The 125,774-nt window shown below is 54.0% G+C and overlaps 2 protein-coding genes across 2 annotated transcripts; one reads left to right on the top strand and one right to left on the bottom strand.

Annotated features, from left to right (window-relative positions):
- The first annotated feature begins 5,160 nt into the window (after positions 1-5,160).
- Positions 5,161-21,219, top strand: SEMA4F (ssemaphorin 4F). The gene is made up of 15 exons (XM_066632187.1): positions 5,161-5,188; positions 7,183-7,287; positions 8,736-8,887; positions 9,256-9,319; positions 13,280-13,374; positions 13,494-13,587; positions 14,049-14,168; positions 14,366-14,508; positions 17,053-17,228; positions 17,822-17,969; positions 18,074-18,296; positions 18,428-18,537; positions 19,620-19,777; positions 20,167-20,225; positions 20,480-21,219. Exons 1-15 carry the CDS (start codon positions 5,161-5,163, stop codon positions 21,103-21,105), a joined length of 2,301 nt encoding a protein of 766 aa, XP_066488284.1. The 3' UTR covers positions 21,106-21,219.
- A 1,671-nt stretch (positions 21,220-22,890) lies between these two features.
- On the bottom strand, positions 22,891-90,677 carry LOC136655608 (maestro heat-like repeat family member 5). Its single transcript, XM_066632186.1, has 35 exons — positions 90,592-90,677; positions 89,497-89,568; positions 78,360-78,505; positions 69,338-69,492; positions 66,259-66,387; positions 65,479-65,638; positions 64,949-65,004; positions 63,611-63,712; positions 61,410-61,526; positions 59,200-59,319; positions 55,889-56,014; positions 54,512-54,634; positions 51,875-51,954; positions 50,131-50,266; positions 48,605-48,700; positions 47,944-48,048; positions 46,463-46,598; positions 45,555-45,670; positions 44,861-45,010; positions 42,315-42,472; positions 42,049-42,184; positions 41,056-41,246; positions 39,836-39,973; positions 38,235-38,352; positions 37,874-38,017; positions 36,517-36,693; positions 32,221-32,376; positions 31,647-31,769; positions 29,759-29,861; positions 29,182-29,256; positions 27,607-27,700; positions 25,716-25,768; positions 23,478-23,636; positions 23,291-23,398; positions 22,891-23,051 (listed from the first exon to the last, which is right to left on the bottom strand). Exons 1-35 carry the CDS (start codon positions 90,675-90,677, stop codon positions 23,044-23,046), a joined length of 4,152 nt encoding a protein of 1,383 aa, XP_066488283.1. The 3' UTR covers positions 22,891-23,043.
- Positions 90,678-125,774: the final 35,097 nt, after the last annotated feature.

Below are 125,774 nucleotides of genomic sequence, written 5' to 3'. Positions count from 1 at the left end.
TAGCTTTGGGTGTGAGCGGAAGAACTGCTTTCAGCTGGCGCAAGCAGCTATTCATTAGCACCTTCCTTCCCCCCCCACCATCAGTGGTGCAGATGTTGCTTGTGGCACCCCCATGCCAAGATTTCTATGTCCTAAGGCTGCATAGGTTGAGACTCCCTGGTAGGCCCCGCTGATGTGGTTTGCAGAGCTGGAAATATCAGCCTCACTTTGTGGTGTGGTGAGATTTGCTTCACTTGATGGCTGATAGGGCCAGAGTGTGCCCCGGGGTGAAAAGAAGGACCCGGCATTCCTCAGAGGATGCGCCTGCTGCCTGTGGCCTTGGTGACGCTGTCCCGCAGCCAGGTGCCCTTCCCGTGACCATCACTCGGGAGGGATGAGAACCTTGGGAAAAGGCTGCACTTGCTATGCCCCTGTTGGAGGGAAGTGGGGACTTCAGTAGCTCCCCACGGTGAAAGTGTTGCGTCTGGGAGGAGGTCTTGGTTCAGCCTACATGGGGGGCTGTCTGAAAGGAAGTGGGAGATGCTGCCCTGCAGTCAGAAGACCTGTGTGTGGTTTGTGAGACTGCCTTGCTCCTTGCCAGTGCCAAGTGCTTCTCACTGGAGATACAGGAAGCTGGATGGGCCTATGGCCTGATCCAGCGGGTCTGTTCTTATGTTGACTGAAGGTCATCTGCTCTGATTCCTGTGTTTGCTGCCACCCTGCAGAGGATCTTTTGGGTGGGTCTCTCCTTGTAGGCTGAGGTAGGCAGAGTCTGTGGGTGCAGGAGCAGGTCAGGGGGCAGTGCCTGTGATCACCTCTCCCAGGCTTCTTGGGAGTGCCTGTGGCCAGTGGAGTGGTGGGGTCTGCAGGGGCCCTTGGACTCGAATGTCTCCTGCAGAGTGTAGGCCATGTGTGGCTGGGAGTGGTGGTGGTCCAGAAACAGAGATTGTTGTCCAGAGTGGGCCAGGGCTTTCCAAGTCTCCCCACTTCTCCTTGGGAAGGCTGCTCCTCACACACACAGGACCCTTGTCCCCTGCAGTGCCCGAGGCGCTCTGGCCAGGCCATGTGTCTCAGGAACACACTGCAGCATTTGTCTGGGAGTGCAAGGAGGAGGCAGCCCTGGAATGCATCCCCCCAGCCTGGAACATGCTGGGAATGTCTTGCAGAGTGTCGGTGTGGCTGCCTCCCATGTGGCTGCCTTCTGCTCACAAGGAGGGGGCCAAGTGTGTGCTCTGCAGGGTAGGCCCAGCCTGGCTACCCCTGCAGGAGGGAGGGGGGCTGCCTTCGCCCAGAGTGCCCACCCTGCATTCGGACAGGTCCCTTGACTCCCGGCTCCCCTCTTGAGCTGGCCTCGATGTGCCCTGGTCTGCCTGCAACCAGAGTGCACCCCTGGAGGTTGGAGGGGAAGGTGCACAACTTATCTCACTCCTTTGACTTTTGTGTCCAGCAATGGATTTGCCCTTGGTGGAGCTGGAGGGGGCAGGCAGACAGGCCTGCTCAGGAGAGAGAGGTGCTTCTGAGGGGCTAGAAGACAAAAGGTCTTTGTGTGCAGGTTGAACCCTGCCCCACCTCGCTTTGTGAATGCGCGGGGTAGCTTGTGGGTTGTGGTGGTGGGGTAGGAGCCGGCAAAAGACTGGGGTGACCTGCGGAACTCTCACACAAAGTTGCTCCCCTTCTTCCCAAATTTTCCCCAGGTACAGGGCAGGCTGATCTCTGGCTTGGGGGTGGTGACTGTTGCTGCCTGTCTGTTCTAGGGGTGTGGGCAGACCGGGGCACTCCATGCCAAGAGTGTCTCTGCTGGCCAAGGTGTTGTTGAGTGGGAAGTCCTGGTGGTGCGCATGGCAGCAGGAAGTTCTGACTGGACTGGGTGTGCCTGTTTGCACAGGTATATGGAGGCACCTTTTGGGGGTGTGGTGCATGCAGGCCAAGCTGCCCATCCCACGGAGTGTGTGTGGAGGGTGTGTGGCTTCTGAATCTGGCCCCTTGTTCCATGCAGCCAAGGTAGGATACTTCCCTTTGGTCTTTCCCTTTGGTCCATATTTCTCTGGGTATGGTCCAGGTGCTTGGCCCAGAGCGGCAGGATGTTTTTTAGAGAAAAGTGGGCTGTGAGCAGCTTCTGCGGCTCCCTCAGGAAGGCTGGGGCTGGGCCATAGGACTGGAGGTTCTGCCCACCTCCCGTGCCTGGGAGGGAGGGTGTGGCCAGCTTGTCCCCAGAGTGCTCCTTCTGGCACTGCTTTGGAGAGGAAGTCCTTGTGGACCCCAACTGCTGGTGGAAGGCCCTCAGCTGTCTCTGCTGGAATCTCTTCACGGGGCAGTTGCGGTAGAAGTTTCCTTTCAGGTTGTGGCTTCCAAGCCTTTAACATAAGAACATAAGAACAGCCTCACTGGATCAGGCCATAGGCCCATCCAGCCCAGCTTCCTGTATCTCACAGTGGCCCACCAAATGCCCCAGGGAGCACACCAGACCACAAGAGACGGGCATCCTGGTGCCCTCCCTTTCATTGGCATTCTGACATAGCCCTTTTCTAAAATCAGGAGGTGGCACATACACATCATGGCTTGTAACCCTTAATGGATTTTTCCTCCAGAAACTTGTCCAATCCCCTTTTAAAGGCATCTAGGCCAGATGCCATCATCACATCCTGTGGCATGGAGTTCCATAGACCAACCACACGCTGACTAAAGAAATATTTTCTTTTGTCCTAACTCTCCCAACACTCAATTTCAGTTGCTGTCCCCTGGTTCTGGTGTCATGTAAGAGTGTAAAGAGCATCTCTCTATCCTTCCCATGCATAATTTTGGATGTCTCAATCATGTCCCCCTTCAGGCGTCTCTTTTCTAGGCTGAAGAGGCCCAAACACTGTAGCCTTTCCTCATAAGGAAGGTGCCCCAGTCCAGTAACCATCTTAGTTGCTCTCTTTTGCACCTTTTCCATTTTCACTATGTCCTTTTTGAGATGTGGCGACGAGAACTGGACACAATACTCCATGTGTGGCCTTACCATAGATTTGTACAACGGCATTATAATATTAGCTGTTTTGTTCTCAATACCTTTTCTAATGATCCCATAGAATTGGCCTTCTTCACTGCCACCGCACATTGGGTCGACACTTGCATCGACCTGTCCACCACCACCCCAAGATCTGTCTCCTGATTTGTCAGACAGCTCAGAACCCATCAGTCTATATGTGAAGTTTTGATTTTTTGCCCCAATGTGCATGACTTTACACTTGCTGACATTGAAATACATCTGCCACTTTGCTGCCTATTCTGCCAGTCTGGAGAGATCCTTCTGAAGCTCTTCACCATCACTTCTGGTCTTCACCACTCGGAGAAGTTTGGTGTCATCTGCAAGCTTAGCCACCTCACTGCTCACCCCTGTCTCCAGGTCATGTATGAAGATGTTGAAAAGCACCGGTCCCAGGACAGATCCTTGCGGCACACCGCTTTTTACCTCACTCCATTGTGAAAATTGCCCACTGACACCCACTCTTTGTGTCCTGGTCTTCAACCAGGACTCAGTCCATGAGAGGACCTGTCCTCTAATTCCCTGACTGTGGAATTTTCTCAGCAGCCTTTGGTGAGGGACAGTGTCGAATGCCTTCTGAAAGTCCAGATATATAATATCCACGGGTTCTCCAGCATCCACATACCTGTTGACCTTTTCAAAGAATTCTAAAAGGTTTGTGAGGCAAGACTTACCCTTACAGAAGCCAGGCTGATTCTCCCTCAGCAAGGCCTGTTCGTCTATGTGTTTTGAGATTCTATCTTTGATGAGGCATTCCACCATCTTACCTGGAATAGATGTTGGGCTGACTGGCCTATAGTGTCCCGGTACCCCTCTCCTTATTTTTTAAGTTTGGTGTGACATTTGCTATCCTCCAGTCATCTGACACTGTGGCCATTTTGAGAGACAAGTTGCATATTTTAGTCAAGAGATCAGCAACTTCATTCTTCAATTCCTTAATAACTCTTGGGTGGATGCCATCAGGGCCCGGTGACTTATTGATCTTTAATTTATCAATGAGGTCTGAAACATCTTCTCTTTTAACCTCTATCTGACTTAACTCCTCGGTCAGGAGGGGCCGTTCGGGCAGCGGTATCTGCCCGAGGTCTTCTGCCGTGAAGACAGATGCAAAGAACTCATTTAATTTCTCTGCCATCTCTAAGCCTCCTTTTATCTCCCCTTTCCCTCCCTCACCATCCAGAGGGCCAACCGCTTCTCTGGCGGGTTTCCTGCTTCTAACAGATTTGAAGCTTTTATTATTCCCCTTAATGTTGCTGGCCGTGCATTCCTCATAGTCTCTCTTGGCCTCCCGTATCACTTTCTTACATTTCTTTTGCCACAGTTTTTGTTCCTTTTTATTCTCCTCATTAGGGCCAGACTTCCATTTACGGAAGGAATCTTCCTTGCCTTTTACGGCCTCTCTTACTTGGCTGGTTAGCCATGCGGGCACCCTCCTGGACTTAGTCGAGCCCTTCTTCCTTTCTGGTATACACCTCTGCTGGGTCTTTATTACTGTTGTTTTAAGCAGCCTCCATGCACTCTGAGAAGAGATTGGACTCTTTTTACCTTCCCTTTCAACCTCCTTCTAGCCAGCCTCGTCATTTGGGGGAAGTCTGTCCGTCAGAAGTCAAGGGTTTTTGTGAGAGATTTGCCCAGTATTCTTCCCCTGACGTGCGCGTCGAAACGGATTGCAGCATGGTCACTGTTCCCCAATGGCTCAGTAACATTGACATCTCTAACCAGGTCCTGAGTACCGCACAATATTAAATCCAGAGTCACCTGCCCTCTGGTGGGCTCCGTGACTAGCTGGTCTAAGCCACAGTCATTTAGCACGTCAAGGAATCCGGTCTCCTTTTCGTGACCAGAACACAAATTGACCCATTCGATGTGAGGATAATTGAAGTCCCCCATGATTACAACCCTGTCCTTCCTTGTCACCTCCCTGGTCTGTTTCCTCATTTCAAGGTCCCCTTCCGCTTTCTGGTCTGGAGGTCGATAGTATGCCCCCAGTATTGCATCGCTCCTCAGGCCTGGTAATTTAACCCACAGAGATTCTTTTTTTGGGGGGGGGGCAGGCATGTTTGGCAAGCCCCCACACCTGTGGAGCTGACAGTAGGCTGCCACCTACCGGGCAGCCAGCTTGGGACAGGAAGGTGGGAGGAGCCTTCTTGGCCATGGGCCCCTACCCCACAAGTGGAGCTAGTAAGGAGGACCCCCTCCGCCCCGTCTGGTCATTGAATGATTCTGAGCATGGCCTGGAGAGGACCGAGGCAGAAGGGAGGGAGGGCCCCAGGTTGTGGTTGCTGGCGGCTTCTCCAGTAAGGCGCCTTGAGACCAGGAAGGCAATGGGAGGACTCTGTGTGTGGCGTTGCCGGGGGAGCTGTAGTCTTGGGCAGGGGAACGAATGAGGAGACAGTCGTCTTTTTGCTTTCCCAGGGAGTAGGTCCTCTTGAACACCATGGGGCTGGCTTCTGAGTAGACCTGCCAGGCCTTGGTTATGGGAAGCTGCTTCCTGCTGGGTGGGAGTCCCAGCTCAGCTCATCCTTACCGAAGTGTCTCTGCTGACTGCCAGGGGCAGCGCCAGGGCTTCAGGCAGGAGGTGCTGACTGGGACATTCTCCCCACCCAGTAAATTGTGCCTGTGTGTGTGTGCCTGGCTTTGGACACAGAGCAGCCTAGTGCCCCCCTCCAAGGTGCCTTGGCCTCCTCGCAGCAGTGCTGGCAAGCAAGGGCTGTGGCTTTCTTCCGAGTAAACACATTTGGGGTTAGAGAGAAAAGGCAGCAGTGGTGTGAAGGAGGAGCTTGTGGCTTCCTTCCGCTATGGGGCCGGAGTCTGTTTGAAATGGGGAGACCTGGTGGGTGGTGGAGTAGCCCCCCCCAGTGAAATGGGAGAAGAGGGGTGGGGGTGGGGGTGGAGAGCGCTCTGGCATGTCACTCTTGCCAGGCATTTGGGGAGGGAAGCCTGAATCCTGCTTCTCTTCCCCCCAACCATGGAAGAAACCCAAGAAAGAGGGGTGGGGGGCAGTGCCAGTGTAGCAAGCCAGGCTCCCCCCCCCCCATGGGTGGGCAGTGAAGAAGGGGCCTGGTCTGCTGAGCACTGCATCTCTCTGCTTTGGGACCAGTGGCAGCCTTCTGGGAGCAATGAGACTGTGTGTGTGTGCGCAGGTGGGTGGGTGGCACTAGCAGTCTGCCTCACACCCACATAATATATCTGCTCCCTCCCCCCTGTCCTCACCCGCAGGCCTGCAGGACACGCCCCACTGGGCGTAGGGAAGGCTTATGAAGAGTGCAGGGCCAGGAAGTCTTCCTGAGGTGGGAGAAGGGACTCTTGGGCACAGGCCAGCTGCCGACTGCAGTGGGCTTCATTCTGGGTTCGTGAGGACCCCCTTGTTGGAGGAAATTAAAAGTAGTTTCCTGTTTGGGGGGGAAGCAGAGTAGCTTAAGCAGCGGACCCCCCTTTGGGTATCACCCCAGAGAACCTCCCTCACCCGGCTGACTGCTATTCAATAAAAAAGACAAAGAGGCAATGGCTTGTTAAAGTTGCAAAAAAGAAGTTATTTCCATTGAGTGTATATTTACAGCGTCTGATTAGGATCAGAGGTTCAGCTAACACTTAGATAGCAAAGCCCTGGAGCTGCCTCGCCCTGCATGCCTTGTGCTCAAGATGGCCTGGGCATCAGAGCCCTGGTGTGCGCCATCTTAACAGGTCGGTGGTCAGAGGACAAGAGGAAGTGCTAAGAGGAGGATAAAGGGTTAGGGCCACACCCCACAAGGATCACTGAGAGAACTGGGTCATAGCTTGACCCCTTCTGGACAGCAGACGGAGTTGCACCAACTCCAGCACCCCTCAAGTGCCCCTGCCTGCAGGAGGAAGGATCAGCCTCCACCCTTTTGTTCCCACAGAGCCCTTTCCCTACGGCAGGCAGCGCACGCCCTGCTTTGACCTCCTCATCCTCCCTGGTGCAGCCTGTGGCTCATGAGGAGCCCTGGCCCCCTCCTAGACAACCAGAGCAGCCTCTTCCCATGGCTGGGGGCAGGGGCTTTGTTGCAGAGGCCTGAGCTCAGTCTTCCAGAGCCATTTCCGGGGAAGTGTATGGAAGGAAGCAGAGGGCAGGCAGTCCAGCTTGGAAGAACACTGGCGCGAGGAAGGGCCAGTCCCGGAGTTGCTCTGGGTTTGAATCCTGCTTTGTCTGCCAGTAAGCTGTGAGGGGCCCCTTGCGCAAGACAATGGCAAGGAGGTGCCTGAGAGGGCCAGAAAGAAGGTCTCCAAGTGCTTGAGGAGCCACAGCTCCGTCCCTGGAGGTGCGGCTCGGCTGTTCTGGAAGACCAGAGGATGGGGGAGCACTGTTGGTGCCAGGCTGTAAGGATCCAGATAGTTATGCCATGCATGTCAGAACATGGTTGCCGGCAGAGGGGTGGCACAAGCAGCCCCGGGGCTGAGGGTCTCCTCCTTGTTGATGACTGATGGGTGGGCCTGAAGCTTCCTGTGTGGAGTGTGCTCTGAGATGGACCTACCCTGGCAGTACTCTCTGGAGAAGCTAGTGGGGTTGAGAGCCGTGGCTTTGGGGGTAGGACTGGGTCTGTTGTGGGGTACATAACACCCACCCCCTCAGGCAGCAAGTGAAGCCAAGGGTGCTTTGTGGCTGTTGCCCTGTCCTGGACAGCTGACCTTGCTTGCTGGCAAGGGTGGGGTAAGAACATAAGAACAGCCCTGCTGGATCAGGCCATAGGCCCATCTAGTCCAGCTTCCTGTATCTCACAGCGGCCCACGAAATGCCCCAAGGAGCACACCAGATAACAAGAGACCTCATCCTGGTGCCCTCCCTTGCATCTGACAGAACCCATTTCTAAAATGAGGAAGTTGCGCATACACATCATGGCTTGTACCCCATAATGGATTTTCCCTCCAGAAACTTGTCCAATCCACTTTTAAAAGCATCCAGGCCAGATGCCGTCACCACATCCTGTGGCAAGGAGTTCCATAGACCAACCACACGCTGAGTAAAGAAATATTTTCTTTTGTCTGTCCTAACCCTCCCAACACTCAATTTTAGTGGACATCCCCTGGTACTGGTGTTATGTGAGAGTGTAAAGAGCATCTCCCTATCCACTCTGTCCATCCCCTGCATAATTTTGTATGTCTCAATTATGTCCCCCCTCAGGCGCCTGTTTTCTGGGCTGAAGAGGCCCAAACGCCGTAGCCTTTCCTCATAAGGAAGGTGCCCCAGCCCAGTAACCATCTTGGTCGCTCTCTTCTGCACCTTTTCCATTTCCACTATGTCCTTTTCGAGATGTGGGGCAGGAGGCGTGCTCTGCAGCCACGGATGCGATTGTGGCTGGCCCTGGTCAGGGCCTCCCAGCCACAGCCCTGTGTTGGAGGAGTGCCTCTGCTGTGAGCAAGGCAGGGGAAGGAAGCCGGGGGAGCACCTGAGAGGCTTGTGGAGCATGGCGGTTGCCTTCAGTGCTAGCATTTGTCAGCAGCTATAGCTCTCCTGGTCTCAGGCAGTTGGGGAGGGGGGGAGCCTGAAGGCGTTCTGCACAGGAGGCAAGGGTAGGTCTGCTGCAGCCCCTCCCTCCTTGGCCTGGGCAGGTGCTGTCAGGCTGGAGTGCAGCCCCGGAAAAAGAGCATGGGTCCCCCTGGCCTCCGGCCTTTGCTGCCTGTCGGCCAGCAAGATCAGGTGCCCCCACTTATTACTCAGCTCTGCGGTGTGTCCCATGGAGCCCTCACCCATCTGGTCTTCTCGTTGCAGAGGTGAAGCACCTGGTGCAGCAGTTCTCCCATGAGACAGTTGGCAACTACAGCGTCTTCCGGGTGGACCCCTCCTCGGGGACCCTCTATGTGGGTGCCAGGGATGCCATTCTGGCTCTGCCTTTGGAGGCCATCGGGCAGCGGGCCAGGAAGGTAAGCTCTGGCTGGCTGCCTCTGCTGCCTGTGTTGGGAGGTTGCTGCCTCGCTCTCTGTTGATGGTTGGGAGACACAGTGTCTGGGTGAGACTTTGATGGGCACCGTGGGGAGAGGGGGTGGTTGCTTTCCCCCCTTGATTGACTCAGTCAGTTCCTTGTCCCCATTCCCTCAGTCTCCTTGACTGGCCCAGGGGTGGAGTTGGGGGGTGGCATTGATCTCTCTGACCTTCCCCAAGACAACTCCTTTTCACCTCCAGTGGCAGCAAGAGGTCAGGGGTGGGGCTGGTGGTCCATCTGCTCAGAATGGAAGTGGGACAGGAGTGTGTAGGTGTGGCAGGGGCACCCACGGCGCTTTTTGTCTTTCAGATCTCCTGGAGTGTGCCCGAGAATTCCCGGATTTCCTGCACCCTGAAGGGGAAGAAAGAGGCAAGTCTGGTGCGGGAGGGAGCCTGCCTCACCTTGCCACCTGGGGGCTCTGCTTGGATGCCCGTTTTGGGTATGGGCAGGTCCTAGCAGCCTGAGGAAAGGAACAGCCCCTTGTCCTCCACTCCTCTGTGATCTGCTCCACCTGAGAGCCTGTCTGTTCCATTCCCTTCCTCCCAGTGTTCAGGCTGATCCCTGAGCTGGAGAAGCCTTGGTGCCTCTGTTGCTTGACTGTGGGACGGTTTTCCAGCCCTTCCTTCTGATAAGGGTCCTGTCCGCAGCCCCAAGCTTTGTCCAGAGACCGTTCCTGGAACCGATAGTAAGAACGTAAGAACAGCTCCACTGGATCAGGCCATAGGCCCATCTAGTCCAGCTTCCTGTGTCTCACAGCAGCCCACCAAATGCCCCAGGGAGCACACCAGATAACAAGACACCTGAATCCTGGTGCTCGTCCTTGCATCTAACATAGCCCGTTTCTAAAATCATGAGGTTGCACATACACATCATGGTTTGTAACCCGTAATGGGTTTTGCCTCCAGAAATTTGTCCAATCCCCTTTTTAAGACATCTAAGAACATAAGAACAGCCCGCTAGATCAGGCCATAGGCCCATCTAGTCCAGCTTCCTGTATCTCACAGCGGCCCACCAGATGCCCCAGGGAGCACACCAGATAACAAGAGACCTGCAAGGCCTCCTGGGAATTGTAGTTAAAAACATAAGAACAGCCCTGCTGGATCAGGCCATAGGCCCATCTAGTCCAGCTTCCTGTATCTCACAGCGGCCCACCAAATGTCCCAAGAAGCACACCAGATAACAAGAGACCTCATCCTGGTGCCCTCCCTTGCATTGGCATTCTGACATAGCCCATTTCTAAAATCAGGAGGCTGCACATACACATCTTGGCTTGTACCCGTAATGGATTTTTCCTCCAGAAACTTGTCCAATCCCCTTGTAAAGGCATCCAGGACAGATGCCATGAGTTCCACAGACCAACCACATACTGAGTAAAGAAATATTTTCTTTTGTCTGTCCTAACTCTCCCAACACTCAATTTTAGTGGGTGTCCCCTGGTTCTGGTGTTATGTGAGAGTGTAAAGAGCATCTCTCTATCCACTTTAGCCTTCCCGTGCACAATTTTGTATGTCTTGATCATGTCTCCCCTCAGGCGTCTCTTTTCTAGGCTGAAGAGGCCCAAACGCCTTTCCTCATAAGGAAGGTGCCCCAGCCCCGTAATCATCTTGGTCGCTCTCTTTTGCACCTTCTCCATTTCCACGATGTCCTTTTTGAGATGTGGCGACCAGAACTGGACACAATACTCCATGTGTGGCCTTACTATCGATTTGTACAATGTCATTTTAATATTAGCTGTTTTGTTTTCAATACCTTTTCTAATGATCCCAGGCATACAATTGGCCTTCTTCACTGCCGCCACACATTGGGTCGACACTTTCATCAACCTGTTCACCACCACCCCAAGATCTCTCTCCTGATCTGTCACAGACAGCTCAGAACCCATCAGTCTATATGCGAAGTTTTGATTTTTTGCCCCAACGTGCACGAGTTTACACTTACTTATACTGAAACGCATCTGCCATTTTGCTGCCCATTCTGCCAGTTTGGAGAGATCCTTCTGGAGCTCCTCACAATCACTTCTGGTCTTCACCACTTGGAAAGGTTTGGTGTCGTCTGCAAAATTAGCCACCTCACTGCTCAACCCTGTGTCCAGGTCATGTATGAAGGGGTTGAAAAGCACCGGTCCCAGGACAGATCCTTGGGGCACACTGCTTTTCACCTCACTCCACTGTGAAAATTGCCCACTGACACCCACTCTCTGTTTCCTGGTCTTCAACCAGTTCTCAATCCAGGAGAGGACCTGTCCTCTAATTCCCTGACTGTGGAGTTTTCTCAGCAGCCTTTGGTAAGGGACCGTGTCGAACACCTTCTGAAAGTCCAGGTATATAATGTTCACAGGTTCTCCAACATCCACATACCCGTTGACCTTTTCAAAGAATTCTAAAAGGTTTGTGAGGCAAGACTTACCCTTACAGAAGCTAGGCTGGTTCTCCCTCAGCAAGGCCTGTTTGTCTATGTGTGTTGAGATTCTATCTTTGATGAGGCATTCCACCATCTTACCTGGAACAGATGTTAGGCCTATACTGGCCTATAGTTTCCTGGGACCCCTCTCCTTATTTTTTAGGTTTGGTGTGACATTTGCTATCCTCCAATCATCTGACACTGTGGTCGTTTTGAGGGACAAGTTGCATATTTTAGTCAAGAGATCAGCAACCTCATTCTTCAATTTCTTAATAACTCTTGGGTGGATGCCATCAGGGCCTGGTGACTTATTGATCTTTAATTTATCAATGAGGTCTGAAACATTTTCTCTTTTAACCTCTATCTGACATAATTCCTTGGTCAGGAGGGGCCGTTCGTGCAGTGGTATCTGCCTGAGGTCTTCTGCTGTGAAGACTGATGCAAAGAACTCATTTAATTTCTCTGTCATCTCTGAGTCTCCTTTTATTTCCCCCTTCCCTCCCTCACCATCCAGAGGGCCAACCAGTTTTCTGGTGGGTTTCCTACTTCTAACAGATTTGAAGAAGCTTTTATTATTCCCCTTAATGTTGCTGGCCATGCGTTCCTCATAGTCTCGCTTGGCCTCCCTTATCACCTTCTTACATTTCTTTTGCCACGGTTTATGTTCCTTTTTATTCTCCTCATTAGGGCCAGACTTCCATTTACGGAAGGAAGCTTCCTTGTCCTTTATGGCCTCTCTAACTTGGCTGGTTAGCCATGCGGGCACTTTCTGGATTTAGTGGAGCCCTTCTTCCTTTGCGGTATACATTTCCGCTGGGTCTCTATTACTGTTGTTTTAAGCAACCTCCATGCACTGGAGAGATTGGACTCTTTTTACCTTCCCTTTCAACCTCCTTCTAACCCGCCTTCTCATTTGAGGGAAGTCTGCCCAGCGGAAGTCAAGAGTTTTTGTGAAAGATTTGCCTGGTATTCTTCCCCCAATGTGCACGTCAAAACGGATTGCAGCATGATCACTGTTCCCCAATGGCTCAGTAACATTGACATCTCTAACCAGGTCCTGAGTACCACACAATATTTAATCCAGAGTCACCTGTCCTCTGGTGGGCTCCGTGACTAGCTGCTCTAAGCCACAATCATTTGACATTTCAAGGAATCCGGTCTCCTTTGCATGACCAGAACACAAATTGACCCAGTCTATATGAGGATAATTGAAGTCCCCATGATTACAACCCTGTCCCTCCTTGCCACCTCCCTGATCTGTTTCCTCATTTCAAGGTCCCCTTCTGGTTTGAAGGATGTTAGTACGCCCCCAGTATTACATCGCTCCTCAGACCTGGTAATTTAACCCACAGAGATTCTGCAGTGAAGCCGGACCCGCCTTCAGTTTCTACTTTGCTGGTTTCTACTCCTTCTTTAACATGAATGACCATACCCCACCTCAAAGTCTTCTCTGCCGACAGGGCTCTGGAAGCCCCAGACACGGCCCAAGAGGCTGCTAACACTGCAGGCTGGTTTCGGCCGGGGGGGGGGGGCGATCCCAGGGTTTGTGACGCCTGCCAGTGCTGCTTCCTGGTCTTCCCAGCCACCCACAGCTGCTCTGCTCCCACCCTTTGCACTGTTCCCCCATTGCAGTGCTCCATCTGCTCTCTTTTGGGTGGCTGCATCACTTTGTCCCTGGAGGGTGCAGCTGCCACACAGTGGGCTGGTTGGCTGCCTTGGAGTGGTGCAACCATACATGGGCGAGCTGGGAAGTCCCTCGTCCGAACCATGGCTTAGCTGTGGCCCCAGCTGTGCACCCTCCCTTGCTCAGTCCCCTGCCGCCCCCTGTGTTTGCATTGTGTCAGAACAGCAGGGATACCCCAAGTGGAGCACAGCTGGAGTGCCTCCGGTAGGTGGCTGAGTGTTCTCTCTCCCCATTTCCGTCCCCAGTCAGAGTGTCACAACTTCCTGCGCATCCTGGAATTTGCCAACCGGACCCACCTCTTGGCCTGTGGCACGTTTGCCTTCAACCCCCTGTGTGGCTACGTGGTGAGTAGGCAGCCTGGTCCTCTGGGGCCAGGGGAGGAGGGCACTGGGGGAGCTCACCCCTCTGGGGCCTGCCTTGCCTACCTGTGCATGACAGAAGGTGGCCTCTCCCTCCCTTGCAGAGAGTCAGCGACTTCCACAGTGTGGAGCAGCTGGAGAGTGGCCGGGGAAAGTGCCCCTTTGAGCCCCTGCAGCCGTCATCGGCTGTCATGGCAGGTATGGTGGTGAGGGCATGCCCCCCCGACATGGGAAGGGGTCCTGCGCCCCAGCCCTGTCTGGCAAGCACCAGGCTGTCACTGGGCTACTTTCAGGAGTGGCCTTCGCAGATGGTTTCCGGGGTCACTGCTCATCCCTTCTCGGGAGGGGGTGTCTCTGCCAGGGTGGTGGGGAAGATGGTAGAAGTGCAGCAGACCTACGAGTTGCTCCCCATGCTGGAGGGCTGACTGGGTGCGCTGGAATGCCTGTGTTTCCCCAGCAGATCTTTGCGAGAGAGAGGCTGGGGCATCTCCTGTGCACCCCCTGCTTGTCCCCAGGGAGACTCTGACTGGCCTAGTTGTGTGTCAGGATGGAGTGTGCGGCTCCCTTGCTGCCCTCAGTCTGGCGTGCCATCAGGTAGTGGCAGGTCCGCAGCTGCAGCCTCTTGGCCCAGGTCCTGCCATACCTCTCTTGCCTCTTAGATGGTGCCCTGTACGCAGCTACCGTCAACAACTTTTTGGGGACTGAGCCCATCATCTCCAGAGCCGTGGGGAACCCTGCAGAATGGATCAGGACAGAGACCTCGGTGACCTGGCTGAATGGTGAGGGGGTGGGTGCGCGGGCAGGGTGGCACCTTGGCTCAGAGCTTGGGCTCAGCAGCTGAGAGTCAGTGGATTGGTGTCATGGCTGGCCCTCACTGGATTGTTGTGAGGATAAAGGGAAGAGAGGAGCTTCAGGTGTTGCCAGGAGGGAGGAAGGGCCAGCCCATAAAGGCACCAAATAAAATCTTCTCTCTCAGATCCTGAATTTGTGGCCTCGGCCTTCCTTCGGGAGGGTGAGAGTGGCGAGGATGACAAGATTTACTTCTTCTTCACGGAGACGGCGCGCGAGTACAACTTCTATGAGAAAGTGAAGGTGCCTCGTGTGGCCAGAGTCTGCAAGGTATGCTGGGGCGTGCAGACAGATGTCCTCTTTCCTGCCTTGTGATGTTAAACTTGCTTTCTGCCATTCTCTGGGGGGGGGGCACAGAGGGAGAATCCCCTCCTCCCTTGACAGGCCTATTAAGGCCCACTTTCAGTTAGAACATGCCCTGTGGTCTTTCTGAGAAAACAGGCCCAGGCTGCGGTCATCTTTGCAGAATGTGGGTGTGCGCCCCAAGGGCTGCTGAAATGCTCTTCAGATGGCTTTGCACCACTTTGGAACAACTGATAGCCACGGCATGTGGTGCATGTTGTAGGCAAGAAAATCACCCGTGTTTGTTTTGCAAGATGGCTGAAAGTTTGAGAAGGCTGTTGGCGAAGCTGCGTGGGCTTGATGTCTTCAGCGACAGGGTTTTGTGTGTGTGAGATGATAATTCCTGAAAGAGAAATCCTTCAGACAGTGTCTATTCTGAACATACCTTTATTTTTTTTTAAATGTCAACGCCAAATCCCCTAGTGGATATTCCAGTCCCCCTCCACAGGACAAAGGCCCCTTGTGATGCGCACGTGAGGTGCAGGGAGTAGAGGGAAAAATAAGCCGTGCCCTGCTTGTCCAATGTGTCCAATGTCCTGCTTGTCCAGTGCTGTTGTAGTCCTCAGTGGATTCCAGCTCCCTGGCAGGACAGGAGGTGTTGTCCGACTCGAAAGTGGGGCTCGCTGGGCATGGCTGTGGTGCTCCAGCCCGCAGTGACGCTGCACCACCCCTCTGTGGAAGAGGCCCGGTGACTGACGAGGCTCCTGTGGTCTGCTGGTGAAGGTCACTGCGGAGTGCCACAGATGCCCACTGCTTCGGCTAGTTCTGCTGCAAGTTGCCATGTGGAGTTTCCTGTGGTGTGAACTGCAGGATCTTTGCCAAGCCCCCACATCCAAAAATGGCATCTGCTGCAGTGTGAATGTGAAGTGGAGCAGCACACCGGAGCCACTCCCTTTGGCCAAGTGCCCTGCTGGCAAAAATGCCACATGGGGCTGTCTTTGTCTTCCCCTCTTCTGTTTGGTGTGATGTGCAATCCATGCTGTGTGAGGACAAGGAGGTCCATCTTCTGCAGCACTGATGAAAGCATCCCTTGGTCCGCTCCCTCGTCTGGGAGTGGATGGACAGAAGTCTGTGTGGAGTGGACTGCCTGGTGCCTGTGGGTGGAGGATCCTACTGCTCTGTCCCCCAGAGCTTTGCTCGCTGCCTGACGTGCTGTAAGAAGTTTCGGCATCCATGTTGTCCTGATGTTGATCTTTGAACGGGTCTTGAAAGGGACTGGCACGGTCTCCGCTTCGGTGTGGATTGGGTCTTCTTCTTCCACCCACCTGCACCCTTTGCTGTGGAAGTGCCTCACTGCTTGTGTCAGTGGCGTGCAAATCGCTGGTGTACCGTGTTGCAGGTGATTGTGGGTGTTAAAAGAGCCCACACACACACACACACACACACACACACACACACACACACACACACACACACACACACACACCTCCCACCGCTGGGGCAAGTGTCCACTGCTGTTTCCCCAGCCCTTTCCCCCTGGTGCGTCTTTCTCCTAGAGAAACCACAGTCAACCCTTTATCCCTGTGAGTTGATCTGGGGTTTAAATTGTTGCCTTTCCACCAAATCCTGTCCTATTCTGTGCGCCCTTTTTTGATGCCGGATTCCACAAAATTGCTCCCCCTCCCCTCCCCACAACTGGGGTGTAAACCAGACTATCTCGGGTCAGATGGCCGAGACTGGGGAGGGGGCCTGGGCAAGGCAATTCTGAAAGTGCCCCACATCCTGGGCTCTTTCAGCCCAAATGGGAAGGATGCTGACAATGTGCAGGTCACAATGTGCGTGGCTTCCCAGAGCCAGCAGGGATTCCCAGCCTGAGCATGAAGCTCTCCCTGCAGCTCAGAGGTGAGTGAGGGTCCTGCCGGCGAGCTCTGGAGCGAGGGGGTTCTTCACGCAGTGGGGCTGTGTTTGTGTTCTGGCTGGGAAGAGCTCTCTGTGGCCTTCAGACTCCTTGTTCTGTAAAGAGTGGTTGGTCCTGACAGTCCCCAAGATTCTGGTTCTTGGAAGAACTTGTGCCTCCTTCTTCACTTCTGTGGCTCTTTCTGGACAGGGAAAGAAAGGGACCCTCTTACTTGCTGAAAGGCATTCTTTGCACACCTCCTGGGTTTGCACCCGAAAATTTACAGAGTATATATTTGAACAGCATGATGTAAATATATTTGGACGGGGGAAACAGCGGAAGGGCCATGAAGTTGCAGTTGGACATTTAAGCAGCACAATGTGTGGGCGTCTTGGAGATGGCTCCAGTTGACATGTGGCTTCCTTCCACATGACCTGCCCTCTTCAAAATATGCAACTGATGGGGCTGCAGCAGCCGGGGCGGGGAAGCACAGCTGTGGCCCCTGGAGGGGTATGCATGTTGGGGGCTGCAAAGCTGTCAGGCTGTGGGATAGGCCTTGGCGGTGGTTACCAGGAGAAGCTGGGGGCAGGGCGCTTTCTTGCTCTGCCTGCTGATTGCTGCCCTCCCCTTTCCAGGGGGACCTGGGAGGACAGAAGACGCTGCAGAAGCGGTGGACCACCTTTCTGAAGACACAGCTGGTATGCTCGGACCCCGAGAGTGGCGTTGTCTTCAATGTTCTGAAGGATGTGGCCATGCTGCCTGCAGAGAACTGGAGGGCGACCGTCTTTTTGGGTGTCTTTGCAGCCGAGAGGTGAGGCGGGTGAGCCTGGCCAGCATCACGATTCTCAGTGATGTGACGGATAGGTGGGGTGGGTCCCCCTTGATGATTCTGCAAGGCCAGCACTGCAGTTCAGCCTGGGAGGATGAAGGAACTGCCTGGGAGAGCTGAGGGAAGGGGCAGTTGGCAGTGGCTGCTGCTGCACCTTGTGCTCCTGGGGGGAGGTGCTGGGCCTGGATTGGTCTTGTCATCCTTGGCAGCAGTCTGGTAAGGCAGGCCAGCACCCTCCTCTTGCTTGCCGTGCAGCTGGGGCTTGCTGGACACCTCTAGTGAGAGCTCACGGCGGGATGGGGATTGAGATTTGAGCTGATAAGGCCTGATGGCTGCACTGCTCCTATGGGGGGGGGGCTGTCTGGTAGCAGCAGCTCCCCCTCTTCCTGCTGCTCCAGCTTCCAGGGCTGGGGAGGGCGATCCAGTCCGTTGCTGAAAAGGGGGTAGTCAGATGGAGGGGCAGGTGCAGCCTCCAGGCAGCAGCACAGGCAGATGTCTGGATGTGGGGTGGGGGCTGTGCTTGGCCACTGTGGAGTTGGGGCAGTTGCTGAGTGGGGCTCCCCTGCCCATGGCAGGAAGGCAGGGACGGGCTCAGCCGTTTGCGCCTACAGCGTGGAGGATGTCCAGAGAGCCATGAACGGCCGTTTCAAGGAGTTCAAGCGTGACTGTGACAGGTGGAGTGGCGTGACGCAGGCGGATGTCCCCGAGCCCCGACCCGGAGCAGTAAGTGTCTGGGGTGGGGCCCCAGGAGGCACCGTCCTCGGCTGGAGCTGGGTGGGCTTCCCCGTTCCAGCCCACGGCAGCTCCAGGGCCCTCTTCCTTTGCAGTGCGTCACCCACAGCATGAAGCTGGAGGGCGTTGCTTCCTCCCTGGCCCTTCCAGACCGGGTCCTGACCTTCGTCCGCGATCACCCGCTCATGGATGAGCCTGTCCACCCCACAGAGAACAGGCCCCTCCTGGTCCAGCCGGATGCCCAGTACCACCAGCTGGCTGCTCAGCGAGTTGCAGCGCTCTCTGGAGAGCAGCACGAGGTCTTGTACCTGGGGACAGGTGAGAGGCTGGGGGAGGAGTGCTGCTGTGACCTTGGCAGGGGGAGGGGAGAGCCATGCTGGAGCTGAAGACTGCAGGAGCTCTGCCCTCGCCTTTGACCAGGGGTCCACCAACCCCCCCCCCCCCCACAGAAGACGGGCACCTGCACAAGGCTGTGAAGATCGGCCCTCAAGCTCACCTTCTGGAGGATCTGGCGCTCTTTGCCACACAGCAGCCAGTCCGGAGCCTGCAGCTCTATCAGGTGAGGAGGAGGAAGAAGAGGGAGCTGGCCTTGGGATCTGAGCCTGGCTTGGGGCAGTCCTGGGGGTGAGGTCTGATTGTCGTCGTCCCCCATGGTGGTCCATAGTGGCCTGGCTGTGTGTGAAGGGAGGGGTTCACACCCCGTGAGCCTGGCCTCCCCTGCACCTCTGGGGCACTTGACAGCAAACGGGAGAGTCTCCTCCACCCCAGCCAGGGAGAAATGGAGCCCTTCGTGCCTTCTGCCTGGGTGTGCCTGCAAGACCCCAGGCCCCTTGGCACAGGCGCTGCTGCAGGAATGGAGGAGCCTCTGGGGAGCCCAGCAGTCCAGGCGGGTCCTGACTCCCTGGCAGCCAGACTCGCCCTAACAGGTCATTGGGCGTGAAAGGGTTTGCGAGCCCAGCGGCTGCTGGACGTGGTCCAGGGAGTCTACCAAGACCAGCGTTTCTGCTGCTCTCTTGTTCTGCTGGAAACTGCCTGTCTCGTTTAAAGTGTAACCCTCGGGTGAAGAGGAGCAAGGTGGCTTGCGGGCCACGTGGAGATGTGCCAGTACAGCAACAGGCTGCCTTGCTAGGGGCCAGGTGGCGGTGGCGGCGGCAGCAGCAGCAGCAGGGCAGTCTCCAACTCAGGACTCACAAGCCCCCCCCCTCCAGCCATGCAGAATCTGTTGAGGGGTGGGCAGGCAGGCAGGCAGGATTTCTTGGAGGGGGTTACAGGTTGCAGGTGGGTTATAAGGAAATGCAGGATGACTGTCAGGAGTGGCATAGGGGCTTGTGTGGACCCGGTGAGGAGGAAGCTCACAGCCTCCAATGGGGTCCCCCCCCCCCCGTGAACGTGTACAGGTGAGTGAAATGCATGAAGCTTTTCTCGGGTGCTTGTGGAAGTCAACCCTTGATCCTGATCAGTGCTGCAGGCAGATTGCATCCTGCTCAGTCTGACTCCTCCTCAAAAACCATTTCAGAGGCTGCTCCTGAGCCCTCCAGTGGCTGAGGGGGAATCTCCTGGCTGCAGGGGAAGTTCTGGTGCTGCCCTGCTAACCGCAGGCCCCCCCCCCATGAGGCTTTTTTCTCTGGTCCTCTTCTTCAGAACTGGCTGTATGTGGCGTCTGACAGCGAAGTCACCCAGATCAGCACGTCCAACTGTGCCGTGTACAGCACCTGCCAAGACTGCATTTTGGCCAGAGACCCGGCTTGTGCCTGGAGCAGAGAGCTGGGGGTGTGCAGAGACCACCAGGGTCAGGCTGGGTGAGTAGTACAGCTCTTCCCCCAGGCAGGCAGGTTCTGAGTGGGGATCTCCTGTGCCTCCCCACAAAGCTGCTGGGACACTCCAGCAGCGCCCTGAGCAGCTCTGCTGCTGCCTGGGGCCAGGCAGTCAAGGAATGTACTCTTCTGTTCGCCGTGGGGAGTAGAGGCAGATGCCGGCGGTGGGGTCCAGGCAGCTGTTCTGAGCCACAGGCTGGTCGGCTGTGGTAGGTGGAGCCTGCATGAGGAAGGGCCTCCTAGTGGGGGAGAGGACCAGTAAAGGCACCTGGAGGGCTTCTGCTGCCACCACCCTCCAGTCATGGAGTGCCTGCTGAGTGAGACACTCCCACCCTGCTGGAATACCACCCAACCACTGTCATTTCCCTTGGCAGGTTGCTCCAGGACCTCACGCTGGCAAAGGTGCTGACTCTGTGCCCTGCGGAGAACAAAGGTGTGTGCAGTGACCAAGACCTGGAGGCGGCCTGGAGCAAGCAGTGCTGAGGGCTGGTGGGGGCTCGCCACTGGGCAAGGAAGTGTGGTCTGGAGGGAGAGCTGCCGTGGGCTCCAAGCACTGGCCTGCCGTTCTTCCTCTGCAGCACCCAGTGTGACCATCACTGCTCCTGGAGAGCAGCTGTTTGGCCCACAGCTCTGAGCTGTGGGGAGAAGGGCGGCTCTGCCCTGACGCTCCTGTCTCCTTCTTGGCAGAGGCGCTCACCAGGCTGGAGGTCCCTGTGCTGCTGTCTGCCCGGGTGGTGCTGCCCTGCCTGCCCCGGTCCCGCTGGTCCCGCTGCGAGTGGCAGCGCCCCTCCCAGGATACAGCGGCCTACCTGGTGCGCAGCGATGGGCTGGAGTTCACGGCCACCGAAGCCACCCTGGGCAAGTACACGTGCCGCTGCCTGGAGGCCGGCGTGGGAGGGGTCGTGGCCACCTACAGCCTGGTGAGCACTGACCAGGGTGGCACCAGGGCCGCACAGGCAGCAGAGCGCAGCCACAGCGTCCTGGTCGGGGTCCTCTGCTTCGTGCTGGGTGTCATCGTCAGCAGCGGCTGCCTGCTCCTGCATGAGTGGCGGCGGCGAGGGCGCCTCCAGCGGGAGCTGATCTGCCGTGAGCGGAATGGCCTAGACCTGCTGCAGTCCACCACCACCAGCTGCAGCCACGAGCCCCAGACGCCCAGCTCCCCCGAGGATGAGCGCCACCCACTGGCCACCGCCAAGAAGAGCGGTGGCCTCAACGGTTACCCCCATCTCTACATCAGTGAGCTGGAGACTGAGCAGGCCTGCATCTACCTGGCAGGGGTTCCTCTGGCCAAGTGCGATGAGACCTCCATCTAGAGGGCCCCTTTCCTCACCCTTGCTGGTGCCCGATGGAGGAAGGCAGGGCGCCTTCAAACAGCCTGGCTGGGGTGCAGAAGCCTCATGGCGCAAGCTGGCTCCCTACAGCCTTGTCAGTGCACTGCCATTTGTGGCTGGGGCTGTCGCCCCCGTTGCAGTGTCAGAAGGCAGGCAGTGGGCTCCTTCTCCGGCCTTCCTGGTGGCCCAGGCGCATGAGCAGGGCTCCCCAGAGGACTGAAAAAGCCGAGGGCCCGTGTGGGTTTCGGGCCTGCAGCCCTTCTTGGACAGTGGCAACTGCTGGCATTGGTGTGGCGCTAGGGAGGAAGCCTTTCTCCACTGCCCTGCCTTGAAAGAGCCCAGTGACGATTTTTCGAATAGCAGGTTAATTGAAGGGGCTCCTTTACTGTGACTTTGGATGGGGAGGCACGGGTGTGCATGGTTGTCTTTGCAGTGGCCCCTGGAACGTGTCCTGAGCAGGGCTGGTTGGGATTTCCTCTCCTTGACCACTGCTGCAGCTGGGAGAGGTGCCCCTTTGTGCCAGACCAGTGAATGTGAAGGAAGGGGAGGGAACTCCCTCCTCCACGGGTGGGAACAAAAGGAGATGCTCCTTGTGTGGGGTTAGGGTAGGCTGAACCTTGGCTGTTCCTTAGCTGCCCCAGTGCTCCAACGTGGGGTCAAGTTCGCAGCTTCTATTGTTGCCCCCCCCCGACACCAAGAAGTGAGGTGGGGGCCACTTTGTTGTGAAACGGGTGTTGTGTATTCCTGTTGTATTTTGTTGAACTTCTGGCTTTGTGAGTTATTAAAGGAATGAAACGGGGAGCGTCCACTGGCTGAATACCTCACTGCCATGACAGGCTGTGGCTGCAAGCAACAAGCCTTTGGGCTTGCCCCCTTGCTAGTTGTGCGGTCACATCTGGCTGCCTGTGGGGGCACCTGGCAGGCCATAAGAACAGCCCCACTGGATCAGGCCATAGGCCCATCTAGTCCAGCTTCCTGTATCTCACAGGGGCCCACCAAATGCCCCAGGGAGCACGCCAGATAACAAGAGACCTGCAAGGCCTCTTGGGCATTGTAGTTAAGAACATAAGAACAGCCCCACTGGATCAGGCCATAGGCCCATCTAGTCCAGCTTCCTGTATCTCACAGCGGCCCACCAGATGCCCCAGGGAGCCCACCAGATAACAGGAGACCTACATCCTGGTGCCCTCCCTTGCATCTGACATAGCCCATTTCTAAAATCAGGAGGCTGCACAGACACATCATGGCTTGTAACCAGTAATGGATTTTTCCTCCAGAAACTTGTCCAATCCCCTTTTAAAGGCATCCAAGCCACAGAGCCACTGGCTTAGGCCAGAGCCCATCTAGTCCAGGTTCCTGTATCTGAGTGGCCCACCGGGAACACATAAGACAAGAAACCTGCGCCCAATTGCTACTTCCTGCACCTCCAGAGGGGCTTTCCTTCTAGAAATCTGTCCCACCCCCTACTGAGAGCGCTGGGCCAGGGGCCATCGCCACCTGCTGTGGCAAGGAGTTCTGCAGACAAGCTGGGTAAAGAAATAGTTCTGTTGGCTCTGCTGCCTCCGAGGATAGGACTGGCTTGGCTCCCTGCGCCCACCCGCCCCGCCCCGCGCCTGGCCAGGGGCCGCACGGGGCGCTTCCGCGTGAGGACCCGCTCCTTCCTGCCTCTAGGGTCCCACCTGCTCCGGACCTCGTCGCGGGAGTGGGCGGGGCTTGGGCGTCGCGAGGACGGACGCGGTGGAGGCGGGTGGCGGCCACGGCTCTTTAATGGGGGAGCCTCGGGCGGGCCGAGGCGAGCTGCAAGGGGGCGCCAGGCGCTCCGGCTGCTGGAGGGAGGGCGGCGCGCGCAGGACGTCTGCGGGGAACAGCCGCCCGGCTCCCGGCCCGATTCCTTCCTGGCGGGGGCTCCGCTGCGGGGCGTCAGGGCGCTGCGGACAAGCACAGGGAGACGGGCTCTGCAGGGCCGGCCGGGGGTGGGGGGGCGGCACTCAGCGGCTGCGGGTCTTCCCGGGCGGGCGGAGCGTTCCCGGGAGCGAGCGGGGCCTCGGCGCCTGCAGCCGCCCCCGCCTGGCCGGCCACGAAGCGCGCTGCACTCGCTCCCCTCGGGGAGCGGCTGCGGGCGGCGCCTCCCGGGAGGGCCTGCAGCGGCGGGGGAAGGGCGGCGTACCTGCAGGTCCGAGGTGGGGCCTGCGGGCGGGGGGGCTGTGCGGCTGTCCAGAGGCCTCGGCCGCGGGCTGCCTCTCTCGCTCGCGGGCGTCGGGGGAGCGCGGCGTTCCTGCGGGAGCAAAGGCGGCCTGAGTGGAGCCCCGCGGGAGCCTCCTGGGCCGGCGGCCCCCACCAGCCCCCTGCAGTACCTCTCTGGGCGAGCGTCCGCCGGACCCGCCGCGGGGTCTGCGCCCCCAGGAAGTCGCTCCCCGGCAGCATCGGCGACCCTTCGGGCAGCGGGGACTCGGGCGGCGGCGGCGGCAGCCGGGGGCTGAAAGCTCGTTCTTCCCACTCGCCCAGCTCGTGTCCTTCGCGGGGGGAAAGGAGCGGGTTAGCCTGGCCCCCCAGCGGCCGGGTGTGCTCCCTCCCGCGCTGTTCCAGCCCAGCCCCCCTTCTGCCGTGGTGCAGCGTCGAGGCGGGGGGCTCTCCTTACCACCGCTGCAGGCCAGGTGGCGCATCCGGGCTGTGGGGAGGGGTCCCGGCGGAGGAGGACCCGGAGGGGCCCGGTTGGGATGCTCACCCCACTGGCAGGTGACCTGGCAAAGTAGGGCGGCTGCCCTGCCTCGCCCCACCAAAGCAGGCTTGATAGGCTCAGCTGTGGGACCCAGGCCACTGCCACTGAAGTGAGCTTTCTCAGGCTGGCACGGCACATGGGCACTCAAAGCCAGAGGCACGAGGACATGCTGGCCTTGCAGTGCCATGTGTGGAAAAGCCCTGGGCGCCCCTTGCCCCCTCCGGGCAGCACCACGGGGCGGCCTGAGCAGAGGAGGCATTGTGCCCAGGCCACAAGAAGGCGTCCTTTTGTGTGGGACGGCATGCCTGGACTCCTGCCCCCAGTTTGGCGGGCACGGTGATAGGCTGGGGCAGGGATGACCCAGAGCGTCTCCCGTGCTGCCTGTGGACGCCTGGAGTGCAGGAGCCAGGATGGCGACTGCACTGCAGTGGGAAGCAGCTGGACAAGTGGAGGGTCCTGGGAGTTCCTCTCAGAACAATACTTTGAAAACCCCATTCGGAAAATGGGCTTTGCAGCCAGCCTGCCGTTGGAAACTGCCTGGATTCTGCGTGACTCAAGTCTGAAAATGCTGGAACAGAAGTTTAGTCTGGAGAAAACGCACTCGGGGGCCGCTCTCTGTGGCTCCTGAGGGCAGCAGGCCTAGTTCAGGGAGCGGGAAGTCGAGCTGGGCGGACACAGGGAAGGCCGTCCTGAGAGCCTGGGCAGTTGTGGGTTTCAGGCAGAGAGAGCGGATGGCCTCCTGTCAGGGATGCTGTCACAGTTGTTTGCAGTGAGCAAGGCAGGGGCTGGACCGGGTGGCCCCTGAGAGTGTGATTCCTCCCAGAGTGCTGGCAGGCAGAACACCCAACAGCCAACGGTAGCCATCTCTAAATGCAAAGATGGCTGTCTGGCCTGTGCTCCCCCCCACCCGACCTGGAATCTGACACTGCTGAGGTTGGTGTGCATGGTGGCAGGTCTGCCATCTTTCTGTTTCTCTCTTGGATGCCTGTTTGGCAAAGTGGTGTGGTTTGTATCTAGGCAACCAAGCCGCAGCAGGGCAGAGTTGATGATAGCGGGCAAGGTGTGCGTCGAAAGCAGGTCCAGAGGCTGGCATGACTTCTGGGAAATGGAGACCTGGAGGCAGGTGCGCTTCTGCGCTGGTGGCTCAGGCTTATGGCACAAATGCGCCATGCAGTTCTTGTGACAAGGCATTGCCCCCCCGCCATTCAGCGAACTTTCTTTTAGGAAGGAAACTGCTGCAGGAAGTGCCACTCCCTGACGGGAAGCTGGCGTCATGGTCTGGTGCAACCCTGGGTTGTGTGGCACCTGAAAGGCTGATGGATGAGTCTCAGCAGCAGTCTTGTGGACTGCAGTCCACCTCCAGCAGTTTAGAACGAGCATCAAAGAACAGATGCTACTGCTGTCCGCCTCCAGACACGCGCATGCACACGCACACACCCCATTGTGCCACCACAGCCAGCCCCGATGGGCAGGAAGGGGGCACTTTCTGGCTCCTCGTGGAGCAGCCCTCCCTAACCTCACTCTTTTAACAGGAAGCTTCCTGCACGTGGGCGGTGGATTCCTTCAGACTGGGAGGTATCACCAGTCTGGAATTTGTCACCTCAAGGCGAGGAGCTGCCACGGCTGAGTCAGAGTCACAGGAGGGGATCAGGCTTGTGCGTGGAGCATGTCCATCTCACAGTGGGCTTTTGAAGACTTTATGGCTGCACAAGAGTCATCACGCCACACTGGGAACCCTTCTAGGTCTGAGTGAGCATTGACCAGCCCCTGGCAGGGTAGCAGTCAGGCCTGCACATGGGAGGGGGGATGCTCTGCCCCAGAGAGCAGGGGTGATCTGTAGAGGGGTGGCCACAGAGTCCCCTGAGCACCTCACCTCCTAGACAGCTGTCAGGCACTTGGGCATCCTTGTCCCCAGCTCCAGCAAGCCTGTAGGGACAGAACACAGCTTAGGCTCTTCATCTGTGTGATGATGGTGAAGGATAATGGTTGGGGAATTAAATACTGTTGTAGATAAGAATGAAGAAGGAGGGATATATTTAAGAGGATGCAGGGAAAATGGGAATAACATCTTGTGTGCTTTGATTTTAACATCAGGAAACTACCATCTTGACACGACTGTGTTACATCCTTGCCTGTGTCGCCGTAAGAGCTTTATGGCTAGGTAGAGTGCTGGTCTCTGATGGGTCGATACTGTGGAAGGGTTAAACTTTGCAGTGTAGAAAGGAAAAGCAGAAGTTGAAATAGCTAAGGGCCAAATCCTATCCAGCTTTCCAGCCCTGGCATAGCCATGCCAGTGGGAGCCTTAGGGTTAGTTATGGAGGCCTCCACAAGGTAAGGGAATGTTTGTCCACTTGCCTCGGGGCTGCCTTGCAGCTGCACTGGCGATGAAATTTGGGTAGGATTGGGCCCTAAGTCACTGTGGCTGGCCATGGGAAAGGAGATAACTGAGTGAGAATCACATTCCCAGCTGGATCCAAGTTGGTGGAGAGCCAGCTTTGTGCAGAAGGTGTCATGGAGGTGATTGGGTACTGAGGAGTGGGGTCACATGAGTCAGCAAATTTGGTAAGAACATGGATTGGTTCAGATCCCTCGTGGGGTCCAAGAAAGAGTGGCTATAAAACTCAGCTAGCCCTCTCTGAAGTGCACTTTCTGTGTCAGGCAAATGCCGCTGAAGGCTTTACTTCTTCAACACCAGACTGGACCCATTAAAGTATCTTGGTAATGTAGGACGGAATTTTGAGCAGAGTAGACCAGATAGCTTTATTATGTTTCCAGCTATGGTGACACTGTCTCCCTGAGCCTTCCCTTTTATGATTCACTGTTGTGGAAGGGAGTGGCACTGCTCCTGATATCCTACCTTCTTTTTAATAAATCCCAGATGGGGTATCCATGCTTACTGTCTGGGTATGGGAAGGTTGCTCACAGGACTCAATTGGTTGGAAGAAGCATTGGTGGAATTGCCAGGCGGTCCTGGTTGTGAGTGGACACATGAGGAACATGGATGTACCCTCTGGGGTGAGCAGAGCCATGGGGGATAACTGCTTGTTTCCCAGGTTGGACCCCCTCTCACTTCTGTCACAACTGGTACAGCAGAAAGGGGAAGGGACAGGTGGGGGTGGTGGAGATGACCCCTTTGGCTGACCTCCCAGCTCCCTCACCTGGTCTCAGCAGACAGGATGCCTGTAATGTGCTGGCCCCTTTAAAATTCTGACTGGGTTTGTTGAGGCTGTAGTTATTTTGCCCCAGCGGACATAAGGTGGTGATTGTTGAGGAATGTGGGCAGCTGATTTGGTTGGGGCATAAAAGAGAAGGGGAAGAAGGAACTGCAGCGTTAGCTAGGAGGATGATCTTTGCTTGATTTGGAACTTGCAGGTGAAAATGTGCTTCTCCTGTATTATTTTAAACTGCCTTTCTGTGGATTTGGAATGTGGGGGATTTATTATTGAGTAGATACTGGGAGTTATTTTGTAACCCTTGTTGGTTTGTTTTTTATTTATATGAAGGAACTGAGCACTCCCTGCCCTATCCAGCCCTTCTCTCCTTTCTTGGGGAAGGAAGCTTAAGGGTCAGTAACCCCGGGGGATGGGTCAAGGACCATCACAATGCCCTACGCTTGGCTGCCTGGGCAGCTCAGTTGGCTCCTGCACCCACCCCTCCCTCCCTGCCAGAGCAAGCAGCCTGCATGCGCCTGCCTGGGACCTGGTTTTTTTGGGAGGTGGACACACACACTGGTGTGCTGCACAGGGAGCGGCCGCCTTACTCACTTCCGTTTCACAGACAGTTTCTGCAAAACCACTCGATGTGTTTTTGCTAAGTTTGCGATGATGGGATCTGAGCTTGACTCCATTTCCTGGAAGACTAGAAGAAAATAGGATGAGCAGGTCACATCCCCCCCCCCCCCACTAAATCCTGATTTACCCCAACATGTTTGGCAAGGGGTCAAAAACTGGCATCTGGACACCTGCTAGACTCTGTCACTGGAGAATTTTTGCAATGATCGGCCTCACATCTCTTCCCCCTCCCACAAACACAGTGCCAAAAATGGTCCCCCAGGAGCGAGTGTGAGTGCGAGCAGCCCAGCTGGCACACAGAGTCCTCTGGTTTCCCTGTGTGTCCAGCATGGCAGCTGCTTTCCTCCTCTCTTCCAGCTAGGCCACCAGTCCAAAGACCATGCTCTGGTGGCCAGCTGCACCACCCCATGTCTTCCCTGCTGAGAGCTCTCAAGTCCTGCCTCTGTGACAAATAATATGGAGCATTCCAGAAGATCCCCGGTATGGTAGCCAAGGATGGCCTCTGGTGACCTGCCTGGATCTGCAGTAGGAAGAAGAGGCCCACCCCATGGTACTGTCCTGGCCCAATCTCGGCAGCCACCAGTGCTGTCTGTGGGAGGCTTGTGAAGTGGGGCCGCCAGGCAGTGGAGCACAGTCTGCCCATGCCATGGGAAGAAGGGCTGCCCCCATTGGGGGCACCAGCACAGTGCCCTGCAGGCAGCTGGGAAGGCGTGTGCCTGGGCAAGCTGCACCAGGGAGGAAGGGTTCAGTTGTTGGTCCATGCAGTCCCCCTGATTCCCAAGAGTGAGAAATTCAGGAGCCCAGGTGAGCTTCCCCCATATCCAATCCTGCAGGTGAGACCTGCCCACAGTCTATAAAAATTAAGTCCCCACATCTGCCCAGCTCCAACTTTGAAAGCATTTGATATTTCTTGGGGATATGCTGCTCGCCTGACTGTGTGGTGTTGGGTGAGTAAGTGGCTTAGGGGTCGTGCCTTCAGTGCTTTTACATGGGCCTGAGAAAAGCCACGCTGGATCAGGCCAAAGGGGCCCCAATTAGTCCAGCTAACCTTTTGGGACTCAGTCAGGGCCTTGACCGCTGCCTCACTCCCTCCATTGGGGAATGATTGTTCACCTCACCTGCCTAGTCTCATTTCACTCAGGAGGGAGCAAGTTTTAATGGCTGCCTGTTTTAATGCCTACACTTCACTGCTGTTTTAGGTGCTTCCGCCCCTCTTGCTGGTATTTTGGAGCAGCTTTGCAGACTTAGGACCTCATGGAGGTGGCTCCCCTCTGCTGCAGCTTCAGGAGATTGTCCAGTGAGCTCTGTGTGTGCGTGTGCACTCAGGCACCACTTGTGAGAAGGGTGACACAGGGCCACTCTTGTTCACGTGTGAGTCAACACTGGTCTCCCTGTTCACAAGGGTAGGCCTGACTTTTGGGTAACCTGCTCTGATCCCTTCCCAAGAACGTCTCCCCTCCCTCTCCCAGTCCCTGCAGAGGCCAAAGTGTGGGCCACCCCCTCTGTTCAGACTGGCCCCCCTCCACGCACGCGCATAGTGCTGTGTACCGTTATTCAGGCAGGTGATGTCCTCCTGCTCAAGGTTCTTGGACAGCTCGGAGCTGTAGTACTTGAGCGTCTGACCTGTGCGGAGAGGAAGGCGCCTGGTCAGCCTGAGAAACACTCAAGTATCAAATTAGGTGCTGAGAAGTGAAGGCAAAGGGGGGCTTTTTAAATCAAGGGAGGCAAATTTAGAATATCAGGAGGGCTGCAGATTAAACAGTGGCACGAGTGTCGTCAGGACCATCGGATGTGACTTAAGCATTTTGCGAGAAGCTTTGCAGGCTGGGGAGAGGCAAGAGGCGCCCCTGAGGCTGCCTCAGGCCTGAGGGGTTCTCTGGCCTGGGCAGAGGCCTCTGGGAAGGACCAAACATCAATCCTTCGTGTACCAGATAATATGGGGGGAAGCACCACTGTCAGTTGCTGCAGATGCTTCTTGTGGCTGGAGAACAAATCCTGGGGCTGAATATCTGGGACCAGGATTTGATTGGACTTGTGGGTGAAGCATGGTGGGGGGCTGCCCCCTCATGAGACAAGGCAGGGGAGCTGCTTCCGGGGAAGAGCGAGGCGCACTTCCCCTGCTTACCTGTGAACCGTGCGGCAGTGTGTCTTATTTCGACCTGGGGGTGGTGGAGATACCCCAGCGCCTGAGATATGAAGACATGGATGTTGTCGTGGTTGTTCCGCATCTGCAGAGAGAGGAGAGGGAAGGGCCTGAGGGGCTTCCTGGGCCGCTTGGAGGCTCACAGCGGTGACCTGTGCCCTCCAGCTCTTGACTGCAGTCAATGTCTTTGTGGGCTTTTCTGCAGCTGGACAAGCACCCTGGAGGGCAGAGCCACAGGCTGAATCCAGCCACACCCCTCGCTCCCGGGGTGTGGGAGGGCACAGGGTGTGGGTGTGTGCCTCCCAGGGCACAGGCCTGTGGAACCCTAAGCCCTGTGGCTCCCAGAAGGGGAGGGCACAACAGCCAGCTGCTACCCTCTAGGCCCCCACATTCTTCTTTCCCCGAATCTGAGGAGGGCAGGGACCCCCCTGCTGCTTCCAGGAGTGCAAATGGTGGACCAGGGCTCTATCTGCACCAGGGCGCCGTGCAAGCATTTGCCAATCAGCCAGGGGTGCCTGTCAGTTGGGGACCCTCTGTGGCCCCACATGTGCTCCACTTCCTGGGTGCTCTTCACCCACTTGGTGGCTCTCTGTCACTGTAGTCTGGAACAGCCCACTCAGCCAGGAATCGGGCAAAGCTCTTGTCCTGGCTGTTGCCTGGCAGTGCCTTTTCTTTAAGCACATGGCGCCTGCACCCAAGGGAGCGTGGCAAGGCCAGTCTCGTGGCACTTAAAGTGGACTGATGGCAGGAGGCCTCTGGTCTCCCGGAGGCGGCTGAGGGGGGACATGATTGAGACATACAAAATTATGCAGGGGATGGACAGAGAGGATAGAGAGATGCTCTTTACACTCTCACATAACACCAGAACCAGGGGACATCCACTAAAATTGAGTGTTGGGAGGGTTAGGACAGACAAAAGAAAATATTTCTTTACTCAGCGTGTGGTCGGTCTGTGGAACTCCTTGCCACAGGATGCGGTGATGGCGTCTGGCCTGGACGCCTTTAAAAGGGGATTGGACGAGTTTCTGGAGGAAAAATCCATTCCGGATTACAAGCCATGATGTGTATGTGCAACCTCCTGATTTTAGAAATGGGTTATGTCAGAATGCCAGATGCAAGGGAGGGCACCAGGATGAGGTCTCTTGTTGTCTGGTGTGCTCCTTGGGGCATTTGGTGGGTGAGATACAGGAAGCTGGATGATGCCAATAAAGCTTGTCGGAATTCAATAATCAGGAAGCTGGAATAGATGGGCCTATGGCCTGATTCAGGGGGGCTGTTCTTATGTTCCCAAGCCTCAAGAAAGGCCACAGCTTTGGTGTGTCACAGCAATCAGCCCCCCCCCCCCCCCGGTAGCTGGCAGGCTTAAGAAAAGCCTTGCTTGCCTTCCACACTCTGGAACATTCCCTGATGGGCCACCCTCTGCTTGGAGGCACATCTGCCCCTGCAAACAGAAACCACATCTTGGGAGCTTCACAACTCAGAGTAAACAGGTTGCAACGCTGCTCACGGCTGGACTTTGAGGAGCGTTGCACAGTGTGGCTGAGCCTGGGCCTCTCGTGCTTCCCAGCCATCGGACTCCGCTACTGAGGAGCACTTTTCTCTGCCACCCATCCACCCACATACAGCCCCGCATGCCACTTCCTGCACACGACAAGGCCTCTCTGCATCCAGAGAAATGGCCTGCAGGCCCCCCCCCCCCAGTGCCTGCCAGCTCCAGTGTGCTGGAGGCTTCAGGGACCCAGCCAAGAACTCTTGGCTGTTTTTGCTGCTGGCACTCGAAATAATTGGCCTGTGACATTATCATGATCATGATCTGACATTCCTTATCAGAACGAGGGGTTGACTTTCAAAAGCCAGAGATTCCACTGACCAGGTACTTCCAGACATTCACCAGGCAGCTCCGGATGTCGTCCCAGGCCATGCTGCGGAACATCAGCTTCAGGTGTGCCCAGCCAAGGAAGACGCCACAATGCAGGAGGGTCAGTTTGCATCTCTGCAACGCAAAGGGAAGCCAGGTGGGGGCACAGGCTGCTCAGACAGAAAGAGGAGCCAGAGGCAGGCAAGCCCCGTGTTCCCTGCTGACACCCATCTGAGGCCCTCCTGGATGCGCTCTGCACGGCCTGGCAGGCCTGCCCACCCAGCCTTCATCTGGCAGGGACTGTGATGATGGCTTGAGTGGTCGCACCACTAGAGGGCCATTGCATCAGAGCTCCCCAGCCTCACCTCTCATCCTTCCTCCACCCACACATCCCAGCTGCGCCTTGCCAGTCTGTCTCAGAAAAGGGTTTCCTCTCTGAAAGCCCTGTGTGGGTCTGTTTGTGAGATGGACTGCAGAGTCTTCTGGGACCTTGGTCATGGAGGCAGCAGGGCTTGGGTAACGGAAGGGGACATTGCTGTGTCTGGGGAAAGGGCTGGGGCTCTGCTAAGAGGAGGTCTGAACTTGCCATCACGACAGTGGTGTCCATGTCTTTCAAGTGCAGCAGCAACGGGAGCAGGCTGTACACGACCTCTGTCTTCAGGAGGGCCTTGTCCATGCTCTTCGCTCGCATCACCAACTGTCCGAATAGGGTGATGGCACTCGCACGGACACCTGCCCTTTCCTGGCAGTGGCATACACAGAGCGGGATATCACAGGAAGAAAGCCATTCCTCCTCCATTCTGCCAAAGTGGTCCAAGCCCTCGGTTTTTGCTGTGCTTTTTCTCAATCTGTGACACCCCCTGATGCTTTGCACAGGTATCTGAGCACACACAACGCAAACAAGCACCTTGGTGTGATCAAGTAAAAATTCCTTTTTGCACCATGGTGCTTTAAGGCTCACAAGTGCTTGTGCACATCAGCAGCCCTGATGGAGAAAAAGCTCAGCTGTTACACAGGTCCCCACCACAGAGGTCAGACTGTGTCCATTTTGGAAGTACATGGACAGAATCTACACCTGCAGATCCCTGCATCAGAATGACAGGAACCATGGCCATCAAGGACAAGCCTTGGTGTGTCCTGCAAGGGCTGTGCACAACCCCACTGACTTGAGGGCAGGACCCAGCAGGGGAAGAGCCTTCCTGGCCAGATGCGGAGAGGCAGATCCCTAACCCTAAACCAGAGGGCCTGGAAGCCTTTGATCACTTCCGTGCAGCCCATGTCACCAGCCAGTGCTTGCCCTGACATTTCTTGACAACTTGGCCCTGGACCAACCCAGGCCAACTCAGAGCTAAAAACAAAAGCTGCGCAGAGCCAGGCAGGGGCTTGGTCCCCAACTCTTTGTCCTCGGGCCATGACGCCCTGGCTGTTGGACCCCCTGGAACCCTCTGTGCAGATCTGACCTTTTTCTGATCTCTTGCACCCTTCTGGGTCCCCCCGCCAAACTTTTTAGCTTGGTTGCCAAACCTCCCTTGGACCTGGGCCTCCCAAGCTCTGTCCCAGTGCTCTGTCTGGAACCCTTGCTGGTTTTTGGAGTCCAATCAGCAGCTCAGTCAAGGAACATTTTGCCCTCAACCTCTACCTTCCTTTCCTGCTTGCTGGTCAAACCAACAGCCCAGCCTGTCTGACTTTTCTCTAGACCTAGTGGACTGTGCTTGCATCCATCACAACTGAAGGGTTCAGGGTACTGGTCGCAGGAGGGGCATAATTCCTAGCTCCCAAAAGACATCACCCCCTGCTTTCCTCTCAAGACTTTTGTCTGCCTTGCAAACTGCCAAGTGCTCCCCTCAACCCCATGCTCTGCAGAAATCCTCCATCGCAAGTATAAATATGGGGGGGGGGGGAGGATATCAGGAAAGGGGAATTTAAATAACCAAATTCTTCCCCAATCCCTCAGGGTCCTTGTGAATGCAATTCCCCAATGACCACATACATGCACAAGAGAGAAAGTTTTAGTTTTTCAAAAATATGTTATTTGTAAGATAAAGGATCTCTTCCACCCAAACCAGGCAATTACAGGAAGAGGTCCACCAAGATAAGCAGGCATATCTGAAGGTAGCAAGACTAGCTCACAACATACTTTGGAGGGCACGATGATGGTGCCACAGCACAGTTCCAATCAATAAAGCCTCCCGCTGCACCAGGTGACCTCAACACACCTTGCCCCTTTCATTCCGGTTACCCACCTGCATCTCAGGTCCATACTGACCAGTCCACTCCCCAAAGTCCTACTAACTCTTACTCTCCTCACAGGTGTCCACAGTCTCCCTTAACTAATTGATCATTTTCCCTTCTCAGTTGATCTGGGCTCTAGTCCTGCAAGGACTTGAAGTTTCGACATTTCCGCTTAACATTCCAAGCAGCCTTTTCTTTCCCAAGCATACAGGAAAATTCATTCCACTTCAGGGCATTATTCTTCCACTTTAAACATTTAAGTCACTGAATTTCCCAAACCCCCTCACTCCTCCTAGAGAACATCCCTGCAGTCCCACAACCGCTCTCTACCACAGGGAGCCCGGTGAAAATCCTTAACACCTCCTTGTGTTTGGTCTTCTTTGGTGCTCCAGCAAGTGTCTGTGGAGCAACCCTCTTCTGCTTCTTCAAGGCCTCTCCTCCGAAGAGTGCAGCATGCAGCAAGGGTGGATAGCTGGGAGTAAACTCCACAACTGTGAGGATAGCGGCCCAGGCTGCAGGGGGTCCAGCTATCAGTTCCAACCTCCCCACTGAAACTTCACCACTGCCTCTTGGTAGGTGCCTCTCTGCTCCTCTGCCTTTGCCTCTGGTAGAAACCCTGTGTGTCTCCAGGAAGTTTGACAGGTTGCATGATGCGGATTTCAGAGAGGCGAAGACATTATTTGCATCTATCTTTGTACAAAAGACATAGCAAATAGCTATGCTCGAATTAGCCTTCTCAGGGAGGCCATTCAAAGAACTGAGTAAAATAGAGGTGACAAAAGTTGACTGTCAGGCTCCAGAGAGGGGCTGCCAGCAACTGCATGCTGATCCAGGGCAGTAGTGCCTAGTGGTTAGCATGCTTATTCTCTTCCTGTTCCCCTCTCTTCCTTGTTTTGACACACAGCTTACAGGGGAAAAGCCTTGGTAGATTGAATCTGCTACCACCATCCCAGGAGATCAGGCTAGTCAGAGAGGCTTCCTGGGCAGAACCCCCCTCTTGGAAAAATACTGAACCTCAGGGGTCTCCACCAAAATCAGTCTCACAGTAGCATTGGCAGAGGGAGGAAACGTGACAATCCACTGATTATCTGTTCCCAGGAACTAGGCAGACTCAAAGCACAAACATAAAAGATTAATTAAAAGTATATTAAAAGAAAAAAGGAGATGAGAGCTTTTCTCACCTCCTTCCTCATGCCCCCCCCTTCCTCACTCCATTCAGAGGGTCTTTTAGGCCTCCAGAAGGCTTTTAAAACTTCCAGCTTTGAGGCCTCCCTGGCCCACAAAAGGCCTTCTAAGGGCCTTAAACATTTTCACCAAAAACTGAAAGTAAGGTCTAAAGGCCCTCTGGTGACCTTAGAAGGTCTTTGGAGGGCCAGAGGAGGTTGCACACAGCCTCCCTGCCTCTCCAGAGGTCTTCTGAGGCCTCTGGAGGGTTTTTAAACCTCCCTTTTGGTTTTTGGTGAAAACCAGCAGTGACACTTACGGACACCCGGAGACCTCAGAAGGCCCCCAGATGTGAGGTGGCGGCATTCTCCTCAGTAGGGGGAGGGGGCATAGCATTCTGTGGTCCTGGCCCCAGGTGGGATTGACAATGGCAACTAGTGGAATTGATAGTGACTAAAAAGGAAAGAAAGGGTTTAATTTAACCTGTTACCATGGAGTGGTGCAGTAATATAAATGACTGGCAGGTGGCAAGGAGGTGCTGCCGAATCCCACGCATGCATTGTGACTCAGAGCTAACTTGCTAGGAGTGTCAAAGAGGTTTGTGAAACTGCTGGCTTAGACCAGTGGGCCACAGCCTTTAGGAGCCCACAGCCCCCCTGAAGCAAAAAGCCCAGCTCCCTGCACACAAAAAGTATGATTAAATTTGGTAGCCCACGGGGAGGGGCTGTGCTCGGCAAAATGCTGGAAGTGCCGGCTGCGGCTGTGGGCGGTTCTTTCTCCCCCTCTCTGGTTGTCCGCGAAGGAACATCTCCAGAGTGAGCAGGCCTCCACAGACCATGCCAGAGAACTCGCTCAGCAGGAATCTGGGCGTGATCACAGGCAACCGTTTTCCCCCTGAGATTTGCGGAGCACTTCAGGTCTCGCGGACCACAGACTGGAGATCACGGTGCCAGCACGTCATTTTGCCCGCGCTTGACTTTCGGTCCTGTCAGCTGCTGCTGCCCTAGCCCAGGCCCCAGCTTTCCTCCTCCCCGCATTCTGTAGGAGAACTTTTGGATGCCTCACGTCTCCCTGCATGCAGGCAGAGCATTGCTTGGCCAGCCCACTGGGCTAAGACACCACCAGAGACATCTTACTGTGGGGTGCAGTTGGGCACTAGCTGCCCCCCAGTTCTGTTACCAGAAGTGATTTCCCATATGCTGGTGTACTGGAATGCCTGGATAATATTTGGCAAATGGTGGTGTCCCAATAGATGGACTTCCCTGCCAGGGAGAAAGTGCCAGCCCAGTGCTGCCTCTGTGGTCAGTGAGGCTGGCCTCTGGGTGCCGCTTGCTGGATGTCCCAGGATGTCTTTCTGGCCATGACTAGTCATTGATGATCCCTTTGGGAGTGGCTGGAGCAGACACCCCCTGCCCCTTGGTCTGACCCAGCAGCAAGCAGCCCGTCCAGTCTGCCTTGTGAACCCCCCCCCATTTCCCAGACTTACATCCTCAAAGAAGGAGCGGATGTTCACAGCAAGGTCCACGCAGAGTGGCCCGATCCCCTGGCCGTCCATCTCGTAGATCGCTGCAGCAATGTCCCTCAACCCATCCAGGATGTTTTCTTCATGTCCAGCGAACAGGAAGTCAATCAGTGTTGGAAGCTGCTCTCGGAGCAGCTTGACCTGTCCAAAAAAGTGGAGTGAGGAGGAAAGGCAGTGGCTGGTCACACTATGGGAAGCAGAAGGAGGCACACGTTCTTCCTTTGGGGAGGGGAGGAGGAGGAAGGTGACACGATCCTCGCCTGCCTGAGGCAGCACCAGGAGGTCTCTTGCTGGAGATGGATGATGGCGACAGTTCTCTGATAAAGCCAGTCTTTACAGGCAGTGGGTGCCAAGTGCTTTGAGAACATGCAGGCTCAGAAAAAGTTCCTCCCCCACCTCACCCCAATGGCCAGTGTTCTTCTCCAGGTGGCTGGACTGGAGCATGTGTGGGCTTGAGCAGCTTTCAGAACAAAGCCCTGGCTGGCAGTGGGGGGGGGGGGGAGAGGCTGGGGCATGGCGTGGACCAGGTGGCAGCACCTCAGCAGCGACTCCCAGGTCAGTAGATGCAGGGTTGCAGCCTGGCCTTCCGTGGCCTCTGCGGGTGATGCTGTGATGAAAATGTTATAGAGGGGGAGAGGGAAAGAAGAGGGGCAAGGGGAGGGTTCAGGAAACAGTGTCCGCTGCAGCCATGTGGCCACAGAGGCTGCCACTGCTGAGGAGGGGCTTGCAGAGTATGGCCGGCAGAGACGCTCGAGACTGGCAGCAGCAGGTCCCCAAATGCCAGGCACAGCATGCACAGCGCCCACTCCTTTCCCCAGCTGCTCTGCCAGCGTTCTGCTCCAAGGCACTCGTGATCTGTGCTCAAGCGACTCAGACTGACAAGGAAGGGAAGCCGGGAGGGCCACACGCCCCTGTGCCGGGGCCCTGCTCCCTCCTCTGCTGGGCACGGGTCTGGTGGACCTCTTGCGGAGCAGCCACGCCATGGGATCGTGCAAGCCACATTCTTCTTGTGAGGGCTCCGGGCCCAGGCGCCTTTGAAAAGACTCCTGGCGGGACAGTCCTGGTGACGGAAGCGGCCAACTCCTGGTTTTGGCAGTAGCTCACTCAGAGTGCCAGGTGCAGGCGAGTGGCAGCAGGACGCAGGTCTTTGTTGTCCTGTGCGCTCCCCGAGGCATCTGGTGGGCCACTGAGATGCAGGAAGCTGGACGAGATGGGCCCTTTGCCCTGATCCAGTGGGCCTCTACTTGTGTTCACACAGGGGAGGCTGCCCTCCCCCCCAGACCTGCTGCAGCACATCCTGCCCCGGTGCGGGCCTGCTCACCTTCCCTTGCTGGAAAACGAAACTGCTGAGCCCTTTCTGGCAGAGGTCTCTGATGACGGGGTCAGAGGCTGCCAAGCCCTCCTCCAGGTGGTCTCTGAGGCTGAACCTGTTCATCATCTTGACAGCAGATGGGCTCTTGAGGAACTAGAGAGGGAGACACTCCCCAGGTGAGCCCCCTCCACTACCTGGTTCTGAGTTTGAGTTGACCCCTGCTGAGGAGGGAACCCTCACGCAGCAGAGCAAGGAGGCAGCTGCAGGACCGAGAAGGAGGCAAGGACAGTGCAGCAGCAGCAGGGGATGCTGTGGGTGGGGGCTGCCCGCCTCTTCCCAGGCCACCTCTAGGCCAGCCTGTCTTCCCCACCTCAATCACCAGAGCCAGAGCGGTTGTCTTCTTCAGCTCGTCCTCCTCGCTGTGGAGGATGAGTGCTGCCTCTCCAAAGATGCCTGGAATCTGGGGGCTGTCGCACTCAGTCATAGCTCTGTGGGGTGGAACACAGCACACTTGGGTGTGAGGGCAGCAGGCAGAGCCAGTTCACCAAGAACCGCACTGGCAGACAGCCCTGAATGGAAGTGGAAGAGGCTGGACACCCAGGTGACGCCTGCCTCATGTGTACGGAAACATGCGTCCTGTCAGGGAGTCCCTGGATGTTTGCGTCTGGCTTCTTTTGCGTCCTGGTCATTTGCATCCGCTATGACTGGGCCACAAACCCATGCTGTGTATCTTAAGCCTGTTATCCTAGCCCTAACCCGACGTGTGTGTTTTAAACCTTAAAAAATACATTGATATACATATACTGTATTGGGACACAAAAAGAGCAGACTCAAACGTCCAAGACGGGGACGGGTCTGAGCAGGAGAGAGCGGCAGGTCGCTCTCAGTGGGACTGTCACGTCTGAAGCTGCCTGTCTCAGACCCAGCAAGGTTCAGCACCGCACAGGAACTTCGCAGCGGCTTCCTTCGGAGCAGCCAGGGCAGGTGTTCCTCAGTGCAGTGGTGCCGGGGAAGGGGTTGCCATGGAACCCAGTTGCCCAGGGCCTGCCAGGGACTTCCTGGCACTGCCCCCCCTCACTTGGCAATGTGCCAGCCCTCTGCTCTGCATCCTCATCTTGGAACAGGCATGGGGGAAGTGTGGAGGACAGGGGCTGGTTTGCTAGAGCGGCCAGACGCCCTCTTGTTCCGTGCCCCTCTTGCTTCCCCTGTCCAGGGAGGCTGAGGCGGGGCAGTGGGGGGGGCGCCACCTGCTGCCCAAGTTCTGCCTCCACCCGTTCCTCCCCTCCAGGCTTAGATGTTTCCACACAGCTTTATGGCTGAGGACGCCTGCCTCTGCCTGGATATTTCCACTCATGGCCTGTCTTTCCTTCCCTACAACCCCCATGTTGTGGTTTCAGTCTTTTTGCCACAGTTCCCGTCAGGCTTGACCAGGCATCCACACAACCATGTGTTCCAAAGCACTCCTGAATGCCCAGTGAGGGCACTGAGACAGGCAGGGGCGTGCCTGGCTGAGAAGAACCCCTAGTGAGTTCTGCCTGTGACGGATCAGGAGAGAGATCTTGGGGTGCTGGTGGGCAGCTCTATGAGAGTGTGGACCCCACGTGTGGCAGCGGTGAAGAAGGCCAAGTCCATGCTTGGGATCATTAGAAAAGGGATTCAGAATAAAACGGCCAATATTATCATGCCATTGTACAAATGGAGGGTCAGGCCACACCTGGAGTATTGCGTCCAGTTCTGGTCGCCACACCTCAAAGAAGGTATGAGGAAATATAGGATCCCTGCCCTACCCAGGTGGGCTTTTGGTGGGGCAGCAGGACCAGAACCACCTGGAGGCCTCGGCTTGGGGCAGACCGTGTAGCTGCCAGATCAAACCCTAACCCTAACCCTAACCCTAACCCAGTCAGTCCTGGACGGAAAGGCCGAGAGCGTGGCGTGGGGGGCCAGCCGAGGGAGGACCGGCCGGGCTCTCACCTGGCCAGGAGGCGGGTGCCCCGCAGGAAGCTGTGGGGCTTGCTGAGCACCTCCCAGCCCTGCTGAAACTCGATGTAGGCGTAGACCTCCCAGTCGCCGGCCACCGACAGCAGGTTCTTCACTATCTCGATGGACGTGCTGCGAGGGGCGAACGGGACCGCTGGTCAAGGCTCGCCTGGCACCCGTAGGCCATGGGCAGGAAGGCGTACTGGGGGGGGCTGGGAAGGCATACAGCTGCCTGCACTGGGCCTCCCCGTGTGTCTTGCTCAGCCTGCTGCTTGCAGCCACACTGGGCAAGGCCAGCTTCGCCAGTGTCCTGAACATTCCCTTCCTCCCCCAGCCAGCGAGGAGAGGCAGAGGGTTCCCAAGGATCGGTGGTCTCGCTGGCCCGGGGCTTGTGGCCGCCTGCTGGAGCCTGCCTTCTCCCACTCTGAGTGCCTCTGGAATGTGCCAGCCAGGCTCCGCCCCACGTCAGTCCTGCCCCCAACTGCCCCCTGAGGAAAAGTGCTGCCTGGCAGGCCAGCAGGGACTTCCCAGAGAACCCCTGCCCCCAGTGGAGCCCTGGCTGGCTGACTGACCGGCAGCCTCTTCAGGTCCGGACCCTCAGCCAGGGAAGCCGGAAGCCCAGGCACCACCAGCCGCCCCAGGAGGAGTGGGAGGCAGGAGGGGGCCGGGAGGGTCCACCACCCAAGCCCATGAGAGGCGGTGCAGGGGGTGAGTTATGCCCCGGACCCGGGGTCCAAAGGGGGGCCCTGGAGCCAAAGGAGGGGGCCTGAACATGCCCTGGGATGGCAGGAACTGTTTGCATGTGTTGTTGAAGACTGCACTCACGCCTGGCTCAGCCTGCCTTGGTTTCTGTATCATATTTCATGGGAAAGATGATCCCAGGGAGAAGGGAAGGGAAGGGCCCAAAGAAGCTTGGTCAGAATTCCTCTCAGAGGCCCGGCCCGGCCCTGTGTGCTTAGCACTGCCAAGTGAGCAGCCCTCTGGCCCCTCCTATAGACTGACTTTATGAGCGTTGTGCTGGGACGCCTGTCAGCTGAAGGGCAGGACCCAAAGGCCCTCAGCAGATGCCTGCAGGCGCACCCTCCAAGGGCCAAGCTGGACCTGCCAGCCAGGCTGGGGCCACAGAGGAGGTGGTCTAGCACGTAGCTGGCCGCCACAGCAGTCAGTGGTGGGCCTGCTCCCCGCCCCCGCCGAGGCCCCCTCCTCCCCAGTACCTCCGGAAGCTGAGGGCGGCAGGGTCTCCCCTCAGGACCAAGTCCTGCCTGGCTTGCAGCGGCTCCGGCAGCTCCAGCTGCATCACGTAGAGGACCTGTCTGAGCAGTGGGATGAAAAGCTGCAGGCGCATCTCCACCAGGGCCATGCGGTACTCGGGGATGGAGAAGGTCTCGTAGAGGACATTCATGGCCTGCAGGAGAGACGGGGCCAGGCCTGAGGCGGGGCCAGTGCAGGAAGCCCCTCCTGCTCTCAGGCTGCCTGTGTGGAGAAAGCCCTTTTGCGGGAGGCTCTCGGGACCCTTTGCGGTGGCACACGTGCAAGGACACTACAGTCACCAGCAGGCAGCAGCCATCTGGGGCCACCAGAACTGGGAACAAGCCCAGAGCTGCAGCCTGAGTTCTCTGGAACTCTGCATCAGGCTGGGCGGCAAAGCAGGGCGGGGAGTGGGGGACGTCATGTGAGGCCCCTCAGTCTACAGGCTGTGCCAGTCCCACAAACGAGCAGGTGCTGCGCAGATTTGCCTCGCTCGGTGACTGGCAGTCTTCACTTTGCACCTGGGACTCAGACCCAAAGCCTGAGCAAAACCTCAACCCAACTTGACCTCATCTTGTGCGGGGCGGGGGCAGCTGCTGCATGACCCCCTCCCAATCCATGCACCTGGCAGGCCATGTGACAGAAGCCACCACTCAGCTGGCCAGCAGCAGCGAGGACTCACTGGGCTGAGCTCTCCCCTACAGCTGGGCACCGCCTTTGTGCCATGGGGACCCAGCAGCACCTTCCCCCCCAGCCCGGGTGGGAATTTCCCTCACCCCCACAGGAAAGTCCTCCCAGAGGCCCCCCATCTACGGAGGTTGGGAGCAGTCAGCTCAAGTCCTGGGGACCCCAGAACGAAGGAGCAGGAGGTGGGCATCTGCCCGAGAGGGAGTGGAACGTTCCCCTGCCAGACCTTGTGCAGGCAGCTGGGCAGCAGCAGGCAGGGCCCCATCACTTACTGCCAGAGAGAGGGGGGCACTCTCCTCATCGCCTGCCAGAGGCTCCTTGACCTGGAGGGTCCTCAGCAAGAGTTGGAGGACTTGCACAGCCACCTGTGGGCTGGAGGCCATCGCTGTCCAAAGCTCGTTGGCATGCCTGCAGAGACCACGAGGCAGGGAACGTGCAGGTGAGGAGGAGGAGGCCCTTCCGAGGAGAGCGCGAGCTTGGCTGGAGAAGCCAGGACAACCGGGCAGGGCTGCCCCGCCAAGCAGGAACCGGCCCCTACCTGTCAACAGGGATTGAAAAGGCCAGGCAGCTCCGCATCACCTCCTCCATGTGATCCGGGAGCAGCAAGGTCAGCGCCCTCAGCACCACTTTCCGGGACCAGTATGAGGACTGGCGAACCTGCAGGCACATGTAGATCACTCCGATGATGTCCTTTACCTGGATGAAACGGGAGAGCCCAAGGAAGTCTTGATGCAGTCCTGCCTGTGACCTGCTCACCTGGTGACAGGGGAGGAGCCCACCCCATGCCTGGCGTTTCCAGGGCTGTTGGCCCAGTCGGCTGGGCAAGGGCAGAGATGACGGGCAGGACCGCCTGGGGTATGGAGTGAGCCCACCCCACCCCACCCCCATTGCAGAGCTGCCTGGGGGATGCTCAGTGGCGGTCATTTGTTCCCCGGGAATCTCCTCTAACCTGGATTTCAGCTGTTGGGGGCTTCTTGGCTTCCTGAATCGTGGCCATTCTGGTTGTGCCACTTTCTGTGCTTAAATGTGCCTGTGCTGCGCATGTGTTTTGAGCACTGCAGTTTTCTTGCTTTGGTTGCCCAGATTGTGAGGGCCACCTGAGGGTCTTACAGTCACATTTTTCTCTAGCCAGCAAACAGCTGCCCTTCTTGGCTCAAGGCATCCACATGAGAATAACCCTGGAAGGCCCGTCCTACACTTGCAGTCCTGGCCCTTTGGTTGCTTGTCTACACTGATGGCACCGGAAGTGGAGAAAAAGAAAACCTGCCCCCAAACAGCCCCAGAACAGCCTCACAGGAACTTCAGGCCAGTGAGCTGCCACATTGATCCATAGTCAGGGAATTAGAGGACAGGTCCTCTCATGGATTGAGAACAGGTTGGAGGCCAGGAAGCAGAGAGTGGGTGTCAATGGGCAATTTTCACAATGGAGAGAGGTGAAAAGCGGTGTGCCCCAAGGATCTGTCCTGGGACCGGTGCTCTTCAACCTCTTCATAAATGACCTGGAGACAGGGGTGAGCAGTGAAGTGGCTAAGTTTGCAGACGACACCAAACTTTTCTGAGTGGTGAAGATCAGAAGTGATTGTGAGGAGGTCCGGAAGGATCTCTCCAGACTGGCAGAATGGGCAGCAAAATGGCAGATGCGTTTCAATGTAAGTAAGTGTAAAGTCATGCCCATTGGGGCAAAAAAATCAAAACTTCACATATAGGCTGATGGGTTCTGAGCTGTCTGTGACAGATCAGGAGAGAGATCTTGGGGTGGTGGTGGACAGGTCGATGAAAGTGTTGACCCAATGTGTGGCGGCAGTGAAGAAGGTCAATTCTATGCTTGGGGTCATTGGAAAAGGTATTGAGAACAACACGGCTAATATTATAATGCTGTTGTACAAATCGATGGTAAGGCCACACCTGGAGTACTGTGTCCAATTCTGGTCGCCGCATCTCAAAAAAGACATAGTGGAAATGGAAAAGGTGCAAAAGAGAGCGATTAAGATGATTACTGGGCTGGGGCACCTTCCTTACGAGGAAAGGCTACGGCGTTTGGGCCTCTTCAGCCTAGAAAAGAGGCGCCTGAGGGGGGACACGATTGAGACATACAAAATTATGCAGGGGATGGACATAGTGGAGAGGGAGATGCTCTTTACACTCTCACATAACACCAGAACCAGGGGACATCCATTAAAATTCAGTGTTGGGAGAGTTAGAACAGACAAAAGAGAATATTTCTTTACTCAGCATGTGGTCGGTCTGTGGAACTCCTTGCCGCAGGATGTGGTGATGGCATCTGGCCTGGACGCCTTTAAAAGGGGATTGGACAAGTTTCTGGAGGAAAAATCCATTACGGGGTACAAGCCATGATGTGTATGCACAACCTCCTGATTTTAGAAATGGGCTATGTGAGAATGCCAATGCAAGGGAGGGCACCAGGATGAGGTCTCTTGTTATCTGGTGTGCTCCCCGGGGCATTTGGTGGGCCGCTGTCAGATACAGGAAGCTGGACTAGATGGGCCATGGCCTGATCCAGTGGGGCTGTTCTTTTTCTTTGGGTCTTAAATAAACTTGTCTACCTGGTCCAAGTCTGTGGGGAATCCAGTGGGTTGTCCAGTCTGCAGTTGGAACCACAGGGGTTTGTGCTCTTCTTGGGAGAGGAGGCTTTCCCAAAGGGCCCCTGATTATCCCGATGGTGGCAGTGGGTATCTACCCCCCCCCCCCATTTAAATGCTGACCTGGTAAATCAGTGGAGAACAGGAAGAGCTGTGCTGAGCATTAGGCACTACTCCCCTCGGCCAAGCACCAGCCTACCTTTCAGCAGCACTGCAGCCCCCAGGGCCTCCTCCGAGTCAGGCTGTGTCGCAGCCTCTGCCACACCTCTCCTGCCTGGAGAAGGGATGCATCGGTGGGGAGGCCTCTGGCAATGTCTTCCCACCTGGCCAGCACTGTGTCTGCCCCTACCTTTCTCGCTTGGCATGACTGGAGGAGGCCGGTGGCCTGTTCTCCCCTGGGGGCTATTGGGGCAGTGGACGCCTTCTCCGTCAGGGGCTGAGTTTGCAGGCACAGAGTGTCACTCCACCAAATGCAGGTTCTCACCTTGTCGACCTTTGCCGCGTGGTTCTGCAGCACGGCATACAGGACTTCTTCCGCAGCCCTCAGCTGTGCCGCATCGGAACCTCGGAGACTGTTCAGAACCGAGAGTAGCAGGCTGGTCAGCTGTGCGGTGAAGAGCTGGTCTTCGGGATGCTGGGGACAAGAGCGGTGCCACTCACCGGCCACGGCCAGGCTGCTGAGGGAGACCCCCTGGTTCAGCTGCCAGGGTGCGTCGTGACAACCTGCCCATCAACTTTGGCTCTCCAGGGAATGCCAAACGCCTCCCTCCCAGTGCACTGGTCACGCCTGAGTCTCCCTGGCGGTAGCAGAGCCAGGCTTTGAGCCCATCCACAGGGCACAGTGTCATTTGGCACACTGCCGCACACACACACACACACACACAAAACTGAGGGGAAGTAGATGCCAGTGTCCCTTGGGACTCCACCCACTGAGCAGCACTGTCCCAATGCAGACCTCCTGCAGAGGCCCTGGGCCAGCCAAGAGGCAGTTGGGTGTCAGGTGGCCCAGCTAAGAACTGCCATGAGAGCAGTGGAGCTGATCCACCCTCCCTCGTCCCCCCCTCAGTTTCCAGCCAAGGCTTCCAAAGCTGTTCTCAGTTCTGCCTGGGGTGGAATTTGGCCAGGCAGTCACTACCAACACTTGGCACCTCTCAGGACCCCAGAGGCCGCTGAAATACCATCGCCAGGTGCCAGGTGCCATCCAGTGTCACGAGAGCAGCGCACTCCGCTTCCAGGGGCTTTGAGCTCCGCTTCACAGACCACTTCCACCTCTGCTGCTTGCTCTTCCTTAGCCCTGTGGCAGAGCAGAACGGTGCTGTGCTTACCTGGCCCATGGGGAAGCTGGGGGTCGCGGACCAACACATGCACTGAACGCTCTTCAGGAGGAGGAAGGCGTGAGTTTCGAGAGCTTGTGAGGAAAGGTGAGCCTGCGTTGAAGTATCCCGTGGAAGGGGAGCTTCTGAGCCCTGCAGTGAGTGTGGGGGGTGGGAGCCGTGGGGCCGCAAGAGGGGAGCAGAGGAAGGAGCTGGAGAAACCCTAGTCAAGACCTGGCAGAGAAGCTGTGGGCAGGTGAGGCAGGAAGCCAGGGGCGGGGAAGCTTCTGATCACAGCCAGAGGGGAGAGAGGTGGTGCCCTCAGGAGTGCAAGGAGCGGGCCCACACCAGTGCCAGGCACGGTGGGGAGAGGCCTCCTCAAGAAGCTGGAGAAACGGCTGCGCTGAGCACAGGGGGGCAGGAGGAGGACTTGCAGAGTGCAAGGGGGGGTCTGTGATAAGGGGGGTGCCACTCAGTTTAAGAGGGCCTGATGCTAGGGTGCGGTTTGTGTGTGTGTGTGTGTGTGCAGGGGGGGTCTGGTCAGAGCTCTCCTTTTCCTTCTGCCACTTGGCACCTTTTATGCTGCCATCTGCACCCCATTGGAGGCTGGAGCAGCCTGGCTTAGAAAATCCTTCCCCATGTCCACTGCCTCTGCGATATGGGTCAGCCAGCCCAAGACCCTGAGTGCTGTAGCCAAAACAATCCCTGCCATGCCCCAGGGGCCTTGCTCCCCGGGCCAACTGTGACTGCTTGGCTGAGCCCCCAGCCCTTACCTTTCTGGTGCAGCAGGACCCCGTACAGGCAGCTGACCCCCTGCACTGCAAAGGAGCGGATGTGCAGCACGGAGTCATTGCACAAGGCGAGCAGGACGGCGGTCAGGTGTGCCAGCTGGCTGAACTCCCGGGAGAGCTGTGGAGAGGTGACCAGAGTCATGGCATGTCCAGGGTGGCACTCCGGAGCCAGCTCAACCTCCAACCCGTCTGCTGTGGGCAGTTCTTCTGTGATCGACATGGCAGAGGAAAGGCTGCAGGGCAACCTGGGCGCTGAGTTCCGTCACCCCCGCCCCAGCCAGTGCAGGTGAATCTGGAAGGGCACGGAAGAGCCTGCTGGGCGAAGGGATGTGAAGTGCAGTGTAGCCCAAGCTGGTCCCCCTGCCCAAGGGAGTGTCCTGAATGCCCCCCAAGTTGCACCATGGAGTTGGACCTGTATGTTCCCAGGACCCCACAAGCCACATGGGCCACGCTGGGTCTGCGGTTTCACTGAGCCAAGAGCCCTGGCAGCTCAGTTCCCATCAAAGCCAGGTGGTGGCATTGGGCGCATTTGCCATTTAGTGGCCCACTCACCAGTTTGGGAGGTCCGATGAGAATACCTCTCCACCCACTTCTGTTTCTGCCGTTTGGCCACCTGCCACTTCCCCTGACTTCAGATCCATCTCTGAGCCCGTTAAAAGCACTAGGCTTGAGGGTCTGAGCTTCCCCTGCTGTGGAGCGTGGCCATTTCTTCCTGTCCCTCATCCAGGCACTGATGCATAAGAAAACTCATCCTCTCAGCCTGGGGACTGCCCCAGCACCGTGGGCAGTGAGGGGAGGGTGACCTCTGCCTTGGCTGGAGCCCAGCCTTTGCCTTGCCTCCGGGCCTCCAAGAGAGTTGTGCTGCTCTGCCCAAGTGAGCAAGTGAATGAGAGAGACAGAGCTGCTACCCACCCTGCTGTCCCCTCGTTCTTGCCACAGCCCAGTAGAGCGTGGCAAGGATGGAGCGACTGCAGGCAGGACAGCTGGGGGGGGGGGAGGCAGGGAGGAAGAGTGTGACTGCAAGAGTGTGTGTGACCTGCACTCTGGCCAGGTCTTCCTGCCCTCACCGCTCCATGTGGGGGGAGCTGGGGACAGAGATGCCTTCAGGCACCCTCCTGGAGTAATGCCCTCTGCCCAGGGAAACACTGGCAAGGCAGAGAAATGCCCTGCAAGCTCTCCCACCCACCAGGGCGGTTATCCTTGTCGGTTGGCACTGGACAGAGCATGTGGCCTGCCTACACGTGGCAGACTGGCATGCTAAGCCCAGGAGAGGCAGAAAAAGGTCCCAGCAGTGCTGCGCAGTGGCATCCCCAGCTCTCTCTGCACAGGGAGCCTGGCTGGTTCTTTGCTCTGAGCCGCCTGGGCTGCTGTTCTGTGCTGGTTCTGCCCAAATGACAGAGGCTGGGCTTTGTCAGGCAGAGAATCCATGCTGGGCCGCCAGGGGCCTGCCCTCCGCTACTCACATCCAGGTGGACGTATCCGGCTACAAACTTCAAGAGCCGCATTGCGGCTTCCACAGCTCTCCCTCGCTCGTGGTCCAGTTGCGATGCCATCCATGGCTCCATCAACTGTAAGGCAAAGACAGGCTCAGCTGGCGTGCCCTGCCCTGCTCCAGGCCCAGATGCAGTCAGCACAGGATAGTTGGCCAAGGTCCACTGACCCCTCTCTGGCCCCCCAGTGCCAGCGATATCACCTGCAGACAGGCTCTGGGGTGATGCGTGTAGAGACTCCTTTCCTGGCCATGCTCTTGCTCCAGAGGTTTGCCTTCCAACTCGGCAGAGTTAACCAGGGCCACAACTCCACCAGAGTGGGGACTCTGACCCACGTGAGCACCAGCATTTCTGCACTGCCCAGAAGGGCCTGTGCCCAGGAATCAACAGCTCACGAGCACACCCCTGACACCACTGGCCGCAGAGTCATTTTGTGTAGTCCCAGTATAGATATCATGGGAGTGTGGCTTTCGGGGGGTTCTGGGGACCAGCATGACTCCCTCCAACATTTCTGTGAAGGCGATTCTCCTGCCGTGCCCCAGGCCTGCAAGAGTGCGCGCCCCCTGCCTCGATCTCCTTGTGCATGGCACTCCCTCCTCTGCACCCTGACAGACCCCCCCCCCCCCGCGCCTACCTCCAGCATGTTCCTGAGCTCACTGGGGCGTGGATTTTCCAGCAACAGGCTTTGCAGCATCTCCTGCAGGCTGTTCATGGTCTGCTGGTAGAGCTCCTGAAATACAAGGCTAGGATTTCGTTTTATTCCATGGTGTAAGGGTTGCATTCATAGCAGTCAGTTCCAGGGGAGCGGAGTGCTCAAGCCAACTGGATGGAGGTTTGGTTCAGGCTTCAGGCCTAGCTGAGTTACTGTGAAAAGTCTTCAGAATTCCTGTGATGTCATCAAGAAGCCCCAAAGCATGGGGGGGGGGAGCACTTGGCAAAGACAGGATGGGGAAGGGAAGAAAAAACACAGGCAAGCAAAAGGGTGAGGACGGCAAAGCCTGAGTCTGGCCAAGCAGGCAGTCCGGGAGTGGTCGTTCCCCAGAAGAGGTGGCAGGGGGAAGAGGAGGCACCCTCTCCACAGGCTCTGGCTCTGCTCTCGCCTCCCCTGTCCTGCTGCAGACCTAGTGCAGGGCACACCCAGGGCCAAGGCTGGCCACCAACTTCTGAAGGCTTTTCTCACAGGGCTTGAATTGAATGGTGACTGGCTGACCTGCCTGTGCTTTGGAATCTTGACTTTGGACCTGCATGAAGTCCTTTGACTCTTCAGTGTTTGCAAACTTCTCAACAAAGGCTTTAGCCATTGTGCCCAACTGCTTTCTGGTTCAAGTGGTGGGACTCCGGGAGAGAGGGCTGGTGGGGCAGTTGCTTACCAACCCTTGGCCAGAGGCAGGCCATTGTCTACATAATGACAGCACCCCACCTTGCAGGAGGCCAGGGGAGAAGGTGAAGTCCTGGCGCAAAGGATGGCCCTGAACCCCAAAGTCAGACAGAGGACCCTGGCGGTGCCTGTCTGGCAGCTGAGTAGAGCAGGCAAGCAGGTGGCAGCCCTCCCGCCTGCGAGCAGCACAAATGATGCCCCACTTCAGCCTCACCTGCAATCTTCGGAGGGCCCAGTCCTATCCAGCTTTCCAGTGCTGATGCAGCCACGTCAACTGGACATGTGCTGCATATTGTGTTGGAGGGGTGGTCACTCATGGAGACCTCAAAGTCAGGGGATGTTTGTTCCCTTACTTGGGGGCTGCATTGCGATTGCAGTTGAACAGGACTGGGCCCTGAGTCTCTTGGCCAGATCTGAGTGAAGACCGAGTGTCTCTCTGATGGGTTGTCTTTTTAGCATGACTGAAGTGGTTCCATGTGGGGTGTGCATTTTGGTGGCGTTCATCTCCATGCCATTGAAATGAACCAGTGGAGATAAGGAAATCAGGAGTGTTGGCTTTGCAAGAGGCAGGGCCTCAGCCCAGCAAATGCAGGTGTGACCAGGAAGTGGAGGGATGGGAGTTCCCACGCAAAGGCATTTGATGCTCTTGCCAGAGTTCCCAACCTGGGGCTGTGAGCAATGACACCAAAAAGCATCCCTCCCCCGTCCCCATCAGAGCTTGCAACCAGCACCAAGGAAGCAGATTCTGGGCTCCACAGGCGCAGCAGCAGAGGGGTGCTCACCTGGACATCAGCTGCCTGCTCATCCATGCAAGGCTTCCCACTCAGGCTCTCCAGGGGGGCCAGGCAAAACAGGCTCCTGAAAGATGTGCGGAGCAGGCTGGACTTCTTCTCTGTCTCTAGCAGCGGCTTCAGTTTGCTGATGAAAGGGAAACGCACCAGCGATTTAGAGGCACTGAGGAAGGGTGACACTGCTCCGGTAGTCCCAGCAGCATCCTCAGGGCCAGGGGAGCTTCAGCCCCACAATCTGCAAAGAGCGCAACGTGGAGAGTTCTCTGCGGGGGTGGGGAGACTACTGCCCAGATAACCACAGGGCAGTGGGTGATTTGCTGTGCCAGGCTTGGTCTCCAGTACCTCCATTTAAAGAATCTCAAGAAGGTTCTCTGCCATTGGAGAGCTGAGAGTGGTGGCCAATCATGAGAGGGCCTGGGCTTGCTGGACCAACAGTCCTATCTGAGGACCCCAACTTTTCAGAACTGATGCAGCTGCAATGCAGCCCCAAGGTAAGGGGACAAATGTTCCCTTGGCTTTCAGGATCCTCAGGGGACCAGTGGTTCCGAAACGGTGAGCTGAACGATCTCCACTGGTGGGGGTCCAGCACCTCTGTCAGCAGACTGTTCCACGGCTGAACAGTTCATACTGTCAGGAAGTTCTTCTTCACATTTAATCAACATCTCCCCTGCTGCAGTTTAAGCCCATTTGACCCCACCCCACCCTCTGGAACAAACCATGAACCGATCCCCCCATCTCCGCACAACAGCGACAGTTATCCGCAGACACTGACGTCGCCTGCATTGTCATGCTGGCTTTTTGATAGGAACAGACCTCAGAAAGGACTGTTTGCTGCAGGACTCATGCTGGCTTCTGCTTCAACGGCTAGCGTGTTCCTCTGGAAGGGAGTGACGGGTGGAAAGGGAGTGGCCAGCATCTCCTGGCAGAGCCGCGAGGTAGACCAGCCCTGCACACAGGAGCCATCCAAGGGAACTTGGAATAGAACTTTGCTGAATGGGGCTGGCTTTGGAGACGGGCCTGGGGAAGGCACCCTGGAAATGCTCGTTCTGGCTGAGTGCTGCCCATTCCCTGACCGTTAAGCCATTTCTGCCCAATGTTGCAGATACACAACGGGGATCAAATCTGTACACCTGTGGGCTGGGCAGAAATGGGTTAATCAGCACTTGGCCAGGCTTCAGCTGCATGAAAGTCACAGCCTGGCAGGCCCCGGACTCTGGGTTGTGGTCACAGAGACTGATGGTCGCCACAGCTGCTGCTCTTCTGAGGCACAACTTGGTGCAAGGCTGTCCCTTTTGGAGCCATAGGCCGCAAACAAGCACACAAGTCCTGCCCTCGCTCCATGGCAGTGCTCTGAGGACACCGAGGTTGGCCCAGGCTTCAAACTGCCTCGTCCCCCATTCTGGCCAGAGTTTGGGGTCCTGCTTACCTCATCCTTTCCCTCTTGAGTGCACATCGGTGCCCCTGGACTGCCTGGCTTCCCAGGAGAACGATAGCTGAGCCTTCCCAGATCCCGCTGAGCTTAGCCCCCACCCTGGTGACTGGTCCAGTCAGCCCACCCAGATCGGGGCAGACATCTGAACTACCCAGCAGGTTCGGTCCCTGGCTGCCTCTCTGGGGAGGAGGGTTCCTGCCTGGGTCTCTGCAGAGCTGCCGCCAGGCAGTGGGGCAGACCTAAGCTGGAGATGGGCAAGGGGCTGAGTGGGCAGGATCCCAGGGTGCTTCCTGCCTCCACTACCTGAGCTCTTTGATGATGTACATGGCGTCCTGGAGCACTGTGTTAGCCAGCAGGTGGGTGGGCTCCTGTTCAATCAGCACCTGTCAATCAGCACACGGAGAAGGGAGGGGTGTGGGCAGCATGCTGGGATTCTTCAGGAGCCACTTCCAGCATCACTGGTCTTTCCGCCTGTCACTGAGATCTCCCTGAACGCGAATGCTGGAAGATGCTCAGCCTTCTGGGCAGGTTTCTGAAGGACGAGGCCTTGCAGGTGAGGGGTGAGCTGCTCCCCTTGCAAGGATCCCGTTACTGTCTCTCTCTCAGCAAGTGCTGCTGCTGGTGTGTCTGGGAGTTCCTTCTGATGGCTTCAGCGCTGCCTGAAGTGGCGCTCCAGAGAGGAGGCTGTTCTGGCGCAGGAGTGTGTGTGTGGTTTGCCACTGAATGTGAGCAGGTGTACTAGCGACTCCTGCAGTCCTGCTCCCATGTGCACCTAAGCTGCAGAGGAAACTGTGGCCAGCCCATAGCTCCCCACTGAGCTGCAAGCAGAGCAGCAGTGGCCACCCAGCCAGCCCTGTCCACTCTGTGGCCTCTCAATGAGGCCCTGGCCACAGGCACAGCTCATGTTTCTCCCAGTGAAGGAAAGAGACTGTGTGGATGACTGGCGGGAACAGCAGCCTCTGTCAGTCCTTGCAACATGTTCCCAGTGGTGTAGCTGAGGCATCTGGGACCCAGGGCACAAGCATGTTTTATACCCCCATAGGACAAAACTCGGGAGTAATTGCAATGATGTGATGACATCACCACCAATTACTTCCAGGTTACAGTGCACGCGGAGCTGTTGCGCACTTGATGACACTCAACTGAATAGGAGTTCTAGTATCAGCTCTGATTAGTATTAAGACTGTTGACGTCCTGCTTTTCAACCAAAAGTTCACAAAGCTGTTCCCGGACAAAATCAGATGACAAAATGATTCCCTCTCCCAAAAGGGCTCACAGTCTAACAAGGTGCAGAAGAGCCCCAGCAAACAGCCACTGGAAGAGACACTGTGCTGGGTGAAGAGGCAGTTCTTCTCCCCTGCTAAAACTAGGAGGAACACACTTGGGAAAGGGCCTCTTACCCAGTTCTCAGGGTGGCTGTATCAGGATATGGAGACATGAGAGCAGACTCACAGGAACACCTGACTGGGCCCATGAACACCGTGATCATGATGACACCTCATTGCCTCTTGGAACAGTCAGGGCGCAATCCTAACCCCTTGTGTCAGTGCTTTCCAGCACTGGCATAGCAGTGCCAATGGGACGTGTGCTGCATCCTGCAGTTGGGTGTCACTCATGGAGGCCTCCTCAAAGGAAGGGAATGTTGGTTCCCTTATCTCAGAGCTGCACTGCCCTCATGTCAGTGCTGGAAAGCTAGAAAGCACTGACACAAGGGGTTAGGATTGCACCCTCAGTCTCATTGGTCAGTTCTGAGTTAAGGAAATCCACTTTTGTTGCATAAGGCAGCTGTGTTTTCCTTCTGTTACTTGGCTGTAACGTCTGATACAATACAGACAATTCAATGCATTCAACTGATGGAACAATGTATAACACGATGGTATTATTTGTACCAAGGACCAAGGTTTTAACAGTTTTGGCCACTAGTGTCAAGCTCCCTCGACACTCCCTCAAAGCCTGGCATCTGGGGCAAGGTACCCCCCTTCCCCTCTGTTTTGGAATTGCGGAAGGTACTGCGAGGGGATAGGATGTGGTGTCAGCAGTGGCCCTTTAATCTGGGGAACGTATGGTTAAGGCCTGGGCTTTCAGCACAGGATGTGCTGCACCACTGCAGCCACGAGAGGCAGCAAGGTCTTCAGGGATAGCAGCAGCACCTCCTGCAGGGAGAGTTTGTGGGCTGTAGGAGGAAAGACTTGCCGGCTTATTGGACTGACTTTTTGGCACACTCGCTCATGGACTGGTGGACAACCAACGAACTAGCCTGCTGACTGACAAACTGGCTACGGACTAATCCCATAGAGACTGCTGCGGTGGTGCTGCTCTACCTGAAAGGGCTGCTGCCTTAGGAACTGGGGGGAGGGACCTGCAGCCCCACAGGCAAGCGACCCTTTTTGCTGGTGCTGGGGTAGTGGTAGCTTTTGTGCTTGAGCTGGGGGAACTAAGTAGTTTAAAGTGGGCATGAGTTCTTTAGGCAAAGCTGAGTACAGGAATTTGGCAAAACACCTCCTGAGCTACACCACTGCATGTTCCTGAGGAGCAGCTGGCAGAGAAGTAGTGGTCCTGGTCACTGTGCTGCCTGGGGTGAGCCTAGAAGCCCCCCCCCCCCAGGTCTCAGAAGGCCTTCTAATGGCCTTCTCACTTCTGGTTTTCCTCCAAAATCTGGAAGTGACGTTTTAAGACCCTCCGGTGGCCTTAGAAAGCCTTAAAAGAGTCAGGGAGGCTGCATGCACCTCTCTGGTCCACAGAATGCCTCTGGAGAGAGAGGTAGTGGTGGCCCTCAGGGCAGCATGGCTGGGGGATGCCGCCCCCCACTGTGCCACCCAGGAGCACTTGCACCCTTGGACCCCTTAGGTATGCCACTGCAGCAGAGAGACCCTGGGCTCTCTCACCAGCCCCCGCCGCTTCCCACTCTCAACCTGTTCTCAATGCATTGTGAGCACTTACAATCAGGCACTCCACGAGTGGCGCTTTCATGCGCAGCTGCATCCCCTGTGCTTTCCCAGTTGCAGCAATGGCCTCCAGGAACATCAGCACAGCGATCAGAAAGCTCTTCTTCAGGTTGGTGTCCTAAACCCAACCAAGAGCAGAACAGGAGCCTTTAGTGACCAAATGGATCAGAAGCACCCTCTGCAGGAGCTCTGGGCAGCAGCAGTTCACCAAGGACTCACTGGGGATCAAGCCTAATTAAGGAGGCAAAATGGTTTTCAATACTTTCAATGCACTTCTTAGGCCGACCAGGGAGAAGTCCTGCCTTCCTAGAGGCAAGTCCTCCCTTTCTCATGCACACAGGAGGGCTGCCTCTCCCAAGGTGATGGGCGTGACAAGTAGTGCCTCAGAATGACTCAGGTGTAACCTGAAGATAACGAACCCTGATGGGGGTAGCCCATCCATGTAGGAGAGTGAAAGCAGTGCCAATGCAAAGTTACCCCTATTTGGCCCAGACAGGATATTGTTTGCTTTGGCCCTGTAAATAGCATGGGGGGGGGGCAGGAATGGGGTTTGCTGCAGCAGATTCATAGAGTTGGAAGGGGGTCAACAAGATGATCAAGTCCCAGTCCTCACCCATACAGGTTGTGGGCAGTTACGCTATCCCTAACAGGTGGCTGCCCAGCCCCTGCCTAGCAGCCTCCAGCGATGAGGCGCTCCCACCTTCTGAAGAAGGCTGTTTCGAGGCCAGTGTCTCCATCTGAAAGTCCTTCCTCTGCTACCCCTTTGTAATGTAAATCAGTTTGACCTGATCCTCCCCTCCAGAGCAACGGAGAACAAATCTGCTCCATTTCCCACATGACAGATATTTGTAGGTAGTTGTCATGCCCCCTTTTAACAGCCCCCTCCCCAAATTCAACACGTCCAACCCCTTCAACCCACCTTCAGAGGTCCTGGTTTCCAGCCCCCTCTTCGTCCCAGCCCCCCATCCCTGGACCTGCTCCAGTTTGTCAATGCCCCTCTTAACCTGTAGCATCCAGCACCCTGGGGTGAGCCTTCGCTGCCAAAGTCCCCACCAGGATCCTCACAGCCCCAGCACGCACTGTTTGGCCTGGAAAATCCCTTCCAGGGACACTGTGCTATCGGGACTGCAGTGAGAGGTGGGAATAAGCCCTCTGCTCTTTGCTGCTGCCTCGGTCTGGATCAGGCACTCTGAGCAGGTCTGTTTGGAGGAAGAAACGCAAGCCTGCCCAGACTCAGGAGGTGACGACAGCCAGGCCAAGTTTGGAGCTTCTATTGCAGACAGAAAGCTGCTGCCTGACTGGCCACGGGCATAAGTCAGCATGTGGACCTGACACCAACCATGAGGTGCAGAGGCAACAATGTTCACCGTACCCCTGGATTGACGGTGAAACACGCGATCATCTTGGCCAGAATAAACTCCACCCGAGGAAGGAGCTCATCTTTCACACCCAGGGCCACACGTCCATAGCAGAGCAGCAGGGTGTTCCACTTGTAGCCCTGTGGGGAAAGGCAAACAGCAGCATCTGTCTGGGAGGGTGCACAGGAAAGCTAGAACCCTTCAGGCACGGAGAGAAGAAGGGCTCGGCTGGTGCGCACTGTTCCAAGTTGCGCCACTATCCCCGTGCCTGACAGATATGCAGTGAGCAGGGGTGTCATGGCTGGGCCAGGCCCGTGCAGTGTCCCTGGCCAGAGGGAGTGCTCACGTGGCGACCAGACACAGCAGAGGGCGGAGTGCCTATGCCCTGAGGGGATGTTGGCAGGTGCAGCTCAACATGGAAGGGGTTAAGCAGCCGCACTTGCCAAAGTCTCCTCTTCCATGTAATGGTGCAGAATCGACACTCTGTCCTCCATGGCATCTGGTCACCCTAACCCTAACCCTAACCCTAACCCTAACCCTAAGGCCGCGAAAGTCATCCACGCGTGCCGGATCCAGGCGGCAGAGTGCCGAAGGAGCGGAGAGGGAGAGCAGCGGCAGCAACTGCGACAGCAGTACGTGGACACGCAGCAAAGGCGGGAGCGGGCGCTGCGGCAGCGACTCTACGACGCGGCCATCGGCGAGGAGCTCCGGCAGGCGTGGCGCCAGCGGCTGCTGAGGGGCAGCGTCCTCTCGAGCTACCGCCTCGACCGGGAGGCGGAGAAGCAGGCGTTCGGCGGCGGGCGCGACGCCGAGATCCCCTTCAGCCTGCGGGAGCTCCGCTGGCGGGCCTACCACCAAGTCCTCCTGGTGGGCGGCACGCAGCCCTGGCTCCCTGGGGAGCGGCAGACGTGTCCCAGCTGCCGGGCAGTGCGGGAGACCGTGCAGCACTACGTCGCCGACTGCCCGACGGCGCAGCGGCTCTGGCGGACGGTGGCGGCCGTCCTCCGGTGGCCGGCCCTCCAGCAGCAGCACTGGGAGACCGTCGTCTCGGGGCTGGAGCCGAGGCAGCAGCAGCAGCAGCAGCAACAGCAGACCAACGCGGCAGAGGCAGCGGAGACGGCAGCAGAGACGGCGGCGGAGACGGCGGCGGAGACGGCGGCAGTGACGGCGACCAGGACGGCGGCAGCGACGGCAGCGGGGCCGGCGGAACCAGCGCGCAGCGGACCGGCGGGCGTGCCCGTGCCGTGGGCCGTGGTGAGGCTCACCAACCTCTATGTGCTGCTCGCCCGGGGGCTGCACAGGGAGCGGGAGGCGCGGGACGCCCGGCGGCGAGCGCCCACCGCCCCGTGGGGGGACTTTGTCCTGCAGAGACTCAGGAACTGTGCGCTGTGGGAAAAGGACAATCGGAGGGATGCGGAGTGGTGGAGGCGGCGCTGGCGGTGGCTGAGTCGCTTCCCGAACCCCATCACCTGAAAGACTGGGTTGCGGGGCCCCGAACTGAGCAAATAGCCCAGCAACAGCAGCAGAGACCAGACTAGTAACTGAAGAAAGGAAGATGGGGTTCTTGATTGTTTTGCAGGGGGGAGGGCAAAAAGGACTGGGGACAGTTTAGCGTCAAGTTTAAAAGTGTAAAAAGTGTATAAAGTGTAAAAAGTTGAAAAGTTTTAAAAGTTAACAGTTGAAAAGTTTTAAATGTTTTAAATGTTGAAAGTTGAAAGTTTTAAGTTGAAAGTGTAAAGATTTAAAGTTTATTGAAATGTGGGGGACCCTGTGTATGTTCTGTGGGGGGGAGGGGTTTTATGGTCTCTGTAATTGAGTGCTGAATTTCAGTTTCTGTATGTGAAATGTTATCATTGCGGCCATGCCGTGTCTGTAATTTGATTTGTAGAAGGGTTTTCCAATAAACTGCCTAAACTGCCTAAACTGCCTAACCCTAACCCTAACCCTAACCCTAAGGCGCTCCTCTGCACCACCACAGCACGCCAGACCTCTGCCATTGTCCTCCCCAGCTGGTGGTCCCCTCCTGTCCCTGGAAGAGCAGACCAGGGACTGAGCGCAGGGAGGCGGTTGCTCCAAGCAGCCCCAGAGCGCCAACTTGCCTGGACCTCCCCACAGGAGGATGGTGTCTCCTCTCCTGACAGGGGAAGGAAATGGTTAGCTCTTGCTGGGGAGGAGGGAGGAACCGATGGAGCCTGCTTTCATCAAGGGCTTTGAACAGGGATGTGCAAAATTACCATTTCTTGGTAAAGAAATGCTCAGTGGGCTGCAAATCCAGAGAGGGCTGCAGGAAACATTCAAATTACTTACAGTGGTTTCACAAGGTCTTAGTGGGGAGGGGCAGGAGACATGGGCATTTGCCTCTCCATCCCGCCTGATAAGGAACCCAAAGACTGCTTGTTTCAGGCACAGGGAGGGTCCCTCTCACCCCCACCCATCCCAAACAGCTCAGGCAGAGTAGAGTGCAGGCAGTCTGGGGCAGGGACATGCAAGGCTGGATTCCCAAGGTGAAGCAGTGCTGATCAGAGAGCTTGTAGCCTCTGTGGTGGAACCGCCAGTTCTGTTGGACTGAAGGTTATGGCAGGAGGACATCTTGGGTGTGGCCCAACCTAAACTGAGCCCTGGTTGTGTGACCAGGAGAGGTCCAGATCGACTCAACTTGGAAAGCAGTGAAAGTGCTAAGCTGTGGCTGGTTAACTGTCATTGTCATTGCCAAAACTCTGGCTTTGAAGTCCCGCCGCCAAGGGCAGCTGTGACAGAAAGAGAAGGTGGTCAAAGAGAAGAGCTTGCATGTCAGAACGTACATTTCTGGAGGACACTGGCCAAGTGACAGCCTGACTTGTGAGGGAGCTTCCAAGTGAGCCTGTGCTGGGTCAGTGGCCTAATGGTCATCTCTAGCCCACAATGTCCCCACCAGCTCTGCTTACAAGAGAAGTTTCCTTTCTGGGGCTTCCAGGGATAGATTTTCTTTCTTTCTTTTATTTCTCTAGACATTTATGGCCCACCTTCTGGTCCCTAAAGGGACCTTCAAAGCCATTTTAAAAAATCATGAAACATAAAGAAGGTGCGATGTAGAAGCCTGTCAAAGATGTAACAAGTCAGAGAAGCAGCCAGGAGTCTTGTGGCACCCTGGAAGCCAGCGGTCGGTGCCGTAGACTAGCCTCCTTCCTCCAATGCACAAAAGATCCCCCCAAGCCCCTGGAGCTTCATGTTTCCCTGAGAATGCCATACTTTACAAAAGGATTGTCAACAAAATGCCATCTCTGCTGCAATGCAAACCGAGGCAGACTTCCCACCAGGGCTGCAGCAGACGACCTGGGCAGGATACCTGACTGGCTTTTGCCTCAGAGTCTTCCTGGACATCGTCACCTTTGCTGAAGTCCTCCAGTGCCTTGAAGACCTCATCCAGGTGGCGCGCTGCAGCCAGGCCCACGGCAGAAGCAATGCCCTGGAAGGAAGGAGTGACGGGCTTGGTACCAAAGATGCAATTCCTCCAAGTGGGCTGACTTCTACACACGGAGGGACAGGCAAGCTTTCTGACAGCACAAACCTAACCATGTCTACTCAGAAGTAAGTCCCGCTGTGTTCAGTGGGACTTACTCTCAGGAAAGTGAGTTTAGGATTGCAGGCTGAGTTACCCAGGTATCTTCCCTGGGCATAATTGAAAGTCGTTGCTTCTCAACCATGTGTCAGAGGAGGCAGTTGCAAGTGTGACCCTTGTGGACACCTCAGTGGTGTGGGGCCAGCAAAGGGCTCTGTACTGCTCAGCTCCCCATCAAAGCCCCATCAAAGGGTTTTTAGGATATACTTCTAAGCAATCTCTTCAGGATGACAAAGAGTCTTCTGGTGGCACCTTGAAAGCTGGCTAGTGCACTTACAGCAGCAGAAGCTTCCAGGGACTGGAACCCACATAGTCAGATGTGATGTAGCCAGTGGTCACCTGAGTAGATGCGAAAGTGGGACCCACCCGGCCCACCAAAGCACCTGTCCCACTTCTTGTGCCTGTCAGTCTTTGTGCAGTTGAGCAACGCTCACTGTTCCTAGAGGTGTGTTTGCCCCACTTCCTTGCCCTCAGGCCCCTCAGGCCTTTTCCTTCCCCTCCTTGGCTCTTTCCTGCCAACTGCCACAGAGGACCCCACCTTGACAGTCTTGCAACCAGGTCTTCCAAGGCCTGCATGGAGTCAGGGCATCAAGGGGGGGGGAGGGAGGGAGGGGAGCAGCACAAGCGAGCCCAGCCGTGACTGACTGCTTTGAGAAACAGGCTGGAGGGGGCTGCCAGCTGCCCTCCGCATCTGCCTGCGGCCTCCTTGGCTGCTTCAGCTGCTGCTCCGTCCCTCCCAGAGAGGGGGAGTAGGCGGCTGCCACCCATCCTTCCCCCCCGCCCTTTCTCCTGCACTTCTGCAGTGGCGGCAGTGCTTGCTCAGGCTGCAGGAGGTGGCAGGCAGGTAGGCAGGCAGAGGGGGAGCTGTGGCGGGGCCAAAGAGTGGCTGGGCGGGCAGCCCTCCTCCTTCTCGCCTGGCTGGACTGGCTGGGCAGCCAGCAATGAGGAACCAGGGGTGGCAGCGATAGCAGCAGCAGCAGCAGGGGAGTGGCACACTGCCACCCGCACACAGACCATTCCCTCCCTGCACTCCAGGGAAGGGGCCACACAAGGGGTGGCGGAGGGTTCACGTGCACTCCCACCCCCGTCAGGTCCACTGGCATTCCTAGGGGGCAAGAGGGGCAACCTCCGGGGGCAGCACTGCCTTCCTTGCCCCCTTCTGGGGTCTTCAGAGAGCCGGAGAGGCCACACACTGCCTCCCTGGCCCTCCGATTGCCTTTTGACACCTCCTGCAGGCCAGTTCTTGGCCGATTTTTGACCTTTGAAGGCCTCAGAAGGCATGCAGCCTCCCTGGCTCTCCGAAAGCCCCCGGTATGGGGAGCTACACTTGATGGGAAGGCGGCACCCCAGCCAGCCTCAGGCAGCACAGGGACCAGGATCGCCAGTGCTCGGGCCAGGTCTGAACAGCGGAGAGAGCAGCAGAGGCAAATGGTAGCTCCTGGCTGTCCTCCCTGGGAAGAACTCCTGGGAAAGGGAGGGAGGGGTTTTTTCTGTGCTGGGATCAGAGGAGGAGGAGGAGGGGGTGGGAGGCATCCAGCCTGCACCCAGTGAGCCAAGAGGAGTGAGGGTTTGTGTGAGGGACAGCGGGGGGGGGGGGTCACGAGGGCAGAGAAGCGGCTCAGAGAATATCTTGGCCCAGAGACTCGCGCACTCTCTCGCTGACCCAGGTGAGCCGTGATGAAGGCTGAGGAAGAGGAGGAAGACAAGGGTGCCACAGGCCGGGAGGGTGCTGGAAGCGCTGCTCCAGCTCTCACAACCAGGCATCTCCGGGCAGCCTTTTCTGAGGGTCTCTTGGGGAAGCTCAGGAGACTTCCGTGCTTGCAGAAGGGGAAATGCTTTGCCTAGGAAGGGGTTCAGGGGTTGGGGGTGCTCCTTTTTTATGGGCGGGGGGGCTCTCCTGCTGCCATCAGCATTCTCCTCCTCCTCATTGCGCTCGCCTTTGCTTCCGAAGGTTGCTTGTGAGACAAGGCCAGGATTTTGCAGAGCTGCTCCTGAACTAGCTGGGAGTCCTCAGAGGTGCGCAGAATGGCCCCGTAGTACTGGTAGAGGAAGACCTGTGTCCAGGAGAAGGAGAGGTGACCTTGAGGACCCCGGGGCTGTTGGGCCAACTCAGTCTCTGCCAGTCACACTGTGGGGCTGCCCATTAGCCCTGCAAGGCATTCTAATTCAGACCTGCCTTTTCCCACCATTATGCAACTCTTTTTCAAGCACCCTTGAAGGTCTTGACCAGTACCCCTGGGGGTCCACGTGTCCCAAGCTGGGACCTCTGCCCCGGAGGAGCCCCGTCACAGCCCCCCCATTTTCAGTCTGATTTCACTGTAAGTTGGGTTTTCTGCTGGCCGCCTCAGGATGAGGTCTCCCAACGAGGTTCTAGCTGCGGCCTGGAGTTCTTGCTGGGCCCTCTGCCTGGCTTGCTCAGGCACAAGCCCCCTGCGGCTGGAGAGGAAGGGGCTCTGCGGCTCTTCTCATCATTGCTTGCCTTACTTTCTTGCTGCTGTGTTTCATATATCGTTAGGCACTCTGGCTGCCCTTTCTCAAGGAGGGGCGAATGCATTTTAACCATATAAGGTTTTCAATTTCCTGGGTTCCTATCCAGAGTGGGTCACGTGCCCCTATTGCAAATCAGGGGGCCGAGAAATGCCACCCAGTGAGATTCCTGGCAGGGGCAGAAGGCTGTCGATGGCCCTTCACTGACTCCCATATGAGGCAAGTGGGTTCCCAGCCTGAATGCTGACTGGCACAGGGCGGAGAACAGGCTGTGTCAGTTGCACTTGCTCGATCAGGACGTTGCAGCAAGGAGCAGGGATGACGCCCTCCCCGGGACCTGAGGCAGTGGCCCTGCAGGGGAGAAGGTCCTGGGCAGGAGTGCGAGAGCCAGGAGGCAGGGAGAGGCGCAGCCACGCAGGGCGCAGAAGGTGAGGACCAGGAGAGGGCAGCAGGCAGACGGGCAAGGGTGGAAGTCTGGCCCTCCCTAACGAGGAGAAGAGAAGCGATGCGGGAGGCCAAGAGAGTGTGAGGAGCGTATGGGCAGCAGCCTTGAGGGGAACTGGAAACATTGGGATTCAGAGTTGGTGGGGCTGTGCAGGCTGCTCCGCCAGCGCTGCTTACTCCTGAGGTTTTGCAAGCATGCTTTATGGCACATTTGCAACACCTTTGGGCAATGCGGTGGCCACTGCACTAGCTGAGGAAGAAGTTAAGATTACACCATAATCTGTGGAACTCCTTGCCACAGGATGTGGTGATGATGCATGGCGTAAATGCCTTGAAAAGGGGATTGGACAGATTGATGGAGAAATGTCCATAGCAGGTTACAAGCCGTAACAGGTATACAGAACCTCCTAGTCTTGTAAGTATCCTGTCTTTGCTCTGTGCTTCTGACCTGCCTTGGCCCAGTATGCTTGTGGGTCCTGCTGTGTGTTTCTGTTCATCTTCTAGACCCTTATGGGTTCTTCCCATGCTGGTGGGACCTCTGGATTTGCCCCTCCAGAGCGGCAAGGGCTTGCCCTGCGCCTATAGACATGGGACTCTCTTGGCCTCTGTCCACCAGTTACCTTGCAGAGGACTACAGCAGGGTTACTGAAGCAGTGGGCTCCAAGCCACCCAAGTCAAGGGAGGCCAGCAGGGTGGGTCTGGATTCAGACTGCACACTTGCACCAATAGTTGCCTTTTTGTGCTGCCGCCAATACCCTATTTCCCTTCCTGGCCTTGTGGGGTCTACTTGGACTTGCACCTGCAAAATCACTGGCACACCAGACGCACCTGGTCTGGCACAAGCAGACCCATCCAGGCAGAGAATGCTTAGCCTGGGAGGAGACCCCTGGGACTGCGCCCCCCGCAGGATGCAGTGCACGCTGAGCACCCCTCCAGTGCTTAAACCAGGTCCTGGTGCCCTGCAGGGCAGCCACATATACTTCCTTAGTTCACCTGGAGACGGCAGTCCTTTGGAAGCCCAGCCGTAAGGCAAACCCGCTGGTGCAGAAGGGAGGAGAAGCACTGCAGAGCCCCCAGGACTGCTGCTCCGTTCACCTCCTCGGGACTCGGGACAGGCGGGCTGTGCCCTTTGCGAGGAACCCAAGTGAGGTGGCAGCCCCCCCCCGCATTGTGGCTTTCTTGCCACAGGACTTGTGCTCTCACTCACCATCTCAGGGGAGCTGCCCGTTGGCTCTGCCTTCGCCAACTCCTGGCAGAGCTCCTCGCAGCAGGCCTTGTCGGTGACGTCAATCAGGAGCCGCTCCACAAACTGCCAGAAAGCACAGTGGGAACAGGCGTGCTGCGCCCTGGAGGCCAGAGCAGGCACTGCCTCCAGCTGAGACCACAAGTCACAGGGGCACACAGGGGAGTGATAAAGGGTCAGGCACCCCTGTGGGGAGTGGGGCCTCCCAGGAACTCTGCGCCTGCTCCCCCAGGACTGCTTGGCGGCTGGAGGAGGCCTGCTCTCTTGCATACCAGCGCTGACAGCTTGGCTTCAGCATCCGCATCCTGAGAACGTGGGGCCGGCCCTTCACTTCCGTGGTGACTTGGTCTGGCTATTGTCTGCTGTGTCCTGCCCTCCCCACTCGTGGCTTGCCACAGTTCAAGTTTCAACACACACACTCTCTCTCTCCCCTGCCCTGGAGAAGGCTCTGCCAAAGGCCTGGGGCACAGAGTGTCAGCGCAATCAAGGCCCATTTGCTGGCCCTCACTTGGAGGCACTTCCTCTCCTTTGTGCGCCCTCAGCTGCCACGTGGTCTCTCACAAGCCAGCAGTGCTCACCTGACCATGCAACTCTCAAGACACTTGCCAGGCTTTAATCTAGGGGGTCCCTTCTCTTTTGTCCAGCCTCTCTACATACAGCCCCCTACTGTGTCTTGCTTGCCCACTGAGTAGAAGCACAGGCCCCTACCTGCAGGCATCCCTGACAGCCTCGGCCTGCCAAGAACTTGCCATGGAAGGAAACAGCAGGAGGACAGTTGAGACAAGCAGCTGAATCCCTCCCCTGTGGCAGACGATGGGGTTGGTCTTTTGGGGGAGGGGCAGTGGCGGCGGCTCGGTTTTTCTAACTGGATCTGCTGGGCAGACTCCAAGCAGGAGGCTGGAAAAGCTCTCTCTCCCCCCCCCCGTTCCCACCCACACCACCTTCACCTAATTGTGCCTGTGGGCAGCCCGCCCTCCATCATTGCACCTCTTCCAATCACACATAAAACTGTTTGGAGGATCGGCCTCCCCCCATTTGTTCATTGGTTGGGGAGCAGAAATCACACCAGAGGTTGGGCGGGCCAGGCGTGGACCAAGGGCTCGCATCCATGGGGGAGCGCACTGCTGAGCTGTCAAGGCAGGTCTCCCAGCAGCACGGCACTGGTGCCGGAGGGGGGAAGACCAGGACTTGCTGCCTGTCTCCCCCCACTTTGTCTTTCACGGAGACCTCGGGGGTTGTGCTGGGGAAAGCACAGACAGGCGAGGCTCCTCTGTGCAGAAAGAGGACTAGCCCTCCTCTCACCTCCACCAACTTCCGCTCCCACAAGTCGATCTTGGTGGTGTCACTCTCTGTGAAGGCTGCCGGACAGAAAGGCGGCCCATCAGTTCCAGGTGCTCAGGCCTCAGGCTGGACCCAGTGCCTTGCTCTCCCTGTGAAGGACTCGCAACAGCAGCAGCAGCAGCAGTGGCTGGCCTGCACTCGGCTTCCACTGACTGGCCTCAGAGGCCCTCTGGAGTCTCAGACAGGACCCTTGCCCTCCTGAACCCGGGTGGCTGCTGGGATGGAGCCCGGGGATGCTGTGTGCAGAGCCAGAGCGAGAGCTCCCCTCCCTCTTGGGCTGCATAGACAGACAATGAGGGTGAGACTGCCAGGTGGGGAGAGACAGTGGCCTGCGGAGACCCTAGAGGGTGGCCACTGCTGCTCAGCTTGGCCTGTCCCCAGCCAGCTGGCCGGAGGGACAGCATCAGGATCTGGAGGCTGCTCCCTGCCTGTCCTGCTCTTCGAACCAGATTCAGATTTGCTGAGGAGGGACTCGGGGTCAGAGCGTGTACCTTTCGTTGCCAGTTTCCCCAGAACGCAGAGGATGCTGCGATAGGGAACCAGCTGGCCTTGGAATCCCTCCAGTAGCTTGACCAGCACCTCGGCCGGGAAGTGCTTCCAGAGAGCCACCAGGATGTCCCCTGCTGCATCCTGGTACAAATCCTGCAGGTCCTACAGCCGCAAAGGGAGCACAAGTGCTGTGCATGAGCGCACTGCCCCGCCTGCTGCACACCCCCTCGTCTCCCTGGGACAGAGACGGCTCTCATGTGGCACCGAGACAGTGCAGCTGCCACCACAACCGTGGCGGGGAACCACCTGGACGCTTGCGAGGCTTGCTGCTTCACAAGGGGGTGATGACGTCATCCGCCTCTGTCACATGACAGCTCACCATTTCTGCCAAGGATTGAACCCGCTAGTGTGCTGGGCTTCCATTGAACCATATCTCCCCCCCCCCCCGCTCTTCTTCATCTATGCCCCCTTTGATCCTCTGATCCTCGCCCAGGCCAAGTAAGAGTGAAATTTGTTTTGCGCTGCTCCAGCTGTGTCTCTTTCGGGAACCCAGGCTCATGTGAGAGGCTCTGCTGTGGCTCTGTGGCCTTGAGTTTTATCCTGCCCTTTGGCTGGGAATGGCTCCCTGCAAGACCTGAAGGAAGCCACTGCCTTCCAATGGCTCCTTGCGGCCACCTGCTTTGAGAACACCAAGGAGCAATCCCCCCCCAAGGGTGCTGTAGGTGGGCTGGCTCTTCTCCAGCGGCCTCCCCACCCACCCACTGTGCCCTCTTGGGTCTTACTGTGGTCCTCAGCATATCTTCAGCTGCCAACTTGATGATGACTTGCGCTAGCTTGTAGTCGAGGGTGCTGGCCGAACTGATCACAGCCTGTAGGACCTGGTTGATGCGCAGTCTGTGTTTTGGAGAGATCTGCAGAGGAGAAGAAGAGGCAGAGGTGAGCCGACACTGGTGCAGGGCAGGGGCAGGTTTCAGAGACTCAAGTGGCTCCCTTTGAAGCTGACCCTGTGCTACTTTGGCACTGTCAGCACCGCACCCCCAAGTGTCTGCGCCACCTTCTGGGAGTCTGGCTCCAAGGGAGGGGGGTTATAAGCACACAATGAAATCATTGGAGGGTGAAAGGCAGCAGGTATATGTCCAATTGCACTCCCCATTCACTCTGTGAGTATCCTTGTCCCTCCTCTCCCCCCCCCCCCGCCACTGTCTCCTTTGTGCCAATGTCTAGACCAGTGTTTCCCAAATGGTGGGTCAAGACCTGGTTGTTGGTCGGTCGTAATACTGAAAAACTGATAGCTGACAAGGAAAATGCATTGAGCCCTATGGAAAGTGAAACTGAGCCACATGGTGTATTTACTCCACTTCGAAGGGCAGGCCGAGAGGAATGCAACACCACCAGAACGGTCCTGATCCAGTGAACGAAGGCACCCCAAAAACACTCAAGAAGGAAGTCCCCCTTCCAAGCTGACAATTGTATTAATTCCCATGGAAAGTGAAACTGAGCCGCACATGCATGTTTTCTCGAGAGTAAGCAAATGTGCTTGGCTCCCATCAAAGGTCAGGTGAAGGGGAATGCAAGGCCACCAAAATGATCCAGATCTGATGAACATGGAATTCAATAAATGCTCCAGTAGGTGCCCCCCTCCATCATAGTAAAATAGATAAAAATAGAGGCTTGAGCTGGGAAGGTAACACTTTTTTTTTTCAAGTGTCATACAGCGAGGTGGGTTTATGAGGAGGTGAGAGGTTTAGAAGGAGCTGCCTCGTCTTCCTGAGAAGATCAGGTCAGGCCTGGGACGGGGCAGGATTGGCTGTAGTACATGTCAGACCAGGCCCCTTCCTGGGCCCGATGCACCTTCACAGATCAATGCAGACTTGCCTCAGTGATAGAACTGGCACAGGTTCAGGTTGAACCATAGCAGCTGCTGGGACTTATCCCTTACCCCAAGAAGACCTCCAGCAGCCAAAACTACCTCAGGGATGCAGCGGAAGCTGCCCTGGTGTCACTGCACTGCAGTGTGGGGAGTTAGGCAAGATTGGGCCGTCTGTTGGGGTTCACCTGAGACGTGTCTATCTGGGGTGAGAAGAACTGTGACTGTGTTGGGTGCCACCACTAGCAGGCCGATGGGCAGCTGGGAGTGTGATGTGGGAGCAGGATAAGCTCTTGTTGGAGAAGAGGACTCATCGCTGAAGGGCCTTCCCCTTCCTGGTGCCACCCTCAGCTGCAGGACTGCAGGTGACTCCTCACGCCTGAAATGATCACTGTGAAGTGCCAAGAGGGAGGCTCCACCTGGCTGAGTGGGGCAACCCAGCATGCACGATGAAGACCTGGATCGGCAAAGCAGGTGGGGTTGGCCCCTCCCCGCATTGTCCTCCTGGCTTCCAAGTGCTGCAGCAGCCAAGGAGGCTGAGGGGCCAGTCAGTGTATGCACCTTCACCCAGCTTCCTAGTGCTGAATGAGTGTGGCTCAGGGCGCAATCCTAACCCCTTATGCCAGTGCTTTCCAGCACTGGCATAGCGGTGCCAATGGGACGTGTGCTGCATCCTGCAGTTGGGTGTCACTCACGGAGGCCTCCTCAAAGAAAGGGAATGAGCTGCATTGCCCTTACGTCAGCGCTGGAAAGCACTGACATAAGGGGTTAGGATTGCACCCTCAGTCAAGATTTCACCCAGTGTGGTATTGGCCCAGTGGCAGGAAGAGAAGCAACCCAGACCCCATTGGTCAGGAGGAGGAAATGATATGACTCTCTTTCCCCACCAGCCAATGGGAGGGGACATTTCTCCCTTGCTGCCTCTTGAGAGAAGCATCCTCTCCCTATTGGCCAGTGGGGGGGGGGAGGAGGCAGGTCAACTGGCGGTTCTTCCTGCCAGCCAATGGGGATGTCCTCACTGGCCTGCCAGCTGAGACTGCTAAGTTGGTGGGCAGGCAAAGGCACGTGTTTGGGGGATGGGAGGGAGAGGAGGTCGCTGCATGGCGTGGTGGATGGTGCAAGCTGTAGAGTGCCCTGCTGGAGAGCTAAGTGCCAGTTCTGGCCAGCTGCACCCCTTTCTGTAGGTCTGCGCTTCCTACCTGTACTAGGCTGTCCTCGGGGTTGCCAGGAGCTTCTGAAGGTGCAGAGTGCGACAGGCTGGCTCCTCTCTGTGGCCCAAGGGTCTGACCCACGGTGTTTCCCTCCTGCACTGGTGGCCAGGATGATCACAGGCCCCAGGCCAATACTGGTCCCGGGGCTCGGGGGCTAGTTTTGGAAGGGCCGCTTTCTCCTGCATGTGCCTGCCTGGGACCTGCGGTCCTCTCTGGGAGCCCTGCTTGGGTCCCAGTGCTTGGCAAGTTCTGCTTGGCAGGCAGGCCTTCTCAGTGGGGGAGGGGAGGCTGTGAACCCCCCCCCCCCCAGGAGGGCTGGCTGACGCAGTTCCTGGATACCAAGCCTCTCAGCCTGAGTGATGCCTCTGCCCGTCTCTTACCACCCTTTGTCTTCAGGTGGCCTGGCTTTTCTTTGGTGTTTGGAGGGCGCCAGGGTGCAGGTTGTCATGTGAGCTCCCTGGGGCATTTGGTGGGCCACTGTGAGACACAGGAAGCTGGACTAGATGGGCCTTTGGCCTGATCCAGTGGGGCTGTTCTTATGTCCTTAACTACAATTCCCAGGAGGCCTTGCAGGTCTCTTGTTATCTGGTGTGCTCCCTGGGGCATTTGGTGGGCCGCTGTGAGATACAGGAAGCTGGACGAGATGGGCCTTTGGCCTGATCCAGCGGGACACTTCTTATGTTCTTATGGAGGCTTGTTTTGAATAATGTTGCAAACAAATAAATGACAGTAATGATGGCCACAAGACCACTGCAGGGCACCTTCAGCCTGGCAGGTTCCTACCTTGTGAATGCTCTGGCGGTACTTGCAGATGGCGCGCACGATGCCAGCCGCTTTGGTTTCCGCCAAGGCGCACAAGTTGACCATGGACACTTGCACCAGAGCAGGGCTGTTTCCTTCTCTAAGATTTCTCAGGTTGCGAGCACAGATGCGTGATTCTGGCGAGGAGAAAGAGTAAACCCTACAGCAACTTCCTTATGAGGAAAGGCTACGGCGTTTGGGCCTCTGCAGCCTAGAAAAGAGGCGCCTGAGGGGGGACATGATTGAAACACAAAATTATGCAGGGGATGGACAGAGAGATGCTCTTTACACTCTCACATGACACCAGAACCAGGGGACATCTACTAAAACTGAGTATTGGGAGAGTTAGAACAGACAAAAGAAAATATTTCTTTATTCAGCATGTGGTTGGTCTGTGGAACTCCTTGCCACAGGATGTGGTGGCGGCATCTGGCCTGGATGCCTCTAAAAGGGGATTGGACAAGTTTCTGGATGATGTGCGTGTGCAACCTCCTGATTTTAGAAATGGGCTATGTCAGAATGCCAGATGCAGGGGAGGGCACCAAGATGCAGGTCTCTTGTTATCTGGTGTGCTCCCTGGGGCATTTGGTGGGCTGCTGTGAGATACAGGAAGCTGGCCTAGATGGGCCATGGCCTGATCCAGTGGGGCTGTTCTTATGTTCTTATAACTGGTTATCACAAAGGAGGCCATTCTATGCACACCTCACAGACCTGAAAGTCCAGTCAGCTCATGTAAATCCCAGATGAGCTGCTGGATCCCCTGAGCCAAACGAGGATTTTTGCCAGGCCTCACGGGAGCCTGGCCTGTGTTTGCAGGGAAATCTGGCCTCCCCGTGTTTCAGAAGACAAGGGCTTCTCCAGGTATCCTTCCCTGGCCTCCTGAGCTGGCAGGCGCGGCCAAGGGCCCCAGATAGTGTGTTTTGTGTCACCTTAACCTTTTCGCAACTGGGTAATTGGGCAGTTACCCCCAGGTCAGGATGAACTTCTCAACCAATGTTTGAGAAGAGTGAGAAATAACGGGTGACAGCTCCCTCTCTGGGAAGGAGCTATCTGTGCTGTACTCCTGATGCTGCTGCAATTAGAGGTGAGGCCGGTGAAACAGGAGTTGTTTCCCCCCTTTCAGTGACATCTTAATTGTAGACCCTCATCTAGGTCTATGGTAACTTTTTGATCTTCCCTTCTCAAGTAGCCTCTAAACTCTATTAAAGGGAATGTTCTCTCGCAAGAAAATGCAAGCCCATATCTAAACGCGCGCGCGTGTGTGTGTGTGTGTGGCGGGGAAGGGGTCACTTCCACCAGTCTGGCTGTCTCCTTCCTCTGACTGGCATGCACTACAAAAATAAATAACAGCACCACCAAATATAATGGAAAGCAATGGCATGGAACACAGCATCGCTGATCGTTGCTGGATTGGGCCCTTTGGGTCATGCCTGAGGCTGGAACCAACAGAGACGTGCGGCTCCCAGGAGAGACCGCTGCCTTGCATTTCATTTTCTCACACTCCCTGGTGTTATACAGAGGCATTCAATGCATGATACAACATTCTGGCGCTGTAGGTTTTTCGAGCCCCGGCCGACAAGGGAATTCAGGGCAGAGGTTTGAGCGTAGAGGTGTCATTCCACATCTTTTCAATCAATAGATGTGGGCAATGCAGGACTGTGGACATGTCTGTGTGTGTTTCCATGTCTCTAAAAATCGCATTTCTGCCTCCTGCTGATGTTTGGAAATTGAAAGTTCAGTTTCTCAAACATGGCAGTATCTGGTTGGATTCAATTCTCTTGCCAATGACCAGCCAAATGAGGAAGAGGAGGAGGCGGCACTTTAACAAGCCCAGGGAACTAGTCCAGGGCTTATCTTCTCCCAGGTTGGAAGCCACTCTCAAGACAGCCTCAGTGACCTTTGGAGTGAGAACCTGGACCCATGTGGGGTGGCCACTGTTATTGCAGCAGCTACAGACCACTTTGCAGGGGGAGAGTTCTGCCTCCCCTTTTGCCTATTTGACTGCTAGGACACTGCAGCAAGCAGGTGTAGCTAGGTCATTTGACACCTGGGGCCCATACATTTTTGTCACCCCATATGACATAATTGTTGATTGATTGATTGATTGATTCACATTTTTATACCACAGCTCAGGGTGGTGTACATGGTTCCTCTCCCTATTTTGTCTTCACAACAACCCTGTGAGGTAGGTGAGACTGAGAGATAGTAATAGTCATGATATGAAATGAATAATAATAATGACCAGAAAATAAATGCAGTGAATATTTCCCCACAAGTAATGGATGAAATTCTGCATCAAATGATATATAACTTGATGGTATTATTCCTAAAAGCCATAATTTCTAGAATTTTGGTCACTAGGGTGTCACCTGCTCCCCCCCCCCATGTCTCATTGGCCTGTTTTGAGTTAAGGCAGTTGTTCTCAAACTTTTAACACTGGGACCCACTTTTTAGAATGACAATCTCTCCAGGACCCACTGGAAGTGATGTCATGGCTGGAAGTGACATCATCAAGCAAAATAAAATAGTTATAAATAATTAAAGAAAAATAGATAAGTAAGGGGAAGCCAGCCCTGTTTCACCAAGTGAATTTCCTCTGTAGCCTGCCTGCAATAACACCCCCCCCCCAAAAAAAAAATCAGTGAGATTTTTAGCCCTCCCCAGTGCCCACCTTACCAATTCAAGCCTCTGTTTTATTCTTGGGGGGGGGGGCTGCCTTCTGGAGCATTTGTTGAGCTCTACTTTCATCAGATGGGGACCATGCAGCTAGCCTTGCATTCCCTTTGCCTGACTTGACCAGGAGCCAAGGCACATTTGCTTATTGCGAGTAAACATGACCATGTGGCTTACTTTCGCTTTCCATAGGGCTCAATACTTTTGTCTGCTTGGAGGGAGGGACTTCCTTCTTGGGTGTTTTTTGGGGGCTGCTTTCATTGGATAGGAACCATTCTGGTGTCATTGGATTCCTCTCAGCCTGCCCTTTACAAGGAGCTATTGCACGTTCGCCTAGTTGCAAGTAAACGCACGATATGGCTCAGTTTCATTTTCCATAGGGTTCCATGCATTTTTTCATTTCTGTTTTTTTGGCCATAACTTTTGATGGTAAGGAGATATTTCAATCTGGTGTTTTGCATTGCATTCCACTGGAAATTCCGCATCCAACAGTATATGGCATGATAGGGTTACTCATAAGCGCCAAGATGTTAGCGATGTTGGGGCATTTGTGGTGTCACCCCCAAAAGGGAGGTACCCGGGGTGGACCGCCCCCCTGCTCCCTGCCAGCTACGCCACTGCTCAATACATTTGTCAGTTTGGAGGGAGGGACTTCCTTCTTGGGTGTTTTTTTTTGGGTTGCTTTCATTGGATCAGAACCATTCTGGTGTCGTTGGACTCCTCTCAGACTGCCCATTCTGATGGAATAAGGCACGCTCGCCAACTTGCGAGCAAACACACTATATGGCTTGGTTTCACTTTCCATAGGGCACTTTCCAAATGCACTTTCCATGCATTTTTTGTTTTACGGTTTTTTGGCCATAACTTTTGATGGAGATATTTTACCCCGGGTTTTTTTCCCATTGCATTCTGCTGGAAATTCCACATCCAACAGTATATAGCATCATGGAATTATTCATAACCTCCATGATATTAGCAATGTTGGGTCATTTGTGGTGTCACACCCCCCCCCCCAGCTGGTACCTGGGGTGAACTCCCCCGCCCCTCGCTAGCTACGGCACTGGTAGCAAGGCATGTGGATGTACAGCAGCAGCTACGGGCCACATGTATGGCATGTGGATATACGGTCTAGCAGCAGCTTAGCAGCAAGCACGTAGAAATTTATGAAAGGCTAGTAAAGCCCCTTTTCTTGGTGGTTGATGATGGACACCACTGAGGGGGTGCTCTGGGCACACTAGTAGTCCCACTGCGTGCACTCCCAACTCCTCAGGAGTTGGGCTCAAAGAACCAACAACATTTGATTTTGGAGATCAAGGTAGGTATGTTTCCATTTCTCCTCTGTAATGGAAATGTGCAAGATCCCTCGAGGAGATAGGGTGTGGTGTCAACAGTGGTGCCTTGCTCTGGCATGCAAGCACAGGGTTAACAGCAGGGCCTTAGATTGCAGTGAGTGCGTTGCACAGCTGCAGCCACTTGGAGGCAAAAATGTCCTCAGGGTTGAAAGCAGCACCTGAAAGAAGGAAAGGGGGTGTGGGTAGTAGAAGGAGGAAGGGAGAACTAAACTGATGGATTAATGGACTGAGGAACTAATGAACTGGCTGATGGACTACTGGGCCTGCTGACTGACCAATGGACTAAGTAATGGACAGATGGGTGAATGGACTTCTGAGGATTGCTGAAATGGGGACTGCTGGACACAAAGAAGATTGGTGTGTGGCTATCACGCCCAAGACCTGCTGAGGACCAAGGTGTTGCTGTGGTGGCTTGAGAAGTTGCTGGCAGGAGAGCGGAGGAAGGAGGACCTCTGCAGGTTGAACAGGTGAGCTACCCTGGTGGTGGGGTCCAGTAGTGCCACAGTGCAGAACTAGGGCCACTGTTGGGAAAGAAGGGGAGCTAATTAGCTTAAAGTGGGCTTAAGTTCTCTATTGAAGCTTGGACTGGGAATCTGGCACAACAGCTGCCAAAGAACTCCCTACCAGACAAACTCTGATTTAATTAACAGGCAGCGCAATCCTAACTTGTGCTGGAGTAGGCAGCCCAGGGGGCCTGCACTGTATCCAGTGCAAGTTTGGGGCTGGCTGAGGTTTGGCCTGAGGCAAGGGGAAACTTTGCCCCTTACCTTGGGGGAGAGCTGCAGCAGCCCCAATGGGGCAACTCGGAACTGCACCACCTAAATTGGTGGCACAAATCCAAGCATCCTGGGACGGCCCCAGGCTGTCTGGAAGGAGGCCAGGATCTGGCACGAGTGCTGGAACTTGGCCCTGTCTCCTGCTCCTCACCTGGCTGAATGCTCTCTGCTCACTACCCCCCTGCCCCTAAATGCCTCCCGCCAACTTCCTCCCCACATCTCCCCAGACCTCTGTGCCAGCAGAGCCAATACAACCTTACCTGGCTCTGGGGCTCGCATTAGCATGGGGAGGCTGGCAGATGGATGTGTCCCAGTCTGTCTTCCCTGAGAGTGGCATGAAAGTGCTTTACAGCACTTTCTAGATTGCGCCCTGAGTTTTATATAAACCATAGTGGTTTCATTAGGGGGTGGGGGCAGACTGCACCAGCTGACACCCCAGGTTACAAAATGACTACTTATTTTACCATTGGTGCGAAAATACACCAGTGGTAGAAAATCGTTAAAACACTGTTAGTAAATCAATTTTTAAAATCAATGATTGAAAGCACAGAATAGTTGGAAAATTTTTTTAAAATTTAGCAAATAATAGCATCACTGAATATGCAAAAGGTCTTGTTTTCTCAAAGTAATTCATTGGGTAATAGATATGTGTGAAGTCTGATCCAAAATGTGTCTAGGATATTGTCTAAGTCTAGTTTTAATTTTGCAAGTCAGCACTGTTGCCATCACGTTCAGTGATACACGTGAATTAAGAGGGGGTTGTTTTTTAAAATCTCTTCTCAACTCGTTTTAACTCCTCTTGCTTCTTTCTCCCTTTTTCTCCGGTGTCAAAATTTTACAAATTTTGATGGTCAATGCATATTTTCCACCGTCAGATGCTTCAACTTTACACATTTGGGACATGGTGAAGGCCCTTTGCTACAATTATCTTTCTTTACAGTCTCCCATTCCTCTCCTTATTTTAGGTGATTTCAACACCAGACTTGGCCCTAATAATATTGCCCTAGCTCGGTTTATGCAGCTAGAAGTGGATGATTCTATTCATCCCTGGTTTTTATGCCCTCATAGTTCCTTAGACCAGGTGGTTAATGATTATGCGCCTTATTTGATCGATCTATGTATTGCCCTAAATCTTATTATCCTGAATGGATATTTGGAAACGACCCTCCCTGGAGCCTTTACACACTTTGCCCGAAGAGGATCTAGTGTTATTGATTTTGTTCTTGCTTCTCCATCCTTACTTCCTTCCCTTACTAATTTCCAGATTGTCCCCTTCCATGAAAGTGACCATCTTCCCCTCCAATTTCACTTAGCCATTCCTTCTGTTAATGTTAACACCAATAATTCCACTAATTCTTTCCCCCCCTCGCCTCAAATGGTCCTATCATCTAGAGGAGGCCTTAACTTCCTGGTTTTCATCCGAAGCGATTATTGCTCTTCATAGTTCCCTGATTGCAACCAATTCTCCTGCAGAGGCTGTCTCTATTTATTCTACTATTACATCCTCCCTATCTTCATTTCTTGCCGCGTATAATAACTCTTCAAAACCCACGAACCGCTCTCCCTGGTTTTCTTTCGATTCACCACAAACCTACACCCATATCCCTACAATCATATTTCCAGTCAAGACTGTATTATAAAGAATTGTCAGAGATCAAAAAACATGATTATGCTCTGAACAAATGGAGGCAGCTTTTAGTTCCAATTTCCTCTAACCATCATAAGGCCTTAGTCTCTCCATTTTGGTCCTTAGTCTCTCCTTCTTTCCATCCCCCAAATTTAAATCCCCCTTTTGTTTCATCTGATTCCTGGGTGGTGTATTTTTCCAATATTTTCTCTGCCCCCTCTCAAGATAGATCATCCCCTTCTTCTGTTTCCAACCTCCCGGAATGGCCTCCAGTGGAACCGAGCGAAGCACTATCATTAATCTCTTCTTTAAAAACAGGTAAGTCTCCGGGCCCTGACGGCATTTTTGGTGAGATTCTCTACAGTCAGCCCACATGGTGGGCTTTTCCTTTAGCCAATTTATTTACCCATATAAACAACTCTAGTTGTATCCCGACATCCTGGCTATCATCCATAATTGTTCCCATCTTTAAGAAAGGCGATCCTGCTCTACCTGAGAATTATAGACCAATTAGCTTACTCTCTGTCATCGGTAAGCTATATGCGAAACACCTACTCTCGAGACTAACTACATGGGCACTTTTGGTGGCCCTTCCTGGCAGGGAATGACCATACCTTTCTGCTCTCTTTTCTAGCTGAAAAAAACCTTGAAATCATGGTAGAAAATTCTATGTAGCGTTTCTCGATCTTAAGGGTGCTTTCGACTCTGTTAATAGATCACTTCTTTGGGACAAACTTACCACCAGAGGTATTGACCCTCGTTTACTTTTTTTGATTTGTCACCTCCACCTTTCTAATTTATGTAAAGTCCATTCCGGCCCTTCTGGTCCTTTATCAGATAGCATTTCCATCGATAAGGGTGTCCGACAGGGATGCATCCTAGCCCCTTTACTATTTAATCTTTTTTTATCCGACCTCCCTTCCTATTTTTCCAATCGAAGGGTCTCTCCCCCTTCACTCAATGGTGTTCCTTTACCCCTTTTATTGTATGCGGATGACGCAGTTCTTTCACTAACTAAATCTAAATTTAAAATCTAACATTTTTTAGATTGTGAGCCCTTTTGGGACAGGGAGCCATTTAGTTATTAGATTTTTCTCTGTAAACCGCTTTGTGAACTTTTAATTGAAAAGTGGTATATAAATACTGTTAATAATAATAATAATAATAATAATAATAATAATAATAATAATAATAATAATAATAATAATAATAATAATAAAAAATCTGGACTTCTCCAATCTCTCGCTATTTTCCAGGACTACTGTACTTCCAACAACTTGATCATTAATGCTAATAAAACCAAAATCTTAGTATTTTCTAAATCTTGGTCCCCGTCGACCTGGAGGGTTGGTCACTTTATTTACGAGCAGGTTCCCACCTTTAAATATCTTGGCCTACTCTTTCATTATCAACTAACCTGGGCAGCTCATCGGAATTTAGCGATTGCCACCTCGCATCATCACCTCAAGGCGATTATCGGTTCCACTATAGCACCGGTAATGTGCCGGTAATGTGCCTGCCACTCTCCAGATCTTTAGAGCTAAGATTGTGGCCCAACTATTGTATGGCGTACGCATATGGGTTACGGCAGCCAACAGCTCTCTGGATCGAGTTGCGGCTGTCTTTTTTAGGAGGATTCTTGGAGTTCCAAACTCTATCCGGTTAGCTACGCTGACTCTTGAACTGGGAGTTCATCTCCCTTCAACCATAGCTTGGGCTATTACATTCAAATTCTGGCTCCGACTCCTTCTGTCCCTTCCATCTGACTCCTTCCGTAATGATCTGTTAAGAGACCCCTTTTTGTCTAGCTGGTTCTTAAAAATTGACTCCAAATTGAATTCTCTAGATCTTACTTTGGAATCTTTAGTGGGCCTTGATGTCAACAGTGCCTATAAGTTAATTCAAACTAGGCTCTGGGAAGCTGAATTTTCCTCTCTTTTTGCTGATCTTAACCCAGTTTGTTCCCCTCTTTCTTTTGGTTTTTGTACTTTACCAGGTCAGCCTTCCAAATATTTCATTACCCTAACTAACCCCTCTCTTAGAAGGGCTTTTATGCTTGCGTGTTTCAATATTTTTCCCTCTTCGTACCATCTTGGTAGATTTTCCCACATCCCTCGGAACTGCAGGTTATGCTCTTTCTGTCACCTTGAATCGGACACACTAGAGCATATCTTGATTCATTGCCCAGCGCACTGTTCACTTCGGAAGTTGTATTTGGACCCTTTTCTACAGCATCCTATTAGGCCATTTATTGATCCCCTTTTTGTTCTGTTAGGTGACAACCAGGCTAACATTACTATAGCAGTTGCTAGTTTTTTATCTCGAATTATCAAAATATCTCTTGACTGACTGTTGTATTTTCGTTTATATGCCAATAAAGGTATTTAAAAAAAATTAAGAGGGGTTGTGTGTCTCTAGGCTAGTTGGAGCCTTTTTGGCAGAAGCTGGACCTTCCAGCACTGCCTTCCTCCTCCTTTGAGAGTGGACTGCTTAAAGGAGACTGCTGAGCAGAAGTGAGGGGACACACAGCCTCCCTCTTTCATCTCTTCCCCCCCCCCCCAGGCCCATGGGCTCACCATTTGCATCCAGCTCCTCCTTTTGGGTTTCAGCTTTATCTCTCAGTTGGGAACTATCTCTGCCTCCATTGGACTCCTCTTCTCTTGAAGGACGAACATGGATTTTGTTCTTCTTACGGCTAACGCTCTTGAAAGCAGAACAGATCCTGGAAAAAATGGAGAAGTAAAAAGGGGCTTTTCCTGTAATTTAAAAATACCTGCAGATGCTGGTGGCCTAGTCCTATCTAGGTCTTATGCTGGCAGATCTCATGACCCACTAGTGTAAGACTTGCGCCACTGTCCTGGCAGCTGCCCTTCCAGAACACTCTTCCAGAACAACGCCCCACATGCAGGTTGTGTATGGAGGACACAACCTGCAGATCTCTGCTTTTGCTGCTAAGTCAGCAGCTGGGGCAAATCAATGCAAGGAGTAGGCTGGGCCAGAGGCTGTTGGAGCAGGAGGGGGTGGATCTCAGTGACAGCCACCCACGCCAGCTCCTGTCCCCTTCCCAGCCCAGAACTTCTCCCACAGTCTCTCACCAGCAAAAAAACTGGCATAGGTCTGAACAGACCCATTGGGGACCAGGCGGCCTGTGGGGAGGTAAGCAGAACGTATCTTTGCTTAACTCTCCTCCGAGGCTGTCTGGTCCTGAGCCTGCCCACAGCTTGCAGCTCAGGCTGCAACGGGGGTGCACATGCTCTGGGCTGGTGGTCTGATCACAATTACTCAATTCACCACACAGTAAGATGATGTCAATGTTGGGGAAGTGAAGATTTCCTGGACTGAAGCAGATTTCCACCCCAGGCAGTGGAACACTTGTCAGAGATTGCAGAGGCAGGAGAAGCCGCTCTGTTTGCTTAGACAGTGAGGGGAACAGGCAGCCGTGCTTCAGCTATTTCATCACAAGTGTGGAGCACCGATGGCCTCCCTGGTGTGTGCCGAGACTCGGCCAACCCACTGATCGCACTGCTTTCCTGCTGTTCCATGTGGGAGTCGATGACAGTGCCAGGACTAACCGCAAACAGATTTCAAGACCACACCTTGGGAAGGGGATACAAATGTCAACGACACTGTCAAAGGTCAAGAGAAAGCGAACAGCCAGCTGTGAAGGTTGAGCGACTGAGAATGGTTTGGCTCCTTGGCCACAGTCTGCGTGACCCACACGTGGGACTCTTGGCAGGAGGAGGTGGACCACCCAGGTCTGTGAGCACTTCGTAATAAATTGGATCCAGGAGCCAGGGCGAGTCTGTGTCAAGAACCCGTCGTGCCAGACAAACGGCACACCCTTCTTTGGTAAGGGGTCTGGTTTGGCAGACCAAGAGAATGTCGTGGACAAAATGTACTGAGCGCTCAGCAAAATGATTGACTAACAGCCCAGTCCTGTCCCTGCCACCAGCACTGATGCAGCCATACCAAAAAGATGCACGCTGCATCCTGTGGTGGTGGTGGAATCGGACAGCCCGCAGGAGGTCAGTGGAAACAGCCCTTACTTCCTGGTAGGCTTCCCTATTGCCAGTGAGGCTCCTCAGACAAATGCCAACTATTTTGGTGCGTATGTTGGAGCAAGAAAGGGGGGGAAGATTCAAAGGCGGGGGTAAGACCTGCCATGTGCCATTGCCACTGGGTCCACCCCTCCCATCTCTAAGAACATAAGACCGACATAAGAACATAAGAACATAAGAACAGCCCCACTGGAGCAGGCCATAGGCCCATCTAGTCCAGCTTCCTGTATCTCACAGCGGCCCACCAAATGCCCCAGGGAGCACACCAGATAACAAGAGACCTCATCCTGGTGCTCTCCCCTACATCTGGCATTCTGACTTAACCCATTCCTAAAATCAGGAGGTTGCGCATACACATCATGGCTTGTACCCCATAATGGATTTTTCCTCCAGAAACTCGTCCAATCCCCTTTTAAAGGCGTCTAGGCTAGACGCCAGCACCACATCCTGTGGCAAGGAGTTCCACAGACCGACCACGCGCTGAGTAAAGAAATATTTTCTTTTGTCTGTCCTAACCCGCCCAACACTCAATTTTAGTGGATGCCCCCTGGTTCTGGTATTATGTGAGAGTGTAAAGAGCATCTCCCTATCCACTCTGTCCATCCCCTGCATAATTTTGTATGTCTCAATCATGTCCCCCCTCAGGCGTCTCTTTTCTAGGCTGAAGAGGCCCAAACGCCATAGCCTTTCCTCGTAAGGAAGGTGCCCCAGCCCCGTAATCATCTTAGTCGCTCTCTTTTGCACCTTTTCCATTTCCACTATGTCTTTTTTGAGATGCAGCGACCAGAACTGGACACAATACTCCAGGTGTGGCCTTACCGTAGATTTGTACAACGGCATTATAATACTAACCGTTTTGTTCTGGATGCAGCGACCGACAAGCAGACCCACCCCCCAGCAAGAGAAGCTGCAATGCAGGCACACAGCCTGGACTGACAGTGCAGCTCTCTGCTGCCAGGCAAACCTCTCCTTCCCCTCAGTAACTAAGGTGGAGGCCGGAAAGGCCCCCAAGACACCATCCCTTATTCAGGAACCTGCCTCCTGAGCACAGCCTGTGTCCACTCCCTGCCCCAATGGATGCCACACGCATCCTGAGAGCTCAGGGCCAAGAGAGGGTCCACTGTCTCCCCCTCCCCCCTTTCCTGACCCAGTGTCCAGATGGGATGAGGCCTTTGGTCTGGTCAGGGAGCCGTCGTGCCCTCTGCACATGGATGTGGCCGTTTCCTCGGCTGCCGCCAGAGGGTTTGGCAGTCATCTCACTTGGCAGCTCCGGAGACCTCGCTCCACCAGTTACCTTCCACAGAGAGGCATGTTTTCTGGAGACTTGGGCCTGACTCAGTGAGACATTTCCGAGCCAGTCTGTTCGGCAGCTCGGCACCCTGGCCTTCCACGTCATGTGTGACATCACAATCCACAGGCTGCAGTGATCCCACCCTGTGTCAGTGACTGCGCACAAGGCCTGGAAGCTCTGGGTGTGTCCATCCCGCAGGCGGCAGCAGCAACCTTGCAGTGCCCCACAGGAAGGAGCGGCCAGTGGGCTAGTGAAGGAGTGGTGGCCGCTGCAGCCACCTCCTGTAGGACATAAGACAGCCCTTCAGATGTGTGCAGCCCTTCCTCTTGCAGGGCCCACTGTGCTGAAGCGCGCCTCAGCCCCACCCTGGCTCCTCATTCTGGGCCCTCTCTGTGGCCTGCCTTGATGCTTGTGGTGCTGGAGCAGAGGGAACACCCCAGGGGCAGGGGAAAACTGAAGCCGGTGCCCTGCTGCCTACTCTCCTCTCCCTCCTGTCCTGGGACTGGACAGCAACCCTTGGGAAATAGGTGAAGCCCCCCCCCCACTTCACCAACAGGGAGACGTGGTGTGGGGAGCTGGTATGGCAAGCCCGCACTGGTGGGAAGGAGTGGTCTCCCTCCCGTTTGTCGGGCTGGAGTTCAAGGAGTGTTCAAGGAGCAGAGCGGTGCGGAGACAGAGCCCAGAGGAAAGGCTGGTTTGTGGTGTGCCGACAAGCCAGCAAAGCTTCCATGCAGGACACCAAACCAGAAGAGATTGTTCTGACATGACTGCATCACACAAGCAACGGCAGACTTAAATGCACCTTTTACTCAACCACTTTACTCAACCAGCTCGTGCCCCTCCTGGCCCGCTACTTTCCTTTCCCTGTCCTGTGATGAGAGCTCCACAGTGGGGGGAGCAGACAATCTGGCTGCTCCTGGCTCTAGTGGTGACGACAGCAGCAGCAGCAGCAAATTTGGATGTGCCCAGCAGCCTTGAGAGGCAGTGCCAGCAGCAGCAAGTCTCCCTGGGGCTGGAGAGGTGGGTGATGAGTGAGTCTCACTGTGAGCAGCATGGGAGGCCCAAGCAACTCATCCGCTTTCTCCCCCCACTGGCCAGTGCTGGAGTCTCGAACGCAGCCTGGTCTTTACCCCTCTCCAAAGAGAATGGCAGTTAGTCAGTGCCCTGGATCACAGGTGTCAACATAAGGCCCACAGGCCAGATCCAGCCCCCGGCAGCTCTGGATCCAGCCCGCGTGGCACTTGTAGCTGCGGAGCTCCATTGGGGCACAGGCTGGAGGCCTCCAACGCTACTCCGAGGGCTCGAGGAATCTCACGAGCGGAAGGAAGTCTTGCTTGCTTTGAGGAGAGAAGGCAGGAGAATGGAGCATGGAGGGAAAGAGGCACTTTCTTGGTGGGTGATGCTGGTTGTCAGCCCTGTAACAAGTCCAACCTAATCTGAGCGCAAGAAATGGCTCAGAGAGGGCTCCCCCCCCCACATTGGAACTGAACCCAAATGCAGAATTGAATTGAAGGAAGTCAACTTGAGAATAGCAATCTGCACACTGGAAAAGATGAACTGGAAAGCATGTAAACAAGACAGGAAACCCTTCATGGCCCTCCAACTAGCTCTGGTATCCCCTGGAGGTGTAGGAGTGTTGCACCTTCCAGCACTCCTCCTAGCCCAGATGTGCACAAGATTCATTCTTGGGGGGCTGGAAACAGCCTTTGGCTTGGAACGGTGTATCTGCAAAGTCACCCACAAAGGCCGAGACAGGCAGAGTGGATCAGATCCAGGGGTGCTTTTGCCCTTCCATGCCCACCGGCTCGAGAGAGCAGGCCTGGTTGCCTTGACTTCAAGGTGGCACACACACATTTGCTTCGGTCACCACAGCCAGGGCCAGTGCCAGCTCTCTTGTGCTCGAGGCCAGGCTAAGTTTTCTCATTCTCCTGAATTGTTTTTATAAGATTTTATAATTAATTATATTCCACAGCACTGTGGTGGGATTTATCTGAAAATAAATACATAAATAGTCAGTTGCATTTTTTACTTGGGTTACAAAAACTAAGCTGTATGAAATGGCAGGTTTGTAACCAAGGCGGCTTCAGGATCGCACCAGCCCTGTCTGCAGCAGACTCCAGTCAGTTTTGGTTATCTGCTGGGGTCAGGCTCCTTGAAACCCTTGCAGACAGTGAACCAGGGAGCCTCTGCTAGTTGGGAGTGCAGTTTTTTTAATTGGCTTTAGTTTTTTCTTTCAGTTTTACTTAATTGAGTTTCAGTTTTTTAGTCATAGTTTTCAGTTTTAGTTTCCAGTATTAGCTCCTAATTCTTATTTTTTAACCCCTATTTTTATTTTTAGTTTCTTTTATTGGAGTTTTTAGTTTAGGTTTTAGTTTTTTAGCATTAGAGATTTTTAGCCTTGAGCTCTAGTTTGGACCATGACATTCATCCCAGAAAAAGCTGTTGTAGTCTAGTAGGAAGCCCAGCTGTGAAAGCCTTAGTATGTTTATCAGAGTGGAAAAAGTCGACTGGTCACCCAGTAGGAAGTGGAGTCCCTCAAGGGTCTATTTTAGGATCCATGCTTTTGGACTTGTTCATAAGTGATCTGGAGATCAATTATGCAGTGTGGCCAAGTTTGTAGATGACACCAAACTATTCAGAGGGGTAAATACTTCAGCAGAGTGTGAAGGACTCTGAACGAACCTCTCCAAACAGGCTGAGAGGGAAACCAAATGGCAAACATGGTGCCATGTCAGTAAACGTAAAGTGGTGCACATTGGGGCCAAATAGTCTCACTTCAACTGCTGGGGCCCAAGTTGTCAGAGATGAACCAGGAAAGAGACCTTTGAGTGCTGGTGAACAGCTGAATGAAAACCATGAATGGTTTGAACAGAGAGTTTTTCTCCCTCTCTTGCAAAGTGGAACCAGGAGTCCTCCGACAAAGCAGATTGGAGGGAAACTTTTGATGGACAAAAAGAGGTGCTTCATCATCTACACCCAGAATGCCACAAGGTGTGATGCTGGGCACCAACTCAGATGGCTGTCAGAAGGGACTGGGCCAGTTCATACAGGACCAGAGGTCTGTTAGTGGCTCCGAGTCATGTCCTGCATCCAGGTTCAGCAGCAGCATGTCTCTGAAGGCCAGTTCCAGGACAGCAGGGCAGTGACAGAGCAGGTGCTTGTGGGCTTCCCAAAGGGAACTGGGGGACCCCTGTGAGAAATGGGCGGCTGCAGATGGGCCCCTTTGTCCTGATTCAGCCGCTGGGCTCGCCTAATGGCCTTCGTTTGCTTATCACCACACATCTGATGCAGGACCACCAAGGAAGGGAGAGTCTGAGCGCTGGAATATCGGGCTGGCCATCTGAGGTTGCTGGATGCCAAGGAAGGAATTGGGTTTCTCTTAGGTCTGCTGCCAGGGCTGCTTAAGTTGCTCACATTTGCAGTTGGACTGGGTGGCAGGATATTGGGGAGAATCAAAATATTGCAGAAAGAATGGTCTCTTCTGCTAAAAAGGTTACTTAGCCTTTTGATTCAGTTTCAGTTTCTCCATGAAACTAGAAGGGATGTTTTTAATGCTTTATAAGGCATAAGGAGGTCCAGGGAAGCCCTCTGGAGAAGGCTTCCTTCACAGAGAAACTGTAAGAGATGTTTTTTTCACTGCCGGGCTCAGAGGATGCTCTGGAGATGAGGGGAGAGGAGCTTCTCTCAGCTTCTAAGGGTGTGGGGGAGGTGTTTACCCATTTCACTTAACTGTGGAGGGTTTAGGAATGGAACTCCTGCGGATATGGGGGCACGCCTGTACTCAATGACCCCTTAGTAGGAGAGTACATAAGATCATCTGGAGAGCCTTGTTGGATCAGGCCAAGGGCCCATCCAGTTCAACTTCCTGTATCTCATGGTGGCCCAAACAACAAATTACCTCTACCCTGTTGCCACTCCTTGCACTGATGCCTGAGATGCAGGAGGTGGCATGCCAAATGTTGCCTCTCTTGCCCAATGATGTACCAGAAAATCTGAGTACTGCCCCTTCTTTACATGGTTTACAGTGAGATTTAAAAACGTGTTCCTTGGTGTTTGAGGAGGGAGGAACCTCCTAAGAATGCATTTTTGACTCATATCTAAAGGATTTCTGTTGCCACTTTTATTGCTGTTCTTACATCTTTATTCATTGCAATTGATTCATTTAATGTTTTTATTGCATTTTATCTTGGACTTTGTGTTGTTGTCCACCACTTTGAGCACAGGAAAAATTTCAAATAAATAAATAAAAATCCAAAGGTTACATACAACATGACTTGTAACCTATGATGGACTTTTCCTCTCTGAATCGGTCTAGTTGCCTTTTAAAGGCATCCAGGCCAGGTGCCATCACCACATCCTGCGTGGCAAGGAGTTCCACAGATTGATTATGCACTGGATAAAGGAATATTTCCTTTTGTCTGTTCTGACTTATGGTCAATGTTAGTGAATATCCCCCGGTTCTGGTGTTGTGTGTGGAGAAAAAGAACCTCCCTCAATCCATGTCATCCCATGCATAATGTTAGGTTAATTTTAGATGTAGTAGGAAGCTTATTTGCTATTGAATGCACACTTGAATGGTGAAGGATCCCTCGTTTTCTCTGTGCTAGAGCTAGATGACGCCCTACGCAGGAGGACACCATGGTTGGCAGTGTTGGATGGAAGAAGGGACTCATTGCTTCCTTCTTGGTGTAGGTCATCAACCAGGGAGACTCAGGAGGCTTCAGTTCTTAATCCATATTGGTAACCAGATTGAAATGGGGCAAGATAATCAGTTTCATTCAAGATCTTTTGAAGCTGAGTCTCTGCCCAAGACTTTCTGACCCCTTAGCTGGCATGCCAAATTCTAGCCTCCTTCCCCAATGGCATACCAGCCTCTTCTCCCCCCCCCCCATTTGCCAATGTTCTAGCTCAGCACTCTTCCCCCCTCCACATTCTTAATTCTCTGTTCCTTTTTCAAATCTAGGAGTGGAAGGAGAAGGAGGGGGTAGTGGATGGAGATGGGTGCCCCCCCCCAATCTGCTGCCTGGAGCTGGCCTCATGGGTGGGCAGGCCCTGCATAATGCCACATGTTCAATTGCCTTGCACAAAATAGGGAGATTCACACCCACCTTGTCCTTGTCCAGCATGGAGGGGCCACTGAGGGCTTCTTCCCATCCCTGAGAGAAGCATTTGCAGTTAAGATGGACACGTGGATAAAACTCACATGCATCAGGATCTAGTCCACATCTTCAGAGTTCACCGGCTGAGAGAGGGGCTGACAGTGACTGTATGCTGATCCAGGGCAGTAGTGTCTAGTGGTTAGCATGCTCACTCCTTTCCCGTTTCCCTCTCTTCCCTGTTTGGACATGAAGCTGACTGGATAAAAGCCTTACTAGTTTGAAACTGCTGCCACCAGTGCAGGAGAGGGTCTCCCTGGGCAGAACCCCCTTCCTAGAACAACACCAAATCTCAGGGGTCTCTACCAAAATCATTCTCACTGTAGCGCTGTTGGGCTGGTGCTGCCGGCTTAATCGGCAGTTAGGACTATGCTGCTAATTAGTCTAGCAGTGTGTTCATATGGTCTAGTCATCGCTATCCTTCACCCGTGCTTGTACTTGTGACATGACCCTGGCAACAGGCTGCTCCTTAGCAGAGCAGGTAGCAGTGTGCAGTAGTAGCTCTCTATGGGAGGCCTCAGCGCATATGCTGCCCCTCTATGCCATCATAGTCCAGCCCACCTTTTAGCCACAGGTGTGCTGGCAATTGTGAATGCTGGGCAGAGAGAGCAAGCAGCCAATCAGCTGAAGTCAAAGGGCTGCTGATTGTTCTCTGTGGGGCAGACACATAGAGTGGGTGAGGCAGTTGGAGCCTCAAGAGGCAATGGGAGACCCCGATGGAAAGTCTTACAGGAGTCTAGGGACACAGAGGCCTGGGAGAGGAGCAGGAAACGCTCTTTAAGGGTCACCTGGATAACCTACTCTGAGGCAAGCTATCTTACTGTGGGCAGATGTACTTACTCTAGCCCTGAATAGGTGAGCCAAGGCTCCAGGTTTGGTGTGGGCCAGGCAATCCGATACCCCTTTATGCCAGTACCAAGTTCCGCCATTGTAATTTATTTAGGTACAATTTTATACTCAGCTTTGTCTCCCTGGAGGGCATTCAAAGCAGATTACAAACATAAAATCACATTGAAAACATTAAAGTATCCTGAAGAACAGCAAGACAACCTTAAAAATATCCATAAAAGCCAGAGAATGAGGAAAACCAGCAGCACTCATTCAAAAGGGCAGCCTATAGATCGAAGCAGCATAAAACGCCAAATATCCAAAATTAACAAGTCCTGAATGCAGAAGGCTAATCCAAAGGGCATATTCCTTGCCGCTGCCCCTCCCACCTCTGTAGGTGACAGCACCTGTAAAAGGGCCTTCTCCGATGACCAGAGAGGTGGATTTTTATGGAAGAAGGCAGTCTGTCAAATACCCTGGCCCCGAGCTGTGTAGGGCTTTAAAGGTCAAAGCCAGTGCCTTGAGTTGGGCCTAGAAATAAACTGCCAGCCAGTGGAGCTGCTGGAGCAACAGCTGACAGAGTCAAACTGCTGCTGCATTCTGCACTACTTGCAGTTCTGAACTGTCTTTAAGGGCAGGCCCCTGCGGAGCACATTACAATACCTCATGTCACTGTGGCATGGATCGCAGTGGCCAGGTCAACACAATCCAAGTATGGCACCAGCTGAAACTGGGCAAGTGCCCCTCTGCTGCAGCTGCTATCTGGGAATCCAAGAGTAGCTGCAAATCCAGATGAACTCCCAAGCAGCGAACTTAGTGCAACCCTACTCAGCCCAGGATGGTACTCTAACACCTGCACTGTGGATTCCCAAAGCAGGAGGACCTCTGTCTTGTCCGGCTCTAATCACAGCTTGCTGGCCCTCATCCTGGTCCCAGCTGCCTCCAGGCAGCACTCCAGCAGCCACCTTGGTATCTGGTGGAAAGGAGAGAGAGAGCTGGGTGGTGCAATGGAGCCCTTTGGGTGGTACAATGTGGGCATGGGATGTGAGCAAAAAACTCCAGGAAGGTGAACTCTGCAAGCCGTTCCCCCACATCTGTGGCAGCACTGGAAACAGAGCTGACCATAGGGGCATGTTGGCAATACCCCCATGGGCCAGGCCTGGAAAGAGGCAGTCCAGTCATGGTGGCCAGGAAACAGCCCCCACAACATCTGCAGGCCCCAACAGACATACAGCCCACCCTCAGGTGCCTTGGCAAGCTGCAGGACAGACAGCAAGGTTGCAGGCATCAGTTGGCTCTGCTTGTCACTGTGATGCAACGATCTGCCCTGGACTTGCACAGTGATGTATTTTTTCCTACTATCTATTTAAGCTGGTTGCTGTCTTGATTTGTGTGAGTTGCATTTTCAGTTTTTAATGTTTTATAGCAATCTTGAGCTGCCTCGAGTCCCCCTGCCTGGCCGGAAATGCAGCCTAGAAATGCTGCTTATCTAAACAAAAACAAACTCGGGGGTCTCTTTGGAATAAGGAGTTTGGCACTCCTGCAGCGACGAATCTGCACTCCTGTTTAGCCTCCTTGTGGTCTTCATGACCTTGCTGTCTGTCCTGACTGGACTGCCATCGGGGGGGGGGGGGGGCAAGTGGCTATCCTGATACATGCTGGAAGTCTAACATGGCACTTGCTGTCTGTGATGGATCAGGGGAGAGATCGCGGGGTCAGCTCGATGAAAGTATCAACACAGTGAAGAAGGTCAATTCCCTGCTTGGGATCATTAAAAAAGAGATTTGGAATAAAACAGCCAATATTGCACCCTTGAAACCGATGGTAAGGCCACACGTGGAGTATTGTGTAAAGTTCTGGACACCGTATCTCCCAAAAGATATAGTGGAACTGGAAAAGGTGCAGAAGTGAGTAACCAAAATGATGATGTGTTGGGGCACCTCCCTTGGGGTGCTGTAGCCTAGAAAAAAATCTCGACATGGTTGAGACTTACAAAATTATGCATGGGATGGATTAGATGGATAGAGGGAAGCTAGACTGGCCTAGATGTTCCCTTACTCCAAGGAGGTCTCCAGGGCCCCAGTCTCCTCCATGGGCTTCATCGCGCTGCATTGGATTGGGCTGAAGATGAATGTCCACAGAGATGACTGTAAAGTCTTGCCTGGAGGAGAAACAACCCAGAGGCACAAGTGCAGGCTGGGGGAAGCCTGACTTGGTGGCAGCCAGCATGTGTGCGGAAGGTCTGGGTGCCTTGTGCCCCAGTCCTGTCTTCTCTCAGTTGACGTGATGCAGCCAGCCTGCCAGAGTGCAAATGCTGCATGTTGTGGGGTGGGAGCCAACAGCTGGCTTGGAAGAAGTAAGTAAACATGTTTTTACTTACCTCTCCATAGGCTGCTTGGCCACTGACGGGTCTCCTTGGACCTGCACCAGTGATGTGGCCTCAGGGGGCGTACTGGGCCGGGGAAACAGGAGAAAGGATCTCGGCATGCACCACTGCCTCTGAAATCCATGCCCTCCCACCCACCAACAGCCCCGCTCCCTGTCCAACTCCTCAGCCAAACTGCCCAGAAACTGCCCCTGCCACCACCTGCCCTGCTCTGCATGTTGCTGCTGCACACGCAGGGCCTCTGGCTATTTGCATCCATGGTTCACAGTGTGCTAGTCAGACTTCATTTGGAAAACTGCATCCTGTTTTGGGCACCACATTTTAAGAAGGCCATTGAGAAGCTGGAGCTGGTGCAGAGAAGGGCAACAAAGATGGTGAAGAATCTGGAGACTGAATCCTGGGAGACGTGGTTAGAAGAGCTTGGTCTTTTTAGCCTGGAGAACAGAAGACTCAGGGGAGGCCCAGCAGCTGCCTCTGGAGAGCCACCACACAGAAGAAGGGCAAGGCTCGCTGCCAAGTGGTGCCTGAGAGCAGGACTAGGACCAACGGGAAGGAGATTTAGACTGGCCACGAGGAGGAATTCGTCACTGTAAGAACTGTCTGGCACTGGAACAGAAGTAGGTTCTCCCTCAGAGGAGGTTTTCACGAAGCGGATGGGTGGCCATGGGACAAAGATGACATGGTTACATGTGCTGAGCAGAAAGTTGGACCAGATCAGGGGTGTCAAACGTAAGGCCCATGGGCGAAATGCACCCCTGGAAGCAGTTTATCTGGCCCCCATTATAACTGGGATCTCCTAGCTTCATAGTTGAGCTTTCTCATATCTTGAAAATATGAACAAGATTTGCACACTTTCCCTTCTGTCACTTGCAGCTAATGAGTTTCGGTGTGAGAACAAAGTGCTTATTTCTGACCATCATCTGCTTAACGATGACACTTTCTGTTTAATGACGTCACTTCTGGCCCTCAGCAGGTGCCATGAATGCTAACTTCAACCCTCTGTATGAAATGAGTTTCACATCCCTGGACTAGATGATCTCTAAGGTTCCTTCCAAACTTGTGTATACTGTGATTCTGTGAAGTTTTCACCTTGTGGTAGAGAATTCTGGCAAGCATACACAGTTGCTGAGCTGGCCAACAGAAAAGTCTACCTGCATGCGGACAGGCAAGTACATGTCTCTGATACTGTAGCAGGCCTCTCACGATATGCGGCAAAGAGCTTCCCCACCAGGTGGTGGATGAGGGGGAAGGGAGAATGGGCAGTCCTTCACTGGCCTCCTCAATCTCCTCCCCCTCCTTGTCATTGGACATAGCTGCTGGGGGGAGTGCCATGAAGGGGATATCATAGTCCCCAGTGCTGGGGGGGGGGCAGGGCTGGGCTACCATTCTTCTCCGTCGCCTTCCAGAGGAGAAGAGTGGAGCCAGTAGCAACAGTGGTGGGAAGCTGCTGAAAGCCCCTCCTTCTGCACTTGGGTCCCTTGCAGGCTTTTCTAGGGTCAATGGGTGAGAAGGAGTGATAGGCATGGGGTTCTTTGACTATGTTTCTGATGAAAAGAAGTTTCCCATGTTCCTCCAGAGGTTTATCTTTGTCAGTCTGCCTGCCTCCGTCCCGTCCTGTATGCCCACTTTTTGTGGAGAGCTGAAGGATGGGGTGGCAATTCACCCAGTGCCACTGCCTTCCAGGGTGGGCACAGTCTGGGACACAGCAGCTACAGAATAAGCAGTGAGGCAGACTGTGGTCCAGGTGACCGAGCACTGACGAGCATTTTTTTCTTTTGTTCTTTCAGCCATGGCCCCCAAGGCGGCCAAAGATGCCCCGAAGAAAGATGCGAAGAAAGATGCGAAGGATGCAAAGAAAGATGTCCCGAAAAAAGCTGCCCCACCAACTGCACCCGCGACACGTCTCTCCAAGATCTTGTGGGGCTTCCTTGGGCTCATTGCACTGGTTAACATCGTTTTAATTGCTGCCATGATTGCTCTGAGTAAGTTGGGCTCCACCTGCGAATGCTCCCCTTCCCTGAAGAACCACTGGGGCCACTTTCTCCTGCTGCACACCAGGTGCCTGGACAAATGACAGGAAGACCTAAGGCTGGAAGTGGCCTGGAATTTTTAAAAAGCACCCTGAGATGGAGTCCGTGGCATCACTAGGGTTTGTGTCACCCGCTGTGGGATGCCAGCATGTCACCCCCTATGCAGTGGGCGGGGCAACACCCCAGGTGGTGGGTGTGGTGATGTACCATTGCCCCACCCCCAGTGGTTTTTTGGCAGTAGCTTTTGATAGAACAAAGATAGAACACATTGTGCATGAAATTGAGTGATATATAACATGATGGTATTATTCTTCCAAATTATGATTTTAGTGATTTTGGTCACTAGTGGTGTCACACACACACACACACCTTGGTGTCAACTTACTAACACCTTATTGCAGCAGTTCTCAAACTTAGCACTGGGACCCACTTTTTACAATGACAATCTGTCCAAGACCCACCAGAAGTGATGTCATGGTGGAAGTGACATCATCAGGCAAATTTAAAATAAATAAGTATAAATAATTAAAGTAAAACAAATAATTAAATAAACCAGCCCTGGTCCACCAAGTGAATTTCATCTGTAGCCGGCCTGCAATAACACCCCGCCCCTCCAAAATCAGTAAGGTTTTCAGCACCACCCAATGCCCAGTTCAATTTCAGTACTTCTGTTTAAACCAGATCACTGTCAGGATCCACCTGGCTTTGCAAGTCTCAAAAAGATTCACCTTATCAGCTGAAGTCCTTTTTAGTGGGGGGGGGGCTGCCTTCTGGAGCATTTCTTGAGCTCCATTTCCATCAGATCAGAACCATTCTGGTGGCTTCACATTCCCCTTTGCCTGGCCTGACTATCAGTCAAGGCATGTTTGTTTACTCGTGAATAAATGCCACCTTAAGGCTTAGTTTCACTTCCCATAGGGCTCAATACATTTGTCAACTTGGAGGGAGGGACTCCCTTCTCAGGTGTTTTTGGGTGCTGCATTCATTGGATTAGGACCATTCTGGTGTCGTTGGATTCCTCTCAGCCTGCCCTTTCTGACGGACTAAGGCAAGTTTGCCTACTTGCGAGTAAACTCGCGATACAACTCGGTTTCACTTTCCATAGGGCTCCATGCATTTTTTGTTCTCCGGGTTTTTGGACATAACTTTTGATAGAAAGGAGATATTTCACTCTGGTTTTTTGCATTGCATTCAACTAGAAATTCCACCTCCAACGGTATATAACATGACAGTATTACTCCTAACCACTGCAATTTTAGCGTGTCACCACCCAGTGCGCGTCACCCCCCCATGCACGTCACCCCCCCATGCGTGTCACCCGGTGCGGCCTGCACCCCCCGCACCTCTCTAGCAACACCATTGGATGGAGCAAAATGCATGTTTACATTGGCTGTTTTACATGTTATTGGGTGGGACGCAGTGCTACGGCTCATGGAAGTGATCAGGAGGCAAGAATTGTTTAGTGACTGTATGAATGAGGACCAGACTTATGCGCAACATGCACACATGAACATAGGCATCAGTGTGCTCCAAGAAGCATTCGAAACAGAACTTTGTCAAGTGTTCCTTAAGCCCAGCTTTGTGTAGTGTTTGCTCTGCTTTGACAGTTGTTCCAGAGAAGGATTCCAGAACTGGGTACCTCTAATACCAAACTCCTGCTCTGTTTTCTAACTTAACATTTTGTTTGTGGGTCTATGGCCGTGGGTGCTGGCATTTCTAAAGTCAAATAGCTCCTCAAATCTCTAAAATGCTGCTGAGGGCCGGCCCATCCACGAGGCCAACTGAAGTGGTTGCCCTGGGTGGGGAGTGCCCAGCTCCAACTACTGACCTCTGCTTCGCCTCCTTCAAATTCCTGGGCTGAAGAAGGCAGGCGGGGCGAAGAGCAGGCATGGCGGGGAGGGGAGTGCTGAGCTGGAGCGCTGGAGAGTGGGAGGAGCAGAGGCTGGCACAGCACTGGGTGAGGGGGCAGCAGCTGGCATGCTGCCTCCGGTGTGGGGGTGGCAGGGGCCAGCCCTCGGGCAATCCGCATAGCTTTCTCCAGCGTGCTTTAGACAGCGCTTTCTTATAGACGAGTCAGATTTTTGGAAAAGGTGGAAGGTGGAAGTATTTGGAATGATGATTTAATAGCAAGCAGCTCTTTCTTGCTGAATGCAAAAATCAGTTGTCAGATTTTATACACCACTATTTGGTTGAAGTACAAGACAGACTGTTTGTTTGTTTGTTTGTTTGTTTGTTTGCTGCCTTTCCTTCTCCTCAGAGTAGTCCTTGGATTACTTAGTACTTAAAATACTTAGGGCACAATTGTAACCCACTTTCCAGCACTGACCTGAGGGCAATGCAGCTCCAAGGTCAGGGAACAAACATTCCCTTACCTTGAGGAGGCCTCCGTGAGTGACACCCAATGGCAGGGTGCAGCACATGCCCACTGGCATAGCTATGCCAGTGCTGGAAAGTGGGTTAGGATTTGGTCCTTAACCACTTAAAATTAATTTGGAAAACTAACAGCATGTCTACTCAGAAATAAGGCCCATTATACACAATAACGCTTACTCCCAGGTAAGTGTGGATAGGATTGCAGCCTTAATTATTTAAAATTCCTTAATGAACACTCACTTTTCCCTTCTTTCACAAAGTGAGCAAACTTATGATCCAATCCTATCCTACCCTAGAGGGTCCTCCAGCAGAACAGAAGCGGCAGGATCCAGGCAGAAGCCCCTGGATCTGCAGCACTCACCAACACTGCCAGTCAGTGACATGAGGCTGCCAGTACAGGGGAAGCAGAGGCGGGCAGCCCAATCCTATGCTTCTCTAGCTCCCAGGGCTGCAGTGGCATCAAAATGGCAACCGCTGCATCCAGTGGGGCAAGGAAGCAGTGCCAGGTCACCTTGGGATAAGAGAACTAATGTTCCCTTACCCCGTGTAGCGGCCAGGTGGTCCCAATGGGTCTCCTCAGATCTATGCCTGCTATTGAGCAGGCGCAGAATCGAAGAGACCTGTATCGGGTTACCTGGGCCAGTCGGGGAGGTTAGGATATGATGGCAGAGTCTGCTGCAGTCTCCACCCCCTCCCAGGCCAATTCCTCCTCTCCTCCATCCTCCCCCCACTCAGTTCTGCCCCCTCCTCACCCTTCCCCACCCTGAAAAGGCCTGCTGTCAGCTGTCAGTAGAACTTACTGCAAGGAGCCCCTGCGTCTCCTTTTCTCTTTTGTGATTTGCAGCTAGTGAGATTCTGTGTGAGACAAATTTATTTCTGACCATCACCTTCAAAATGATGTCACTTTCTGCCTAATGATGTCCCTTCTGGCCCTCAGCAGGTACCATGAATGCTGACATCGGCCCTCTGCATGAAAAAGGGTTTGACGACCCTGCTCCGGAGGGATCTGGTGCAAGTGTTTCCAGCTCCTGGTCTCTTGCTCAGCATGTTAGTCAGGCATTTTTTGCTCACTGCTGCCTGAGCGAACCTTGTATGGAAACACAGCCAGAAGCATCAACTCCAGTCTCTCCACCTCACAAGCCTGCAGGTGGCATTGGCCCTTTTAAAACTCCAGGTGGAGTAAAGTTGCAGGAAAATGAAATGCGCTTGGAGGACAAGAAGTCTGCAAGTAGCCAACAGAGCCTGTCCTCTCAAGTGCAGTTGTGTCAGATTTGCCATATGGTGGGTGTGAATTGAAGCCCAGCCTCAGGGCATAAGATCCTGAGATAAGGCCTGCCATGTTTGTATTCAGCATGCCTTTTCATTATGGAAAATCTGATTGCTGTCGGCTTCTCCCAATATCATCACCTTCCCTAGCAATTTATGAAAAACAAGCCCTTGCCAAATGGCAACAAAACTATGGGGATGAAAATAGGTGACCTGGATGTTTCAGCTCAACCCCCTTCCCCAGTTATTCCCCAAGAATGCCTTCACTAGAGGCTCTTCCTATATCCCTGAGTAGTCGGCCTGGAGGGTGGGGTTGAAGAGACACGCTCAGCATCTCAGTGGTCAAAGACATGCCTTGCACACTGAAGCTCCCCGGCTCAGTCCTTGCCAGCCAGGTGAGACCAGGAAAGGCATCCCTTTGAAACGCCGCTGGGCCTCTGCCAGGCACTGCAGCTGGCCCAGTATGACGCTGTGCTCTGATTCATGCTCCAGGTTGGATCCCTGACATGTCCAGGAACAGGGATCTTGAGCCAAAGGCCTCGCAAGACACCCTCCACTGCCAGGGGCCTCCATGGATGAATATGCAGTCTCAAAAGTGCTGGTGAACAAGTCTTCCTTTTTTAAGTGCTCATATTTCCAGAGGTTTAATATCAGGTTTATACCCAGGAATCTTAGCACCCTCTTTGTCTTAATCATTTCAGTTGTAAAGTATAAGCAAGAAACCCGAGATGATCCTTCAGGAGATCTGCGGAATAAAATGGTGACTGCAATTAATCACGCTCCCATCACTACAATGCACAGTAAGCGGCAGAAACAGAAGGTTTCTGATTGGTTTGCAAACAGGTCCTTGTTCCAGAACAGGAGACCTGAGGAGAAGGCTCCTTGAAGGAAGGGAGGGCGGGGTTCTTGAGCCCCCTCTGTGCATGCCCGGGCCTCCCCTGCCTTGCTTCTCATTGCCACTGGCTCATCTGGCTGCCTAAGGAAGTGGGGTCCACTTCTGCCTCCTGCCTTAGCTTCATCCTGTCCCAGACTTCGGGACCCCCTTCATGGGCCAGAAGGAGGTTTCCAAGGTGGTCTCTCTCTGTCTGAATTCCTTCCACATTAGCGTTGGCAGGGGAGACCTACGGAACCCCCAACCTCAAGAGAAGAGGTGGGGGCAGGAGGGCTGTTGCTGTCTGCAAGGGACTGTACCCTCCCCCAGCACCTGCTTCCGACACCTGAGGATGTGCGATGGGGAGAATAGCACATGCTGCCCCCCCCGCTTCTGTTACCCTCTACAGGTGGCTGCTTAGAGCAGGGATCTGGCCTCCTTTCCTTTGGCAAGCACCTTGCACAGAGACGTCCCTGTCCCTGAAGGAGACACCCTTCCCTTCTAACTCTGTGAATGGTTTTAGTCAGCAGGCTGCCTAACGAAGTGGCTAAAGTGCCGAAACACATCAAGACCGTGGACGAGCAGTTTCTCCACCTGAGGAAAAGCTATCGTAAGCATCTCCCTGGGTCTCAGGTGCCGCGGCACGTTCTGAGAACTGGAGGGTGAGCAGCTCCAAACGTTGGTCCTCCTGATCCGTCGCTCTCTTTCCCACTGTGCCCCAACCTGACACAACCTGCACCCTCCAGCTCCACTGTCCTCAGCCTGCCCAAGGTCTCTTCTTTCCTGCTGGAGGGACCCTGTCCGCTCTCCCCTGCGGCCCCCAGGCTTGGAATAACCCACTGGGACTCCTGCAGAGGCTTCCTCGCTCTTTGCCTTCAAACCCTCCTGAAGTCTGTGGCACAGCCCCTTGGTCCCCATTTCCTGCTCAGACTAGATCTCTGTATAATAATAATAATAATAATAATAATAATAATAATATGTATCATGGGAGCCTTTGTAGCCACCTCACCGTGTTACTGCCTGCTGAGTTGTCAGGTGTTGTAGCTGTCCATCCTGTAGCCCTGGATGTTTGAATGACTTGAACAGGACCCTCTTCTCTTGGGGGACTTGGAGGGAGGCATGGAGGAATCATGATTAATAAGGTAACCCCAACCCTCGTGCTGCCTCTCCGATTCTCCAAAGGCCTTCTGAGACCCTTGGAAGGCCAAAAATATCTACTTTTGGTTTTTGGCTGAAAACCAGCTGTTTTTAGCCTTCTGGAGGCTGCAGAAGGCCTTTACAGAGTCGGAGAGGCAATGCAGCACCTCCCCAGCTCTCCAAAAGTGGGGGTGGGGGCAGTGGGGGGCCCCAGAAAGGTGGCACTGCCCTCAGAGGCTTGCCAGCTTGGGGCATTTGCCACCCCCTGCCCCTCCTAGGAATGCCACTGGTCTGCAGAGTCCTGAGAAGACACATGTTGTTCAGATACAGCACACAGGAGTGGAAGGGCCTGTGTTACAAGTGTGTGTCTTTTAAAAACCTTCCAAACAATGACTGGCCACATATGCGATGGCGGCTGGTCCTCTGCAACCCCCATGCGCCTTGCCGAGTGCTCGGCAGGCCACTGGGCAGGCAAGCGTGCAGTGCAGAAGAGTCCAGCCATTCTATTTCAGCAACCACCAGAGGATTTGCAAGTGCAAACAAAGTATCTCAGCTGGTCCAGCATGTTTAGCAGTTCCACGCTTTGCAAGCAAAGACCTCCACAGGACGCGTCAGGCGAGCTCCAGCTGCTCTGCCCTGCTCCCCCCAAGCCTGGTGGTCACCAGCACTGTTTGTTTTCTGGATCGTGCAGGGGCCGCCAGTGTGCTTGACGATGGAGTCGCTTCACAGCAGGAACCTGAGAACAGTCCCCAGCATTAAGCAAGACATAGCCCTGTCCAGTCCAATCCAATCACCTTGGATGTGGGGTTGGTATAGTCCTGGCCTTAGGATGCTGCCTCGTGGACAGTGGGTGGTTTCAGGGTTTCCAGGGATGGGGGGGGGGCGTTGCCTGCCTCTTGCTGTCTCTCCTCCCGCCTTGTGCTGGGTGGGCGTAAGCCGTGGTGGTTATTGCACTGCTGCCAACTCACCTCCACCTCCAATTCACTGCCGCACACCAAGTCCTCTCTGTGTGTCATGGGCTGTGTTCAGGACCACAGGCCACTCCACAGTCCCCAACCCTGCCTCAGAGGTATAGCTGAGACATTCAACACCTGGGCTCATAACTTTTGACACCCTGCCTCCCATACGTGACAAAATTATTTTCTGCAATAGTCACGACATAACATGAATAATAATAAAAATGATGGCCAGAAAGTAAACGCAATGAACAAACAGGGATGAAAGTCAGTGCCCTCCCTTGCTTTGGCTCCCCTGCACGTAGTACCCTGTGATATACTGCTCCTGCACCTGGAGGTTCAATGTAGTCATCATGGTTAATAACATTTTTTTCTGCTATGATTATAAACTTTACAGTTAGACTTTCACAGAGTCATTCTAAGCCCCTCCTCCTATTGCCAGTCTCCACCCCCACCACAATTCACTAAATAACCCCCAGTAGTAATCCTTCCACCCATTGCCCTCTGCTCATCTCCCTCTTTCTAACATATGAAACTTTCCACCACCATCCTCCTATATTAGCTCCCCAACACGCCCCCCTTCATGATCCCATCCCCCCCCAGGTTCTGTACTCCATTTTAAAAGCTGTCTAGGCCAGTGACCAACAACACTCACCAGCGGCCTCGCTAGGGTTGGTGTCACCTGTGGTGGTAACTCATGATGTCACCCCCATTATTTCTCTCTCTATTTTTAACAGTCCAGGTCACCCAATAAATCAGTAACTGACAAAAAACCAGTGGCCAACTTGACGACACTCACCCAACTAAATCAACTAGCTCTGATATATGGAAATGAGAGCTGACTACTAACACCTTATTTGCTTCCCACTGTGTTATAATAACACCTCATTGGCTATTCTACTGCCCTACCCTATCCTGTTGTTTCTTATGGGATAAAATTCCTGGTCTATAGTTGAGCTGGTGCAGCAATGACTGCATGAGCATGCGAAGTTGCAAATGTGCCGTAAAGCACATCCTGACAGCGCGGAAGGTGGGGGTCCTGGCAGGCAGGCCTGGGCTGTCCCTCCAGCACCAGTGCAAGGAGCAGCAGGTAAGAGGGTGGGAAAGGAATGTCACAGGTCAGGGGTGGGCGGACTGGGTCCCAGGAGGAGGCGGGATCGGCTGCAGTTGTGCACGCCGTATCCCTGGACCTGAAATCCTGGCACGGCTCAACTCAGACTTGTGCTGATGAATTGGCAAGTGTGGGTGCGAGTATACCCATTGCAGAGGCTGGGCCTTTCCCTGAGGCAAGGGGACAAATGTCCCCTTACCTCAAGGAAGCCTCCAGCCTGCTCAATCACAGCACAGGATGCAGCACAGCCCTGCTTCCTTGGCTGTGGTCAGGACTGGGCTGTCAACGTGTGCAAACTTCATCTTACTGCACACCTTCTGATGGTCAAGAGGGCTTTTTAAAAAATATCCATCATGTTTTAAGTATTGCTTTTACTGTACAGAGCTGAGGGGCTAATCAGATCCATGAAACGTACAAGAAAAGACCAAACCCTGTTTTGGCTTTCTGTTTGTTTCCTGCTGAGCTCGACCTGCCGCTGCAGGGCACTGGATGGCTTCATAGTCCAGCTATGGGGCATCTAATGTCCCAGTTTGCCCTGGAGGCCTTCTCAAGTCAGACTGGAATCAGTGTCTGGCTGCATGATCAGCATGCACAGAATTGCAGCGCACCGCATAGCATATGCACTTCCTCAGATAGTAGAAAGCCAAGCAGTAGGTGATTTTCCAACTCATTTCAGGACACACACCCCCCCCCCCCAACAGCCTGGCCCTAAGAATGAACTCCCCAAGCAGCTTGGCAGACAAAGGGGCTGTCCCACGTGGCAGGCTGCCAGCCTTAGGAAAATGTTGTCTTCTACAGTTTGACCAGCCTTCAAGGGTAAGCTGCTCACTGAGTCCACCCATGGCAAACCTTTCAAGACAAGGATTGTTACTTTGGGGTTCCCAGCCTCCTCCAAGAAACCTGCAGCACTCTGTACAGGATTGTCTTTTGGAAATGCGTCGGACAGAGAGCTCACCACAGCAGGCGTAGGGCAGAGCAGGGCTTTCAAGCCAACGCTTGAAACTTTCAAGCCAACGCCCAAGCCCAACACGGGACTGGCTAACAACATTGCCTTGACCTTTCTTTGTCCTTATTCCTTCTCAGAAAAAATTGTGGACAAGAAATACTACCGGACCAAGTCTCTGGATGGCTGGCAGCTTCATGGGAGGAACCTCTACTACATTGCAAAAGGAAAGAAGACCTGGCACTCTGCCGAGGACTTCTGCATGTCCAGAGACTCCCACTTGACCTCCATCCTCAGTGACGAAGAGCAGGTGCCGCATTTTCTTCTTCCTCTTCTAGACTTGTGGGTCCTGTGTAAAATGCGCCATTCTCTTCCATGCTTACTGTCCACCTCCGTGGTTTTTACACTCCCATGAATATTTATGCTCTCTTGCAACTGCCTCTGTGGCTACTGTTGCCCATACGTGTGTCACACATTCCTAGTGGTTTAGGCAGGGTTATTAGGAGAACACTGAACCTTCTTTTCCACTTCAGTGGCTGTTTGCGCTGCTTGCTCCTCCATATCCACAGCTATTACAGGACACTTCCTGCCCCAAATGCCATAGAATAACCTAAAGTATCGTGTATACCGAATACTAGCAGCACATAAATATTGTGTTTAATTGCAAATCTTTTGTTGTTGTGTCACAACTGAGCAATAATAAAATATTTTGGGAATTGATACAATATCTGGGCTGTAGTTTAATGTGGGGTTACCTGATAGTAAGTCTCACCAGGCTAATGGGATTAATCTGAGTGGCAGTGCAATCCAAAGAATGCTTTTAGTTAGTGTAGCTCCTGAGTGTTTTTTTTAATGCTTAATTTTGTTCTATGTGAGTTTAAAAAAAAAAGAGCATTACATAGATACAGGAAGTTATATGTAAAAAAAAAGAAAAAAATGTGGGGAGAAAAAGACAAAATAGCAGAAAAAGCGAATATATACGCAACCAAAATTAATCTACGTTTCAACACATTTCATGTGGCCTCCAGATATTCTCAAACATGTCCATGTGCAACTGACGCCAATGTGTCATTCACTCAAATACCGATAAATGTAAAATAACCTCCATCCATTAGGTCTATGTTGGTGGGCATCTTTCCCTCCAGTTAAGTAGTATAAGGGCCCAATCCTATCTAAATTTCCAGTGCCGGTGCAGCCACAATGCGGTCCAGAGGAAAGGGAACAAACATTCCCTTACTTGGGGGAGGCCTCCGTGGCTGTCCCCTCACCACAGGATGCAGTGCATGCACCATCTGCACGTATGCACCAGCGCTGGAGTAGGATTTGGCCCTTAGTTAGGATTGGGCTGGCAGTCTTTTTGCCTTTGTGAGGGCACAGAGAGTCCATTTCTGTTGGCCGAGTGTTAATCTCCAAATCGAAGGTAAGAATTAAGGTTTACATACATATCAGTAAATATCAAAAGCTGCTGCGGCACAATCTTTATAATATTATTTCTCCCCCAAAGCTGACAATAACAGGGCATGACCACAACATATGTGTCAGTGATGTATTCAACTCAGAACATCGCCAGCATCTAGATTCATTGCTAAATCCTTTTAAATGTAATCGGAGTGGTGTCTAGTATACCCTAAAAAGTATTTTTTGCTTTATTAAGTGTAATTTAATATCCATAGTTACTGACAATATTTCTTAAGTGCCATATCCCATTGATCACATAGGATAGGACAATCCAATTCAGAGTTCCTTTTGATTCGAAGTGAATGTGTATCAAACTTAGTACAGGTCATCAAATATTTATAGACAAATATTGCTGGCTTCTTCTTATTGGCTGACTGTACAAGTTTGTTAAAAAATGGAGGGGTATGTGAGGCCAATAGTGCAGAGTGACCACATTTAGACATGAATAAGTGGTGCAATTGCAAATATTGCCAACTAGCGGACTTTGGAAGATCACCCTGTTCAGTAAGTCTCTCAAATGGAAAAAATATTATTCCTGGATCAATATGCTGATCCAGTTTAAAAACTGCCCTGTTGGACCAGGTCTTCCATAAAAAGGATTCCCTATTAATCTCTAAAGCTGAGTTCGTTCATAATGCTTATCTAGAGCAGCTATTTTCAACCACTGTGCCATGGCACACTGGTGCGCCGCAAGTGGTCCACAGGTGTGCCACTGGAATTTGGGGGAAGGTCATTTATTAATAGGGCCAATGGGAGATGTGAGCCCCCCACTGGCAGCATGGTGTGCCTTGTCAATTGTCAAAAACCTGGTGGTGTGCCTTGACCATTTTAGTGCCTTGTCAATGTGACATGAGATGAAAAAGGTTGAAAATCACTGATCTAGAGTGTGAATAGGAATCAAATTCAAATTTCCGTGCCATCATTAATCAAACCTACCTTGCTGAGTCTACTGTCATGGGCATTTGTCGAGTACCAACATGTGCAGACCCCAATGCTATCCATTTACACATTGGGGCTATATTCTGGAATCAAAAAGCATTCATTACAGTGAAGTGTTAAGGTGCTGACCCATTCACTCATGCATCAAATAGCATGAAACAGGAGAAGTTAAGCTGCCTGCCTTAAGCGGTCATCCTGGCAGTGCTGTCGCCAGAGAAGGGAACTGCCACCAGGGTGACCAGACATCCTCTTTAACCAGGACACATCCTCTTTTTTAGCCTCTTGTCCTGGAAAAGAAATCAAATGTCTTTCTTTTCCCTGTGAGCTGTCCTTGTAGGCAGCGCAGACCCTTCTTGGAATAAATGAATTATACGTAACAAATTATATGTAATATAGTTTTAAATGTAATAATAAGTAATATAATGTTTAAATTAACCACACACAATCAATCTACGAATGTTTTTAGCTTTTCTTTTGTCATGTTCTACATTTTTCTTGGATGTCCTACATTTTGTCCTCTTTTGCGGTGATGACATCTGGTCGCCATGGCTGCCACCCACCTCCTCCAGCTCATGCTGTGGCCCCTCCTGACCTCCCCACTTGCCGGAAGAGGGGCTCACTTGCCCCAGGGTCTCATACGTTTGGGGAAGGGGACCGCCCTCCTCCCCAACTCCACTCCCTGGCCTCTGGACCGCCTGGCGAGAGCTTCCCTGTTTCTTTTAAAGCAAGCCCAGTAAGTGGCACCTGTGTGAGGGGCCAGACCTCTGCCTTCACCTGGGGACTGGCAGCCTCTCTGCTGCCTTGGCAACGGCACCATCGGCCTTGCCATGGGGGGAACTCCTGCTCCACCCATTCCGTGTCAGGTGGGGGGTGAAAGTTCAGAGCAGCACCTGCCCTGACAGAGAAGTGGCTCCAGGAAGGGGCTTTCTGAAAGAGAAACTCAGCGATGTGCTGCCATGAGGCTGATGCTCCAGTAGCTGAAGTGGACCTTCTGTGATGGGTGGTGGTGCCTTCTTTTGCAGAACTTCCTCACTTCTCAGCTCAGCCGTTCTGCCTGGATTGGCCTGACGGATGAACAGGAGGAAGGCACTTGGGAATGGACAGATAACTCCCGTTTCACAACACAGTGAGTCTGCAGAGATTACTTTGGATGGTCACACATCTGCATGCTTGCAGGATTTCATGCAGGAGTGTTCTTTGGCCCAGGGGGAGGCAGGGGGTGATTTGTACCCAGGCCCAGAGTCTGAAAGGGGACTTTGGGGCAAAGGAGGGGCCCAGAGATTTCCAGGAATTTTCCATTTTCCGACTTCCCCCTCACTCGCTGCCTGCATGAAATGCTGGGGCACTACCATGGGTGTGTGGCGGCTGTGGCTGTGGATGCTGCCAGCCTCATGCACCAGGCTGAGTGTACACAGGGTGACCAGGCGCCCTCTTTTCCAGGGCTTGTCCTCTTTTTCAGCCTCATGTCCTGGAAAAGAACCTCCTTTTCTCCTGCAGGCAGTGCAGAGCCTTCTTGGAATTAATAAATTCTGTGTAATGTAACGTAGTTTTAAATTTAGTAATAAGTAATATTGTGTTTAAATTAACCACATGAAATCAATATACGAGTGTTTTTAGTTTTTATATTGTCATGCCCGACATTTGTCCTGGGACGTCCTACATTTTGGGGTGCCTTATCCTCTTTTGTGGTTATGACATCTGGTCACTCTGAATGTACAGGAGCTCAAGACACAGCAGCAGGACTACAGCTGCTGCAGAAGTATGTTTTGGTACACACAGGACACTTTCCATTCTTGTGTGACCCTAAATACAGTGATGCTAACTTTCTGCAATGATTTTCTCTATTTAAAAGTTTTTAGAGAGACTTAGGAGCGTGTTTGGTTTTCCATCTAGCTGCCAACTCCATGCGAGTGGGTAGACCTGGGCTCCGCATTGGAAAGCCCAGTAGACCCGGGCTCCAAAGATTTCTGAATGTGGCCAGGATCCCCTGCCCCATTTTGCCTGCTCCTCCTCCCGCTCTGTTTCACTCCTTCTCTTCCCTTTGGGTAGGGGCCCAAAATAAATTCTTTGCTCCCTGAAACTTTGTGTCCCCTCTTGGAGGCCCTGCCTAGCCCCCCAGCTAAAGTCACACATTTCCCATGCATTTCCTTTTGCATAATTCATTACAAGACATCACAGACAGGGCCAAGTCACTGCAGACTCTTCTGTTCCTGGGAAAAGGAGGCAAAGTAGCAGCCCTGTCAGAAAAGGGATTTTGGGGTGTCAAGAAGAGCAGCAGAACCAGGAGTAGGCAGGGAGTTCAGGTTCGGCTCACTGGAAACTGCAGGAGCTGCCACGGAATTGTTCTCTGCTTTTGGTTGATCCAAACTGCACAGCTTGGCTCAATTTGTGTGTGTGTGTGTGTGTGTGTGATGCTCCTAACCATAGTCCCCTCCCCTTGTCCCACCTGCGACTGGGACAGTGAAATGGGGCTGCCTTCCACCTTGTGGTCCAAAGTGGCAAGCCCCTTTGAGATCCAAAGAGGTCCACCTCCTCCCATTCCTCCATCATGTATTGTTTCTTGTGCAGATCCAGCTTCCCTCTGCCTCTCCTGCCTAACTGAAGCACCCCTTTCCCCAGGTACTGGTCTGAGGGTGAACCCAGCAGCTCAGAGCACAATCAAGGAATAGAACAAGACTGTGCTTCCATCAAGCCTTCAGCTACCGGGAAAAACTGGAACGTTGCAGATTGCTATAGACTGAATGGATGGGTGTGCAAGGACAGCCTGGTATTTGATGCATGATAAACACCACCAGACCACTTGGCTGTGCCTCCATTTGTCAGTCCTGGTCGCCATGTTCTCAAGGGACTGGGAAGGAAAAGGAAGCCAGTCCTGCCCCCTCGCAGTTGCACAATGGACTTCCCAACCACTTCAGGACTCAGGACCCACCACACAGCACTGTTCTCCCCATATAGGCATGGAAGAGAAGTGCACCCATCAGGCTGCCCATTGATCAAACCATGCGTATTCCACATCAGTGTGGTTCCGTGCACACATGCACCTAAGAATTCTGCTGGATCCGGCCAAAGACCCACCTAGTCCAGCTTCCTGTATCTCACAGTGGCGCCCCAGATTCCTCAGAGAGCACACAAGACCACAAGCACACAGGGGATTGTCACACCCTGGCATCTGGCATTCAGAGATGGGCTACCTCTAAAATGTGGAGTTTGCATACAGTCATAATGGACTGTGGCCTGTGATGGACCACAATCTGTGGTCTATCATCCTGTCCAAGCCACTTTTCAAGGCATCTGGACCAGGAGCCATCACCACATCCTGTGGCAAGGAGTTCCACAGATGAATTTTGTGCTTGGGTCAAGAAATATTTCTTCTCCTGCCAGTCAGTTTTGCTGGATGTCCCCTGGTTCTGGTGTTGTATGAGATGGCACACAGGAGGGAAACAGTTAATAGCAGGTACATGGGGTGTGCCCAGCCACAAGGGCTACAGAGGGGGTGATCAGTTAATAGGATCCAGAGGGGGGACTCCTGTGATTTCATACTATTTCAGGTAGAGATGCCTAATTTCTAGCCCTCACTCTCCCTCCAGTACCACTCTTCTCCAACTGTCTGGCAGCCTAATCCTGAGCTGCCCAGTGTGTGGGGCTGCAGCAGTGCAAATGGCTGCCACTGCATCCAGCATGCCTCAGGCAGAAATTTTGGTCACTACTATCAAGCTCAGCTTGTTGCCCCCCTAAAGCTTGATGCCCAGTGCAACTGCTACCCCTTGCACCCCTTAGCTATGCCACTGAGTAGCAGGCAGGTGGGCACCCAAAAGTCCCTGCCAGAGGGGAACACACCACACTCCTCGGGGTCCCCTTATTATAATGATGTCTGACTAGCCAACCAGATTGCTTGATGGCTGGAAGAGGCCAGTTACTAATGCTGTCAGTTGTCACCCCTCCCATCTGGAGACATGCAGCTGGGGCCAGTCTTACTTTGATAGAGTGTGTTAGCCAATGAGGAATCAGAATACGTGCACTCAAAATCTCCTAGCTGCCTGCCCATCGAAGGACAGGTAGCACATCCCTTCCTACTCAGCTAATTGCCTGCTTTCTCACAGCTCCAAAGAGACCATTACAAACTCCCAAATGGGTTCAGGTCTGGGCCCAGCTTGCAACTCGTTCATGACAGCAGGCTTTTCAAAGTAGAAGAAATGTTTATGCACTAAAGCAGTGGTTCTCACACTTTTAGCACCAGGAACCACTTTTTAGATTGAAAATCTGAGGACCCACAAGAAGTGACATCACCAAGCAGAAAAATTATTAACAGTCCTAGGCTTCAAGCCTACTCACACTTACCCAGGAGTAAGTGCCATTTACTATCACTGTTAAAAGCATATGCAGAATTGGTTGTTCAAAGTGCAGGTCTGTAATTTCCCCAAATGCAGTCACATCCCCTGGGAGAATCCAGGCTAATTAATTAAAAATAAAATACTGAAATGAATGTGGACCCACCTGAAATTGGTTTGTGATCCACCTAGTGGCTCCCTACCCACAGTTTGAGAAACCTTGCACTAAAGCAAGAGAGTCCTTCTAGGGTGTTTCCAGGAGCCAGCATATACAGTGGTACAAACAAAACCAGAATAATAAGCCAGCTCACTCTACTCTTCTTTGGCAATTAAAACAAATCATCCAAATTACTAGTGCTTGCAGATGTCCATCTGAGCAGCAGGCTTCACAGCAGTTGCCAAATTGATGGAAGAGCCACCAGGAGTGTAGAGCCAAAGACCAGCATGGCCAACCCGACTCCCTTTTATAGCAAAGCCTCCTTGAGCCAGGAGGGATCCAAACCAATCAACTGTACCTGATTCTGGTGAGTAGGCTACACCCTCCGATCTTAACCAATCCAATTTCATGCCAGCACAAAGGGGGCGGCTGCTAATTTTAAATCCTCACACCTCAAGGAGGCAGAACCTCACTTAATCTTTAACTCTGCATTTAAAGGCATTTTAACCCCTTAGTACAGTGTTACTCAAACTGTGGAATCTCACAAGAAGCTTGGAAAGTGTGATTCTGGAAAGGAGGAAAAATGTCCTTCATGAACTGTTATTCCAGGAAGTGCTGGCCAAGAGAGGCCAGGCTGAGCACATGGTGGAGAGCTGTGGGGTGAGGGGCAACAAAGAGACATGAGTGAAACAACAGCTGGATCCAGCTGGAGTGGGGGGAGAGAACGCCAGGCAAGTGATTCTGGACCTTTGGAAGGACCAGTGAGAGAGGTGCTGACTGCAATTTGGGGGGGGGGGGGGAATGTGCCTGTGGGAGGGAGTGGGGTGGGGAGAAGAGAAGTGCCAATTGCCTGCTCCTGTATTTGAGAAAAAAGAGTGCGACCACAAGCCCAAGCCTAGGCATGTCTACTCAGAAGTAAGCCCCATTATAGTCAATGTGGTTTACTCCCAGGTAAGTGTGGATAGGATTGTGGCCCAATGCCCTTCCTCTGAAAGGCAAAGAGGGTTGCTTTGGGGAGTTGCAGGCAAACTGTGGCAAGGAAAGGGACTTAGCAAGACACTTTGAGGCAACTCCTTGCCTGCTCCTGGCTCCCCCTTCTCACTCACTCCACCCAGACCTCCTCCAGGCTTCTCCGGCTACCCAATCAGCATGTGGGGCAGGCAGCAACCTCCTCAATGCCCAGGCCTAGATGTGTCTACTCAGAAGTAAGCCCTACAATAGTCAACAGGGCTTGCTCCCAGGTAAATGAGGATCGGGTTGTAGGCTTCCCCTTCTGAAGAGCAAGCTACAGCAGGAGGTGCAAAGCAGCCCTTTGGCTGGCTGGCTGGCTGCTCCTCTCCCTTCTGCTGTGCTTGAGGCTGGAAGCAGCCACTTCCCCACATGAGCACTGCTGCCTGTCTGCTCTGGTTCTGCAGCCCTGGACGACTCTTGAGCAGGGATCATTTGCTTTCCTCCTTCTCAGCTTGCTCCCCCCTGGGGTGATCCCTTTAATCAAGCAAGTGCTTGAGCAGTTTAGGGGCAGAGCCAATTGCTCAGATGGGAGGGTTAGGGTTAGGAAATATAGATTTTTTTTTTAGGAAATATAGATTTTTAATTTTAAAAAGCCAGTCTACAGTTCACATTACTTGGTTACAGTTTTGAGGGACTTTTACAAAGTATATACACACTATTTACAACAACATTGGTGCTTTACGCACTTTCCAAGTTACAGAACTTTACATTTGCAAAGGAACTTTGGTTCACATCATACTTAGGTACAGGTTACAGGGTTAGGGTTAGGTGTAGACAGATAGATATATTTAGGTATATATATTTTTTTATTTAAAATCTTTCTTACTACTTCTTGTATTTACATTCCCATTCGCAAAAGTCCATTACATTTCAGTTTATGTTAGGGTTAGGGTTAGGGTTAGGGTTAGGGTTAGGGTTAGGGTTTAGGGTTAGGAAAATATAATTTTTTTTTTTTTAGGAAAATATAATTTTTATTGGGTTAAAACCACCGTTCTACATTTCACAAATACATTGAGGGGAGATGCCCACTACATAAACTGTGAGCAGAGCTCCCCGGTACAAAGCAAATACAGAAACAGAGTTAAAAAGTTACATTCCCCAAAACAGCACCCTCCCCACCCCAACAAAGTCCCTCCTGGTGCAAGCAAAGGGGAAAAAACAGAAATACATAAACACAAAGGTCCATCCCGGCTCAGATACATTGCTAAAGGAACATTGGAAAAAAACTATGTACAAAAACAGTGGCAGATATACAAACATTTACAGATATTTACAGTGCAAAAGGCCCCTCTATGTGATGGGCGGGTGCACCCCCTGCAGCCAGCCCCACCGCCGCTGCCACTTGTCCCGAGGCAGGACGCCCCGCTCGTAGCCGGCCTGGTCGCGGAGTCGGGACACCACGAAGTCCGTCCACGCCCGGGCCTCGGTGGGCTTCCCGCCCTGCAGCTCCTTGCCCCGCTGGATGGAGAGGGCGAGCAGGACAAAGAGGTTGACCAGCCGGACCACGGCCCACGGGACGGCTCTGGCGAAGGCCCGGGGCCCGCTCCACGCTCCCGCACCTGCTGGCTCGGCCCCGGAGACCACCGTCTCCCAGCCCTGCTCCGCCAGGCTCGGCCAGTCCAGGGCCCGGGAGACGCCCTCCCACAGGTGCCGGGCCGGGGCGCACTCGCTGACAAAGTGCGCCACCGTCTCTCGTGGGAGGGGCTGCTCCGAGCAGGCCGGCCGACGGCAGAGCTTGCTGGACTCCACCAGCCAGGGGCTCGTGGCCCCCACCCGCAGCACCTGGTGGAAGGCCCGCCAGCGCAGCTCCCACAGGCTGTGGGGGATCAGCCGGTCCCCGAAGGTGCCCCGGACCGCCTCCGCCTGGAACAGGTAGTCCGAGAGGCGGGCCCGCTTGAGGCGCCGGTGCGCCCTGGCCGTCTCCAGCAGCCCCTCGGTCAGGGCGTTGTAGATGGCACACCGGAGAGCCGCCTCCTCCACCCCGGCGTCCGGCCCTTTGCACTGCACAGCGCTCACCCCGAACTCCCGGATCCAGCCCGCCGCCTCCTGCCAGTACTCCGGGAGGCCCAGACGCAGCGCGGCCGAGAGGCGGAAGCCGGTCTCCTGCCCCGTCCACCAGCGGCACCCCCAGGGTTAGGGTTAGGGTTAGGGTTAGGGTTAGGGTTAGGAAATGAGATTAGGAATATAGATTTTTTTTTTTTTAGGAATATAGATTTTTATTAAATAATTTTCATACTACAAAAAATTACAACAACGGTCAGAGACAACAAGCTTTCCTTCCCTCCAGTACAAAACCTTAAACGTTACACATCACCATCAATTACTGAGAACACATACCTTCGCATTATGTACATTAAATATCACTATTTACACTTGTATTTACATCAGTATTTACAAACAATGTTGTATACAGAATAAAAACTTTCTACAACTTATACTTTATACTTTATACCTTGTACATACAAACAGAACGTACAAACAGAACGTAATTTACCTGATCGGGGGGTGGATCCCCTCAAGCCAACCCCACCTTCTCTCCCACTTCATCTTCCCGCTCCTGTGGCGTTCGTAGTTCGCCACCCCACGCACCCTCGAAACCACAAAGAACACCCACGCCTTCGTATTTACCTCCTTCCTTCCGCTGACCTCCTTCCCCCTCTGGATACTCAGAGCCAACAAGACATACAGATTGATAATCCTCACTATCGCCCATGGTACCTGCCATCTCTCCCCTCCGCTCTTCCTTTTGGGGCCCCGCATACCCCCTACGGGCTCGCTCCCCGAAAGGACCGTCTCCCAGGATTGCTGGCTCAAGTCCGGCCAATCGAGGGCCGTCGCCACTCCGTCCCACAATGCCTTCGCCGGACGGCACTCGCAAACGAAATGGGCCACCGTTTCTATCTGGAGCGCCCCAGAGGACCCCGACCTCGCGCAGGTCGGTCTTTGGCAGACCTTCTTACTGTCCAGGAGCCAGGGCATCGTCTTTCCCACCATGACGACCTGGTGGAAGGCCCTCCATCGGAGCTCCCAGAGGCTGAAAGGGACCCCCTTATCACCAAAGGTGTCCCTCGCCACCTCCTCTTTCTCCAGGTACTCGGAGCGGTTCGATTTGCCCTTCTGTCGCTCTCGGTACGGTTCGACAATCGTCTCCCGTAGGATCCGATCGTACAGAGAGCGCTTGTGTTGTTTCCCATCCATCCCTCCCGGCTCACAGTGTCGGGCCTCGACCCCCAGAGCCTTCATCGCCACCGCTGCCCCCCTGAGGTAATCCGGCAGCGCCAACTTCATTGCCTGGGTGAGACGAAAATCGGAGGCCCCCTCCGTCCACCACTTTTTACCCCAATTCGTCCTCTCCCAGGTGGCTCCGAACCTTTCCCACACCTCGGCGGCGCGCCCCATATTTCCCCGTCCAGTCCCCGCGGGTTCGCTCTTCCATTTTGCCCAGCTCCCGAAATTGTAAGCCACGAAGGTGGCTACGAACAAGGGCTCCAGAGCCCACGCCCCCAGGCCGCCCTCGCCGATCCGCCCATAGGCGACTGCGCGGGAGAGCGGGAAGAAGGCCGTGCCCCAAAGGAACTTGAAGAAGCGGGTCGTAACTCTATCCACGATCGGCTTCGGCGGTGGAAAGATCGCCGCGAGGCCGATCGCCATGGGCACGCAATAGACGTTGAAGTACCGCACCCTCTGGTACAGACTCAAACGCCACTTCCCCCACCGCTGTAGCTTCGCCTCCACCTTGTCCGCCCACACCCTCCAGTTCTCCTCCCACCCGTCCGGCCTGAGGCTGAGTGCTATTCCCAGAATCTTCAGGGATTCCACCTCTACTACCTCCCGGCGCGCTACCTCCGTGGTGAGAAGCGCCCCCAGCGATCGGACCTCTATGCTTCCTTGCCCCGGTCGGAGCGCGTAGCACTTGGTCTTTTCCTCGTTGATCACAGCGCCCGAGGCGGCGCTGTAATCTCCGATCACCCGCTGGAGTGCCTCCATTTCTCCCACGTTTCCGATCAAGACGTACACGTCATCCGCGTGGGCCACGGACTTGATGGGCCCCCCGTTTTCCCGGCTCATGATTACGCCACGAATCCCCGAGTCACTTTGCAGGACTGCCAACATGGCGTCCAGCGCAAACACATACAGGAGCGGGCTGAGAGGGCAGCCTTGTCGGATCCCCGACTCTATAGGGATACTCTTCCCGCACCATCCGTTCACTTGCGGCATGACGGATGCTCGCTCGTAGAGTATCCGTAGTCTCTCTATAAAAGACTCTGGTATGCCTTTAACCTGCAGGGCCTGCCACAAGTATCCTCTATGGATCCTATCGAACGCCTTCGATTGGTCCATCTGTACTAGAGTGCCCCTCCACTCTCCCTTCCTGACCATATAGAATATTTCTCTCAGGAAGACCAGGGAGTTGCTCATCCTCCTCCCCGGGACCGCGCTGGTCTGGGTCCCTACGATGAGCTTATGAGCCAGTTTCGCCAACCGATCATTCAGGATCTTTGCCAAGATCCTGTAATCGATATTTGTCAGGGTGATGGGTCTCCAATTCTTGGCTAAGGAAGGATCCCCTTCCTTAAAAATAAAAGTCAAAATCCCCCTATAAAAATCCTCCCCAAACTTATCCTCCTTCTGCAGAACCTTATTAAAAGCGGCCGCTAAAGGCTCCGCCAGCTCTTTCTGGAACAGCTTGTAAAAGGAATAGCCTAGCCCGTCGGGACCCGGGGCGGACCCGTCCCTTCCTTTCCTGATCACGCCCAAAACTTCCTCCTCCGTGACCGGCCTCGACAGATTTCCCTCCTCCTCCCGGGTGAGCTTCCCATACCCTTCCTTCGGCACTTTCCTTAGAAAATCAGTCATCTGTTGATCCTCAATCCCCTTTCCCGCAAACATGCCCCGGTAGTATCCCTCCATTACCTCCAACATCCCTTCGGTGGAGCGCCTGATCTCTTCTCCTTCCTCGTTTCTCAGACCCTCAAAAAGCCTGTGCTCCCTTCCTGCCACCCGGTTCTTTTCCCACTCGTCTTTCTCAATCAACGGCCCCCTCGATCTATACCTCTGTTTCTGAATTCTCTCCTCCCTCCTCCTCCGATGATACTCCTGAATGACCCTCCCGTCCTCCTGCAACCTCTTCTCATCCCAAGCGAGTCCCAGGTTCATCCTCTGGTGGGCCTTCAGAAACCTGTAAAGCGCCCTGTGGTACTTCGCCAGTTCCCTCCTATATACCGCCGAGGTCAAAGACACGCAGAGCCATTTGATTTCCCTCTTCAGCTCCTCCCACCACCTCACAGGGTCCTCCCGCCTGACCTCCTCCAACTGCCTCCAGGTAACGATACATTTCTCCATCCGGTCTTTAAACTCCTGTTCCGCGAGCAACGAGTTGTGCAACCTCCACCTGGGTCTTCCCCGGAGAATCAGGTGGCCGCCGTAGAGCTCCACCGAAAGATAACCGTGGTCCGACCAGGGAGTGATCCCGATCTTGCACGCTCCCACTTTCCAGTCCCTCGTCGCCCACACTCTATCTATCCTGCTAGCTGCCATGGGATGGTAATAGGTGAACCTCCCCTTCGTCGTCCCCGGGAAGTTGCTCATGTAAGCTTTCCTACAGCTCAGGGGGAAGAACTCCAACGAGTTCTCCACCGCCAGGGCTTTGTCCTCCAGTCCCGCTCCGACCAAAACAGACTGCAGGCTCTTTTCTTCGGATGTCAAGGGAGGTTGTCGTTTGAACCCTTCCAGCCCGGAGGCGACGCCTCTCAGGTTGCACCTGTCTTCCACCCTGGATCTGTTGTTGAAATCTCCAGCCACAATAAGGGACCTATGACTACTGGCATAGTCCTGCATCCGGGCCCACAGGTGTTTCCGTCGCCCGGCGTGCATCGGTGCGTATATTGCGCACAGCCGGAAGCCCTTCCTATGCTCTTTCCCGTCCCTATGGATCCCCACGATGTTAAAGTCCAGGATCACCATATGCCCGGGGACCACCTCCACCCATCTTTGCGGTTGAAGGTGTCTCCTGCTCCTCACCAGTATGGCCACCCCTGCCGTCCCTTCCGCCTTATAGGACCAGAAAGAAGGTCCCCAGGTCCACGATTTCTGGGCCTCGCACCTGTCCCTCTCGTCCCTGAAATTCAACTCCTGCAAAATGACAAAATCATGGTCGAGATTTCGCATCGAGCGGAGTATCTCCTCCCTTCTGTCCCCCTGCCTCAAACCCTTGACGTTCCAGGTCATGATTTTGAGGTAGATCTGGTCCATTTATTGGTAAAGTGCAAAGAAACCACGACTGACTAAACAGAAAGGAACACCTAAAACTAGACAAAGAAAATTAAGGCAAAGCAATGCAAAGCCAGGCTGTTCCCTACCATAACAAGGATTCCCATCACCCTGATCGAAGAAACTTTTAAACTCTTCACGGCGAACCGACCTTCAGAGATACCTGCAGGTTACTGGCCTGTTCCCGAAGGCTTGGCCTCTAGCTGATCCATTTGTTCTACCCCCTCGGGAGATCCCTCTCGAGGTGTAGCCCTACATGTCGGCGACACGGGAGCCGGCAAACCCCGTTCCCCGATCGCCGGTCCCTCCGCCCCATCTGGAGCAAGGGGGAGAGGGAGAGGAGCGAAAGGGGGTCCCAGGGGGTGCCCACGACACTCCCCGTCGCCTTCCGTACCCGTGGCGGTCGCCCCCGCCTGTGTGACCTCCATCCCTTCGTCCTGCGCACTTTCACCCTGTCCTGCAGAGAGTGACACTTCGTGTCCCTTCTCCTCCACCTTATCCCCTCCCTTCCGCCGGGCTGCCCGTTGCTCGGCTGCCCGCTTAGCCTCAGTCCGTTCCTCCCAAATTTTCTTATCCTCGGAATTCAGTTTGCCTATAAGCTCGTCCAGCTCCTTATTCAAGGACTCAATTTCTCTCCTAGTGTCATCAGAGGGGGATTCCTCCATCCTCCCCATCTGCACCTCTAAGAACCTCTCCACCTTCAAGAGATGGGCAAACACACTATCCCTGGCTTTGTAACGCTTGATCCTGGGAACCTCATCGATCTGCTTGTGGTACGGCGAGCCCACCCGTACCTTTTTCCTCTCCTGTTTCCCTGGGTGCCTCGGAGGGGAATCCCCCGGAAGATCGTGGCCGCTCATCGGTGAGTTACCACAAGGGTCCCCTTGACGCTTCCTCCCTGTCGTTGGCTCTGTCATTGGCTCTGTGACCTGCTCCTCGCCTCCCCTTTCCTCTCTGTCAATCCCTGCCTCCTGGGGCTCTTGGAGTGCTCGAAATCTGTTGTCCCACGCTCCTTGTTCGTGTCTCCCTCCCCGATTCCTGTCTCTCCCGCCTCTTCCATTTCTCGGCCTCCTCGAGACCGTCGACCACCCTTCGGATCCTTCGGCCCCTCCCGTGCCCGAAGGTCCCTCCCTCGGGTCTTCTCCGCCTCACTCTCCTCCGCCGCTCCCGGAGGCCTCCGGCTGGCCTTCCTGAGACCGCGAGGTTGTCGGATGGCTCTCTGCCGCCGTTCCCGCCCCTTGCCTCTGACCGCGAGCCCATCTCCTCGCCTCGTCCCTTGCCTGCGTCTCTCTGGCCCTGTCTAAATCCCTCTTGAACGCCTCCGGGAATCTGCGGTTAAAATGTGACTCGGGACAGAACCGGTAGGCGTGGCCCGCCATTCCGCAAAGACTACAGGTCACAGGTCTATCGCAGACCACCGTTCTGTGCCCCCTTACCCCACATTTGGAGCAGAGCTCCGTCAGACAATCCTTCCGAATGTGGTTGAAACCTCCACATTGGAAGCAAGCGGGAGGCTGCCCACTGTAACGGGTGATCCCTCTTTCCGCCCCCATAAAAAAATACTTTGGGAGATGTCTAACTTGGCCGGTGTAGGGATCCCTTTCGAGGGCAATAATGGTCCTAAACTCCCCTGTCCACACCCCCCACTCATCTCTCCTTTTTTCGGGCTGGAGCAGGACCTTACATCTCCGTCCCAACCACATCATCAAATCCTCCGCAGGTATCGCCGTCGTCCTGAATGACACTGTCAGAACTTTGGACTCCCCCCTGAACAGAGGCACCATATTGAAGTCATTTAGACAGCCTGGCCGCGTCCTGACGGCCACTCTACACGACTCCCAGTAGAGCTGGTAACCCCTCTCCGATGTAAAGCAAATGTCTATTTCTCTGAGGCCCTGCGGTATGATCACTGCTAGGATTTCCTCCATAGGAAAACGTAAAAGTTTTCCCAGGAGTTCTTCCATCACAAATCTCCTGGTCAGTTTCTCCGGGTCCTGCCCACGGTACCTGAGGCGAGCGACAAAGCGCTGCCGCGGGTCGCTCTCCTCTGGCATGTAGGCATAGAACTGTTGCAGAAAAGCCTCATCGTCCCAAAAATCTTTTCCCAAATCTGCCTCGTCCCTGTTCTGTCGTCCACGAGGGTCCTCTCCAGCACCCCCCAGTCCTTTAGCCGCCGCCGAAGCGTACGAGAAAGGAGGAGGAGGACGGGCGCTTGCCTCAGTGTAAGTCTGGGAGGTTTCCCCTGCTCCTGCATCTGCCGAGGAAGGAGCAGGGCAAGCCCCGTCGTGTGGTGCGTTATCTGTACTCACACCTTCCCGCACCCTTCGCTTGCTCCTGGCTCCAGTTTCCCGAGCCACGTCCCTTTCGCCCGTCCCTTGGGCCTGGTTCCTCTGCGCCGGTGTCACAGTCTCGTCCAAAGTCACAGTCTCATCCAAGTCCGCCTCCGCGGCTCCGCCTCCCCGGTTCCGGTCCGGTCGGATCGCTGGCAGGATTCCGCACTGCACCACCGCTCGTCGCTCCAAGTCAGGCTCCTTAAACAGCAGGGGAGTGGAGAGAAAACTACCAGTACCGTGTTTTCTCGGACTCTTTCCCGAGATGCCGCCTGTCATTTGCATCCCTTCCTCTCCCTCCATCTCCCTTTGGGAACAGTCCGCCCCCCTTTCTCCACCCCAATCCCTCAGGTCCGCTTGGGACCCCCAACTTAGGGGCCTGACATGCAAAGATTCCACATCCGAATCCCCTCCCACTCCGCTAGGGGACTCCCTGCTTGCTTTCTCCGCCCCCACCCACACCAACTTTCTAAATGCTCCCATCTTTCGCTCTTTGCCCTTCGAACGAGGAGGCAACCCCATCGCCCGACCCCCCTCACCCGTTTGCGGGGACCCCCCCGTAGAGGGTATCCCCTGACTCGTCATCGGGCTCCTCACTCCACCACCGACTCTGCAGGATCGACCTCGCCTCTCCTCCTCCGATTCCAATCTGCTGGACGACAGGTCCCTGCCGCCACGACCGCGTTGGAGCTGCAAAAACTTCTCCCGGGCGTCCTGTTCCATCTCTCTCCTGCGTCTCCGCCGCAGTTTGAGCGTCTGAGTAAGCCCAAACATCCAATCCAGGAATATGTCCATCTGCATCCTGGCGCTCCCGTCCTTGCAGCCTACTCGGAAGCAGAGATCGCCCGCCATTCCCGTGGCTCCTTTGCCCTGCTCTCCCACTTTCTTTTCGTGCCAGTAACGCCATATTTCTTGAATGAGCTTCAAAAACCCATCCTCCTTAAGCCACGCTGGGTATTCCGCCTTGCGATCCTTGAACTTGCGAAAGTTTACTGCCTTCCGCGCAGCCTTCAATGTGATGTCCTTGGCCTCCGCCGCTTCCTCCCACAAACAGGGTATAGCTTCCATAAGCAGTCCCACCAAAACCTCCTTCGCCTTTGTCAGCAAGACTAAAATGTTCACCTGGGAGAACTTGGTGGTATCTTTTGTCGCAGCCACCGCAGGCAGATCCACGCGGGCTACCATGTACGCCCACACCTTCAACAAGTCACTGTCCTGGTACGGGGCCTTCAATAACCACTGATTCACTACATCGAGAGGTGCTTCCATGCACCTCTTCCATACCTCCGGACTCATCTGCCCTTTGGGTGAAAGAAGGAACTTTTCCTTTTCCTGTCTCCTCATCCTTTGCATCTCCCTCTCCTCATCGCTGTCAGCAACTTCACTCCCGCAAGTCTCACTCTCACTCCCTGTCGTCAGTCCCCTCTGCCCTCTCCACCTCGCGATGCTGGCACCAGGCATCGGGGTCCCTGTTGAAAAAAGGGGTGCTTCTATTAAGGGCTCCAATCCACCCTGAAAGCCCTGCGACTGCAAGTTACCAGAAAGCTGAGTTTCCTCCACCAGGCCTGCCGCACACTGCGAGACCAGGGACTGTAGTGATGGTTCCTGCCCAGCCGGGCCTACTGTTGTTTCTCCTCCCCTGGGGGGCTCCAGCACAAGAGACCCCCCCTCCATATACATCTCCTCCGATACCCCTGGTCCTAAGGAGTCCGAAGGTACCACTCCCGTCTCCCTCCCTCGCTCCTGCGCTCGGATGCCGGCGGATTCCCGCGGCTCCTCTGAAATCTGTATTGCAGGCTCACCACATGGCTGGCTCAAAATGGCTACCTCCTCCTCAGCCGAGAGAAACTCCAAGTCTTCCTCGGTGTTTTTCCTCGCCATCATGGCCCGCAACGACCCAACTCCTGCCTCAATCGGAACCCCAGAGGTTCTCCTACCAGTATCCGAACATTCCTCCAGAAATTCCTCCGTCCCTGATGGCTTGGGAGGCGGTTTTTGGCCTGAAACCGAGGAGCTCCACGAAAACACGTCTGCTCCCTCCAGTCTCAAGGATAGGGGTAGGGGTAGGGGTAGGGGTAGGGGTAGGGGTAGGGGGGGTTAGGGTTAGGGTTTAGGGTTAGGGTTAGGGTTAGGGTTAGGGTTTAGGGTTTAGGGTTTAGGGTTAGGGTTAGGAAATGAGATTTTTAGGAAATGAGATTTTTATTGGCAAAGAAAACCGTCCTACAAGACATAAAATACAACCATAAAACCGTCAACAGCAATATATACAAAGAACCTTACATGAATAAAATACCAGAGCCATAAAATGCGGGAGATAAAATACAAAGCACTACAGACAAGGCACACAGTACGAGGTACAAATTAGGGTTAGGGTTAGGGTTAGGGTTAGGGTTAGGGTTAGGGTTAGGGTTAGGAATAAATGATTTTTTTTTTTTTTTTTAGGAATAAATGATTTTTATTGGACTAAGCCACCGTCCTACACCACGTAAAAACAGTTGTCAGGAATACAAGCACAGTCAACAGGGAGGACAAGGTACAAAGCAATGGAATACAACTCAGAAAAACACAGAAGCAAATAAGCAAACCCCCCTCGGAGAAGTACATCCCTCTGTACAGAACCCAGGACAGACCTGGGAAACAAAAGCAGTTCTAAGCAAATACATAGCTAATACAAAACAGGTACACAAAGAGGCACAGCAACAGAAAACAGAATCAAAAATGTGCAACTATTTACAACAATGTACAACTATGTACAACAGGGCATACGGAGAGAGAAAACATGCGAGATGGATAAGAAAACCCTCGTACACACAGGCCGCCCTTGCTACCGGGGCTCCGCCACCTCCTTGTCCCCGACTCCAGCAGGGGGGTCAGGAATCTGAGGGTTAGGGTTAGGGTTAGGGTTAGGGTTAGGGTTAGGGTTAGGGTTAGGAAAATATAATTTTTTTTTTTTTTTTTTTTTTTTTTTAGGAAAATATAATTTTTATTGGGTTAAAACCACCGTTCTACAAAACACAAGTACAGAGAGGGGAGATGCCCACTACATAAACTGTGAGCAGAGCTCCCCGGTACAAAGCAAATACATAAACAGAGTTAAAAGGTTACATTCCCCAAAACAGCACCCTCCCCACCCCAACAAAGTCCCTCCTGGTGCAAGCAAAGGGGAAAAAACAGAAATACATAAACACAAAGGGCCATCCTGGCTCAGATACATTGCTAAAGTAACAGTGGAAAAAGGCTATGTACAAAACAGTGTCAAATATACAACTATTTACATATATGTACATTTCAAAAGGCCCCTCTATGTGATGGGCGGGTGCACCCCCTGCAGCCAGCCCCACCGCCGCCGCCACTTGTCCCGAGGCAGGACGCCCCGCTCGTAGCCGGCCTGGTCGCGGAGTCGGGACAGCACGAAGTCCGTCCACGCCCGGGCCTCGGTGGGCTTCCCGCCCTGCAGCTCCTTGCCCCGCTGGATGGAGAGGGCGAGCAGGACAAAGAGGTTGACCAGCCGGACCACGGCCCACGGGACGGCTCTGGCGAAGGCCCGGGGCCCGCTCCACGCGCCCGCACCTGCTGGCTCGGCCCCGGAGACCACCGTCTCCCAGCCCTGCTCCGCCAGGCTCGGCCAGTCCAGGGCCCGGGAGACGCCCTCCCACAGGCGCCGGGCCGGGGCGCACTCGCTGACAAAGTGCGCCACCGTCTCTCGTGGGAGGGGCTGCTCCGAGCAGGCCGGCCGTCGGCAGAGCTTGCTGGACTCCACCAGCCAGGGGCTCGTGGCCCCCACCCGCAGCACCTGGTGGAAGGCCCGCCAGCGCAGCTCCCACAGGCTGTGGGGGATCAGCCTGTCCCTGAAGGTGCCCCGGACCGCCTCCGCCTGGAAGAGGTAGTCCGAGAGGCGGGCCCGCTTGAGGCGCCGGTGCGCCCTGGCCGTCTCCAGCAGCCCCTCGGTCAGGGCGGTGTAGATGGCACGCCGGAGAGCCGCCTCCTCCACCCCGGCGTCCGGCCCCTTGCACTGCGCCGCGCTCACCCCGAACTCCCGGATCCAGCCCGCCGCCTCCTGCCAGTACTCCGGGAGGCCCAGACGCAGCGCGGCCGAGAGGCGGAAGCCCGTCTCCTGCCCCCTCCACCAGCGGCGCCCCCAGGCCGTGCCCTCGAGCACGTCGCGCAGACGGGCCCAGGCCGAGCCGCCCTTTGTGACGGCTAGGGGCACGCCCGCCTCCTCCTCGGCCTGCAGCCGCAGCTGCCACCGCACCACGCCCCCGCAGTTGGCTGCCAGGAAGACGGCCAGGAAGAGCGGGCCCAGCGCCCGCAGGCCCAGGCCTCCCTCGGCCACCCGCCCGTAGGCGGTGGCCCGCGCCAGGGGGAAGAACTTGGTGCCCCACAGGAACGCAAAGACCCGCCCCGTCACGCCGTCCAGGAGGCGCTTGGGCGGAGGGAACACCGCGGCCAGGCTGGTGGCCATCGGGGCGCAATAGGTGTTCACGTAGCGCACCCGCTGGTACAGGCCCAGGCGCCAGGGCTGCCACAGCCGCAGCTTGGCCTCCACCTTCTCCTCCCAGGCCCGCCAGTTGGCCTCCCAGCCCCGGCCGCGCAGGCTGAAGTGCACGCCCAGGATGGGGACCGTCTCCGCCTCCTCGCCCGCTGCTGCCGGGGTGCCCTCCTCCTCCTCCCAGAGCGAGGCCATGGAGCGGAGCCCCACCGAGTCCGCCCGGGGTCGGAGGACATAGCTCCGCGACTTGTCCGGGTTGACGGCCGCCCCGGACACAGCCTCGTACGCCCGGATCTGCTCCCGGACCGCCCGCAGCTCCCCAGAGGTCCGCACCAGCAGCGAGACGTCGTCGGCGTGGGCCACGACCTTCACGGGCCCCTCGCCGCTGCCTCCGGACAGGTCGATGCCCCCGATCCGCCCGTCCCGCTGGATGCGCACCAGCAGCGGGTCCAGCGCCAGCACGTACAGCAGGGCGCTGAGCGGGCAGCCCTGCCGGATGCCCGAGCGCAGGAAGACCGGCTCCCCCGGGTGCCCGTTCACCCACGGGGTGACGCTGGCCTGGCGGTACAGGGTGCGCAGGTACCCCACGAAGGCCTCGGGGACGCCCTTGCTGACCAGCACCTGCTCCAGGTAGACCCGGTCGACCCGGTCGAAGGCCTTCGACTGGTCGACCTGCAGGACCGCCCCGCCCCACACGCCCGCCCGGGTGGCCTGGAAGACCTCCCGCAGCACGATCAGCGAGTCCGCCATCCGCCGCCCCGGGACCGCGCTGGTCTGCGTCCCGTGGACCAGCTTGGGCGACACCCTCGCCAGGCGGGTGTTGAGCACCTTGGCGAGGATGCGGTAGTCCACGTTGGTCAGCGTGATGGGACGCCAGTTGGTGACCAGCGTGGGGTCCCCTCCCTTGTACAGGAAGGTGAACGCCCCCCCGAAGAACGCCCCGCTGAAGCTGCTCTTCCCCGACAGGGCCTCGTTGAAGGCCTCTGTCAGCGGCTGGGCCAGGTGCTGCTGGAAGGCCTTGTAGAAGGCGTAGCCCAGGCCGTCCGGGCCGGGCGCCGAGGCCTCTCGGCCCCGCCGGATGGCCTCCAGCACCTCCTCCACCGTCACCGGACGGGTCAGGCCCTCCTCCTCCTCCGCGCTGAGCCGGTCCCGCTCCTCGGGCAGGGCGTCCCGCAAGAAGGCCCGCACGGCCTCCGGGTTAGGGTTAGGGTTAGGGTTAGGGTTAGGGTTAGGGTTAGGGTTAGGGTTAGGGTTAGGGTTAGGGTTAGGGTTAGGGTTAGGGTTAGGGTTAGGGTTAGGGTTAGGGTTAGGAATATAGATTTTTTTTTTTTTTTAGGAATATAGATTTTTTTATTTATAAATTCCATACTACTTTAAATTTCTTTTTACAATCCCGAACGCAAAAAGCCGTTACAATTCTTGTTTTGCTCACAATGTCACTAATACATTTAACATTCCTATCTAACTTACCTCTAATACATTATAGTTTCCTATTTCTAAATTTTATATATTTTAATAACTTTAATACTCTTAAGTTATTGGGGATGTAGTTCCCTGGTCCCACGGCCAAAACTTTTTCCATTTTTGAGAAATCATTCTTTCTTTCTCATATCTGCTAAATTCTTCTAATTTTTTCAAAATGAAAGAAACTGACTGACTCACACTTGATTCTTGCCCTGTTTTAATTTCCCTTCTTCTTTGAAAGGTCAGAGCCATAAGGACAAAAAGATTAACTAATCTGACCGTGGACCATGGAACCATCCAATAATCCATAATTAAGGCTTCGGTATTTTCTGCTCGTCGCTTCCGTTGTAATGTCTTCTTAGGTCCCCTGAAATGTTCCTCATTACTCAGTCCAGAAACAATCAATTCCCAAGACTGGTACTTCAAATCAGGCCAGTCCATTTTCTTTGCCAACCCTTTCCAGGTTGCCTTGGCCGGTGGACATTCTCGTACAAAATGTTCAATTGTCTCTTTTTTCTCCATGCTAGCTTTTATCATCTGGCGCCGACAAGCCAGCCGAGGACAAAGTTGTTCTTTCTCTGATAGCCATGGTCTGGCTGCTTGAACCCCATATACTTGGTGGAAAAAACGCCACCGTAAGTCCCACAAGTAAAAGGGTACCCTTTTATCTTTAAACGTCTCTATAGGATACACCGGATTCCGCAAATACTGGGATAAAGAAACCTTTATCAACTTCTTTTTGACATCTGGCACAAAATAGCAGTTCTCTAAAATTTGTCTGTACATTTTCTTTTTCATCATTTTTGCAGTAAAACCTCCTTTTAACCATTCCGATTGAATTTTCCAAATTTTAACATAACTATAAACTTCCCATAAATAGTCCGGTCCAGTACATTTCATTGCAAAAGTTGCTTTATAAGTAATATTTCCTGCTTCCCACCAGACATCTCCCCATTTTCTCCCCTTCCAGCCTATAGCAAAAGCTACCAACCAAAACTTTATTTCTTCGATTCCGCCTTTTTGGGCCTCTATCTCTGCCCACCTTCCAAAATTAAAACTCAGAAAATTTACAATAAAAAAAGGTCCTATCACTGGGAGATCAAAACCACCCTCATCAATTGGTCTAAAGGCCGTAGCCCTTGCTATTGGAAAATGAACAGTTCCCCAAAGAAAAATAAAAATTAACTTCTCTATTTCTTTTATCATTAACTGCGGAGGAGGAAATACTGTGGCTATATTGGTTGCTATAGGCATCAAATATGTTTTAATATAAATCGATTTCTGATAAAAACTCAATTTCCAATTTTTCCAAATCTCTAATTTCTCTTTTACTTTCTTTTCCCACATTTTCCAATTAATTAACCACCCATCTCTTTTTAATGAAAAGTATATCCCCAATAGTTTAACTGTTTCAATTTTTTCTGTATTTTTATGAATTTGACCCAATACATCTCCCATTGAAGTGACAGTTATCATCTCTTTGCCATCCAGTGCTATCATAAAACTTTTTTGAACATTCAAACTTGCACCTGAACATTTTTCATATTTTTTAAACAATAACAATAGCCTTCTTAACTCAAAGTTATTTCTTACTAAAACAGACACATCATCTGCATGAGCAACCAGCTTTACAACCACACTGTTTTTCTTTGCTTGTTCTTGTTCTTCTAAATCTCCATTTTCTTCAAAATCATCAGATATTCTTTTAAAAAGACCCCATTGTTCAGGAACAGTTAACTTCATCCCTGAAATATGCTTATCTATATACACCAGGGCTAAAACTGGATCCAGAGCCAGGACATATAACAAAGGGCTCAAAGGGCACCCCTGTCGTACGCCTGACAAAATTGGAATCCGCTGACCACGCCAACCATTCAGTTGTGGCCTGACAGAGGCTCCTCGATACAAAAGCTCAAGTGTGTCAACAAACCTCGAGGGGATCCCTTTCCAACGCAAAACCTCCCATAAATAGAAATGGTGCACGTTGTCAAAAGCTTTTACTTGGTCCAATTGAATAAGATTCCCTCTCCATTGTCCCTTTTTAACTAGCTGAAAGATTTCTCTAAATAAACAAAGAGAATCTGTCATGTATCTTCCTGGGACAGCATTAGTTTGGCAGGCTAAAACAATTTTACTTGCCACCTTTACTAATCGTCTATTCAAAATTTTTGCTAATATTCTGTAATCCACATTTGTTAAAGCTATTGGACGCCAATTTTGCGGAAAGGTCAAATCACCTTGCTTTGGAAAAAATATCAGCGTACCTTCATAAAAAGTCGTACTCAACTGATGACTATCTAAACAAAAATTAAGAACCTTAGTAAGTGGTCCGACTAACCAACTACTAAAAGTCTTATAAAATTTCCACCCTAACCCATCGGGTCCCGGAGCTGAGTTTCCTTTCCCGCTAATTATAGCTTTCTTTACTTCTTCTTCTTCTATGGGACTGAGAAGGGATTGTGCATCTTCCTCAGTTAAACCTTTGTATAACTCATTCTTTGGCAGCTCTTCCAAAAATTTAGTAACCTCTTGGCTTTTAATATCTTTCTGAGAGAATAATTGCTGATAATACCGTTCCATCACCAAAATCATTTCTTTAGGATGATGTTTCACAGGTTGACTTTTTGTCTCTCTCAGTCCCATGCACTCTATTGGGGTCCTTGAACTTCTAGCTTTCGCCCATTGGTCAATATCTACAATTCCTCCCCTAGCCCGAAATTGTTTATAATTCCTTCTCTTTAATCTTTGTTTAGTTTGAAAATCAGTGATAACCTGCTTAGAGTTTTTTAAAAGGGTCTCATCTACAGGAAAACCTTTATTAACATTTGCATGACATCGCAAAAACTGATAAATAGCTCTATGATAATTCATTATCTCTCTTTTGTATATATTTCTCTCAAATCTCTGACATCTTTTTACAACTGTCCTTTTCAATCTTTCCCACCACTCTAGCAGATCATCAGTATAAACATCAAACAAAGTTAACACTTCTGCTAAAATCGTTTCAACAAACTCTTTATATTCCGATTTGTCAAGATTAATTGGATTCAACCTCCACAGGAGCTTACCTTTTGGATATATCTGACTGGTATGACACTCAAGGGCAAGCATCCCATGGTCAGACCAAGGTGTTATTATT

This window comes from Tiliqua scincoides, chromosome 6, assembly GCF_035046505.1.
Source record: "Tiliqua scincoides isolate rTilSci1 chromosome 6, rTilSci1.hap2, whole genome shotgun sequence".
In the NCBI taxonomy this organism is placed as follows: Eukaryota; Metazoa; Chordata; class Lepidosauria; order Squamata; family Scincidae; genus Tiliqua; species Tiliqua scincoides.
This window is presented reverse-complemented; position numbering and strand designations above follow the sequence as displayed.

Bases quoted from the DNA above. Each gene is read 5' to 3' on its own strand.
- SEMA4F (XM_066632187.1), top strand. From the start codon at position 5,161: ATGGGCCCCTACCCCACAAGTGGAGCTA. The intron at 7,288-8,735 runs GTGCGGCTCGGC...TTCTCGTTGCAG, and splicing joins CCACAGCTCCGTCCCTGGAG to AGGTGAAGCACCTGGTGCAG. The intron at 17,229-17,821 runs GTGAGGCGGGTG...TGCCCATGGCAG, and splicing joins GGTGTCTTTGCAGCCGAGAG to GAAGGCAGGGACGGGCTCAG.
- LOC136655608 (XM_066632186.1), bottom strand. From the start codon at position 90,677: ATGTACTTGCCTGTCCGCATGCAGGTAGACTTTTCTGTTGGCCAGCTC. The intron at 54,635-55,888 runs GTACGGTGAACA...GGTTGGGTTTAG, and splicing joins GTTTCACCGTCAATCCAGGG to GACACCAACCTGAAGAAGAG. The intron at 39,974-41,055 runs GTACTGGGGAGG...CGCCCCTCGCAG, and splicing joins GCCGCCCTCAGCTTCCGGAG to CACGTCCATCGAGATAGTGA.